The sequence below is a fragment of the Sitophilus oryzae genome, unplaced genomic scaffold (genome assembly GCF_002938485.1).
Source record: "Sitophilus oryzae breed Bouriz unplaced genomic scaffold, Soryzae_2.0 scaffold_111_pilon_pilon, whole genome shotgun sequence".
NCBI lineage: Eukaryota > Metazoa > Arthropoda > Insecta > Coleoptera > Curculionidae > Sitophilus > Sitophilus oryzae.
In genome coordinates, this window is record NW_022145749.1 from 3,192,041 (window position 1) to 3,336,219 (window position 144,179).

Sequence of the window (144,179 nt, forward strand, 5' to 3'; positions counted from 1 at the left end):
TTTGTTTTATTTTACAGGGTGGTTTATGTTTTTAAGTAAAAAAAATAATATTTTTGAATAACCAGTCATTATTTTTATATTCTTGCAAGAGAAAGTTGTTTTAAAGTTTGCTTTTTTAGGAATAGAAGACGATAAGTTGACTTTGAAGAACCTAAAGGACTACGAACAATTTTTTTTATTTTTTCTCTACAAATCTAGCTTGATCAAATCTTTTTCTTCTCTTTTTCTTTGGCCTAGAATAATGAGAAATGCCTTGAGGGAGCAGTGAAGTGATAAGTGGGAGGTCTCACATGGGTTGAAACCTCACTTTTGATACACAAAAGATGAACTATACCAGTGAATTTATTAGTAAATTATGTCAGAGCGTAACATTTTTTTACTGACTGCATTTATGTGATATTCCAATCCGAGCTAACTAAAACGGACAACTAAAAAAATCTATACTAATATATAAAATCCTTAAGTGACTGATTATCAGGATCATGGTCAAACCACTCAACCTAAGAAGCTCAATTTTGGCATACAGGTTGATTCTAAGGTTCTGAGGAGATTTTTCGAAATTCCAGTTCCAAGAGGGTAAAACTACCTCTCAAATCAAACACGTATATTTTTTTTTTTACGTATTTTAAGATTTTTAGAAATCTGGTCATTGATTAATCACGATCCTGCTTAAAGCGCTTGACGTAAAAAGCTAATTTTTGGAAAACAGATTGACTTTAGGATGTAGAGGTTCGATAAGAAAGGATTTTTCGAAACTCGAATTCTAAGGAGGTGAAACTATCAATCAAATATTAAAATATTTTTTATTTAAAAACCGGTGAGTTTTTCGGAAAAACTCTTAAACACGTATATTTTATTTTGTTGTTTCACATATTTTCAGATTTTTTATAAATTTATACAGGGTGTTTCATAAAATATGACCACTGAGTAATCACGATTCTGCTTAAACTGCTTGGCGTTTAAAGCTGATTTTTGGCAAACAGATTGACTGTGGGTTGTAGAGGTTCGATAAGGAGGGGTTTCTCGAATCTCAAATTCCAAGAGGGTGAAAACGCCCCTCAAATATTACAATATTTGTTATTTAAAAAACGGTTAGTCTTTGGGAAAACGCTTGGACAAGCATAATTTATTTGTTTTTTTTACATATTTTGAATTTAAAAAAAATTCAAACGCAACCAAACCAAACCAAAATCATACAGGGTCTTCCAAAAAGTTGGGTAATTTCTTAACCACGATTCTGCTTAAACTGCTTGACGTAAAAAGCTTATTTTTGGCAAACGGATTTTTCGAAAGTCAAGTTCCAACGAGATGAAACTGCCTCTCAAATATTACCAAGGTATATAATAATATCGCCATATTGTTTTTTCTCATGCTGACATAAATGTGTGAAAATTTTATCCAGTTTGTATGTTAATGGAAATTCTTGCTTTGCTTTATCATCACCATTACAAATGATTAATTCGACGCGAACGAAGTCGCTGGTACACGCTAGTATGTCTATATACGAGTATCTGTAAATAGAAAACACTATAATATTAAGTTATAATTATTAGTTAGTTAAGTTAAAACATTATATTTATAAGAGACAAAAAACAAAGGCATTCAAGTTTATTAACGAATATAGTATACCGTGTGGTGCCTCGGAACACGGGACAGCAAATCTCTAATTCTCTAAGCCGTATTATAAAGTTTTAGTAATTTAAAGCTATTATATTTTTGTAAATATCATTTAAATGCCTATTCTAAATAAAACGCCTCTTCGAGAACGTCTAATACAATAACTTTTGCAGAATACCATCTGGGGAGATAATATTTGAGCTTTTCAAAAATTACATGACATTTTCTGTTACATGGATGTTCCGTTTCGGACTCGCTACACGGTATTATAATGATTGTAATGATTGTTGTATATCAATAAAAAAATTATAAATATTTTTTACACCTATCTATTTTAAGGATTTATAGATTAATTTCAATCATAATTCAACATTTCTTATTTTCTTTTTTCAATATAATTCAGTTTTAAAATCACAAATACAGAGGTCCCTCATTTTACGCGGCATATTTATACGCGTTTTCCCTTATTCGCCTTTGCATTTTTGACACCAGTGACTTATTTTACGCGGGTCACTTATACTGGGATTATAAAATCCGAGATGAAATCCATGTTAGATAGAAATGGTGTATACGTATATTACTCGATGCGAAAACAAATCAACAAGTTGTCGAGTTGTAACGTATGATGGGAAACAAAAATATAGATTTTAGGCTACATCAAAGATCAAGTTAATAAAATTGGTTAATTTAGGAAAGTCGTTGTCTAGAGGGAGAGTTAATGGTTTGCATCAACTCTCCCTCTCTACATTTTGCAAGAGAGAAATGAACTACTTGAATCCAATATTCTTGAACTGGAGAAGAACTCAAAAAATTGTAGCATAAGAGTGAAACTGAAGAAATATATATTATGAAGATGGAGTCCTGGCATAACAGGAGTGACAAAAACAGATGACTTACCATAACGCATGATGTCCTTCCTAAGATATCTTTTATGATATCGTGCTATTTAAGTTCTATTTTTATATGCTTTTATAGTAAATAGATATATTTATTTATTTTTTGTTTTTACTCTTGGCTTTAGGTCGTTGGGGTTGCAAAGATGTTTCTAGATTTTGTTCATTATTTTATTTTATGACGAAGTTTCGACAGTATATGTCTTTTTCAAGCCTCTTGAACGTAGATTCCTACAGGGTTAAAATTGTTAAAACTGGACAAAACAGAATAACACATATTAACTATTATTTTAATTGTTTTGGACATCACACTTTAGTATAGAGCACGTATGTATTTCCTAGCAGACTGAATCCTTAAAATAGATATGTGTAAAAAATATTTATAATTTTTTTATTGATAAACAATAGTCATTACAATCATTATAATACCGTGTAGGGAGTCCGAAACGGAACATCCATGTAACAGAAAATCTCATGTAATTTTTGAAAAGCTCAAATATTATCTCCCCAGATAGTATTCTGCAAAAGTTATTGTATTAGACGTTTATGAAATGGCGTTAAAGTTTTACTTTCGTCTAAAATTTTGTTTTATTTAGAATAGGCATTTAAATGATATTTGCAAAAATCTAATAGCTTTAAATTACTAAAACTTTATAATACGGCTTAGAGAAGATTAAAGTAATTAAAATACCAGCAAAAATATGATTTCATTGTCATTGTCAAATTCGACTTTGTCATTGCCAAATTCGAACACATTTTATTTACAAGAATTTGTGTAGTTTGGAAATAGTGGTTATTTTTTTTCTAAATTGGAATGGTCATCTACAAAATAATTAGTTGAACTGAGAATAGTATTCGCGGTGTATAACTTGTTTGCTGTTCATTATTCGATCACTCTCGTGGTCTCGCTCATACCACATACATCGACAATAATTTATGAAATAATCTAATATTTATAACAAAAGAAACTGATTAAACAACTATACTAATTAATAAAATGCATTAACAGTCAAACAATACCCTAAATGATTGCAAAATTTCCAGAGTTGTTACATTGCGTTTTCAGTTCATCTAAGTTTCTGTATTTAGTTAATATCAACAACCATCCATTTAAAACCAGATCCTTTAATTTTCAGAGACGACTTCTACAACCAGCCCAATTTCTTCTTGAGAAAAAATAGAGCTAATACTTTTAAGTATCCGAAAAATAATGCTGTGGTCTTCTACTGCTTCCCCCAATAGACGAAAGTCAATGCTTTTCTTCTCTTTAACATGAAGACGAATATTCAAATCATAGTTGTTCTCTTCCTGTTCGTTATTTTTATCGCTACACTTGCAGATGCTTTGTCGACGAAAGTACAATTTTAACGCCTCTTCAAAAAAGTTTAATGCAACTGTTACATAAAATCATCTGGGAGATATTTCCCCTTTTCAAACTTTATGTGGGATTTGTTATGTCCCGTGTTCCGATGCACCACACGGTATACTAATCATAAACGATTTTCGTTAATAAACTTGAATGCCTTTGTTTTTTGTCTATTATAGATATAATGTTTTAATTATAACTTAATATTATAGTATTTTCTATTTACAGATATATAGACATATTTTTTTAGTTGTCCGTTTTAGTTAGCTCGGATTGGAATATCACATAAATGCAGTCAGTAAAAAAATGTTACGCTCTGACATAATTTACTAATAAGTTCACTGGTATAGGTCATCTTTTGTGTATATCAAAAGTGAGGTTTCAACCCACGTGAGACCTCCCATTTATCACTTCACTGCGCCCTCAAGGCATCTCTCATTATTTTAGGCCAAAGAAAAAGAGAAGAAAAAGATTTGATCAAGCCAGATTTGTAGAGAAAAAATAAAAAAATTGTTCATAGTCCTTTAGGTTCTTCAAAGTCAACTTAGTCGTCTTCTATTAACAGTAAATAAATATCTCATTAAAAACAGATCAACACTCTCACAACTTTTTATAGCGGAGGAATTGTGTTGCGAGACTTGGCATTTTTTTACATTCTATATTTTTGGGATCTTATTTCTTTTTGTAGGTTATCCTTCTATTTTTTTTCGGGTCATTCAAAATAATATTAAAGAAGTTTGTGACTGTATAGACTATAATTCATAAACTTTGAATTATCGTATAATTAATTAAGTCAGATAATATGAATTGAATTAATTCTAGTTTTCTAACGACTTGTGTTTCCCAAATATCAACTTTAAAAATACTCAATTTATAATTTCACCAATGCTTATTCAAATTTTTTTTGTCAATTTTACACATACATATTTTATTTTTTATCTCGAAAACTATAAGAGATAAATCCTTGAATTATTGTTTAAGATATGTATTTAATATTTTACAATCAGAATATTAACGAAAAAAATATAAAAAAATGCCCCGATGTAGCCTCGAACTTGGGCCTCCCGAGTTCAGCCATCCGAACTGGCGGAATACTTTAGCGTCGCGCTATCAAGCCTTGGTCGAAATATGTTCAAGCCTAGAATTTAACATATTAAACTAAAAAATAAATAGGGACTTCATTACAAGTTAAAGTCGGACTAGAAAAAATGCATAATCCTTGAATTATTGTTGGTACATTGATATATAAATAAAATCAGAACAGACCGCTCCGATTAATTCTAGTTTTCTATCTTTTTCTGGACTGGAAATCCAGTTACCGGTAGCGGCTAGACAGTTTAATCTATAAGGATATTTCGAGATTTTTCATTTTTTCCTTTGGTTATAAGCTTAAAGCTACCTAAAATTCTAAATTTGGAGTTTGTGACACAACTAGAAGTACCTGAGAGTTTTGATGATCTGTCAGTGAGTCAATGTCGAAATTAAAGAAATTTGACAAGCGATAATTCATAAACTATGAGGGATAATTACTAGATATTTTGGTAACCTAGCCAGCTATAGTATGTCTTCAAGTGTAGTGAAAATTAATATTCTTGCTTTATCTACAACGAAGTTACAGGGTGATCAGAAGTGCCGCTAATGCCTTCGAGAAAAGAATGGTACGGCTGTGCCGGACTTGGAAGGGGCACTACCGTGCCCCCAGATTTGCTTGTATATGTTAGTTTTCTAAGTAGGAAAACAAATGAATATGAAAAATAACTATTTTTGATTGTTTCAATTTTCTAATGATAACATAATTTTCATATATAATTATTAATTCCTGTCAATATGCCAATTTTCCAACCATAATAAAGTTTTGGCAATTAAATTAACCGGCAATCTAGTTAAATATTATACCTCAAATAGTTTAGGTAAACGAGGAGTTGTTACTTATCTTCCCCCTGAAAGCTGGCGAGCCTGTTTAATATCCACCTTGATATGGGTTTCGTCAAATTTAAGACCTGTCTAATTTTGATATTATCCAACTGTCAGAGGTACTCTGGCTAACTATAATCGAATAGAATCGTAATATAACTAGAATCGTTTTCAGAACTGTTTAAATTATACTATAAATTTATATAAAATCAAACAATTTTAGTATTTAAATGAATTATTATTATTGAAAATAAAAGGATTTCGGACTCCCATTGTCTTTATTTATTTTGATTAACTCGATCAGAAGGACCAATGACCGTTTACAGTTGATAACGGTCAGTGATCCTTCTGACCGAAACGTTGTGTTAATCAAAATAAATAAAGACAATGGATAATACGAAATCCATTTATTTTCAATACTTAATCATTGTGTACCATATTCAAATTTATTATTATATTTAAATTGATTATTATTTAATCTAGTTTAGGTATAAAATTCTCGAGTCACAGTTTTAGTTACCATACTCCTCCAAAACGGTTTAACCGATTTTCATGAAATTTTATATATAATTTCAGTAGATCTGAGAATAGGTTGTTTGTTGATAAGGGTGATCCAGCCCAATTTTTTTTTATTTATTGGAAAAAATTGTTTATTTTATTTTTTTATGATGTGGCATTAAAAATACATATAACTTTAAATTTTCACCCTTTTATCATCAACCCCTATTTTTTAATAGAGATATTTCAATAATTTTCAACCCCGGTCGATAACTGATCAATTATTATCACTTGATCAGCTATCCCTACCAGGCGTAATCATAGGAATAATTTATATGGCAAAACAACGTTTGCCGAGTCAACTAGTTTATACATAAAATAAGAGGTGGAAAATTCTGTATATGGAACAATAATACGTATATGGAATAAACATGTTTCCTGCCTTTTATACAGTGTGAATCAGAAATAAGTGCAAATATTTTTACGATTGGAAGATCTCGATAAAAGAAACATATTTTCTCATGAAGTCCGAATTATACTTTGAAAATTATAAAAAATCGATTTCCAAGGGAGTCGTTTAAAAATCTGAAGTTGTAGACATTTCATGTGAAACAGGAAGTGACCGAAAAGAATTACTGAATACGTCAATCAATTCTGATTAAAGTTCGGAAGTATCTGTATATAAGAAGCAATATTCAATTTCACCAATAAAATGTATGTACCGCAAGTCAAATTTGGGGATCAACTGGTAAAATATAACTCTCACCCAAAGTACTTAGGAGTCACATTGGATCGGTCTCTCACGTTCAAGCCACACCTCACCAAGACGGTTGCAAAAATAAATACTAGAAATAATATACTGCACAAGATCGCAGGTAGCAGCTGGGGAGCAAACGCCAGGGTACTTAAAACAACTGCAATGACCCTCACATATTCGGTGGCAGAATATTGCTGTCCTGTCTGGATAAATAGCAATCATACTCATCTTATTGACACTCGTCTTAACAGCGCGATGAGAATTATAACGGGCACTATCAGAAGCACTCCGATCCAGTGGCTTCCCGTATTATCAAACATTACTCCCCCTCATTTGAGAAGACAGGCGGCCCTAGTCAGAGAGTGGAAAAAATGCATCAGCAATGTTCATCTTCCGATCCATGATGATTGCGAAAATTTCTTGCATCGTCTGAAGTCCAGAAAACCGCCATGGATATTAGGGCAGCAGTTACTAAATTCCAACTTTCGGGTTGAAGACTGCTGGCGAGATGAATGGTCACAAAATAATCCTGACCTTCATCACTTGATAACTGACCCAGTCGTACTCTACCCTCCTGGATTCAACTTGCCAAGAAAAACGTGGATAACACCCAATCGGTTCAGAACTAACCATGGCCGAACCTGCTACTGGACACACAAATGGGGATTAACCGACAGCTCTAACTGCGATTGAGGACATTCTAACACACTCCTTTTCATATCGCAACAGAATGCCCATTAACAAAGGCGCAGTTCTCTTTAAATCGTCTTTATGAGGCTGACCTGGATGCTATAGAATGGATCGTAGAGCTAAATCTTGTAGTGTAAATTTATAGTTGTTCGTTTTTACTGTAACACTGGGATATGTCTCTTACACATCTGATTGTTGATTTTTGAATAGTTGGTATTTATGTAATGATTTATTTTTTTGATTTTATTGATATCATATGTTCTCTTAATACGCCATACGATATATACCAATAATATGAAGCTTTAATAGTGCTAAAATGAAAGTGTGTAGTTAATAATGCTCAAAGTTATCTTCTATTAAAAAAGGATAATCCAAGTCTTATGTAATTTGCAAACACTTGCGTATGCAGTACCAATCCTAGTACTGATCACAAAGACAAAGGAGTATACTTAATACTTTTTCAACGGCCATTAATTTCTCTGTTACAATAATGTCTGTCCGACTGTTCAACAAGCCAGGAAAAAATATTGTCAGACGACATCCAAACAATGACAGAAAATACCATTTACCTGTGAATTGGAAACCCTAGTAAGAGATAACGTATCTGTGTCAAGTTACTAATAAAATAATTCTTTTTTGCGGCAAATTAATACATATCGCACTGTATAAAATATGCTTAAAAACTAAGTTTAAAGTATTCATATTGTATTCGATTTATTATTCTAGATATGTGGTACGTTAGTGACGAATATTCTATTTAAAATTAGCTCGCTTCATAGAACACAAAACAAAACTTGTCAGTTTGATATTCCCGCGCGTTCCAACTTGGTGAAGTTTAAGGATTACTTAATTACGCCAAACGAGACAAATATAGTAAAAGTTTTGCTACACTTCGTCAACGAAAATATGCAAACCGGATGATGAAATAAGCTCTGTTGTATAAAATCAATATTCAATTTTACAATATTTCAATATATAAAAACTTCGTTTTTAAAAATATGGATGACATGAATAATATCAATACAGAATATCATCATGAAACAAGTTATCTTTGTACCATAGTAGTGCTAACAGGACAGCCTTACAAAATTTTATTTGTCTCTCGATAAACATGTTCATTAGGGTGAGCCAAAAAAAATAACCTATGGAATTTATGGGTTAGAATGAACCTAATAACCGAGAAAAAATATCTCCGGAAGGCAGGATTTTTAGCTCAATTTTAAAACTGCCTGCCAAAAAAATTGTGTTGCCTAAAAGTCAGATTTAGTGATTACCACAGCCACTGTGACATAAAGAGGAGACATGTGACTACCTATTTCAAAAATTAAATTGTTTGAATGTCATATTAGTAATGGCAGTAGCTGTCATGGAAACTAGTGAAAAGGTTTTTCAATTCGTTACTTTTTGACTTTACATGTTCCTATATCTAAAATAAATCGTTAATAAGTTATTTAACATTTAGTTTTAAAACGTATATTTTTCTTGATTTTATCTAGCTTCCTTTGACATTAAATGTCAAACAATCAGATAATTTATTTCCATCTGTCAGAAAACTAATTATCTGAATTTCCTATATTATAAATACTACCTGCCTTAAGAGTTTAAAAAGTGTATTTATAAAAATATATCTCGCATTTTCGCTCTATAGTGACATCTAATAGTTGATATTAATAATATACCGTATGATCGAAAAAAAAACGGCGCAAAGTTGGCTTGAAAATGACGATCGATGACATACTTCTTTCTGAAGTGTCACAATATGATATGGCCAGATCTATATCAGTTTTACATGACTTTATGTTTAAAGTCATAGGCTGCTGGTTAAAATCAAGAAAAATGTACACTTTAAAACTAAATCTTAAATAACTTAAAAACGATTTATTTTGGGTATAAGAACATATATAGTTAAAAAGTAACGAATTAGAAAACCTTTTCACTAGTGAAATAAAAAAGGGGGTTTCTATTTGAAAAAAAATATTTGAAATAATGGAATTCAGTAATTTATTGCTGAATTCCATGACAGCTACCGCCATTATTATATGACATTCGAACAATTTAATTTTTGAAATAGATAGCCACATGTCCTTGTTTTATGTCACAGTGGCTGTGGTAACCACCAAATTTGATGTTTAGGCTATACACATTTTTCTGAAAGGCAGTTTTTTCGTCCAAAAATTTAATTTTTTTGTCTCAAAAACGGTTAATGTTAGGTATAGACTGTTTAAAATCAAAATAAAATTTTGCAGAGAATTTAAATATGTATTAAAAAATGGGGGCATCCATTTAAAATAAGAAAGTTGCTGTCAACTTCCGGTGTTTCCGGACGTGCCGCCATATTGAAAATATTTTTAATCAATAGATCTCGTTGTAAAAGAATGATGTGCAAAAAATCTCCGATCAAGATATTGTAGTTCTTTATAAACTTCTAATGCACGCTCAGCCTGGGAGACCCTGTATACTATACTATACCTACCAAGCCTCTTACCTGAAAATGCTCCCAGTACTGTTTTCGTCAATGACCATTCTAATCATTGTCGATTCGCATGAAATAAAATATACCGAACCAATAGGCACCTATCCGAGCATTCTCCAGGCAGAAATTTACACTATCGAAAGGTGCGTACAATTTATCTTATATAGGAACCGGTTATCGACACCAGTTATCCGACATCTACTTACATTAGGGTTGCCACATTGGTATATCTGAATAATTTGTTTTTGATTAAACACTTTTTTACTTTATAGTTCATTAGCTGGCTATTGCACTTTATTTTAGCGATTAATCTCGCAAAAAAAGTACCTGTATTTAAATTTGAAAGTATTAAGTTAAAGTCGGTGCATTTCACTAAACGATAAAAATAAACACCGACATGATATTATTATTATCAGATTCATTATGAATTTCTTAATTAAGACTATTCTTAACCCATTTACCAAACATCGGTGTCGATATCACAACCGGTGTTGTAGATTATCATCGGTGTTGAAATGGACACCGGTGTGGAGATTAACACCGGTGTTGGTGTCGACACCGGTACACTGAATAAGTCAAGACTTGGGCAACCGTGCCAGCCCAATACCGGTGTTAAAGCGGTGTTCCGGTTTTTGAATCCGCCCTATCCAAGTATACTTAGAATACTTGGACTACTTAGAATACTGGTTATTACTAAGTATACTTGGACCGATTGTTATGTAATTTTATCTTATTAGTTAAAACAAGTAATTTTTTTGAATCGCCCTATAGAAATATTTATTACGTAGAAATATGAGCAACTTCAAATATTAATAGACGCGTTTAAGATTTCTTTTCTCTATATTTTTAAAATACAATTTAATTGATATCTAGGCATAAAGAGAAAAAGATACTCACTACTATCTATTAGCTAGATTTTCAGGAGACATATTGCCAATATTTAATCTAATCCGTGTTTTGTCAAAACCCAATCGGCCAATTTCTTACTTCCCTTGTTTTTATGAACAGGACTTAATATATATGGCCTGTCAACGCGTCCTTCTAAATAATATCATCGAACCCTAATTTTTTCGACACTTGTTCCGTGGAAGGACACAATAGGCTGTCGAGGAATTGTTTATTGTCTGCCATTTATTAAAGCCGTTTGGATTTGTAGCCGAAATGGATTTAATGTCTCTTGCCTATCCGGTTGTTTTGCTACAAGATTTTCTGCAGTTTATTCTTCTCATTTAAGTTATCCTACGAAATATAATTATATTTTTAGTACTTTTAAATCCGCAACAGTAGAACTAGTTTTTCGTATTTTTAATATTTAAAATTTACTTTTTAATTTAATGTAGTTTGTATATATTGTAAAGAGAGTAAAGCAACCAAGCATTCCTCCAACCCAAACCTTTCTTGAATATTAGCTAGATAGAAATTATTTATTTGAAAACATACTTAAGGAGGTATCAAAAACTATTTTTTGCCTTTGTTGGTAAAAGAAAATTATGAGAAACTGAAAATGTATTTAATCAAACAAGATTATTTAAAGAAATTAATTTAAGCCAGATACTTAAATAGAACGGTCTTTATTTTCTTTATTGATTTATTAGATGAAGTAATATCTACAGGGTGTCCCATTTTCGTGTGTTTATCTAGTTTCTCGATTTAGTGGAAAATAAAATCGACTATAAGCTGCAACATTTCGAAAATACAGTACAGGGTGTTCCATTTTCGTGTGCTGCATGAGGTTTCTCGTTTATGAATAGAGCTACAAAGATGCGGTTTTTATATCACTGTACTATTTTTTAATGAAACTAAAGATAATACACAGATTTGTCCTAGTTCTCTTAATTTTTGAAATATAGGGCGAATTTGAAAAATTTACGTTTTTCGACTTGCCTCGTATCTCGGTTATCTTATAACTTATCGTAAGGGTGAAAAATAAGTTTAACCATGTCTTCAGTAAATGATTAAAACATGTTAAGTTTTAGTCATCTGCCGATGATGCTAAGTAAAGTAAAAAGTAAAGTGTTTTGGTATATTGTGGTGAATTAATGTTTTATTTTGCTGTTATAGCGCCAACGGTCAACCCTCAACAGTTAATTTGTGCCTCAACTGTAATATTAGTTTTGTCTTTGTCATTTAATAAAATTTGACCTTAATTTCTTTTATTTGCATTAATAATTTTACATCCTATTTCTGTTAGTTAACCGCCTTCACCCACATATAGAAAAAATCCTCCCAGTATCGCAAACGGGCTTTCGCACCAACTGCGGTACCGTTGATTCCATATTCTCCATCCGCCAACTACAGGAAAAAGTAAAGGAACAGCAGAGTAAACTTTATGTTGTATTCATCGACCTAACGAAAGCCTTCGACTCTGTAAACAGAGATGCAGTTTGGGCAATTATGCAAAAGTTCGGAGTGCCCAACAAATTTCTTAGTGTGTGTAAAAGCCTCCATAAGAAAAACAAGTCGAGAGTGTCACATCATGGATCACTGAGCGATCCCTTCCTGACAAATACAGGAGTTAGGCAGGGATGTGTCCTAGCTCCTCTCCTATTAAACATATTCATGGCAACGCTTTCTATTATAGTGGACAGCAAACTGCAGGAAAGAGGAATGGGTGTTAGATACAGGTATGACGGCGGTCTGTTCAACATAAAAAGACTCAGGGCATAAATACGTATAAAATTCATCACAGAACTCCAATACGCTGATGACTGCGCTCTAGTTGCAAATACGTTACAGCAATTACAGGAAATGCTGAACACATATACCTGGGCATACGAGGGCCTTAAACAGAACATCGATAAAACAAAAATCATGTGCACTCCCCCGGAAAATTATAATAGCGCTATAAAAATCGGAATATGTATCGGAATTTAATTACCTCGGCAGTTTGATTTCGGAAAAGGCAAATATCGACTCTGAAAATCAGCACAGAATCAGCAGCGCCTCAAGACCATTCTGGAAATTAAAAGACAGGGTTTTCTACAATCATGACTTGAGCACAAAAACGAAACTTGCAGTGTATTGAGCAGTAATAATCCCCACCATGTTATATGGAAGCGAAATCTGGGTGCCGTACCGCCGCCGGCACACGAGCGCATTAAACAAGTTGCAACACAGACACCTTAGACAACTTTTAAGTATCAAATGGTACCACCATGTCTCAAACGTAACAGTCCTTAAAAAAGCAAGCTGCGAGAGCGCTGCAGTCATGATTACTAAATCTCGCTTAAGATGGGCTGGCTACGTATGCAGGATGCAAGAAAACCGCCTACAAAATCTCTTCCTTACGGTGAACTTGTAGAGGGTAAGAGGAAACCAGGTGGACAACTCAAAAGATACAAGGATTTTGTTCATGAAAACTTAAAGGGGATAAGTATGCAGTATCGGTGGGAGGAAGCAGCGCACAATAGAACGCAATGGAGGAGAATTGTAATATCAGTTAATAACGACAACCAAAAACTAAAGAGGCAACAAAGTAATGAGATTTTTGAATGTCCGGAGTGCGGAAGAGAGATAACATCACGTATCGGGCTTTTCAGTCACAGAAAAGCTCATGACAGGAAACGCCTTGCGTAACCATCTTTTAATACGTGTCAAATACTCGTTAGCGAAAGTCGATAATTGCTTAAATAAATTTTAATTCGAATAAAAGTGGTATATTAAATACACACAATTAATTAAAACTTAATTAAACTATTACATAGAGAAACAAAAGGTAGAGGCTTAAATTATCTTGAACAGTTAGAAATATTAAAATCAGCTAAAAACGACAAAAATATTACATAGTCTCACAACTAATGAAAACTCAATTAAGTTATTACACAGAGAAACAAAAGGTAGACGTTTAAATTACCTTGAACAGTTAAGTTTCATTCAAAACCTCGCAATTAGTGGAATAAATTAGTGGTTTTAATAACACTTTATACTTTTTAGTTTGATATCATTCACAATGTCTAAAAACACAATTAAAATTAATATAATATCCTAGCAACAGCTTCCGGTAATCAGTTGTATCCATAAAGAAAACCTAATATTTAGCTTATAAAACAACCAATTTTTAATTTCTAACCGCAATTTCTCTTGTCGGAAGATAATCAAAAGCCAAAATGACATTTCTCGCAAGTTTTGAAGTATAATTAGTGGAAAACTCAAAAGTTTGACAACTTTTTCTACTAATTGAAAATGCCCACCACTAATTTTGACATTCTGAATGCTTACATTGAAATTAAAGAAACAAACTTCTACACTAATTGAAACCACTAATTGCGAGGTTCTGAATGAAGTTTTAGAAATATATAAATGATCTAAAAACGACAATAATTTAAACGACCAACAAGGATTTTTAAACACATTATTATGAGCCCTGTTGTAAACTCCTTAAACCCACTACCATAGCAAATATATATCTTTACAATGTAGTCAGACGTTTAGTTTTAGTAAAAAACTTATTTTATTAAAGTTTTATTAAAATACTAAGCGTTATTTATATTTAGATTTTAAATAAAATGATGGAGTGGACGAGTAAAGTTTATCACATTGTAAATAGATTCATTTCATACAGACAATTCTTAAACTTTAGGAAAAATGTATATGTAAGGTTTTCATACTAAATAATAGATAGATGGTAACCTACTTTATAACAGAAAGTCGGCAGTTATTGGAATATTCCCAAAAGGTTTTAAAAAACGAGCACGTCCTTTCTTAAGAGGTCTCCTGTGGCAAATTTATAGAAGATGGTAAACGGTATAGAGATCGGGTTGTCGTGCCTAAGCAGAAAGTCGTACGTTTAAACATAGTTCTAAATTTATCGGTTTAATAATTCGGAAAGAGCAAACCTTATTGATTATCACAAATGAATAAGTAGAGTCAAGTTGTGTAAAAATTATTTTTCAGAACTTTCAGTTTTTTTCTTAGTTACAACAATTTAAATACAAATGTATTTCTTCTATAAAAGGCATTTGGTGGCAACGCAACTATTGCAAAGGTAAAAATATATCAAAAGTATCCCTAAAAAAGTCAGAATGCAAAAAAGAGTGTCTCATATTGAACCCATAAAAAGTCTAAAAATGAGACATGCAGGCTTAATACACACACATACATACATACAATTCAAATCAAAACACAGTTAAATTTCACAGTAGCAAAACATTTATAAACTGAACGTGGAAAACATTTATATTAAATTAAAAATGCAGAAAAATATGTAGTTAGTTGTTAGCTCGTGGTAATAATTTATCCAATGGACTAACAATGGACTGCTTCGATTCCCAAAGAAAAACCAACGTCGAAGGACCACTCTTTCGAGAATAAACCCACGAATTGAAATCACTACTTTATTTATTAAATTATGAATAAATTCTTCACAATAACAAATAATAAAATTGTTTAAAAATGTTATTGTGGGAGGAGTAATTCCAATAAACTTTGGAACAGAACTTGAAATTCGTTAAAATAAAAGTGCGAATTGGCGCTATGGATCAATGCTGCTTCCAGCAAGAATAAAGGGCTACTAATTTATAAAAATAAAATATTTCACGACGTCGACGGCTCGTCGTTATGCGGTATCATCACACGGCTTTCTTCGAACTCCCGCTGTTTGTGAAATGCCGACTTGCCGACAATGCATTCTGCAGACTTGTACCGGGCGTGCAAATAAATTAAATTAGTAAAAATAAAAATAAAAATACCTTTTTTGTTTTCATATATTTGTAAATCGCAACATCCTCCCCCCCTTGAGGCAACGCCCTCAACTAGAATCGTAAGGTAAGGGACACAACTTCGTGATGGGCCGCACAAATTCACCATCCTTAGTTTTTATCTTGGCGACACAAACCTTACCGTCAGACCCAGGCATTGTTTCTATAATGCGAGCTAGAAGCCACTTCATCGGAGGAACATTATCCTCCTTAACAAGGACGACCTGATTGACTTCAAGATTCCGCTCTGGAGAAAGCCACTTGGACCGAACTTGAAGTTGATTTAAATATTCAGCAGACCACCGTTTCCAAAAACGCTGCTGAATCTGCGAACAACGCTGCCAGTGATTTAATCTGTTCTCCTGAACGTCAGTAACATCCCGTTCCGGAAAGCTCATCAGTGGTTCTCCTATAAGAAAGTGCGAGGGTGTTAAACACGAGAAATCCAATGGATCAGCAGAAACTGGACACAACGGCCTAGAATTCAATATCGCTTCTATCTGTGCCAAGACCGTTGTCAGTTCCTCAAATGTTAACACAGAAGATCCTACTATTTTATGAAGATGAGATTTTACCGACTTTATACCTGCCTCCCAGAGTCCTCCCCAGTGGGGACTGTTTGGTGGTATAAACTTCCACTCAATTTCCCTAGTGCTCAGAAAATCCTGAATTGAATTTAAATTAGAAGAAGACCTAAAGAATTTATACAGATCGTTCAAAACATTATTGCTTCCCTGAAAATTTGTCGCATTATCACTGTGAATGGAAATAGGATTGCCTCTCCTAGCAATAAATCTTTTTAACGTTAGTAGGAACGCTTGTGTTGATAACTCTGAAACCAATTCGATATGTATGGCCTTCGTTGTCATACATACAAACAATGCTATGTAAGCCTTCGTTGTTGTACTTTTTCGCAGTCTGGCTTGTTTGACAAATAGGGGCCCCCCAAAATCTACCCCTACCCTTAAGAATGGTCTGGAAATTGTTGTTCTCTCCAATGGTAACGATCCCATGAGTTGATTTGAGGACTTAGCCCTCAACCGAAAACAAATAGTACAATTTTTTAAGACTGACTTCACTTGCCTTAACCCATTAACTGGCCAATATCTCATCCGTATACTGCCCAATACAGTATGAGCCCCTGCATGATATAATTTGATGTGTTCAAGTCTAATGATTAAGTTAGTCACATGATGTTTAGCTGGCAATAAAATCGGAAATTTTTGATCATGGTGAACAACTGCCTTGGCAAGTCTTCCATTGACTCTTAATAACCCACATCCATCCAAAAATGGATTTAAATTCCTAATATCGCTTTGGTTTAAAGTTGCTGCTAACTTTGTTCCCTCCCCGTCCTTCTGAGAAGAGTGAGATTTAAGACACGAAATTTCTTTAGCAAAACCTTCTTCCTGAACAAACTGTATTATCCTGTTATGCGAATTTTTTAACTCCTGAATAGTCAGAGGGCCAAAAACCTTTGTATTACCGGTTTTCGCATTGTTGATGAACCTAAGACAATAAGCCAAAGATCTTTGCAACCGTGAAAAGCTAGAAAATTTAACCCAATTTATTGGTGACACCTTAATTTGCCCTGCTTGAACTAGAGTTACCTTTCTCTGTTCCGGCATTGATTCAACTTCAAACCCTTCAGACTCTTTACCCAGATCTAAATTAGAATCCATCAAGAAATTAGGACCATGCCACCACAGTTTACTGGATATTAAATCCGAAGGTGAAATGCCCCTTGACAATTGATCAGCTGGGTTTTCCTCCGACCTGACATGACGCCATAAAAAATTGCTTGTAAGTTCCTGAATCTCTGAACTTCTGTTAGCAACAAAAGTTGCCCAACGATTTGGCGGAGAATTTAACCAGCACAAGACAATCATCGAATCTGTCCACAAAGTAACCTTGTCAACCTTTATGGTTATTATTGACATGATTTTATGAATTAATCTAGCCAATAACAACGCCCCACAAAGCTCTAAGCGAGGTAGAGTTATGGTTTTCAATGGTGATACCCGAGATTTTGAACAAAGTAAATGACACGAAATTTTTCCATTTGAGTAAATACCTCTCAAATAGATATTAGCACCATAGGCTGCCATAGATGCATCTGAAAACCCGTGAATTTGAACTGACACCAACTGGTTAGACAAAAACGTGTACCTAGGAATTTGCAAACTACGCAAATGTATGAAACTATTTGAAAATAAAACCCATCTTTCCCTTAAGTTGGTTGGAAGCTCCTCGTCCCAGTCAAGTTTAGCCGCCCAAATTTCCTGCATGAATAACTTCGCAGTCACTACAACAGGACCTATAAATCCCAACGGATCAAACATCTGTGCGATATTTGAGAGCACATACCTTTTTGTAACTTTACTTGACTGCCTAGTAGACGGTACCGAAACCTTAAATTTATCCTTTATAGGACACCAAGAAAGCCCAAGTACTTTATTGGATACCCCTTCCTCGTTAATGTCGACCTCCTTTCCCAAATTATTTTTAAGCGAACCTAATATTGAATTATCATTCGACGCCCATTTGTGAAGTAGAAAGCCTGCAGATTTTAACATACCAATAAGCTGTTCCCGTAATTGTATCCCTTCCTCCTTTGTGTTCACACAACCTAATATGTCATCCACATAACATTGCTGCAGTATAGCTTGAGAAGCTAAAGGAAACTCAAGTGCCTTGTCAATTGCAAGATGTTTTAAACAACGAGTTGCAAGATATGGAGCTGAATTCGTTCCATACGTCACCGTCTGAAGTTCGATGCACTTAAACTCTTCCCCTGGAAATTCTCGCCACAAAATATTCTGCAGAAATGTATGTTTTGGATTGACCTGAATCATCCGATACATCTTCTGAATATCTGCAATGATGACAAAACCATATGTTCTAAACCTACACAAGATGTCAAATAGTTCAGGCTGAACAGAAAACCCTTTTAGTGTTATGTCATTTAATGACAACCCACTTGATGTTTTTGAAGAAGCATCAAAGACCACCCTGAGCTTTGTTGTTAAACTCAGCTCTTTTATAATACAATGATGAGGTAAAAAATGTCTAGATACCAACTCCTTTTGCCCAAGATCAAAATTAACATATTTACCATGCCCAAGTAAAACATATTCGTCGATGAACTGTTTGTAATCTAAAAACAACTTTGCATCACGTTGAAACCTTTTTTCCAAACTGTGAAACCTTTTGACTGCTGTCCCCAGCGAGTCACCCAACTTTTCGTAATCCCTTTCTTGCCGAAATGGCAAGTCGACCTGAAACTTCCCATTTTCCAGGCGTTTGACTGATTCTACAAACCTTTGTTCGCACAACTTTTCTTCTCCAGTCAAAATTTTTTCCTTAGAAAGTTCCTCCAATTGCCAGAATTTAGGAATAAGCTCATTGATGTTATCTAATGACTGACAGTGCAGTGACACATTTAAATTGCATCCTTGCATGACCTTAGATGACTTTATAGGAGCACTGCCACACACAACCCAACCAAACTTGGTATTTTGCAACAGCGGAAGCCCAGTCCCTAACTTGATCAACCCCGGAAGAATTAATTCAAAATACAAATCAGAAGCAATCAACATATCTATCTCAGCAGGTTCATAAAAGAATGGATCCGCCAGCTCAACATTGTCAGGAATCTTGAACTTACCTGTGTCCACTAAGGTTTGAGGAAGCGGCCAGGTTATCCTGTCCAAAACAGCACACGAAGCCTCGAATTTACAGTTGGTATGGACCCTAGATTCCAGTGTGAGATCTACCATTTTGTTTACCTGAGTGATATTGTTACCTATACCTCCAATTTTTAAAGTTTGCTGATAAACATTTACATTTAACTTTTTCAAGAAATCAGAAGTTACAAAACTCGTTTGTGACCCAGAATCTAATAACGCACGCGCTTGTATTTTACGTCCATCCCCAGTTGTCACTGTTACCCTGACTGTTGCCAATAAAATTTGAAAATTATTATTAAACCCTTGAGAAATTAATGTTGTGTTATTTGAAACAACCGTTTGTTCTTCTGGACCCGTATACTTAACAACTTTACTAGTTTGTAAATTGTTTTTATTTTCCCTTTCAGGTGTATTTTTAGTTTGCCCGTTATTTTCCTGGTCATTTGAATGTAATAATGTATTATGCTTACGTTTGCAAATATTACATCCCATTGACTTGCAGTTTACAACCGAATGTCCGTCACTTAAGCAATTATAACAAAGTCTGTTATTTTTCACAAATTCCCTTTTTTCCTCTAACGTTAACCCTTTATATTTAAAACATTTAGAAATTAAATGGTTTTCCCGTTTGCAAAACGCGCAGCCTTGTTTTGCCCTCTCGCCCTGTATACCTAAAAAAGACTGTTTTGCTTTTTGCTTAAAACCCCTTTCATTATCCGAAGATCCCGCACCCGTAATATTTTCTAACGCAGTGCAACGCTTTTCCAAAAAGTTAAGAAAATATGCTATTGTTGGCAACCCTGTATCATCCCTTTCAAGCTCGTATGCCTTGTGCGTTTGAAAGTCTAATTTTTTCGCCAAAATATAAACTAATAGAATATCCCATTCATCTACGGGCACTTTCAGTGCACGCAGCGAATTTAGATGCTGTCTTATGCATGTTAAAAAAGCCCTAAGTTGTGCCCCATCACCTTTATTTATGGAAGGCGATTCCATAATACCCCTTATGTGCGTGTTAATTATGACAACCTTGTTGTCAAACCTTTTCTGTAACAAATCTAATGCCACCCCATAATTAATTTCTGTTAATGCTAAATCGTTAATAATATGTAATGCCTCATTCGAAAGTGCGCCCTTTAAATATAAAAATTTTTGAACATTTGTGAGTTGAGAATTTTCATGAATTAATGCGTTAAATAAATCAATGAAACCCTTCCAGTCCTCATACTTTCCCGAGAAAGTAGGAGTCTTTAAATTTGGTAATTTTACCCTGTTATTATTTTCTAATTGAGGGAGATGCATGGCAGGTTGCGGGGGAAATTGTTGCAAGTTTGTTAAATTCCTATTTTGAATTATAGTTTTAATTTTAGCCCATATTTTAAAATATTGATTTTCCACGTTTTCACGATCACTTTCCTGATCCTCATCTAACCCTTCAATATCTGCCTGAATTTCCGAATAATTTTCAAAAGTTGATTGTAATTGAACCTCCCTTGTTACAAACTCATTAATATCTACATCTAAATTATTTTCATTGTTGTTAACAAAATTTTCAATTCTAGTAATGTAGGCTTTAACCCTAGAACGTTTTTTAAGTAAAGCATCCATAGTTTAAATTTAATTTAACACTTTTTTTTTAAACAAATAACCAAATATTTAATTTTAAACACCAATACTTTCAATATTTAATCTTAAACATCAATATTCCTAATATTTAATTTCAAACATTAATATTTTTAATATTTAATTTCAAGTTGATATTTGCCAAAATAATCTAAAATTTACACTTATTTTATTTATTAACTAATAGAAAATTATTTTTAAATAAACCGAAAAATGTCACTCGTAACGCCACTGTATATTCTAAAAAGTTCACTTTCTTCTTGCAACAACCTTTTACATGCAAAGCTAATTAAAATAAATAGTCTGACCTTATTCACTCCTTTAATTGTACAAAAGTGTTTTTGTGTACCCAGTAGCACTATCCAACCAATGAGTATCCTCAACCTTGCTGGCCCATCAACACCTTCTCGACCAATCCAATCCAAATCCAAGATCCAAAGTTCAAAATCCCAATATCCAAGCTTCCAAGTCCAATATCCAGCTCGATTGGACCAATGTTAGCTCGTGGTAATAATTTATCCAATGGACTAACAATGGACTGCTTCGATTCCCAAAGAAAAACCAACGTCGAAGGACCACTCTTTCGAGAATAAACCCACGAATTGAAATCACTACTTTATTTATTAAATTATGAATAAATTCTTCACAATAACAAATAATAAAATTGTTTAAAAATGTTATTGTGGGAGGAGTAATTCCAATAAACTTTGGAACAGAACTTGAAATTCGTTAAAATAAAAGTGCGAATTGGCGCTATGGATCAATGCTGCTTCCAGCAAGAATAAAGGGCTACTAATTTATAAAAATAAAATAATATTTCACGACGTCGAAGGCTCGTCGTTATGCGGTATCATCACACGGCTTTCTTCGAACTCCCGCTGTTTGTGAAATGCCGACTTGCCGACAATGCATTCTGCAGACTTGTACCGGGCGTGCAAATAAATTAAATTAGTAAAAATAAAAATAAAAATACCTTTTTTGTTTTCATATATTTGTAAATCGCAACATTAGTGTCACTTATAGAGTGGAACCAAAAAAATACAGATATACCAATTAACAAATTAAATGTTTTTCAAAATCGATTGAATGAGCAAACATCTCCGCAATCCTAGAATCCCTCCTTGCAAATTTGGTGATGGTAACTTTAAAACAATGTTTTTCTTAATTTTTTAATCAATAATCCTTGTTATATAAAGTTTTTATTTGTGGCACTGAATAATTATGAAAATTAAAACTAAACATTTTATTTTAGGTTTTATTTTTGGTTATAACGAAATAAAGAAAAATCTCAACTGAAAAATATATAACGCTTTTCTTTCTGTATAATAAAACTGGTATTTTTAAACCGCCATTACCAACCGTAACAGATACAGATTTTCTACACAGAGAACTGAAGTACTCTTGGCAATTTCAAGAGCTGCATAAATTGCATCTACCTCGTTACACAGTAATATTTTATCTTTTTGAAATTTGTTCTTCCTGTGCTTCCTACTTTATTAACATTACTTTTTTATTTCAAGTGACTTATTTGTATAAATTGGTGATTTTGTATAAGAACATTGTTTATTGTCTAATGTCTGGTGAAGGTTAGTTAATTTAGTAGATTTTTATGTTTATTGTAATGTTTATTGACTTGTAATGTTTTTCATCATTAACCGGTAATAGTAATTTAGTATATTAAGTAATATGTGTTGTAAGAAGCGCATAACGTAAGAATGCAAAGTAGCAAATTATAGGTATATACATGAGTATATAATATGGATTTGCCATACACATTACCTAATATACTTTAGTATACCACATGATATAGTATGCTATATCATGTACTATAGAATTAAATGCCTTATTAGATGGTGTCAGACTTTTGTCAAAGGATTTTTTTTCATTTGACTGTCACGTGAAGAGTGTATTGTTGTTTAAGTAGCGCAGCGATTGTTGTTTAAGTAAAACCTGAATATTTTCCGTGCGTCTACACAGAAAGCGAATAAAGAATTTAAACCGTTTTTTATACCGTATCATCGATAAAAATGGCATATACTTGGCTGGGAAATGAGGAAAATATTCCCCTTTTAAATTTACATATAAAATGACAGCGATCTTCATTTCGTAGCCATCGCTGACGCCCGTTTTTTTCGATCAGACGGTAAAAAGAAGAGCTACACGCTTCACGACTTGGTCGGGTCACTCTTAATATGATCCTCTTTTATCTTGTTTCTAGTCGCAAAAGACGCTTCGTAATAAATTGCTTTACTTGGTTTCTGTATCTGAAGTCTTAGGCTAAGAACATAGTCTATTCTGTGACATAGTGGAGCGACGAGGATAGCGGCGAGCCAGCAGCGCGACATCGCGTCCAAAATAAATCTGTGAAGACAAGTACGTGTGAACATAGTAAAGCGATCTGCTCAAATAATTTTGTTTTCGTCGCTCTGTCGCGCTGTAGAAAACAATGGATTTCCAAAAATTCTATATATAATAAAAAATAGTACCTAATCACTAGGGCGCGGATTCTAGGCAAAATGCCTTTTTAGTTTGAGTCCAGGCAAATAAAAAAAACATTTTCAAAAATGCGTTTTAGAAAAAACTAAGTATTTTGAGACCTATTTGTTTTTGCCTAAATGCCTAAGCTGACTTTATACGCCTAAAACAGAATTTTAGCGCCTATATTTTTTTTTAAATACCTAAAATAGGCAAGCACTGTGAGTATTACGTCGATATCGATATCGAAAGAGCAGGTGCGCATTTTTAACATGAATCGATGTTTTTCCAAAAATCCAATATTTAACATTATTGTATTAATATTAATACACGCGTTTATAACGTTCAAATATATCTATAATAAATCAAAGAATAAAACAATACAGACAGGTTATAATATTATAAAAAATAGGATTATTTAATTTAAACAAAAACCTTTAAAGTTTTAAATACCTACCTATTTTAGTTTACAAATGTAAGAAAATTGCTTTATTTGAGAAAGAAAAAACAGGTTGATGTTACTCGTAATTTTGATATTAACGTTATTTTAAATACTTATATAAAAATAATATAGTCAAAAAAATACTTTTTTTCCATAGCAACTGTTAAAATTGCCTTATATATATCAAAAATAGTAGATAAAATAGTACTTTAACCGCAAAGGTAGATTAAATGATACTTTAACAGCGAAGATAGGTTAAAAACTTTTATTTCTTCTCGCACGTTTTTTAATTGCTTCCATTTTAAAAATGTTTGTATTCCTTTTCATAAGTTATTCGGGATTTAAATGGAAGTAGTTTGGATAGTGATCTGTTGGTAATTTACTTATTTCGTTTTGAACCTCCAATTCAATCAGCAATCGACACGAAAGAGAATTAAAAAATATTGACTCAAAACTGACAACTAAAGAGACAGCTTTATTTATTCGTCAAATTACATAGAAATCAAAGCCAATTCAGCACAATATTTTCTCTACTCGTAATACATTCCTTGAAATCATAATTTCTGAAATTTCTATTTTTTAAAACGTAACTCGCTATGGAAAAAATATTGTTTTATACACGACGATAACATTGCATTATCGTCGACCGAAAAGATTAATTCACGAGCGATGAAATCGCGAGTGTATTAATTTCGGGAGTACTATATTCGGATTTGTGCTATATCAAAGTTCAATGCAAGTTGTTGACGGATAGTATAAAAAAAAACTGAAAACATTCGGTTTACCAATGACTGAATCAATTAAAATAGTTGATGAAGTTGAAAAGTGCTTGAAGAAAGCTCCAGGAGCAGTGGCCCTAATAGCTTATGAAAAATTCAACAATATTTGCCAAAAAAATCCAGGTGTCTCTAAGGTACGTACCATTTCAAAATCCTTGGATAAGGATCCAGCGGACATCGATTAGCCCGGTGACTTGTCTACGAGCTTGTCTATTTTCAAATACTGCCCTACAACAAGTTGTGACGTGGAAAGGTCCTTCTCGTCATATAAACTGATTTTAACCGATAGAAGAATGAGTTTTACCCCAGAAAATTTGGAAAAACACTTGGTTTATTATGCAAATTCAAAGTTTGAAGAACAAAATTGAATTTCCATAAGACTTTGTATGTTTTAGGCTCTTCACATTTGTTTTGTTAGATGTGTTCGGATTTAAGAGTTATTTTGAATTGGTTGTTTTGAATTAATAAAATAATTTACTACTATGTACAGCTGGTTCCAATAAAATTGGATACGATTTAAAACATATTTTTATTATTTCGGGCAGTATATTATATGATACCAGTTCCCCATTTCTCTACTCAAGTCATGCTGACGTTCTGAAAAATTTATTTGCCACTTTGTCAAAAGCAAAGTGGTTTTATACAATAACACAATAAATGTCACAATAACCTTAACATGTCAAAATACTTGACACATAAATATACACTGTCCAAATATTCGAAAAAAATGTGTAAAGTCGTATTCATTTTTTTTTGGAACCAGCTGTACATGTTAGTTTTGCCAAAATGAAGCATTTTTCAGCTATTTGCCTAAACTTGCCTGAAACTAAAATTTTACAGCCTTAAAGTATTGCCTTTTTTGAAGTTTTTAACGTCCTAAAATCCGAGCTTTACTAATCACCATAACCGGTACATTTTAGATGTTAAAGTTATCTTTCCGGGTTTTGAAAATTTCATGTAGTAGTGTACAAATTTCATGTACAACAACACCTTTTGATTTGTTGGTTTCGAATAAACCAAATGTTTGCGACACAACAATCCAGATTTTTAGCCACTGTTAACATTTTAAATGATCAACTAGCAAATTAAAATAATAAAGTACCTCGCTATTCTTCGCGGCTCTACTATGTTTCAGCACCTCGAGGCTTGCTCGACGCGGTATCGCGCTGCTTGTTCGCCGCTATCCTCGTCGCGCCACTATGTTCTTAGCCTAGAGTGCCCGCACACGGGTCGACTGGATTTCGAAGCGGAAGCGTCTTAAATTTCAAGCGAATCTCCATTCACTCTACCTTTGCATGTAAATAATAGTATCAACCACTTCGACTACGCGTCGACCACAAATCGACCCGTTCGTGGACCTACTATTAGTTACCTAGGACTAGCGAGTGCAGGGAGATTCGTTCCAAGTTTGAGACGCTTCCGCTTTAAGTTTGAGACGACATGTGTGCACGGTTTTACTATGTGTAATAAAATAATTACTGCCGGTGTAAATCGTACTTGGCCTTTTTACATAGTGTGGTCATATGTAATAGTATTATACGTAATGAGTGTTATAAAATAATATATTATTCAACGAGCGCATATAATGGTGGCTGTTATTTACGCGAATGAAGTTTTTATGATAAATCATCCAAGTGAATAACAGCCATTATATGCGAGTAGAATACTATACTTTATCCAGGACTATCAAAAAAATTTATCTTTTTAGCTATTTTTATTTTTAGCTAATTTAGCTAAAAATAAGCTTTTATTTTTAATGTCAAAAAAATATTGAACGAGTATAAAGCAACCACAACAGCGCGACAACGCAACGTGACGTGGCATTTCAATGCTTTCATAGCCACCTTTGTTTTTTATTTTGTGCGTACAATCGCATTCCAAGCCGGTTTGGATCAAGCACAGCTCTTGTTTGGAGTTTGGATCGACATATCCGTGGAAGTGGTGAATAATGAAACCATTATTCACTAGAATATTATTATTATTATTTCATAAACTCATGTATAATAATCAAATTATAGACGAGTCGTGGATAAAGCATATTACTCACGAATGGAATGTGCACAGAAATGCATTACTTACTCACGAATGGAATGCACAGAAGAAACTATGTTTTTCGTGCGTTTTGCTTACTGTGTGTAGTAATTTAATTACTGCACGGTAAATTGTGTATTTTTCCATTTTTTACATAGTGGTCGTATGTAAGAGTATCTTCTTCTTCTTCTAGTGCAGATCCATTAATGGATGTTTGCGATAACATTTTCCATTTCTTCTCTGTTCCGGGCGGTGTGTATTAACGACTGAACATCGAGTAGCCCTGTCCACTGTCTAATATTCCTCAGCCAAGATATTTTCTTCCTTCTGATACCCCTCCGGCCTTCGATCTTGCCTTCGATCAACAAATGCAAGAATTGATATTTGGGGTTTCGCATTATGTGCCCCAGGTATGCGATTTTTTTCTTTTTAATCAATTCAAATAATTCACGCTCTTTGTCAATACGTCTGAGAACTTCCTCATTTGTCAATCTAGCCGTCCAAGGTATCTTCAGGATTCTGCGATATAGCAACATCTCAAAAGCCTCCAATTTGTTGATGCATTTGTTGATGGTAGTTGCTTTCAATGTCCAACCTTCCATACCATAAAGGAGCACCGACCACACATAACAGTTTACGAATCTTAATCTAAGGCTAAGGTCAAAATCAGAACAGACAATTACTTTTCGAAACCTCAAGAATACCTGCTGAGCTTGTTCGATGCGACATTTAATTTCCTTGTTTGATGTCCAATCTTCGGAGAGCCAGATGCCCAAGTACTTAAATGTATCTACTCTTTCTATGGGCCTTGAGTTAAATGTTAGAATGGAGTTTATAAACACATCTGGGTTTCTGGATATAATCATAAATTTGGTTTTCTTGATGTTGATGTTAAAACCCATTGCTTTGCTCTGTTCTCCTACCTTGTTGACCAGTTGTTGTAGGTCGTGTATATTGTCTGCAATTAAGACCGTATCGTCGGCATAGCGGATATTATTAATCCACACTCCATTAACTTTGATTCCCATTTCCACGTCCTCCAGAGCCTCTTGGAAAATAGCTTCTGTGTATAAATTAGATAGGAGTGGAGATAGCACGTAAGAGTATCATTTAGCTCATTTTCTTGCTCAGATTTAGAATTATTAGAGTTAAGCAAGTTGCATTTTCATTGGAAGACATCGTCATATTTATTTCAAACCAATAATCAACGAGAATATATTCGTATAACTTAACAAAATTACTGTAAACGTAAACCACTATAAATACGAAGTTAGGTTAGTAGTAGTATATTGTTTTAATGTCCACAGCTGCTAGGGCTATCCGGCCGACGAAGTTAGGGTCCTAATTTTTTTCTTTTCTTAAATAAATTTAAGCGTTAACATTATTAGGCATTTGCATAAAACTGTGTATGATAATCGCAAAACAATTTCCGATGCACGTGAGTGACAAGCGATGGCAACAGCGCTGCCAGATAGTGATGGATTTATGAGATGAATCTTAATTTAAAAGTGACAAACAATATATTTATTATATCATTTTTTAAAGATTTTTACGTTTTATTTTTAAATAACTAATATTTTAGTAATTGATTTATTTGTTTTATAGCTTATTTTACTTATTACATATTGGCAACAACTAGTCCATTATGAAGATTATTCTAAGGGTTATTATGGGTTATTTATTTATTTATTTATTGATGTACATCTTACAACGCCATAAGTGGTAATAACAAGTGCTATTAATAGACCAACTAATAATCACAGAATTTAATAAAAACTAACGTAGAAATAACTTTGAAAATGGAGTAATGTGCTTATCAAACTTACTTTTTTGACTGCAGTCAAGGGTAATATGGTAAGGACCTTTATTGTAACGTTCTCATTCAAAATAGTTTATCAGGGAAGCTACAAGCTCTTTGCTTCGACTGTTTAAATGTTTCGGCATATTTTCAACACACAATTTCAAGAAATGAAATACAAAAACTCGAACATTTAGTTCTTAGAAGAACTGTTTGTGCTTCTAAAGTACAATTTAAAAAAAAAGACTATGAAAATAGTCAAAAAACGATATTATACAAAATAATCACTGACATTAGGATAATTGTCAAATAATAAAAGACAACCTTGCTGAAAACGGCGCAATGTGACCAACATAGCTATAATAAAATTCGGTTTAAACTATTTTTTTTTTCATTTGCGCTATAAAGTCAAATAAAGAGCTGCTTGGTATCTTAAATTGTACAACAAATTTAAACATTTTTGCCAAAATTTCATTTAGTCAGGTGTATAGACTCTAATGTCAATGATGTCGATATGATTGATGACGTGCGTCGGAAAATGTTTTACGATTACAATACTTTATGTGGTATTCCACAAAATTTGCAGGCTATTGAGGGAACACAAAATGTACAGATTACAGAAATAAATTGAAAATAACAATTATATTAAAACAGCATTAATATGTCACTTTTTAATTATGTTCTAAGTTTTTTTCTTGTAAATTTAATTTACTAGCAATGTTGCCGTCTTATCAGAAAATTATGTTTTTTAATAATCTGGGGTCGAAATATACTACCCCTAAAAACTATTTAAAACACCCTGTATAGTGGCATTAGGAAAACATAAATAAAACACAACTTTCCACCAACGTTATTTAATTTATGACTAAACATAATGACATTTTTATACAACAACAAAATTACTTTTTATTTTTCTTCGAATTTTTTTCCAAGAACTCTTCTAATTCACGCAGCACATTTTCAGTTTTTAATTTTTCTGTAAAAATAAACATATCATTTATTTATATTAAATATAATTTATAAAATTTAAGGAACTGTAAAAATTACGGACATGAAGCAAGCTTTTAATTTTAGTTAAAAACATGTTGATTTAATTTAAATTTGTTTTAATGGAATCTTTATTAAGTTCACGAAAAATCAACAAAGCAACAGCTTGTGGTAGTCAGTTGCATCCATAGAGAAATCCTAATATTTAGCTTATAATACAATCGACTATTGATTTTTAATCACAATTTTTCTTGACGGATGATAATCAAAGACCAAAACGGCATTCCCCGCAAATTTTGAAGTTAATTATTAAAGTAAAGTAAAGATTTGAAGTTAACGTCTCCACTTTGCTGCCAGGGCCCGTATTCTGTAACTTTGAAAACGATAAGCGCTTTTAAACGCTCAGCGTATATGACGTTAGTTTTCGCTGAGCGCGCACTTAATTAACGATTTCGGTATTCTCGTCTGACGCGCTTAGCGTCTTTACTGATTGCGCTGAGCGCTTTGAAAACGGTTGCCTTAAAGGATCGTTTTGCTTGTCGAACTGTTAGTGAAAATCGAAAAATTGTGATTTTGTGCGTTATCTTACTCTTTAGTGAAAATTACGACTTCTTCTATAAATTCCGCAATAAATAATTGATAATTTACGACTTGGCAGCTATAAATATTGTTCAAAACATCAAAAATGCTAAGAAGAGTCTTCAATACTTCCCTCGTATAATAAGAATAATGACATATTCATAAAAAAATAGCTTCACATAACTCAACAATAGGTTATGAAATTCAAGAAACATTAACATTTTTCATTGTTACATCCGTCAGTTATCAACTTTTGACTATTAGCTACATACATACAGAAATTGTGATGTTGCCAATATGTGCTGAACGCGTATCCAGAACACGATTCGCATGGCAACGAGAATACCAAAATCGACTGCCTTGCGTTTCGCTGATCGAATACTTGCGCTCACCGCTTTGAAAGCGTAACGTTTTTATGTCAAAGTTACAGAATACGGACTCTGGACTAATCTGGACGGGGCCTACTTTGTTTACGCGGAATCCGAACCGCGGTCCTCGGCCATATCATGGTCAATGGCCTACCGACTTGGCATGTGTCTAAATCGACTCTTACTCATGAGATATCCGATCTCATCTGGCCTCGAACCGGCGTGAATGAGCAGTGTGTGTCAATAGATTTTACACTTTTGCCTTTATTGGAAAACAGCACGATACAGAGTTTCGAACCGGTCACCCGTCCATCCACTAATATCGCCTCACATCGCTTAACTTCGGTGTTCTAATGGGAACCGGTGTTTCTACGTAGCCTGGCCGTTGCCCGAAGTTAATTAGTGAAAAGGTTAAAACTTTTTCTATTAATTGAAAATTACTACGACTAATTTTGACATTCTGAATTCTTACATTGAAATTAAAGGAACGCAACTTCTACGCTAATTAAAACCACTAATTTATTCTACTAATTTCGACGTTCTGAATGAAGCTTTAATATTGTTAATTATTAATATTTAATTTACCTGAATCTTCTATATTCTGAATGACGTTTTCCACTCTATTAAACAACTCATTAAAGAATTCGTAATTCTTTGGAACATCATACTGTCTATAAGCTTCAATCGTGGTCCTCCATGCTTTTTCCAAAATATTTTCTCTGCTAGGCAAAACGTCCCAATAGCCAAAGTATGTTCTCGGGTACGTGTTATGTTTAGGACAGAATTCGGCAAAATCTATCTCTCCATCGAGCTCGAAGTCGAGTGACATTTGCAGCAATTTAGAAAAAGTAGCATCTTTTTCATTAAGCTTTAACGCAAACGGTTCTTGAAAACCATGTTGTTTTTTGGTACGTTGACGTTTCTTCTTTTTAGCTTCAGCCTCCTTTAAAATCCTGTTTATGTCTTCAATGGCGCTTAAATTAACGCGACTGGAATAGTACCTTGAGGGCTGAACAAAGGTACTAAAACATCTTTTAATCTTTGGTGGTGCAAGCGGGCTGTCAGATTTTTTGTCATTCTGACTTTGGTCCATTTTGTTAGGAACATCATCTTCTGGACACAAATTGCAGTTCCTTTTTGAGTTTTTGGAAACTCTGGGGACATCGGGCGGTAGACATTTCGGGTCGACAACGATCAATCCTGCGGCCGATGCAGCTTTTTCAGCTCTCTTTTTCAATGCCTCTTTTTTCCAGTCACCCGGTGCGGGGCAGTTGGGTCTAGCCTTAAAATAATTAACCAATTTCTGAAAGAATGTTTCTATCTGACCAAAACTTTTTGACTTTTTTAGTTTTGGGGAAGAAATGAGAGCTGTCGTTACCCGTCTCTTTTTTGGTGGACATTCGAATGCGAATTTCTCGCATTTTTTTGGTGGAGGATCACAAATTTCAGGACATTCCGGCTCTACGACTTTTGAACGCTCGTCCTCGCATTCCTCTTTTATCTCTGGAGTTTCTGTCAGAAGTTTTTGACATTCCTCCCGGCAAATTCTACACTTTTCTTCTTCTGGTAAGTCACAAGGGATATTTTTTATGCAGTTATGCATGCAGGCCTCCTCTAATTTTCTTATATCATCCTCACAATCGTCATTTTGTTGATTTTTTGAGGCAGTAGATCCTTTGTTGTCTCCTGAACATTGATGCTCTTGAACTAAAAATTCGACTGTCTCTAATTTACTCTTATTACTATCACATTTGTAAGTAGACTTATTTGTGTTTGTATTTGCTTGTCGGTGCTGGTTTTTAAAAACATGGATCGCATGACTTTTGGATTTGCCGCAGAAGTAATCGTTAAAAGAATTACAGTCTAATGTAATGCCCTCCGTTTTCAAGCCATGTTTACGTTTATAATATTCTAAACTAATATTCTGATCTATATTTTCTTGGTTAGAGAACTCTTTGACATTAGTACTAGATATTTCTGGCAACATAGCATATTGAGGTTGAAGATTTTCAATTTGTTGTGTATCAGCAATGTCCTTCTTATATTTTTTCAGAACCTTTAATGTAGCAATAGCTTCACTTCTCTCTTTGCTTATATCTTTATAACTTTCCTTCGGGTTCTTTGATTTATTGAGATATCCATTTAAAGTGAATTTTGAAGTAGAGTTATTTGATATTCCTGACTTTTTATTAGACGTTTTAAATTTTTTATATCCGCTATTGCCAGAAGCGTTTCTTTTATGTAGTTTTAATCTGTTAATTTTGTTTTTCGAACCTCTATTCATGAGGTATCTATGTTTAATCCTATACGTGGTATAAAATCGTTTAAGTCTTTTTGATATCCTGCTCTCTTTATTTAGTCTTTCGAACTTTATAAGATTTTTCAGTCTCCAGATATTATCTCTACCATAAAAATATTGGGAATATTTATCGTTATCCGGAATTGTATGGTTACTAACATCATTTGTTTTGGTATTTTTGTTAGCAAACAAGTAATTGTCAGAATTATCACCTTCCGAATAATAATTTCTTATATAAATTCTATTACTTTCATCTTGAACTACATTTCTATTGTCTAGTTCCAGTATAGAATTTAATCCTAAAGTGCCAATATTTCTTCTTGACAAATAAAATGTTGGATTCGTGGAAGAACAAAAGTGCCTGTTTTGTCTTAAAGTAAAAGGTGGCCAACGCCCAAGTTGTTTTAATTCTTCCATCCTTTGACAATCCCGATTTTCCTCTTTTATCAGTTTCTTTGTTTTTAATAATTCTATAGGTTTTCCAAATTCGCTGCAAACTTGAGTTAATCCCTCATCTTCAATGCATAGTTTTTCCTTAAGACAAGTTTGTTCCTTTAACAGGTCAATTTTACCTTGAATTGGTGGAGGAGGCTCCAGGATCAACGGTTTTTTAGGCGGATTCATAAACCGCGGTTGCATCCTAAGATACTTTTCTCTGTCCAGGGGACATTCGGTAAGTATGTCTTCCATTTCTTCGTTTAGACAGTCAGAGAATGCAGGAAAAGGTGCCGATATTCTTTTTCTTCGACACCCTTTGTAGTCGTGCTTACATATAGGATCCGGGCGACATCTAACCAGTTCAGGAGGGGTACAAGAAGGGTGTTTTTTAGGACCGGGACAAACAGATTTAGACGCTGTTGCTTTTGGGCACGCCACTGGTTTTCGAATTATAAAGGTTTTGGTTGAATATGGGTGACGATTCGTTGCTGATCGAACTGTCTCATCTAGAATTGCTGTAAACAAGAAAACATATAATTATCTAATAGAATTCTCTTGTGAAAAACAGTCTTACCTTACCTTTTGCTGGCACTTCTAAAATAGGCCTTTCGGCTGGATTGGCTACTAAACGCCCGTTTGTGTATTTCAAGTCGTTTTTAGAAAACACCAGATTCTTCCACGCCGATGTGCTGAAGTGTTTCTTTTTATCTCTCGGCTCTTCTAAAGGCTCGTATTCCTTTTTAAAATTAGGGTAGAATCCATATTGTGTCCTATTACAGTTAAACTGCGGTGTTTTGGTGAAGGGTTTGATAGTTTCCTGAACACTATCAGAGTAAGCAGGATAAGGAGATTCCTCTTTCTCACAGCAAACCGGTACTCTGTCTACCTTACACGCCGGCCGATTTGCTTTACCTGCCTGCTGACAAGCAGCCATTGTCGGGCAAGGTTTTCTGCATATCATTGCCTTCATTGATGGTTTGATATTTCTACATTTCTTTTTGGCAACGAACTCTTTCTTTCTTTGCATCATTTTCTCATCGGTCGACTGACTTTTCTGAGTTGATATTGCACGAGATGTAATTGTTAGCATAGACTTTGATTTATTTATGTTGGCCTTAATTCCATTTGTTTTTGAGATTTTCTTATCAAGCAGGAATGTTTCACTTGCTATTCGCTTTTGAATGGTCTCATAGTTTACCTTCTTGTTATCTTTTGGTTTAAAAAGAAGCAGCTCTTCTTTCTCATTGCAAAAATCTAGGTCATTTATTAACTTTAACATATCCTTTGATATGTCCCGCTTTTTTATTAGGGGTTTTTCAAAATCTTCCGTTTTCTTACTAGCACATTTTTCTTTTACTTCACTGGTGTTATTTTGGATTAACGGTGGTTTGTAGTTGGTATTAGTTTTAACATGATCGCTGTTTTTTTGAGATTTTATATTTTGAAATAGTTTTATTGCATTATTGGTATTGCTGTATTTCCGCTTTGATGTATATCTGAAAATAAGTTTATTTAATATTGATATTAATATTTTTATTTATTAACAATAATTGTATATTCATCATAAAAAATGCAGAAATACATACAGGGTGACCTAGTGTTGCGAAAAAAAATCAAATCATGTATTTTATTTGTGATAAACACTACAATGATATTTTATTGTGTTATTGATAGATGTTTTCAATTGCAATAAAAACTACAAAATTACAATAATATATACTTAACAATAATAATTGAAGGATAATTATCATCGTTTTTAATATCTTACACGATAAGTACAATTTTTATGGTTGAAAAAGTACCAATTAAATATATTTAAAAGACTAATAAGCTAATTTTCATTGCGTATATACCATGCTTGTTTTTATACTTTTAAGCTTTTATCATACTTTTATATTCCAAAGAATGCAAGTGTGTTCAGTAAGAAACTAATTTTATGTTTATAGTTATACCGGGTGCGTCTCAAAAGTGGCTCATCCCTATAACTTTTTTATTTTAATAGATAAAAGAACGAGATTTGGTATGTTAGTATATGACTTAAATTAGGATTGATTGACGTATTCAATTGTTTTTGGTCACTTTCTGTTTTACCGGAAATGACTACAACTTTTCATTTTAAATGGCACCCGCGGTATGAAAATTACATTTTGAATAGAATGGCTTATCATATGTCAATTTTTGATATTTTTGCTTAAAACAAAATTAAATTTTAAATTTCAATATAGAGTGTCATGGTAGTGTTAAAAACACTAATTTTTAATCAAGGAGCCTTGGAAAAATAGATTTGATCGTCTAATGTTTTTAGTGGCTTGTCCTGACCAGCTAGAAAATGCTCAAATCGTATTTTTAATCATATATCAGGTTTTTCAAATGGAACGAGGGTGGCTCATTAGCATATTTGGAAAAAGGATTTTTTATGAATAATTTGGTACCACACACTTGGTATTTGGAGTGAAATTGTCGTTATGAATCGCATGTTGCAATTCCATATAAACCAAATTCGAAAATGTCGAAACTTGACATATGATATGTCATTCTATTCAGAGTGTCATTTTCTATCGAATAAAGCAACAAAACACCGAGGGTACCATTTAAAAAACAAAAGTCGTAGTCATTTCCGGTGAAACAGGAAGTGACAGAAAACAATTGAATACGTCAATCAATCCTAATATATGTTATATATTAATATTCCAATAAATCTCGATTTTTTATCTGAAAAAAATATAAAAGTTATAGGAGTAAGCCACTTTTGAGACGCACCGATTTGAGGTATATCAATTTTCAAACTTCATATTCAAATTTGGTGCGTGAACGATTGTACCTGACCAAGGATAGACAGAGTAGCAGTACCGCGCGTCCAACAAATAAATTAGGTAAAAGTATATTTATTGTTGATATGTTTACGAGTATGTTTACGACTTTTTTGAAAAAGTAAAAATTATTACTATTTTAAAGTTAGGTTATAGGAAGTTCTTAACTGAACAAAAGGTTATTTAGCCAAAAAAGGTCATTATTTATTTAGGATATAAAACACAAGGTGTTTTAAAATGTGCGCTACTATTGCACAAATATTTTATACACTTGGAGTATAGAGCTCAGATAGAAAATTTGATATGGTGCTATTTCAAAGCATTGGATAATCCTGTATTTGTAACAGAGGTATAACTATTACATGGTAGAAAAGCTAAAAATATTGTTTGTTCAGTTATCGTTCAACATCACGTCATATATTGTCAAACTCTCTCTTTAACTTGACACCCAGATGAAATGGGTTGGTGACGTCATTATTGGGCTCATCACAATTTTAACCAAAAACCCAGTTTTTTCGTATATTTACGAATAGAGCAATACACAATTAACAGGGTGCCAATCAAAAAGTTGCCGCAAATTTGTTTAATTAATTAATAATAATTATTGATTTTGGGGACGACATTACGTTCATAAAATGTTTTGATCGTTTATATTTCAAATTAAAGCTATTTTTATTCTGTGGATGATGTTTTAAGGTTGTCTATGAAAAAGTTACCGCAAATAGGGGTTGCCACTGTTCAAAGTCGTTTCTAATACCGTATGATCGAATAAAAACGGCGTCCGCGATGGCTATGAAATGACGATCAATGACATTTCCCATATAATTTTACATATAAAATGACAACGATCTTCTTTCATAGCCATCGCTGGTGCCGTTTTTATTCGATCATACGGTACTTTATACGGGCCCGGTAACAGTGCGTCGGGAATCTGTAGCTACTATAATAAGAAACTTAGGAATCTTGTATAAGTGCCAACCTAAAGTATGTGTTAGGATGTATTTCAGGAAAATAGTTTAAACAGGGTTCCACAGGGTGGCTCAAAAAGTGTGAGTGGTTCGGGATGTTTTTTTAAATGGAACATCCTGTATATTATTCCTTTGTTAAAAATTACCAACAATGGTTTTAATAATCGCGCCTTCGATGACGTTACTAAAAGTTTATTTGGTATCGCTTATATGGACATACTTACATACATATGTGTATTTAAAGTTGTATTTTGTTTTTAGTTGTTCTTTTGTTTGTGGAGAAATGGAGAATTAAAAAATGAATATTATTTGTATTTAAATTATTTCTGCCATTGTCATTTGATTTGAGGTTATAATTTTATTGGCGGATATTGATCACTGTCAAAATTTGCTTTTAGGAGTTGTCATTGTCATTTGATTTTAACGTTTATTATATTTAAAATTATTTTTTTATTACTAAAGTGCGTTGTCAATTTAGCAAGAATGATCAAGTTCTCATCGCAAAGTTTATTACTTATTTTACGCGAGAAAAGAGACACTGGTAGAACACTTTTGCCCGTCGAGGCCGCATATGAAGTAAATACTATGCAAACGTGTGTAGCTTTAACTAAACACAAATTAACTGCATCAATAAGACCCTAAGGCAATCAATAAAACCCTAAAATACCTACATGAATTTAATAAAATCGGAGCTCACCCAATTAATACAACTTAAAAATTTCTAGGCAATATATACTGATCTCAACACCCTAAAACGCATATTTGACAAATAATAATGACGATATTAAAGAGGCTTTATATGAAAAAGAATTCGGGGTCAAAATCAACGTTGAGCTGATAAACACCATTCGCTATGCTGACGATACGGCTATCTTGTGTCATGATCTCCAAATCTCATAGATTCTGTTAATGCAATGGTACAGGAAATGAGACTGAATATAAATGTTTCTAAGACAAAGTTCATGGTCTTCAGTCGCCGCGCCAGCCATACCTCAACGCGTCACTACAGATAAATGGAGAGAACGTCGAGAGAGTATCCAATTTTAAATACCTTGGATGCTACATCACCGAGAAACTACTTGTCCCGGATAGGGAAATTAGATGCAGGATTGAATCGGCCCGTACAATATTCCAGAAGATGATATTACTGTTTTGTAACGATAGTCTGAACTTAAAGCTGAGACAAAAAATTATTAAATGTTACATCTGGTGTGTGCTCTTAGACAGAGCTGAAATCTGGACGCCCAAGGCTGCCACAATCACACGTCTGGAGGTATTTGAAATTTGGTTACATTGACGAATGCTAAGAATACCATGGGTGGCTATGCAAAGAAATGAAGCAGTCTTAAACAGGGCAAATGCAGTTCGTGAACTTTTGACAACCAGTTAAATACCGAAAGCTGTCATACCTCGACCATGTTCTTAGAGGAAATCGTTACCGGATCCTATAATGAAGAGCAAAATAGGAAGGAAACAAATTTGGAAGGAAGGATCAGCTCACAATCGTGATTGCCAATATCAGGGGGAGCTGACAAGGCACAATAAGAAGAATAATGACGTTACGTTGAACGATTGCTGGGCAGACAGTATGTAGTAGCAGTAAAATATAAAGGGAGAAATACCATACCGATAATCTAGCAATCCCTTATTTTTGCAAGGATCCTTATCACACGAGTCTTTTGGTGGTGGAGGTGGTGGTACACAGTTTTTGTTTTTCTCTATGCATTTCTCGTCGACCTCGTCACATTGCTCTTGGCTGTATTCCCAACAACCCCAGTCAGCTCTAGGAAACGTTTTGCAAGGATCTGGTACTACACAATCCTCCGGATCATCCACGCATTCCAGTCTTTTCAATTGCCAATCTACCATAGGCCTGTCCTAAATAACACACACATATATTTATTTATGTTTATTGATTTTTATTTTAAAAATCACAGATCAGAGTTCAGCATAGTTTAAGTTAAGTGTCAAATTACAGACTTCGCGTGATGGGCAGATACACCTTAAAATTTTCATGTATTTTAAGGTGAAATATATTTTGTTCTAGAGCATCGTTTTTGATTTTTTTATGAAATGTGTATGCTAAATTATTAGACACTTAGCCTTTTCTTAAATTAACAATTAAAGTCCTATTCTGTCTATTGTAAGAGGAAAAGTAAAATGTTGCTATTTTAGGAAAAGTTTCAAAACAGCCTGTTGAATGGTTTAAAAAAGTAAGGAATTTAAAAATCACTTTATCATCAAGGTGCATCTTTCCTCTATTTTTTTTTTTCGTCTAAATAGTTTTTTGATATACTTAGACATTCGCTTTTGAGGAAGAAAATAAGATTAATAACTTAGCATAAATTTCCCTTTGGTCTTAATTAACAAACCTATGAAATAATAATTTTTATCTGCCAAAAACATGATTATTTTACTGTAAGGCGAGGGACGCAACTTGTCACGTTTAGATATTCTACCAATAAAGATCTACTTGTGGTCTATATTGCTTGATGAAGATGATGAAACTGCAAAGACAGATCGAAGAGAAACGAGAAAGAAACGATTATAAGTGCATTCTAAGTATCAATTTAATTATTTGCTAGAGCAAATATGATTTTAAAGGAAAATAATAGACAGTTAAAATTGGAATAGACTCTTTAAAAAAACTTTTACAAAAATCTATATTTTCTATTTTGTAGAATATAGTTTTTGTTCGAACAATAACCGAACAGCAATATGAAACTCTTTTTTATCACAATATACCAAAACTTTTTATTTTTACACTGGACGTGGAATTTGCTAATCGTGTTAGCATCATCAACACTTGATGCTAACAGGTATTTGGAATTATAATAATGTTTAGGTAAGTGCTGTACTCGATTCTGTTTTTTTATTAAAATGCGCTTCCCGTCTAGTGCCCAAAGAAGTGATAATAAAGTTGCACAAAATATAATTGTTTCCTTGGGCCTTCCCAGCACTCACAATTTTTTCAATATAAAATTTCTTCATAAAATACGTAGTAGTTTTCTATGTTCACGGAATACTGGGACACCCTGTAGTCCCAATATTCTGTGGACATAGCACTACTACGTATTTCTGGAATAAAAATAAGTTTATTGAACACAAGTTACCTCTATACAATAGTTTGTCCGTTAGAGGGCATTAAACTTTAAAAAAATAAACACATTTTTTAAGATATTTGTAAAACCGTTATTACGATAAGAGAAATTTGGTATAGCTATGTTTTGCTAAGTGCTTTAAAATTAGATTTTAACAAAAATATAAAAAAATACGGGAAGGTTGAAAACTACCCCCGCCCCTATATAAATTTTGGTATTAATATTTTACTCCAATATTAACTCCACCGACGCATATTTTTTGAAAAAACATTTTTTTGGAGAATTTTTCTACAAAATATACAGGGAATAATGTTCAAAATATACAGGTTTTAATGTTCCGTGGATATAGAACAACTACGTATTTTTTTAATCAAAATAATATATATATCACTGTAAAAAATCAGCCTGAGTGAACACATATTTCTCAGGGAGTGAATTTTTTGAGTGAAATAATTGAGTACATTTTTATCTAAAATAGAGTAAATTCATCATTTTACTCAAATATGATCTCTATTTAATCAATAGCTATTGAATAAGCTCATGTTCGAGTTATAACCCCTATCTTTGAGTAATGGAATAGAAAAATTAACTTAAAAACTCATGTTATAGTTTTACACAATAAAAATTTGAGTGAAATCACCCAGTTTAGAGTATTTTCGCTCATTACTAATCATACGTCATACGCGCTTCTTCGATACCGAATAAGCTATTTCCCTGTTCCTCAGTTTTTAATTATCTGTTCGAGTCGTAGGTTGTCTTGTTCCTTCGAAGGTGCCCAGGTTACAAGTCCATAGTGTATGTGTGTGTGATGTAAAGTGTGACAGTGGCCGCGTGGCGTGGTGAAGCGAATACGAACTCATAACTCCTAAATATGTTTTATGTTAAGAACATTTTTTTTCACATCGCAGAAATCCGCCTAACATATATTCAAATTCGACTGCGTCTACTGATTGCCGCAATGCTCGGATGTTTCCTGGACTAATTAGCGTAGCGAAAATCTAGGTACTTTCCCTCAATCTGGAACTGGGAACTGGAACATTTGGCAGAATAACATTTTTTTTTAATTTTCAGGAGGAAAAGTATCTGGATTTTCCGGAGGATTTTCGTTATTAAAAGTTAGTTTAGAAATTAGAAATATTCGAGAATGTTGGTAGCCGAGCTGACGAATGCTCTTAATAAAGCGGATTTTTGCGATGTGATGCAACTTTTCTAGACATCTAGCTTAAAAAGTTCCTGTATTTTTTCCAAAAAGAGTTGAAAACTTTTTAAAATGTTTTTGATATTATAATAATAGTGTTATATTTGGTTTTATTTGTTTTTTTGTCAAATAAAAATGACAAATAAAAATATTTTTGAAGGTTCTACAGTTTTTTATTTGGTTTGTTAAAAAAAACGAAATATTCTAAATGATTTTTTTAAAAGCTATGTAAGCTAACTTGTTATTTTATTACAAGTGACCAGATGCCTCCCAAAAGTGAATTTTAGGAAATGGACATGTTCGAGACCATGTCCTAAACTGAAACTTACCTTTGAAAGGCACCTGCCCACCTGTTATAAAATAACAAGTTAGCTTACATATAGCTTTTAAAAAAATAATTTAGAATATATTTCTCAATACTGAGTGAAATTAATACTCAGATATGAGTACTAATCGAGTTAAGTGTAACACAAATTTGAGTAAAAGTCACTCAATAAAAGGTGTCTTGAACTCAACACTTAGTGAGTTCACTCATTTTAAAGTGAATAAATTATCAAAATCGATCAAAATCCTACTCAAGGTAACAATAATGAGTAAAAAAGGAGTCTTTCGTCTAATCTCGATTGAGTGAAAACACTCAGTGCTTTTCACTCTGAGAATTGAAGATTCATTCGGTTCTGTAGAGTGGAAATTTCACTCAATCGGGTGTGGACAGAAATTGAGAAAGTATTGAGTGAAATCTGAGTGAAATTTCACTCATTTTTTTTACAGTGTAGGTAATCAAAAATATTTCTATACAATAGTGCTTCGTTTGTCTAGTCAAGTGGGCATCATTCAAAAATAAACCCGAACGATAATTAATTTAAAATTTATGACTGTTATCGTCAAATATCATTCGTGATACTAACATTCCATATTTTTGCCAACTAGATGATTAGCGCATAATAGTTTTTATGTGCCTTCATAGCTTCATGTGACAAGAATCATTTTTTGTAAGTCAGCTTCTTAAAAAATATGCGCGGTGGCGTTTCTTTTACAAGATACAAGAAATGTAGTAAATACTAGAGGGGCCATTTTACAAAAAAAAAATAGTGGTTGGTGGTGTTAGAAATTAGTGGTTGGAGGGGGGGGGGGTAGTTTTTACCCTTTCCGTACTTTCTCTTGATTTTTTTGAAAATCGAATATTTAAAAACTTACCAAAATATAAACACAGCAAATCTCATGCAAATCGGAATTATGGTTTTTAAAATATCTTAAAAAATGGGTTTATTTTTTTAAGTTTCATGCCTTCTAAGTAGTGATGTGAAAAACCGATAAATTTTAATAATCGAGTACCCAAGAGTTTCAAGCGATTTCAATAATCGAGCGATCGCTCGAGCGACATTTCGGTCGTATTTAAAAATACGGTGTTTCGCCGTCACTTGTACTCGTAACGCTAAACAATAAGCTGCGTGCGCACAGCGTATATTCTTTCGATGATAGAGGCCAGTGGCAAGCGACGAGTAGTTATGGAGCATGATACAATAAACGATTTATATACTAAGGGTAGTATAGTATACAAAGGTTAGTCTCGGGTCGAGATTTCCGTATGTAAGAAGAGTACAATGCGTTTTTACAATGTACTGAACAAAGAGGGGACAGTAAACACGTTGCCAAACGCATGAAATAAACCGAGAAACTGTGCACCTCGCACCTAAGAGATGTGGAAGGGGATATAGCAGATTTGTCGCAGTTGACAGGTCGACCCAATCAATACCTCTATCAGTACTTAAAGTTCTAGGGAAAGGTGTACGTCATGCGTTCAGATTCACGATTTAATTACGTCTCGTGTTACTTAATTTGTTTATTTATTAACGAGTCGTTGTAATTTTTCCTATAGCTTGAATTTTTTTTTAAGTGCAAGCTAGAAACACTTGCATTTTTGGTAAAAATAAGTGGAATTGAGTGGGTGTTCGATAGTGGTCGTGTTATTAGAACTCTGAATTCAAAAATCGATATTTCGAAATCTATTAGAAATAATAGATTGTAGTTTTTTCAAGAACTTTGTTAATATTTCTGCTGTATTTTCTTTGTAGACAGTATGTGAAAATTTTTATCAATAAAAAAATTACACGATTGCTGAAAATTGCTATGATCTAAAAGTAAATGGATGGATTGTTTACAATTTTTGAATTGAAAAAACAACCTTATCGAATTTTTCTTATGTAAAATATCCGATCTTGAAAATAAAAAAAGTTTCAATATCTAAAGTGGTTTTTGAGCTATAGCCTGTTATGTGTTAAGTTTTTAAATTATCGCGATTACTGACGTTTTCTCGTTAGAAAAAAATGAAGAAAACCTTAACGATATCCTTATAATTCCATTTCAGATGCTCAGAAACATGTCTAATGATTTTATCTAGTTATCTCTTGAAAAAAAGTCTTTTAAAAATAAGTGGTTTGCGATCGTGATTTTACTTTACTTGATAAGGAAAGGCGTATCAGCAACGCCGCAACAGCACACCGTCGCGCGTCTTGTCGGTCGGTCGCATTTCTCTCACTCCGACTTAATAAGATCCCTATGCGATTTACTTCCACACATGTAAATGCTGACCCAAAAGTAACAGTTGCCAGCACGGTATAACTGTTTATTGTACCATGGTTATGAAGTAGTTGGCTTGATCATGCATCGAAGCTTTGTCGATGTAGGTATTAAAATTTTGTGACTCAGTGAGGTAACAGATAACGTCGTATAGTTCTATAATTGGCAACGCGATTACAATCAAAAGAACAATCTGTTTGAAGATATTTTACCAAAAATGCTGTTAAAATATTGCCAACCTGCAATGTATGTAGCAAATTCGCTCGATAGGATTGCTTGCGTTCGTCGCTCGTAACTCATAACTTGCATCGGTTGTTCATAATCGAGTGATGTCTGTTACTTTAATAATCGAGTACTCGAGCGAATTTTCGCTTGAATTATTTTATCATTACTTCTAACGGATAAATGGACACTTTTGCATAGAGGTAAATGGTGTCCAATAAACTTATTTTCATTCTAAAAATACGTAGTAGTCCTATGTCTACGGAATATTGCACACACCCTGTATTTATTACTGGAAACAATACAATACGGATAATCATAATGGAATATACCTGATGTAAGTTTAAACAATATACTAAAATTTTACCTCACACGGGCAATCTCCGGGAATGAACTTGGGCAATTTCTTCTTTGGTACCACTAAATGATCATCGGCTCTCTGTTTTAAGTGACATGGGGGTGGTCTAGGACACACTCTCTCTGGCTCGGGGACGTTTAAATTGAGCCTACGTATCCGTGGCGCTTTATTTGGAACGGGGGGATCGATACAAGGGCACGGTGAGTCTTCCAGCGGTGGTAAACGTTTAGGTTCGTCCACTAAACATTCATCAGCCCTCGGAGGACACGGATCTATAACTGGGCAAATTCTGGGTGGCCTGCATACCTAAATATTAAAAATACCATTTAGTTGATTCATACTGGTCGGATAAAACCTAAATTTTTAAGTAATTCAGACGTCTTTTAATCTGTTTATGTATGTTTTGGATATTACTGTATTTACTCGTGGATACAGTGTCAGTTCCCAACTGGAAAAGGACTACGACAGGGAGACGGAATATCCCCAAAGCAACCAACATTAGAAGAAATCTTCGGCCAACTGGATTGGACCAAAAAAGGATTGAAAATAGATGGAGAATATCTTAACCATCTAAGATACGCTGATGAACATAATTGCCAATCGAGTTGCCAATAGTCCAGAAGAACTACGAGCATAAATTAACCAACTAAATCCAGCCAGCAATGTAATGGGTCTCAAAATGAATGTAGCAAAAACTACAGTAATATACAACAAACTAGTGGAAAGAAAAGACATTTTACCAGTCATGATCTCTGCATGCAAAACCTGGACACTTAAAACGAACATCATAGGGAAACTGCAGCTCGCACAACGTTCAATGGAAAGAAATAATATGCTGGGAACAACCAAGAGAGACCGCAAAAGAATAGAGTGGATACGACAAAAGACCCATGTAATAGATGTCACATTCATAGAGTCAAATCCCTCAAATGGTAATGGATACCTGGCAAGCGACTTAGAAGATGACCAAACCTGAGATTGGACCATGAAATTAGGAAATTAGCTGGGATAACTTGGGTCCGCATAGCAAACAATAGACAACAATGGTCCCAACTACAAAGAGAGAATGTAAGGGCGGCTACACCATAATTAGAAATGGTTGAATAAGCAGAAAATAATGATGATGATGACAGTGTAAGTACTGACTTAAAATTTAAGTTTGATGGGGAAAATGCTTTGGTATATCAATGCTCTAATTTTAGTAACGTCAAAGTCGAGTTACTTAAATGAGAAAGCTATTAAAGGAACATAGTTATTAAAAAACTGATAAAGTGGCGAAAAATACTTAAAATCTGATTCCGAAAGAAGTTATGGTGAAATATAACCAGGCTACATAAAAATTGGAACCAAAAATTTGATCAGGAAAATTATTAACAATTTTTATAAAATTCTAAAAATTTATGTTAACCACAAAATAAAATCTACCATTAATATCAACTGTAGTGTGTAAAACGGCCTCTGCATTACTCACGAAGTAAGCCGAAGTAGTGTTTTCCCGTGAAAATAAGCCAAGAAGAGACAAAATTAGACTTCGTTATTACGACTTACTACGCGACTAGTGTAGAGGCCGTTTAAAGGTAACTTAACTTATGATATATTAGATGTAAAACAAATTTCTGTTTTATTATACTTATGTGAGTTTATAAAAGATGTTGCTTTAGTTTGGTGTTATTTAAATTTTAAAGAGAGTTACAAAAATAGACTAACTAAAAAATCTGTCTGTCGGAGCTCTAAATCCAATGCCTTTCTGCATAAAAAATAGTTTGATCCTATATTTTACGGGGAAAGAAAATACTAAATTAATGAGATAGTTTTACAAGAAATATTGATATTAACAAACCTCTTCCGGTTCACATCTTGGCAGTCGTTTCAGTTTGACGTCAGTCATTCTTGGTGGTTCTACACAGTCGCAGTCTCCAGGCACGTACGGTTTGAGAGGCTTGAACTTGTAGGGATTTGTATCGTCAGCTCTAGGCGTTTGACACGGAGGTACATGGCACTGAACTTTCGGAGGATCTTCGAATTTCATACATAGCTTCTCCAATTTGGGTGAGTATGTTGGGACGTACGGATCAATGCAAGGACAGTCGCCAGGCTTCAAATAGGGTAGTTTTTTAGGTTCAATTTTCAAACATTCATCGGCTCTAGGCGGACACTTCTTCGGAGGTTTACAATGATAGTCCGGCTTAGGAGTACACGGCGGTACGGTCATTTTAACTTTGGACGGTAAAAATTCTGTTCTCGGCCCCCTCCCGTCATCGCATTTTTGAATTTCATAAGGTGGATTTTGATTTTTCGGATTCATTTTCTCTCGTTTCTTCATCTGCTCGGTGCAAATATCTTCACATTCGGGATTGTACTTCCTCGCTTTACTTCGCGCCTTTTTTCTGCTATTCGATTTTGAATAATTCCTTAGGTTCACGATTTCCGGCGAATTGAGCTGTGCGGTCGATGGTAGGCATGATTTGCCAAAGTTATTTTTATCTGCTGCAATATTTGTTTTGGATTTTGTCGTTATAGTTCTTTGTCCTGAACTTACGCTTAAATCCGTTTTTGGTATAGTTAATATTTGATCTTTTGCTGCCTTTCTAGTAGGAATAGTTGGAATATAGATAGGCCCTATACAACTTTTTGAAGTTAAATTATTGCTACATTGGTCTTGGTTTTTTTGGAAATTTAGTTTGACTAAATCAGAGTACGAGGACTTATAATACAGGCCAATGTTACTGTTTTCCTTCTTTTTTCGTTCTTCTCTCATTTTGGCAGTAGAAAACTTTATCGGAATTGGCGATTCATCAATTTTTTCGTAATAAGCTGGTTGGTATATTTCAGTTTTTGTATGCCCAGTTTGATAGCGTTGCATTGCAATTTTTTGAATTTCTTTGACTAACTTTTCGTGGTCACTTTCTATCCTAACTCGTCTTCTGGGCCGCGTGTGCTGCTTCTCAATTTTAATTTCTTCCTTTCCTACATACGTCTGGGAAGTTGATAGATTCTTCATATCGTTTACCGCCGTGTTTGGTAGAGTACAATAATTTCGATGTCGAGGAGATTCGAGGTCGGTGGAATATGAGCTTTCAGCTTCTTTCTTCTCTTGTATCGTCTTTCTTAATTGCCTTCTTGGATACTTTAATGAATTTGTTGGTCGAATTAATGAAGGCGAGTATAAATTATCTTGAGATCCATATGGTCGTAATTGGTCCGGTTGTAGGTGACTGAAAGGAGCATCCTTCTCAGTTTTCTTGTTAAATTCCAGAAATACATCTTGATTCTTTTCTGGTCTGGGGCGGGCAGCTTCTAGTTCGTATTGCTCCAGTATTTCATACTGATTTGGCTCTGTAGCAGTTAACATCTCTTCCTGTACTTTCTCTTCAGCTTGATTTTTCATACCAGGATCATCTCGCCATTTAATTTCTTTTATGTTTTCCCGCTTTTCTTGAGCTAAAATATTGAAAAGAAAATTATCTTTTGTGGTATTAGCCTACCCAAGTAGCATAGGAAGGAGAAAAAACCATTGACCACGGAAAATTAACCACTATTTGGTTGAATTTTACTTATATTTAACTTAATAAATTTCTTGTAGGGAATAAAGTGCAAGAAATCTAAAAATGAGGTCGTAAACTTGTTAATAATAACCTAAAATTATGCCTTTGAAAAGCAGCAACGTTGGAGTTATCTGGCATTGTTAAAATCTAGTTACTGATAACCTCTTGAGGGCATTATGACTACAGGGACTTAAAGTAGGTTAAATGTTACTTTATTATAACCTCAAATTTGTCTCGAGGGTCGAAGGCATTGTTTGGTTTTCAAGTTAGGTTAAAATTTAGTTGTTAACAACTTTAAATGGGACCTTATTTGGAGGAGTTCAAATTATGTTGAAAATTTAATTTATTTCGACCTCATAAGTCGCTATTATGCTTCGAAGGTAAAAGTAAATTAGTTTTTTGACTTGGAAGAAAGTCAGACATACGGCAGGTTTTAAAATAGTTTTCGAGGGATTATTATGTCACAGCACATTACCTTACCATTTACCACTGGTGGGGAACGAAAGAATATTCAATGCGTTTCTTTTTTATTACCGACACAATCTTAAACGTGTCCATTATGTGCAATAAAAACAAAAAGTCCTCTATAATAACACTCACAATCCTAAAACACAAAACTTTTACAAATGATAAGCAAAGAAAACTAATTTGGTTAGGTTGAAATTGTTTGGTAGGTTGTTCTAGTTTAGGCGAGTTCGGTAATTGCATCGGCTAGCAAAAGGATAAAAATTTGACATGTCACGTGACTCTCAATAAATATTCTCATTTTAGGACACATGATTACTGTGAAAAGTTAATCGGATTACTCGAAGATGTAATTACCGAATTTAGCATAAAATATCATTGTCAACTGTCACTCAAAGAAAATACAAGTTTTCTCTTTTTCCGGCGATACTCCAAAAGTCAGACTTTCGAGAAATGAGCTTCGACCTAATATAGCCCATTTTTTAACTTGCACCTCGAAGGAAAAATACCTTAAGCAAGAAATCTTGACCTTCGAGGTTATTAATTTAAAGAAATCTTAACCTCATAAAAAGAAAGCGGACTTTAAGGTTTTAAAATTATGAAAAACCTAACTTCATAGACGAATAGTTAAAAACACCATTAGTGGCCATTTTCTTATCCAATTTGTTTTCAAAAAATATTTTTTTGTGATATTGTTCTAAACTATTGAGAAAAATAAACAGACGTTTATGAATAATACTACCTACCACAAGTTAAATTAACTAATTAAGAACTTTAAAAGTGTACCAAGGAAGTTAGCTGAAAAAAAGTTAGGTTAGAACCTTGAGAGTAACGATTTATTCTAAAATTAATTGTTGAAAATACATAAAATTTTACTGGCGCATAATTTTTTAGGGCCTATCATATTTACATCTCACAGAAAAATGTTCTCCGCAGACATAATTATCTTGCGAATCCGATAATCCACTTCTTACCAATAACTTATTTACATTTACTAGGAAGTGCATATATGTAGGTATTTCATCCATATTGAATTAATGTTCAAACGACCATGTCAGTTATTACTACATTTGTTTGTCTTCCTGGTTCATTATTGAGAAATTCATTTACATACACATATTAAAAAGAAAAATGCTTTGCCTTATTCTTTCTCTTTCTTTCCCATGTTAAAATGTAGGTAGTATAAATTAGGACTATTTTTAGTAAAATTTACCTCTATTTTACCATGTTATGACCTCAGGTCGGTTATTTTTGACTTCATAGCCCATCATATTTCATACAAGACATTATAACCTGTTAACCTGTTTTTAACTTCCAAATTACTTTAGTTTTATTCCCAACACTGGGAATTTTAACGTCAATTCTTGGAATTTGGACCAATTTCCAGTTGGTCAATAATAGTCCAGGTGGTTAATTTAACGTAATTTTAACTTCAAATGTTTGTTGCGTACTCTAGTCTGTCTAGATATACAGGGCGAATTTCCTACGAAGTTCTCTATGGGTATCTCGGAAACTACTGGAGATAGAGTGTCGGTTAAATGTGGAAAGAATTTCAGTTTTGTGGGGTCATAAATATGCGCCTTTCAGATTTTTGAAAAAGTTGACATGAGATTACTAGATATTTCGAAAAAAAAAACAATTTTGGCTATTTTACAAATTGTCCCTAATTCCATAATAATATATTTTATACACAAAGTTTTCAGATAAAAGTTGTAGATAATCACATCCCTAATGAGTTTTTGTTCTCCGATTTTTTCTAAAACCGAAACGAACTGACAGAAATTACTTCTGAATTAATATTTCAAAAAATGACCATTACAATATGGCCACAAAGCGATAGTCACTTAAATGAGTATCACTTATTAATCATATCCTTCTAATAGGGAAAATATACGTAGAGTTGTATAATCGAGTGAATGTATCATTGTTATATGTTTATTTCTTTCTGCTTTAGAATATTCCATATGCTGCAGTCGCCATCTTTAGTAAATCGGCTGTAGATATCAAGCATATATTTCGAATAATAATATATTTAGATAATTTACCGTAAAATTCCTTACTGTAACATAGTGTTCTAGACTGGTGCCTTGCAATTTTGCCCGCCGATTCTTGCTGGGGCGCCTGCCCTATTTTCGAGCAAGATAGCGACTCGTTCACGACATCTTTATCGCTGAAGTGATTTCTTTTAACAGGTGACAATGATCGTGGATGATGTCGTCGTAAAGATGAAATTGCTTGTTTCTGGAACAAATAGTAAGTGTATTATATGAAATATTAGGAAATAATTAATACTACTGATATCAGTGGTGGATACAGAGGGGGGCCTATTAAGCCATGCACCCCCCCTAAGATCTATAAATTGGGTTAAATATTAGGCTTTTGGTTTTAAAATGGCGCTCTAAAAAGCATATTCTACATTAATTTTATTTGGGCCCCCTAAAATAAATTCTTATATCCGCCCCTGACTGATATAGAGTGTCCTTCGAATTGTAATCGGGAAACTTATTCTGCAGATAAAAGTAGCTAAAAAAATTGTATGAGATCATGTCCTAAAATTTTTTCGAGAAATAGGGTGCGGAACTGTCATTTATTGTAATAGAAAAACATTTTCCGATGCACGTCATTAATCATATCGACATTGACACTAAAGTCTATAAACCTGACTAAATGAAATTTTGGCAAAAATGGTTAAATTTGTTGTATAATTTAAGATGCCGAGCAGCTCTTCATTTTACTTTATAGTGCAAATGATTGTAACAGATATTTTATTTAGATAAGCTGCAAAAATTAGTTTAAACTGAATTTTATTATCGCTTTGTTGGTCACATTGTTCCGTCTTCAGCAAGGTTGTCCTTTATTGTTTAACAATTTTTAAACAAAGTTCATTGTGTAACAATGTCAGTCATTATTTTGTATATGGTGTTGTTGTTGAATCTTTTTGAGTAATTCTCGTGTTTTTTTGCCTATTTTCATAGTCTTTTTTTAAAAAATTGTACTTTTAAGCACAAACAGTTCTTTTAAGAACTAAATTTTCGAGTTTTTCTATTGCATTTCTTGAAATTGTGTGTTGAAAATATGCCGAAGCATTTAAACAGTCGAAGTAAAGAGCTTGTAGCTTCCCTGATAAACTATTTTGAACGAGAACGTAACAATAAAAGTCTTTTATTACCCTTGACTGCAGTCAGACAAGTAAGTTTGATTGATAAGCACATTACACCATTTTCAAAGTTATTTCTACGTTAGTTTTTATTAAATTCTATAATTATTAGTTTGCGCATTAATACCACCCTCTTACTTGTTATTACTACTTATGGCGTTGTAAGATGTATATGAATAAATAAATAAATAATCCATAATAACGCTTAGAATAATCTTCATAATAGACTAGTTTTTGCCAATATGTAATAAGTAAAATAAGCTATAAAACAAATCAATTAATTACTAAAATATTAGTTATTAAATTAAAAATAAAACGCGAAAAAATGTTTAAAAAATGATATAATAAATATATCGTTTGTCAGTTTTAAATTAAGATTCATCTCATAAATCTATCACAATCTGGCAGCGCTGTCGCCATCGCTTGTCACTCAAACTTGATCACGTGCATCGGAAATTGTTTTGCGATTACCATATATATTTTTTAAGTTTCTGAAAGTCGAATTTTGATGAAAATTGGTGCGTTTTAACACGACAAATTTGATTTCAATGTCAATATCCAGGTTATTAAATTAAACAGATTGCCTCGTAATTTGACATTAGCCGCCATATTGCCCGCCATCGTGTTGTGCTCAGCAGTTTTCGGCTTCTTTACAAATAATTTTATATTGTTTTCCATGCATTAAGTGCATTACAGGACAGTTTTAGTAGACATACTATATTTATTTTAGTTTTAGTGTACTTAGTGTATTATAATTAATGAACTAGTTATTTTTTAAAATAATTTATCAAATTTTCCTTAGAAATACATATCATTCCTACCTAGAACGGCCTATAATGTTCAGTATTGTTTTTTCTGAGTGATGTATACCGGATGCGTCTCAAAAGTGGCTCACCCCTATAACTTTTTTATTTTTTCAGATAGAAAAAAACGAGATTTGGTATGTTAGTATATGACATGAATTGGCATTGATTGACATATTCAATTGTTTTTGGTCACTTTCTGTTTCACCGGAAATTACTACAACTTTTTATTTTTAAATGGCATTCTCGGTATTTTTTACTTTATTCGATAATGACACTCTGAATGGAATGACACATATCTCACCTTGACATTTTCACATGTCTATAGTTTATTTGAAATTGTAAAATGTGGTTCATAAAGAAAATTTGTCTTGAAATATAAAGTGTGTAGTATCAAATTATGCGTATTCACTCTCGTTCCATTTGAAAACATTGAGATATGATTAAAGATATGATTTGGGCATCTTTTAACCGGCCAGGACCAGACACTAACAACACTAGACGATAAAATATATTTTTTCGAGGCTGCATTATTAAAAATTAGTGTTTTTAACACAGCCAGGGCACTATAAATTGAAATTTGAGATACAATTTTGTTTTAAGCGAAAATGTCAAAAGTTGACATATGATATGTCATTCTGTTCTATCGAGTAAAATATAAAATACCGAGAGTGTCATTTAAAAATCAAAAGTTCTAGTGATTTCCGCTGAAAAAGGAAGTGACCGAAAAACAATCCGATCTAGAAAAAATATGATTTTAATTTAAAAATAATAAAAAAGTTCTAAATTTATCTTTTCAGTCAAATACCTATCTAGGCAACATCTTAATTTTTTTCAATAATGGCATGTACTTTTTACGCAAAAAACAGCGGAAGTGTATATTTTTTTATACAGTAGTTTATTACAGGTATATGGACAAATAATTTATTACTTTATAAAACAGTTAAAAACATATTATAGGCGGCGCCCTCTAAAAGTAGGAGCCATATTGACGTCGAAATCAAATTTATCATGTCAAAAAATACCCTGACATCAATTTACATAACGACGTTAATTCAGAAATTAGTTGACAAAAATCTAATAGAAATTATAATTAAACTTCTACACCCTCTATCTCCAAAACGAAGCACTTTAGGATATTTATACCAACTTTTTTACTTATTTTTATCTGGAGTTTTCAAGAATGTTGATATGACTCATTATATTATGGAAAATCTTTATATTTTAGGTTCTTCATAAATTTTCATTCTTGGTAAAAGTCCCCTCCATCCTTTCAAACTCACTTAACGTCTTAAGATTTTTGAGAGTTGTCAATGGTTGTCAAACTCTTGCCAATTTATAGGTTATAATTTTGTGTCAAATTGTGTCAAATAGAAATGATAAATATTTTGCAGTTTGCATCTTAGACTGTGTTATTACGTGTGTTTCGTATTTTTTAAAATTAAGTGGAGGAAAACTTGCGGGAAAATTAAGTGTTGACCCAGGCCATAGTTTACAGTTAATTCGGTGCCCAGAGACCGCCAGAGACAGTTTGCCAGAGATTATGGGCAGAAAGATGTATTAGCAACAATTATAGTTTGTATACTATCTTGTATATGATACCAAAAACTGGAGCGTCTGTAAAATAGTAGCACACGATAGGTAAATAATAATCATATTGAATAATTATATTGATAAATGTAACAATAAATGAAATAAGTTGCTTGAGCTTGAAAGCCGGAAATCTTTTTTATATCTTTTTTGGTATGTGGTGTTTTTTTTAAATAAACCCTTTTTTGTATTAACACATACTGTAATTGTTTTTAATAAAATAACTCGATTAGATTTTATCAATTTTATACAGTTTTTTTCACAATATTTTGAAGTAATCACTTGTCACTCAAATTTTAAATATATTAATTTTCTGCTATGCGTTCCAATTGTATCAACTTAATTCTTTGTAAAATAAAATAAATCAATTTGAAAATAAAATGACAGACACATCTATCACTGTCAAGGATCTTGTCGTTGGACAGACTATAGCATACGAAGAAATTAGTATATGAATATTACCTCAAGAGTAAAGTGGTCTAATCTTGCAAAACACTTAAGGAGTTTTTTTAAAAAGTTGTTTAGAATGAATAGAAAATGTTGATTTAAAGTCACAGTCATCTACATACCTACTAAGTAAAAATTGTAATAATAACCGTTTTTTAAAACCGTGTATTTAATTAAAATCGACATACTTGAATAACACTAACATATCATATTTATCAATAACAAACCATACAAAATAAATTTGTGACACAAACAAGTTCAAAGTAAAGTCGGTTCAACGAGAGGATACTTGACAGTGACAGAGATGTTCTGATTTTACATTTTAATTCAACGGTAAATTGTATCTTATGTCATTTTTTCGGTGTAGTCTATCAAAAAATCTTCGTCCTGTCAAAATCCTTTCGTCTTTGTACGAAATGATGTAATTCGATATTTACTAGTTTGTTTGAAGTTTGACAGAATGCATAGTCTGATATAGAGAATAGAAATGTCCGACAAAGCTAAAATAAAAAACATCAGTATGTGTCCAATAATCTTGGATATATTTGGATGTACTATTAAAATATATAATATAAAGTATATCATAATGTTAATTTTTCTAAATATTTCTTTTTGTAATAACACTGAGAACTCTATACACATTGTAATATAAATTTACTTTAGTTTTGTTAGCCGAAGAAGCTAGTAGTACTAGTTACTTAGTACTATTAGTACAACGAAACATGTAATGTAGTACTTTTGAAAATATATAGTGCAATATAAAAGCAGTGGCGGCTCGAGAGTTTTGAAGGCGAGTTGGCACACCATAAGAATAAAACTTATCTATTATTTTTGTGCATAAGTCTATCATTTTAGTTTTGAAAGATTTGGATAGACTTATACCATCTTTATAACATACGATTGAAAAACGGCGTCTAAACGGTTGGAAAATGACAACCGATTATAATTTTGGCGAGATCAATCCCTAGACGTCATTTAGTTCGCCTGTACTCCTCTTAATTTTTTAATGACGTTTACCGTTAGCTGGCCTTAAGAAGTTTGTAATTTACTTTTATATTGCGTAAGAATGACTTTTAAATGGTGTAGTTTTAATTTCGAGAAAACATATTTTTAAAAACAACCGTTATTCCGATTTGGATGAGATTTCGCGTGTCTATGTTTTGTTAAGTGACGGCCGATTTTCTTTTCGTAAAATGGTTCCTCTGGTATTTACTACATTTTTTGTCTCTTGTATAATAACGCCACCGTGCATACTTTTTGAGGAAAAATAATATTTCTCCAAAGCTGACTTCTAAAAATTTTTTTTGTCACATAAAATTATGGAGGTGTATAAAATCTATTATGCTCTTTTTGTTGGCAAAAAATATGGAATTTTATGTTAGTATCACAAATTATATTTGACGAGAAGCTTCATAAAATGCCTAAAAAATTTGATCATTTTTAAATAAATTAACGAACAAAACACTTTTGTATAACGTTAAATTATTTTGATCCAAAAAATAAATAATTGTTTTATGTCCACGAAATATTAGAACTCGCTGTATATTTTGTAGGTCTGCTTTGGAAAAATAAATTCTTTAAAAAAATTTCACAAAAACTATGCTATGTGGCGTATTTTAACAAGAAAATCCGTTGTCGATGGAGTTGGAAAATATTTACATATAATAAAATTTATGTATGGGTGTGGGTAGTTCTTACCCTGCCCGTACTTTTTCTAGATTTTTTTGAAAGTCAAATGTTAAAGCACTTAACAATACATAGACACCCAAAATCTCATTCAAATCGTAATAACGATTCTTGAAATATTTGAAAATGTGTTTATTTTTAGCCGACCATACCAATAGGTATGGCAGGCTATTAAGATCGACAAGAAAATAGTTTTTTTTAATTTCACTCAAAATGAGTTATTTGGGTCATAAATGACCTGAATACAAAATATTTTCATGGTGTCTATCTGTCCGTCTGTCCGTCTGTAACACGATAACTCAAAAACCGCTGAACCGATTTTAACCAAATTTGGCACAAAAATACTGTGGCACCCGAGAATCTGGCCATTAGTTTTTGGTGGGGGTGGGGGGTTGGTAAGGGGGTATGGGAGGGGGTTAACAATTTAAAAATCGTAACTCCAAAATTACAGTAGCTAGCAAAACGCGGTTTTCAAATTAAGATTAGGAATAATATTTGCAACAAAATTTGTAATAACATCAAAATTAGTCAAAATCGCAGTTTTCGAGATATTAACATATTTCAGTATGGGCGGCTATACGTGCCTCCCGGCGCCAATTTTTTTAAAGTTTGATGCTCTCTAGCGGACAAACCAAACAATTCTGTATAGAGGTAAATTGTGTCCAATAAACTTATTTTGATTCCAAAAATACTTAGTAGTTCTATGTCCACGGAATATTGGAACACACTGTATATTTGTGTCTTTGTAGACATTCTGTCATTTTTTAATCTTTCTATAGTTGCCTTAATTTTTCGACAAATCTTATGTCAATTTTTAGCAAATGACGTCTAGAGATTGACCTCACCAAAATTATCCTCGATTGTCATTTCGCAACCGTCTTTGACGCCGTATTTTGTCGATCATACGATATTATTATACCCAATTATATACTTACTTCAAAAATTTCTTGCCTTCTATCCGTGCGTTTGGGTGGGCACGTGCCACTGTCCTCTATAGGATCAGCCGCCACTGGTGGAAAGTAAAATAAACGGCGAAACGCGAGTTTTATTTTTTCATAAGTCTAGAATAGAATAAAATTTTGCGAGAAGAAAATGCAAACTGCAAACAGCCTGCTACTTAGTATGATAGAGGCGATAAGAAAACGAGGTGACAATACGCGGTATTATTTCTTGGATGTATATATGTTTAGGTAACGAAGACACAGAGTGGTTCTTAAGTAGTCTAAAAAAAGTAGTGTGTGATTCATCATAATGTCTTTTAAGAAAAACATTTTATATAAATGTGTCCAAGTCATCCCTGCTAATTTCCTAATATAGTGGTTCCATCGCAGGTTTGGTCTTCTTCTAGGTTTCTTAATTCCTCATGAGTTATCAGGTGTTCTGCCCATTGCCACTTGAGGGATTTGATTCTGTGGATGACATCTATTACCTGGGTCTTTTGTCGTATCCACTCTATTATTCATGGTCATTCTTGGTTATTCCCAGTATATTTCATTCCACTGAGCGTTATGCGATCTGCAGTTTCCCTATAATGTCCGTTTTAAGTGTCCAGGTTTTGCCAGGGTTAACTTGAGCCCGCATAACCAACAATAGACCACGATAGGTCCAAAAAGGGAGTATCTAGATATGTGAGGGAGACTACACAATAATTGGAAATGGTTGAATAAGCTGAAAATGATCATTATAAAAAATGCGGTCTAAAGTACTTCCTTTTTGATCTACAGAGTGTTAAAAATTAAAAAATGAATTTATCGGCTTATAATACGGTACGCCACTGCCTTTTCTTCGAGAAATAAATTTTTCATTACTTTTTTAGCAAAATCGATCTCTCGAGTTTTAATTTGTATATTGAAAGGATTTCGAGAAAAAAAACCTCCTCAATATTCATATATGCTCGTTTTCTAACAATTTTGAGATATGAAGTGTAGTTGATTTTTTCCCCGTCTCCGTTCGATTTTGTACTCCGTTCGATGTACAAAAAAAACTCAAGATATCATCTTGTTAAAAAGGATTGGATAATCAAGAACAAAACAGTTTACTCAAAACAGTGGCATACCGATTATTTCATTCAGATAAACCAGGTGTTTGTGCGTACAGACCACTGTGTGTCACTTGTTTAACAATAGTTAATAGATATGAACTCCCTTTAAACCACCTGGAAACAACATACCAAAATTGAAGAAAATATTTAAAGTAGTTCCTGTTATATTGCCAGAAATCCGTTTTTTTATCACCCTGTAGATCCGAAAGGGGCTACTTTAGATCCTATGTTTATGTAAAAAAAAACTTAAACGCATATGAGGATTAACACGCTGAAACTTTTCTACGACTACTTAGGAAACACCCTGTAATATAATCTAATCTAAATTATTGTTAAAACAATTATATTAAAAAAGCACATTGCATTTTTTATTCAATTTTATCTCTAAAAAGCAGATATGAGTTAAATCTGATTTTTTGAAACCTTTTCATATAAAAATATTAAATTAATCAAGTATTTTAGCGACTGATGTTTTAGATTTCGTCAGTGTGAAAGTTAATCATTTCATGATTTAGTGATGCATCGGACATACAATGAGGTTGTAAATTTATCAATACATTGTTATTTATATTTCTGTGTTTAAATAAATAGCATTTAACGTAACTAAGTGTATAATAGTCTTTAGTTTTTGACATATTTTAACTATAAATATATTCTAATGTAGTCATGCAGATTATGTAGAAAAGAATTGACTTACGCTGGCGGAATTGATTTTTGGCAAACTCAGCACCAAATTTCGGAACATTTTACAAAAATTTTGCGTTTTATCTGAAAGATGAACACTGACTTTTACATTTTTCAATTATCATTATAAGTTACTGTGGAAACGGATATCTACAATGCCATAATTTTTATTGTTATACCTACATATTTTATTATTTAAGTAGATTTCTATTAAAATTTCGGTTATTAATGTGTGACCAAACCATGAAAGACAGAATCAAATCTCTTAAGTGGCAATGGGCAGAACACCTGACAAGGAGGACGGACCACAGATAGACCACAAAAATTGCAGCATGGTACCCACGAGGAATTAAGAGATCTAGAGGAAGACCAAACCTGATGATGGGACCATGATATTAGGAAATTAGCAGAGATAACTTGGACCCGCATAGACAACAATAGACAACAATTGGCCCAACTACAAAGAGAGTATTTAAATATGTGAGGGAAGCTTTTTAAATATGTGAGGGAAATGGTTGAATAAGCTGAGAATGATGATGATGTTGAATATGCGACCCACAAAATTATCTTTACTAACACAATTTCATCATCTTATGATTTTCGACAATTTTTGTTTAAAATGCAAAATAAAATGAGTAAACAGCCTTAAAACAAAATTGTTGCACATACCGCCATTTTGTTCATCAAAACTCACAAAACCTAGTTCCAAAAAAAAATTCTTACTACCCTGTATATATCTGCTTTTACTATTCTCTCTAGAACAGCATGCGGCCCGTCTGGCTGCCGGTAAACGTTGCGTTCCCTACTGCGCATTGAAAGAAGATCCTTAATTTTTATTAGTCCTTTAAATTTTCGTATTGAATAGAAATCGAACATGTCTCCATAGCGCAATGCGTAAAGTTTCCTACCACGAACCGATGATTCAGAGTTCGAATCCGGGTCAGGGCAAGGACTTTTTTTTATTTTATTTTCGTTTATATTCTGAAAGTAAAGTATTAACTATTTTTTTTTAATTACCAGAATTATTTAATACTTTTTTATTTTATTTTCGTTTATATTCTGATAGTAAAGTATTAAATAATTCTATTATATTAACGAAAATAAAATAAAAAAAGTCCTTGCCCTGACCCGGATTCGAACTCTGAATCATCGGTTCGTGGTCGGAAACTCTACGCATTGCGCTATGGAAACATGTTAGATTTATATTCAATACTAGAATTTATAGGACTAAATTAATAAAAAATATAGGATCTTCTTCCGATGCGCAATAGTGAACGCGACGGGTATCGGCAGCCAGACGGGCCGGATGCTGTTCCAGAGAGCATAGTAAAAGATATATCAAAGAGCCAGACGTCTTAAAATACTTTCTCCCTCAAAAACGTTACTAGCTCTTAGACTATATATTTCTACTTTATTCGATAGAAAATGACACTCTGAATAAATATGTCACATAACATATGTCAACTTTTGACATTTTCGAATATGGTTTATTTGAAATTGCAATATGCGATTCATAGCGATAATTTGACTCGAAGTATCAAGTGACTCGAAGTACCAAATTATTCGGAAAAATATGCTTTTTCCAAATATGCTAATGAGCCACCCTTGTTCCATTTGAAAAAATTGAAATATGATTAAAAATACGATTTGGGCATCTTTTAACCCACCTGGACAAGACACGAATTACAGTAAACGATCAAATCTATTTTTCCAAGGCTCCTTGATTAAAAATTAGTGTTTTTAACACAGCCATGGCAAATATAAAATTCAATTTTGTTTTAAGCAAAAATGTCAAAAGTCGACATATGGATATGTAATTCTATTTAGAATGCAATTTTCTATCAAATAAAGTAAAAAAATACCGAGGCTGCCATGTAACAATCAAAAGTTGTAGTCATTTCCGGTGAAACAGGAAGTGACAGGAAACAATTGAATACGTCAATAAATCTTAATTTATGTCATACATTAACATACCAAATCTCGTTTTTTTTATCTGATAAAACAAAAATGTTATAGGGGTGAGCCACTTTTGAAACGCACCCGGTATTTCACAAGTGGATTATGTCACAAGTTAATATTTTTCAAATTCTTCAAAAACTTCTAACAATCGTGTTAAATAGTTTACTCAAATGAAAGTGACAATTTAATTCTTTTTAAAAACTAAACGTTCTCTAACCCAGTGTGAGTACATATTATCAAAGCAAAACCTTTGAAGGCGGGTAAAAGGACAAATAACTCACAATCTTTAAAAGACGGCGGGTAAAAGAACAAATAACTCACAATCAAGATTGTGAGTTATTTATCCTTTTACCCACATATTTGTGGGTAAAAAAATTTATTTGTCCTTTTACCCTTTTACTCACAATCAAGATTGTGAGTTATTTGTCCTTTTACCCGCCTTTAAAGGTTTTGCTTTGATAATTCTTTTTAATTTACGTAATACCGTTGATTGAAAGAATTCGCAACCTAATGGGCGAATTCGTGAGAAGGCTGATTTGAGTTCCTCTTACGTTTCAAGTGCTGTACGGTAGAGACACCAATCGTTCTGCGGTCAACGCATAAAACACTTATTTTCTCTAACTCGGCCAGCGAGGGCATATCGAAGACGGTGTGGCACTGAAAGCGACAGTGTTGTCATATTAAAATGTGCAATAGGTATCTGTAATAACGTTTGACGAAAATATCTTGACGAAAAAATCCGCTTTTATTTATTGAAAATTTATTCGTGTTAAACATAGAATAAACAACAAAAATAATAATTCTTTTATAGGTACTGTATATGTCGTATGATCGAAAAAAGTTGTTTAGTTGGCTTGGAAATGACGATTATTGATATTTATCACAATATTTAACATATGAATTAACAGCTATATTCATTGCCAAGCTAACTCTGACGCCGTTCTTTGTTTAATCATATTATAATATTATATTAAATTGTTTAATGATAGAAAATCCGTATTATTAATAGGCTGACGGTAACGCCAGCTACATCTCTGATAGGGTTTCTGCCACGAAATCGCCCATAAGGTTGCGCATCTTATTATTTTTTCAATCAACGGTACTGAAATATTTGATAGAACGCAACGCAACGTTTTGGAACTATTGGCAAAAATCTAACAAAAAACCAAGAATGTTACGATCCTTTGGGTTTCCTGAGTCTAGCGGCGGTCAATAAACCGTCTAAACCTAGAAAACTTCTCTTTCACATCAAATAAACCAATCAGATCAATAATTAGCTTTCTAACACGTTTTTCCAAGTGATCCCTTTAATAAATCGTCGGCTTTATGACGGAAAGGCGTGTCTCGATTTTTGCTACTTTTCAGGAGAGCAATTATTTAAAGGAAATCACTTACTTTATTCGGCCAATAACAATAAAGTCTTTAATTTTTTAATAGTATTAACACTAAAAAGGAGACATTGAGGTAGGTTCTAAAAATCAATTGAGCGTAAATTCTAATTAATAATTTATTTTTAGTTGTTTAATAGAGATAGGCCTTTTTGTTTTAATATAATAAATTTATTTCCGACCGAATACTATCTATACATACGACCATGTAAAATAAATTTAAAAATGATGGTAAAGTGTTAATAAGGACAAAAATAATAAAATATTCACTTTATATACATATATACAAGAAAAAATCTAGAAATCATCAAAAAATCAAAAACTATTTTTTACAACACTTTTATTGCCGTTGGATTAAATCAACTGAAAACAAAGACAATGTTCATTCTAGAAGCAAAGTCAATAATAAATTAAAATACTCTTATTAATATTGTTTTTATATAAAAATACATTTCTTTAACTAATATATTTTTAGTAATTATTTAGTTAATTGACTTGAATGACAGGTTTATAACCAGTGCAAAAGGATTGTAGATCTTTATATTTTCGTAATATTATAGGTTTTGGCCCTGAGTTTAGTTTAAAATGTGATGTTGAAAGAATTAGCTATTATTTTAGAGTTACTGTTCTATAACTCTCACGAATTACCGGTAACAGCTGGTTGGGCACAAATAATTCGCCTGTTTTTTTAATGCATGAACAATACAACCGGTTTAGTAAAATTGTCCAAAAACAATTTGATCCATAAGAAAATTAACCAAAAGAAAAATCACTGAATTACAATTGACAGAAGTAAAAATTATTCAAAATGTCGATTTTTCATATAGTGTATAAACACACGGTTCATTTAATAAAAACCAAACTAAACATAAACAAAACATGTTTCTTTATCCATGCCTTTTTGATACAAATAACTGTGGACTAACAGTTTCTGTTTACCCTATTCACTGATAACAAATTCAACTTCCATTCTACGTGTTTATACCGGATGATGATAGGCACAATAAATAAAATTTTCCAGAAATTGACAGGGATGAAAATGACAATGGCCTGACAATGACAATGATAATGACAAAATGTTCTTAGGGAAATTATGATTTCGGGAAATTTTCCATTAGGGTAATCTTCGTTTCGGTGGTTTGCGTTCGGTCAATTTTCCTTCAGCCATTTATTCTCGGACAATTTTTTGCATCTAGCTCATTCCGATCATGGTTTTTGGCAAAAAATCAGACTCAAAATCACACTGTAAAAGAGAGCTGCTGCCATGATAGAAGTTTTATTTTGTCCAAAGCAACCATCAGAAAATAATTAGGCAGAATGTGACATTTTCTCTCGCACGCATTTTCATAACTTAAAACAAAAAGACCTATCTTAAATGCCATCTTTCTTGTAGTATAACAATTGGTATAATTATTGATATAACAAAGCGCGCTAACTCATCATACGTTTCTTCGTAATAACGAAGAATTCTATTATTTGAGATGGGGCAAATTTTTGACGAATATAAAATGAAAAAGGTATAATACTGAGATGCGCAAATTCGCTGTATTAAAAAATGGCCCAATGGGCATGTCATGACGTTGAAATCTCAAAATCCCCAAAAATCGAGATACGCCTTTTCATCCTAAAGCCGATGAAATTTTATATCGTATATTATATAGTTTTTTGATGGGACATAATAGTTTTTATTTTTTACTAAATTAATATAAGTTTATATCGTGTGTTGGTTATGCTAATCATAAATAAGGCATAACTCCCTTGGGACATTATTAACGGAAATTAAGATGCTATAATTCCCTCTACCTTTTATAGGTAATAACCATGAACTACAATAGAGAGAGATTTTCAGTAATAATATAAAATGAGAATGGACACTCATTTAACTGCCCTAATAATTTATTGATATCATTAATGTCACATATATAATAAATTTACAATTATTAAATGTCCCCTAAAATTATTTTCATTACTAGAAACAATGTTTTCTTTTGTACGACTTCTTTGAATTCGATTGACAACAAAAGGTCATTTAATATTATAATCACAGAGCATACTAAAGAAGAACGCTAACTCCCGTGTATTTTTTAATTTCAAATTTAAAGAGGCGCCACCTAGTGCACCCGGAATGAATTAAACCTGGCGGAAAATTTGAATATACCATATTTAATTATTTTTATGTAAATTATTTGAAATATAGATACAAAATAATCAGATTTTCAGTAATTATATCTATATAATATTAAAAACAATAAGAAAAAATAATCAACTGCGTAAATACTATTAGCAGGACATTCAATTCTTGATTTAAAATTTTAAGTAATAAAAGTAGGAGGAAAACACAGAAAAGGCAAACCATCTTCTTTCATCTTTATTTTGAACTTTGAGATTAATGGGGTACGATCATAAGTAACATCGTAGAATAAATGTTATTAATGGGCTCCAGATATCCCGAATTAGGAACTCGAGGCTTGTAGATTTATAAGAATCCCGTTCCGCCCCTATCCAGATAATTGCCGAGAATTTCTGGCAGGGCATCTCAGAGTACAAATGGGGGCGAGTCAGATAATATTTGCAAAGAACTTTATACAGGTAGCTTTGTTCCTAGTATTATTCTCGAATTTAATTGGTTGTTATTTTTAATTTATATTCTTAACCCGTAACTTTTTTACTTTTGTCAGTTATTTTCTAGCAGTGGATCCTGGGGACTTTTGTAGTGTACTTTTGTGTGTTGGTTAGGTTTAGAGACATCAAGTGACAAATGATTGTACGAGTCATATTTTAGTTATTAGATTAAACGTAAAGATATGCTTTTTCCAAATATAGTAATGAGCCACTCTCTTTCAATTTGAAAAAAAAAAAAAATATCAAACTGTATTTTATAAACGATAGGCTTTTACACCATTCGAATCAGTTATAAATTACAAAAATACATTTCGGGGACAAGTCTTGGTGCGGACAGCACAAAAATTTATATTTGATAATGATAAAAACAGAAGTTGCCAACTTAAGGTATGTTGACATTTGCCTGGTTTTGCATTGTTACCTGTTCAGTTTTAATTTAAAAATAGATGCAGTTTCTAAGTTAGTCAAAATCGGCTTGTCCAAAATTGTTCAAATTGGGAATGTGTTCAGCATACACAGACCTTTAAAAAACTTATTTACGATTTAGCTTTAAAATTAATAGGAGTGCCAATAATTGGACAGTTCAAGATTTGCATGGTATTTCCAACGATAATTTAAGTTCTCAACAATTTAAGTTTTCAACGACGATATATCACCCGGTATATGAAATAATATATGGGAAGTGTCACATTAATTACTGCCATCACTAATATAATTCGTTGATTTAAGTAAAAACAATTTTTGGATTGTCACGGGACACTGCCTCCTCAACGAACACCTCAGTAGGCTGAAGCTGAGGAATAACGGCGAAAGCAGATTCAGTGGGAAAAATGGAGAAACACCAAAACACTTTATCACTGGGTGCGCCGAGAGAACGACCGTTTGTGCCATGAACTTTGGTACGGCTAATGTAGAGGATAGAGGGCTGGCTTATATGAAGCCGTCTCTGATACTGGTTTTTGTTAAAGCCCTGAGACTGTATGACTCGTTATAACTCAAGGAAGGGGAAAACACAATAAATCTGTAAGGTCGCGGTGATTAACTCCCCTCCTAAACATTCTACATTCTATAATATAATCGAGTACTCTCTTTAAGTAACTACCACAGTTAGTTACTTAATGACGTACTAGTGTAGATAATTTTCTAGCCTGGTGTGCTATAATATTAACTTTTACAATAGAAAATACGAATTACTTTTGAACAAACAAATATTTTGTATAATAATTTAAGCATACTATTGACACTGAAGATAGAGGGGTGAAAAATAAATCCACCTTTAACAACATTCTCTCTATTAAACTTTATTATAAAACATTATTTGCTTGTTTTTCTTTCTCTATTAAAGATACTTTATATTTAATAGATTGAAAGACAATTAATACCTTCTAAGTACCATAATAGCGTTTCCTCTATTTTTAACTAATAAACCTGTTTTAAAGTTATATTTTTAAACCGATATCGAGACCGCATTAGCTCTAAAAATAAGAAACCTGACCGATCGCGACCTGAAATGAAAAATAAACCAATTCGACCTTTTAAAGAAAAGGAAACCGGGTAAAAGCGCATTACGGGAAATAAATAATACACAACTATAAAACTTGAAACCCAGCTATTTTTCCCAATAAAGAGTGGGGTGTCTTAACTTACGTCCGGGGTCGTGAATCCCCCTTGGAAAAGCCTCTGAGGAATAATAAAAAGGCTATATTATTGTGCCGGCCTATCCATGCAGAACCGCAGAACCCCTCACTATCCATCCCAATTTACGCCAACAAGAAAGCAGAAAATTAGAGACGTAAAAAAGCGCCGCTACACTGAATTTTGTTATGCCACAGCCTGTTTATTAGTCAGCCAGTCGACTGACAATCATTTACGTGGAACTCTGGGGTGGAATTTTGTAACTAAATAGCGATCAGTAGCGATGAAGAATATTGTCGCTTGCCGTTTTGTTTCTACAGCCAAGGTCAGTATTCTTCATTGTTACCGATCGCTATTTAGTTACAGAGTTCCTTCCCTGGGTACCTACGAGGACGGATAAAAAGAGATGAAGTTCCGTAGGTAATTTGACGCTGATCAAAATATCACTTTGAAAGTTTAAAAAAAATCCCAGTAGTTCTGAATATTTAAAAAAAATAATATTCATCATTTCGTTTTTGTATTTGTGCTGCCATCATCAACTTGCTTTTCTTAAACACGGCGCTGATTTTTTTATTGACGATTATTGAAGATCACAAAACAAATTTTTACGAAAAATTGATATTAATAACATTTTCCATGAGAACTCATCTGTTAGAGAGTGGCAGAAAATATGTTGAAGTACGTGCGATTGAGAAAATTAAAAGCTATTACAATCGTTAGCAAACGATGATAAAAAAGAAAGTTAATAATGACAGTTCATCAAAGAAGAAAAGTCGATTTGAAAATCTAAAAAGACTATGTTGTAGAACAGAAAAGTAGCAATGAGAATGTAAAATTTATTTTGCTATATTATTCAAGTAGAATTATACCGGGTGCGTCTCAAAAGTAGCTCACCCCTATAACTTTATTATTTTTTCAGATAAAAAAACGAGATTTGGTATTTAGTATATGACATAAATTAGGATTGATTGACTCTTCAATTGTTTTTTGTCACTTTCTGTTTCACCGGAAATTACTACAACTTTTGATTTTTAAATTGCACCCTCAGACTGTTTTACTTTATTCGATAGAAAATAGAAAATGACACTCTGTAGTATCATATGTCAGGTGTCAACTTTTGATATTTTTGCGTTAAAAATCGTACTTTAAATTCTAGTCTAGAGTGGCTGTCCATGGCTGTGTTAAAAACACTAATTTTTAACCAAGGAGCATTGGAAAAATAGATTTGATAGTCCAATATTTTTATGTCTTGTCCTGGTTAAAAGATGCTCAAATCGTATTTTTAATCATATTTGAATTTGTTCAAATGGAACGAGGGTGACTCATCAGCATATTTGGAAAAAGCATTTTTTACGAATAATTTGCTACCACACACTTGGTATTTCGAGTCAAATTGTCGTTATGAACCTCAAGTTATAATTTCAAATAAACCATATAAGAGAATGTCAAAAGTTGACATATAATATGGCTTTGTCATTTTCTATCGGATAAAGAAAACAAACCGAGAGTGCCATTTAAAAATCAAAATTGTAGTCATTTTCAGTAAAACAGGAAGTGACCATAAACAATTGAATACGTCAATCAGTCCTAATTTATGTCATATACTTACTTACCAAATCTCGTTTTTTTTATCTGAAAAAATAAAAATGGCATAGGGGTAGATAAATAAAAATAGAACAGCGTGGCGTGGCGCCGCGCCGCGCTGTGCTTGAAAAATTTAGCTCGTTGTGTTCGGCAGTATTAAATATTAATAAATATGTAAAATTGTCTAACGGCGGTAATTCGTTCGCCAATTGTCTATATCGCCGGCGCATACTTTAGCCAGTTTTTTTTCCGATGCACAAATTAATTTTTCCTATAATCTTTCTAGATATTTTAATAATAGTTTTCCCCCATTTCTTGAGAACTTTTCTACAGATGCTATTTAACAAGTATAAAATAAAATAAACCAGAATCTAAAGTATTTACTCATTTGAAAATATTGCTAAATTCATTTTACTAACGTGTATTCTTTCCTTTAATCTATCTTTAACGGCTGCAGAATTACAAAACGAAGAATGTCATAATTTACTCGTGCAATAGCAGTTACTCAGTTTGCATAAACAATTAGTTGAAATTAGCAACAGCTTGGACCCCGCCTCCTCCCTCAACATTATCTAGCATCCGGAACGGAAGACATTAAGGCTTCATCCAGATTCCAGACACAAAACTGCGCGCCGTCGTCGTCATTTTGTTGCCAGATAGAAAAGAGTCTAGAGCAGAAGAGAGCTATCTAATCCTCTAGTTTTGGTGGGACAAGTATATTAAAAGGGCGGACAAAAGAATTAGGAAAACAATTTACGAGTATATCAATAAACTTAATATGGCTGACTTAAATTCTTGTTTCTCAGTGTTATTCTAATTTTATTTAAAATTTAAAAAATATAATCTTGAATAAGCTTGGGTAAAATTATAAATTTAACATTTTTAGGGTTGAAATTTGAGTTAACGAAAATCGATATATAGAATATAGGAATGGGTTAAGAAAGATGAGTAAAATGCTTTGTCGGGACCATCAACTGCCTCTTATAATACGGTTATTAAGTTTGCTTTATGGAATGGAGTCTTGGACGTTGAATAAGAGTGAGATGAAAAAAAAAATAGAAGCCTTCGAAATGTGGTGTTACAGGAGAATTTTAAGAATACTATGGGTGGACAAAATTAGTAAGGTCAGAGTGTTTGGAACTGGAATAATTAGGACATCTTATGAGACAGGAGAAGTAGCAGCTATTGAAGAACATCATGCAAGGCAAAATAGAAGGGAGACGCTCAGCTGGAAGGACGTACTGGCTCAAGAATTGCCGGAGTGGTACGGAGTAAATACCGCTAAGTACCGCTGCTAAATATTAAAAAAATGGCATTGATGGTAGCCAAGGTTCTTCGAGGACAGAGCTTATAAAGAAGAAGAAAATCGATATATTCGATCTATCTAAACCAACCGATTGGGTATTACACAGAAAGAACAACAAAATCTTTATTTCCGTTTCTTATATTTAAATTCAACCATAAGACTAATAATTAAATTACTTTCATATTCCTATACCTAAACCTTCCGGTTTCTAGAGCTTATTTAAAAACTAATAATTATTTTATTATTGTTATTTATAAAGAACATATAACATCTTTCTTTTGCCATTTTGTAATAAGAATTGACGGGATATTTTGTGGAACTGACAGAAATGACTTCTTAATTAATATTTCAAAAAATGACAATTACAATATGGCCACCAAGCGATAATCACTTAAATGATTATCACTTATTAATCACATCCTTCTATAGAGGAAAAATATACATAGAGTTGTATCATCTTTTAAATGACTTTACTGAGATAAACAGAAGGTTTAGGTATAGGAACTTGATATTATAATATATTGTTGAAAAGAAATTTTATTTATATATTTTTTTAAATAAAATATATGGGCTTATACTTAAAACAGCAATTATTTAAACCATTTTATATCAAACTGAAATAAATACTTTTTGATCTCCCTGTTTGATATCCCCTATCTGAATCAGGTGATTTACACATATCGAATATGTTGACTTTCCTTAACGTATGAACCAAATTTCAGCTTTCAATATGCCGAATTTACGAGTTAACAAACGCTTATTCGAGACCATGTTTTTGTCGGTTTTACACATGTTATCTTTTACCTCGTAAACTGGTTATATATTTAGACAGATGAAGCAAGTGCGTTTATGACGGTTGTTTTCTGTTTTTAAGCGGTTGTTTCGTGTTTAAACCTGTTGGTTCCTGTTTATTGGTATTTTTTACCCGTTTTGAGTTGTTTTATGTCACCTTCCTATTTATCTATATCGGTTGTATCTCTGTCTGTCTAGCACAAGTGCCCCAATGACTACTTCACTTTATAAGGCTGTAGAAGAACTGGTCGTCCAAGCACACATGGCAAAGAAGAATTAAAATGGAGATTGAAGCAGCAAATTGATCATGGGAAGATGGCAAACAATAATCAATTGCAAACAACCGAACCTGCTGGAGAGCTTTTATTGAACCTCTATGTTCCACGTACAAGTAAATAACAAAATGAATGAACCCACTTTTACAAATTTATACCACTGCTACAAATGTAATTATGCGGCCACAAATAGAAAAAGATGGACGTTAAAGCGATGTTAAAATTAGATTAGTAAAAAGTCGAACAGTTCTCGAATATTTTAAAACTTTGCTTGCTTTTTCACTATAAAAGCGGTCTTCGAAACTTTAGCTGAAAATAAAGACTGTTGCTGACACATTTTCAAAAGAATCGAACAATAAAAAGCTAGTAATATTTTTAATTAAATTTTTCTATTATTGTTTTACTCTTTATTTATTTCCTTTCTGGAATTCAGAACAAGTACTGTGTAAAAAGGTTACTTTTGACTTGAGAAAAAAGTTCAGCTGACTCGAGAATAAATTAAGAAAGGTTTTTCATTTCTTTCTTTTATAAATTTACATATTCGTTATTTTATCAGAGCATTCTGCTTCCGGTAATTTGCATAAGCTTCTTTTATAGTCACGTAAAAATTACGTTTTAAAGGGTATAAAAGTTTTCGGAAATTATATTCTATAACTCGTAATATTAGTTAGCTAAGAAGTATGAAAACCTTAAATATATTTATTGACGATAAAACTGAACTTTGTTATATAAAGTCGACTTATGCGTTTATAATTGAGTTTAGTCAGTTTATAATTATTTTTATTTTGAAAAATGATGAGGTAATACAGAAATTGATTTTAAGGTTTATTAAACTTAATGCAAATATTTAGATCTGTACTTTTTTAGTCATTATCATCATCATCATCATCATCATCATTCTCAGCTTATTCAACCATTTCCAATTATGGTGTTACCTCCCTTATATATTTAAATACTCTCTTTGTAGTTGAGCCCACTGTTTTCTATTGTGAGCTATGCGGGCCCAAATTATCCCTGCTAACTTCCTAATATCGTGGTCCCATCTCAGATTTCGTCTCTGAATTTCTCGTGGGTACCATGCTGTAATTTTTGTAGTCCATCTGTTGCCCGTCCTTCTTGCCAAGTGTCCTGCCCATTGCCATTTGAGGGATTTGACCCTGTGGATGAGAAAAAAGGGTAATACAGAAATTGATTTTTTATTCGACTATTTCCTGGGTATTTTGTCATATCCACTCTATTCTTTTACGATCTCTCTTGGATACTCCCAGCATATTTCGTTCCATTGAGAGTTGTGCGACCTGCAGTTTCCTTATGATGTCCGTTTTAAATGTCCAGGTTTCGCATGCATAGGTCATGACTGGGAGTACACATTGGTCGAATGTTTTCTCCTTTAGATAAAATAGCATTCTAGATTTGAATATGATTGTTTTTCTTCCATAAGTACTTTATGCTAACTTAATTCTTCTGTTAATTTCTGGTGGTAGAGATCCCGAGCTGTGTATATTAGTTATCCCAAATATATATATTCTTCTACTATTTCCAGTGTTGTGTTATTTATTAGAATGTCCTTTCTTTCCACTAGTTCGTTGTACATTACTTTAGTTTTTGCTAGATTCAATTTGAGACCCACTTTATTGCTGGCTGTATTTAGTTCATTAATTGTTTTAGTTTTACTTTTTAACTAAATATGATTAGTTTTGAATTACGCGTTAATAATCCAAGCCGTATTAAATTGAGGGAATAACTAATTAGAAACGGTGGTTCATAGATTGATATGTTATGAAAAGTAATGTGTTAATCTATAAAAATTAAACCGATATATCCGAATTCTAATTATAATATAAAGTAACAAAAACATATTATTTATGATTCCATGCTACAATAGATCACAGAAAAATAGTTACTCCTAAGTATTAAAATACAGTATGGGTTCCTATATACAAAAAATGTGATTCAAACACAGATTGGTGTTTCAACCTGTCACCCACTTCACTTTTCCCTGGAACTCTTTACTCCCAAGTTAACCTTTTGTGAGATATTTGTCTTGTTTCAACCGTATCTAGGTTACCCTACCCCGTTTTCTAAGTTCTGTAAGGATTTAATAATCTTTGCTGATGATGTCAAAAAGATAGCGTAACTTGACACCGAAACTTCTATTCTAAGTTGCATTTTTCTTTGAAGGAACCAGCACTTTATTCTTCTTCAAGCACCCTCTCCTAACGGAGGTTGGCAGTCGTCATGGCTATTTTGAGTTTATTTGCGACCGCTTTATATAATCCATTCGACGTCATTCCATACCATTCTCTGACGTTCTTCAGCCAGGATGTTCGTCTGCCCCGACTACGTCCTCCTTGGATATTTCCTTCGATAATATTCTGGAGCAATTAGTATTTAGGACCTCTTATAACATGTTCGAAATATTCTGATTTTTTCCTCTTAAGGGTTTTATGTATTTCTTCTTTCTTGTTTATACGGCGTAACATCGGTTTTCGTAATCGGTTTTCGTAACTCTGCCAACCCAAGAAATCCGTAACACGCGACGATATTACCACCTTTCGAAAGAAGCACTTTATTAGAAAAACTGGCTAACAATTGGGCTGGCATAAATTTTGCAAGCATTTGATTGCAGTATTCAATTTTCTCCATTTAAACAACAACGGTATTAGATCGGAAAATTGCGTTAACACTAACCGACGACACGTTATCTCAAATTACCGCATAATACGGGAACAAAAACGATTTGTTTTCGATTGTCTAATTGCGGGATGGCGGCGGCCTGTGTAGTATTGTTTCGGAGGCGGCGAGCCTTGCCGGCTCTGGGGGTGGTGGAAAATTTTGGCAAACCGTATAAATGTCACGTGCATAAATTATCACGTTCATTTCAGTTTGACATTATACACACATGACGCTAAAACAGCGACCGCCGCGTCGGAATAAATCACATTCCGAATCTAATTCATTATTTGCCAAAGAGCGCACAACGCGTCCCAGTTCGCTCTATGTAATAATTATATTGTCAAATATTTGTTCGTTAACCATATTTACGTGTTAGGGCATATTTATGTAAAGAACCGCGATAACTATTTACAATAATATAATTATTAGTTCTTTACATATATACAATCACACACCACAATAATTTAAAAAAAAATAGTTTTTGCTCTGTGTGCGCATATTTGATGTAAAACTTATTACTAAAGCCCCATACTTACACTTCGCCACTTCGTCCTTTCGCTTCGTTACTTCACTTCGACCCTTCACTTCGTTCCTTCGTCCCTTCGTTTCCTTCCTTCGTCCATTCGTTTTGTCAATGCGATGGTTCGTCTATGCGATTTTGGCGAAAGGAAGAAAATCCGAAAGGCGCATAATTTTTATTTTATAAAACTGCAATCCTTTGTCGCGTCAAAAATAAAAATTTGAATTTTACTAATATAATTTTTTTAAGAAATCCGAATATTTCAGTATATCATGTACAGGGTGGGTCAAATTCGACGCTTTTAAATGGAAACACCCTTTTCTATAGAACATAGACGAAAACTAATATCGGTGTCTGGAGCTCAATTTTCATCAAAAACATAATGGTGAAAACCGCACATCAATATCTGTTACCGTTTCGGAGTTACGGGGTGTTTTTCAAAAATATGCATTTTTAACAAATTGCTGTAACTTTTTTGCTATGGAAAATTTTGTATTTCTATGACCACATTTCCAAAGCACCTTTTTACGTAGAATTTAATGGTTTAAGTATAATTTTTTTTAAAGTTGATATTTTAAGAGTTATCAACAGAAACATTGATTTTTTATTTGGGACACCCTCTATATTTTAAATTAACTGAAAAGAATTTAAAATTACCTTTCCAAAAATATAGCACAATTGATATTTTGTTATAATCCTCTTCGAAATACAAAATTTTTAAAAGTTCGCCACTTTTAACTAGTAGGCTTTGGATCCCTTATTGATGATATGCCCTTAATGGAACTCGAAAACATATTTCCCAGCAAGACACACCGCCTCTGAACGCTGAAGTTATCAGCAAATTTTTGCAGCCAATTTCAAGAATAATAATTGTATAGCTAACCAAGATCCCAGCCGTTGGCCATCGAGGCCGCCTGACTTAGTGCCCATGGATCTAATCCTATGGATATATTTGCGGAAGAATAAAGGTTCGTTATTCTTCCGTATAATCTAGACAAGAATTAGAAATACTTAGCAGTCATGAGAGGTTACCATTCACTCCCACTGAGTTAATGAATTCCGCGATGAATGTTCAAAAACGGTCCCGTCTGTCCATAACAGAAGACAGTCGATATGTCGAACACCTGTAGCAAAATCTCATGTCTTGGTTTGCTATTTATTTTTATTGTTATTATAGTTAAAATGTGTTGATGTTGGTTAAATATATTTTAAATTGTTATAAAATTCTGCATCTCTCATAGCAAATATTATTTTCGTTTTAATTGATGCTCACAGCTAGAATTGCCGTTCAAAGTCTACTTATTTAAAGCGGGCGAATTTTTATATACTCTATATCTCGAAGAGGAATCGAGCAAAATATCAAGTGTGTTATATTTTTGGAAAGGTAATTTTAAATTACTTTTAATAAATTAATAATATACAGGGTGTCCCATATAAAAAATCAAATTTTCTGTTGATAATTCTTAAATTATTAATTTTTAAAAAATTATCATTAAATCATTAAATTATACGTACAAAGGTGCTTTGGAAATGTTTTCATAAAAATACAAAATTTTCCATAGCAAAAAAGTTACAGCGATTTGTTAAAAATGCATATTTTTGAAAAACACCCCGTAACTCCTAAACAGTAACAGATATCGATATGCGGTTTTCATATAATGTTTTTGACAAAAATTGAGCTCCAGACACCGATATTAGTTTTTGTCTATCTCCTATAGAAAAGGGTGTTTCCATTTAAAAGCGTCGAATTTGACCCACCCTGTACAAGGTATATCAGTATGAATGTACAAGGCGAGTCAACAATAGAGTAAAGTTTATTATGTCATTTATATCGAAACTATGAAATATGACATACTAAGTAAACGTTGATGCCAATCTCCACCGGGATTTACTATGCGGTCGATGAAAATACATTTTATAAAATTAGACTGTTCATCTAAATGTACAGGTATATACCGGATACCCAGATTTTATTTTGTTCTACCTATTGAGTACTTACCCACCGCCCGTGTCTCATTTTTCAGGTAGAACACAGTGACGAAACTAGTTCTTCGTTGGGAGCTGTCTATTTCGAAAAATGACTCAAACTTGTTCTTTTTTTTTAAACAGGACACTCTATATATTATTTTTTTATTTTATTTGCTTTGTTATGAGCTCTCTAAAATTATAATATACTCTATACTTATTTATTTAGGTACTGCTAAACTGCTAAACAGTTTAAACGTGAAAAACTGTATGGGACACCGTTTTCACCTTTTCGATAAGTTATAAGATAACCGAGATACAAAGGGATTACAGTTGAGAGTTGGTTAAGTTATCCATGTTAGCTAACCATGTTAGCACAATGGGTCTTAGTGTCATACAAAGGGGATCGAAAGATGCAATAATTTCAGATTCGCCCTGTATTTTAGGAAGTAAGAGAGCTAGGACATATCGTATGTAGCATCTTTAGTTTTATGAGAAAGTAACATCGCAATGTGAAAACCGCATCTTTGTATCTCGACTCATAAACGAGAAACCCTGCAAAATACACAAAAATGGGACACCCTGTACAAACGTATTGTCAAATCAAGAAATTAACTACGAATTAAATCCAAGATCGATTTATATATTTTAATATTTTTTTGTGTTCCTGATAATTTCTTTGCTACTTCGACCAAAAACCGACAGTACGGCGAAGGAGCGTTTTGACGAAGTAAACGGACGAAGGAGCGAAGGGACGAAGGAACGAAGGAACGAAGGAACTCGAAGTCCCATAAAATCGACAAGTTCAACTAAATTATTAAGTCTTTGAAAATCAGTATTTTATGCTTTTGACTACTCACAATAATAATTATTGTGATTAGTCAATAATAATTATTATGATTAGAATTATTCTAACTATCGTCGGATACTAATCCCTCATTGTAAATTACTGGTTTTGAAAAATAATCATAAAGCTGTTAGCAAAACTTTTTTTCTAACTGGCATTTTCATCCATCCGTCCATTTTATTATAATCTCGACCAATAAAGTATAATCAAAACATGACTCAAACTTATAGGAAAAGATTTTTATATCGTCTGAAAGTCCCGCATCGAGAATACCCGTGGGACGCTTGTCTTCCTGGTTATACATCATAATGATTGGCTTCTATTCTTCGGGGAGCCGCCAATCTGCGTTTGGCCGAACGCAAGGAAAATTTTAAGAAAAAGCAAAAACTCCTATTTGCTCTGTCAATATAGATATTATACACGCGCCCCCGCATAGTACAGAAGCCGTGCCACCTGCAGCAATTTGCCGAGACTGAATTGGTTCATAATTGAAAACGGTTTGTTACTTGTACCTAGAGGAATTTAAGATATTTATTTTTGGATGGATTAAAACAATCAAAAAAAAATCAAATCTAAAACAACCCGGGTTAACAATATATACTTATCGTACTATTTTGTGAAATAGCACGAGGCAATCAAGGTCAAACGTTGAGGTGGCTTCAGAAAAATAAGTAAACATGGAACATGAATAAATATGACTAATTTGTAATGGAGTGTAATGTAATACCACTATATTATACTGATATGAAAAATCAAAAACAGTGCATTTAGAAAACAGTTACCGATGGTAGATTAAATTGGCTATTCCTCTAAGATTACAGAAGGATATTTAGTTTTAATCATTGTCTAATATTATTAATTACAATATAGTAAAAAATATATAAAACATTGACTAACTAGCGGTATACTATTTATCGGCATATAATCCACGGTAGTGCGACTCATGAACAAAATATACACAAAATTATATAAAAAATCGTCTAATTATTTATTATTTCTGGTTATGGTAAAGTAACATTTATACTGTAGTCTGTAGCAAAGTTTAGTTTATGAATTTGGTTTTATTTTTCTAGTTTTAATTGTCTAAATCCCTGCATAATAAATACTAGTTGAATGGATTTATATGAAACCGTACTGGGTACCAATAAAAGTATAATTTACAGGTTTCTCTCAAGAACAATAAGAGAACATTGCTTTTAAATAATATCCGTAGACCATACTTTTGTTGACATCGGGTCATTTAATAATTTTCCCAAGCGGATATATTGAAAATGATTTACCAGTATTAGACATCAAGCAATACTACACTTATATTAATCAATTAAGGCCGTAAACAAACACATCATATACAATTTTATATACTAATTCATTATAATAAAATTAAATCTTAAAAATATTGTAATTTTATTCCTGCAGTTTACTTAAGTGAAAAGTTTTGTTCCTAAATATCTATTATACATATAATAAACGCGTGTTCAAATATTAATTCTTTGGAATATATATCAATATAACATAAAACGAAATGTAATTAACGAAATATCCTCGTAACAACAGCTATTTTACAAACGTCTAGGTTTACTTATTTCACTGAGATTTATGAAAAAAAATCCTTTGCCTTGGATACAGGTACCGCCACGTTTTGGAAACAGCACAAAACAAAATTGAATTAGGCAACAAAAAACGCTAAAAAATCCCCCCTCGCTCTCAACAGAAGTAGTTTTCAGGCGCTTTAAGAATCGAAAGTAGGTCGAGGCAAACCGAAGTGGGTCAAGACAACTGGAAACAAATACTACGTCCTGTATATCAAATATTTCTTCACTACTATTTCGGCTGTATTAGGTATATTCTCGTTCGGTATCTTCCTAAGTGTACTTAGAGAGAGTCGTTCAGGAGCCATATGCAAGCTTTATAAATGTTTACTTTGCTTCTGACGCTCATATATTTATTTCTCCAAATTATATCCCTTAAATATTCTGATATTAATGATGTTTTTGTTCTTGGGGCATGGATATTAATCATGCATTTGTTCTTTTCTCTTTGATATTCCTAGTGCTTGATATATTTGTCCCTAGATCTTTAAGTAACATAACTTGTTCTACACTCTAGCTATAGATTGCGAGCTTGTATCTTAGGTTCACTATATAGCCGGAGAGCTGCGATGACATATATTTAGAGAACATATTTGAGGCAAGTTAGAATAACAATAAAAATAAAGTTTAATAACTTGTGAACCCAGAACTCTAAGTCTGGCTGGGGGTTGGGGGTATCTCGCTACTGCGCAACCCATAACATTTTCAAAAATAAATCCAAAAACATTCTTTAGGCAACTTGAAATTTGTTTATTCTTAAATTTTAGCATCTATTTAACCTAGAAATAAGTATGCCAGACATTTTTTTCGGGTTTAAAGTGTAACCCGACCATTCCAAATATGTTTAATTATTATACCTGGAAAACATACTTTAGGCACTCTAAAATTTTTACAGCGTGTTTATTAGATGATATTAAAAAGTATGTGTTAATTACCAGACAAATTCAATGGGATTTAATACTTGCCAGACGCGAATAAAGATTTCAAATGAGCGCGACAAAAAAGTCTGAAAGTGCGCGAGAAAGATAGTTAATTGAGACCCGTCGGCAGTCGATGTGGCTGACGTAACAGTATTTTGGAGTACTTCAAATTTTCGTAAAAACAATTTTTTTTCGGTTTCATTTCAATTATTTGCAGGCTTTTAATTCAGAGATTATTTTGTTGGAATTAAGTTACCATGTACAAATATGTATTTATAAATTAAATATTGACGTGCATAGTGTAAATAGTCTAGAATAATTACTGCAAATAAATATTTTAGTAACTACTAATTTCGCTACTAACTACTAAATCACAATGGATAAAAAACATTTAAGTTGTGTAGTTTGTAAAAAAGTTACTAGTGACAAAGTTATTGTTTTTGATGAAGGCAGGGACTACAAAAAAGCAAAGAAGTTTTAAAAGTGCACCAACAACATGGTTTAAAATTTAAAGAAGTGGTTTTACCAGAAAACGTAGTCCCGACAAAAGGGTACCATGTACAGTGCTAAAAAAATAAGTATTCTGGAATTTTATTAAAGTACCATTGTGAATCTTTCTAAATAGATTCAAAAGTAAGTAAAATTGCTTTACTTTTATGCTTAGGCGTTAAAATGACTTTTTTATATTGTCAATCAGGTCGCAAAAATTAATAATAATATAATATGTCACAAAAGTATAATAATAATTATACTTTTGTGACGTTTGAAAAAAATATATTTTATATTATGCTAATTTTTAAATAATTATTCGTCTTTTTATTCTTTTAGATACAAAATACTTAAATTAAAAAGTCTTCTTATTGAAAGGATTTCAATCATACATTTTCATTGAAAAATGTTTCTTTTTATTTATTCAATATTAGTTAGTCATTTTTAAGTTTTTACGACTCCAAAATGCTGTTACGTCAGCCGCATCGGCTACCGAGGGGTATACTATCTTTCTCGCGCTTATAGATACTCATAAGACTTTCTTATCGCGCTCATTTAAAATCTTTATTTGCGTCTGGCAAGTATTAAATCCCATTGAATTCGTATGGCAATTAACACATATTTTTTAATATCATCTATGAAACACGCTGTGAAAATTTTAGAAAGCATAAAGTATGTTTTCCAGCTATAATAATTAAATATATTTGGAATGGTCGGGTTACACTTAAACCCGAAAAAAGCCTGGCATACTTATTTCTAGGTTAAATAGATGCTAAAACTTAAGAATAAACAAATTTCAAAGTTGCCTAAAGAATGTTTTTTGATTTATTTTTTTGCAAATGTTATGGGTTGCGCAGTAGCGAAATACCCTAACCCCCAGCCAGACTTAGGATTCTGGGTTCACCAGTTAATAAACTATACATTTTTAGTTATTCTAGCTTGCCTAAAATATGTTCTCTAAATATGTCGTCAGCTCTTAGGCTAATACAGAGTGGTGCGAGCTGTATTCCGGAAACTTCGGTAGCATATTTTGCAGATGAAAATATGTAAAAAAGTTCATATGAATGTATGTTCTAAAATGCTTAGTTCGAGTGGAGATACCGGGTGTAGAAATCTAATTTTTATTTCGATTTTTTCCAAATAATTTCCGTAGAGTAATGTCAATAATTGCATTTGATTTTGATGTTAATATGACTCCTATTTGTAGGGGCGTCACCTACATGTGTTTTAACTGTTTTGAAGAGTAATATCTTTTCATCCGTACCCGTATAAAAAACTACTGAGTAAAAATATACATTTCCGTGATTTTACGTAAAAATTTCTCTTGCTAAAAATCGCTAAGATCAACCGTTCTCGAGATATTTAGAATGGAAATAACCAATACATGTCATTATTGTCAAGAAATAAACATGTTGATTAGATAGTTATTTGACTGAAATGATAATTTTGAGAACATTTTATTTTTTTAAATTAATCATAAATTTTTCTTCAAAAAAAATGATAATAAAACAGTTTCTGTTGAACTTTTGGCATAAAAACATTTTAAATTTATGATTTCAGTGTAATAACTATTTAGTCAACATGTTTAATTTATGTTGTAACGAAAATTTATTTTCGTTGTGCTTTGCTTCTCGAGAACCATTATTTTACTTTTAAACGATATTTTTTTTACAGTTTGCAATTTTACTCGCATTGACACTTGGCCTTCGGTACCATACTTTTCCCCGTTGGATGTTGTGCGTCGGATAAAATATATTTTTATCGTTCTTTAATAATTCTCAATGGTACTTAGCAAAGTTGAACTTATTATTTGGATTTTAATATGTTTTTGTTCAACGATTATAAATTAAGTTTCTCTTTTCATGGATCGTACCATCCATCACGAGAATCCATGGAGTACCAAATTACACGAAATGGTACGGTGTACAAAATATTGCAGACTGTAAAACACCGTAGATTGTTTTAGGCAATTCATAATACAATAGTTGCAATTTTTGGTTGCCTATCTACTGTTTGAGATTCATTTGTTTATTTTTAACAGAGGTTAAGTGAATTTTCCTTGTTATCAGTGCTAATTGATTAAGATGCAATTGTTTCCTTCATTTTTAAGGTATGTAAGGAGTCGTTAAGTATTATTTTTATTAGTAGTTGAAATTTTATCGAGAATTAGTTTAACAACGCATGACTATTTTTAATTCGATCTGATATGTCAAGATTTTCGGGAGAAGGGGTATGGTTAATATAAAACTAAAAATTTTAAAATTTTGCCTTCTTCTCTTCTCATCTCTGCTCTGGTCATTTGGTCATTATTCCAATTTGTTTGAGATTTTATTTTTTCTTCAAGATTGCACGCTGAAGGTACGATTTTATTTGATTTTACTATCTGGTTCTATTTAACAATTTATTTTCAGCAATTATTTCAGTGCTTTTTAGTAGCCTTAATATAAGGCTACCTATTGTTTTTTTTTCAATTGTTTTTTATATATCATATAGCTACAGTTTTTTCTCATAAGAGCACGTGCTTAGACGTATCGTAAGATAGTTTTCTACTCTACTATCTTTCGAGTTATAAATAACTAATTATTGTCTTATTTTTTCTACCTATATATAATATACGGAGACGCCACAACGTGGAACAGGAACACAGACAGGTGTTCGATACAGAGTCAGGCTGTCCGAGAGAACCAACTGCTGCAGGAGTACGATCAGGAAGATCCCAGGAAAAGCAGGCCTTTGGTAAGTAAAGCTTTTATAATTTCATTATTAACGACTATAGTCATCTTTGAAAAAACTTTACTTGCCAGAGGGTGGCTTCTCCATACCTGGACCCTGTGGTGGTTATTTTTCTCGTTTGACTCCTCGACAGATAAGATTTTTCTAATTTTTTTTCTCGCCTTATCTGTCAATTAATTTCTTATTAATAATATTTTTTTTTATAATTTAAATCATCGTCTCTTCGTATTGCATTTTTTTTGGATTTTGTTTTTTAGCACGTGCAAAGCAATAAATAATTGTCTGATAGAACCACGGTTTTTTTTATCCAATTTTTATTATAAAATCGTACCTGTAGTGTGGTAGTGGTCTTGATATTTTTTTTTATTAAATTGATTTTACATTTTTTAGAGAGAGAGACAGAGAGAGAGAGGTATACATTTTATCTTTGCCTAGTTTTTTAAAATAATTTGGACTATACTCAATTCTAATTTCATTTAAGCTGTTATAGCCAGATTTCAAAATTTATTCAATTGAATTAAAATTTTATTAAATTTAATTATTAATATTAAATTTTCAGTTTGATAGTAGAATTTTGTCAATTACTTACTTATTCATTTTTTACTGGTTGTTTTTTGAGAAGACTAACAACTTATTGGTTAAATACCAATTTGTTTTGTATTTTAAAATTGATCAATTTTAATGTTAATTTTAAAGTTAATTTTAAGTTGATTTTTAGTAGTAGTTAATTAGATTTAATTTAAATATTGTTAAGGTAAATAACTATACCTTTGATTTAAATTTTGATTGACTCTCATTGTACATTTTATTGGCAACCACAGACAGTCGACTTGGTACTGTAGAACACTACCACATAACTGGGTACTTAACCATTATTTGGAATAGCATACTGCTGTTTATTATCTTCTAGGAAGATACGAGAACTGACCCTCCCCATAAGTAGCTCACGCACTGAGACTGGTGGAGTCTCACAAGCTCTCCAAGATTAGCCAGACAATCACGCTACCCACCAGCGGATGAGTGCAGCGAAGAGGGCGAGGCCTTTCTCCCAATCAACTGAAGCAGAACCATATATCTAAGTATCCCAGTTAATTACCTATTTACTTCATAATATAGTCAAGACTGTCACAGCCAGCCAATTGTACTATAGTGAGAAATTGTTAAGTAAATATAAGTTAGTTTTAAAAAAAAATAATATCTTGTTTTATTTAATTCCAAAGACACTTCTAAATTCATCAACATCTAGAATTTGTAGGGTTATAATGTCAATGATGACAGGTATTGATAATTTAGATTCCAAATATCTCGAGAACCATTATTCGTAGCAATTTTTACCAACATATTTTTTTACGTAAAAAAACGTCGTAAATGTATATATTATTAGTCATTAGTTTTATACAGGTACGGACGAAAAGTTAGTATTTTTCAAACCAGTCAAAAAAATATATTGTTGGCGCCCTCTACAAGTATGAGTCATATTGACATCAAAATCAAATTTCTCAGATCAAACTCCCAGATACCAATTTTCATCCAAATATTAATGTTAGGTACTTCAGAAATTATTTGGTAAAAATCGCAATAAAAATAAAACATCTACACCCTGTGTCTCTTAAACTAAGCACTTTAGGACATACATTTATACGAACTTTTTTACCTATTTTTATCTCGAGAATATGCTGCCGAAGTTTCCGGAATACAGTTTGGACCACCCTGTATACTTTAAAACATTTTATTTTCTTTACCGATTTTGGGATATGAAATAGTTTTGCCGTTTGTTGGAACTTATATAGAAGCCGTTTTATTTTTTATTTCTTTGTCATTCGTTATCCCTTCCCATCTTGCTTTACTTCAATTGTGATTTGACCCATTATGATGTTTGGATTGGGCTATTTTCTTGTCTGATTCCTGGGTATTTTTCTGGTATTTGGCATTTCCTGGGTATTTTTTCCTGGTTTTCTTGTCTCATTCCTAGGTATTTTTCTGCTTAGTTTATTTACCGCTCTTACATCTTTGTAGTTTTGGGCATTCAGTATTTCGATTTTTTATTATATTCGAGGGAATTCGCCTTTTTTCAATAGGATAATTACATCAGTCAATTGAATTTTATCAAATGTCTGGGTAATACTAATAAAGTACATAAAAGCACAAAAACATTAATAAATATGGATCAAAATTCATTATACCTAATATACTGTTAAAGGAATTATAACACATAATGATTTCCTTTTTAGTTTGGTATTAGATAAATCAATCATAATGTAATTTAATTTTAATCAACATTTTCAATTCTGAGGATACTCATTTTAAATTCGGATTGAAGTGTCGTTTTTACTCGATGGCTTAGAAAGATTAGTAAAAAATTGATTTCCGGATAACATCTAGATTTACTGTTTGTTAAAGGTTGAAATGGAAGTTTGCTTTAACGACCAAACAGATTTGAATTATTAAAGCTTTTTATTAATGGGAAAGGTATGGGTATTGCTCTACTTTTAGAAAATCAATACTTCTATAAATGCAATAATGTTTAGCATTTATAATTGGAATAATAAATCAACTTAAAATGAAAATGTTATTTTCCTTACACAACTATGACTTAATTTTCTATTTTGAATATTCTTTAATATACAGTATATCCCCGGATTGTCTTTACAAGGGGAAATATACAACTGAGTTTTCTTTCTCTGTATATGCCTGGCGCCCAATATCTATTTTTTTTTTGTTTATTGTTATTAATTAGTTTTCTTTCCAGTGAAATACCTTATCCACGACTGCTCTCCGATGAAAAGCTGCCTTTCGCAGTGGTAGTTGTTTAAAAAACGCTATAATGGTTATTATTAATTTTTATGAAGCAAAGATTATTAAACATTTTTCGCTTTCCTTAGTATCACATTTTTCGATAACTATTATCACCCATTTCATAGCATTGGACTAAACAAATTTTGTGCTTCTTTAACATTTGAAAACAGCAAAAAAATATGACGTTAACTAAAATTCTACCAGTAACAAACTATCAAAGAATGAAAACGATATTACATTACCATAGAAATGCGTTTTGATTTTTAGGATTTTAGGAAATTCATATATTATATATTTTTTTTAATTTTCTTTAAAACGGCAGTCAAATTTGGAAAAGTATAAATGTGTTTATAACCATTTTAGAACAACTTATTTTTGTGAGGAATGCATTTTGCTCTATGGCTCTGGATCTATAATTTTTTTTATTGACTTTGTACTATTTCGTTACGCTCAGTATAGGACCGTTTAGACCTCACTTAATTTGCGCAAGCTGGTTTGCTCTACACGCTACAAACAAACTGCATCAATATTAAACTATCTTCAAAAACTCACCACAATTAAATACACATTCGATAAACAAATTGCGACGTTAAATGTTAACCAGCAAATGTCACATCTATATAAAAGAATGGTAACGCTCAGTTAAAAATAAAGACGAGACAGATTTTTATTCAAGTCAAATTTTTGAACTGCACAAACTGAGTTCTAATTATCTGATGATGATGCTAATACGGTTACCGTTAGTTCGTTAGTTTGAAAGGAAGTGTATTTTTGCAAACTATTGTTATATTTAAGTTTCATGAGATATAGCGACTCTAGAGAATAACAATTAGTTCATTAATTCAACAAGTTTTAGTATATACTAACATGTTTTTATCCAGTGTCTAAAAAATATCCGTTTAAGTGACTACTGGGATTCTATGTATTAATTCAGAACCTAATTCTAAAATCTATCTAATCCGAAGTAAATGAACACAGAAGCTCCACAAAAGACGAAAAGCAGAGAACGCGACGTCGACTGATAATGAAAGCCGAAATTACTTGTTATTACAAACAGCCATGCTTTAATGTCTAGAAATATGGTGCAAGCTGTGTTCGATCGCACTAAATCGAGGGACGCGGATGAAAACAGGTGTTTCTAAGAGCATTCGTGATTGAGAACAATATGTTTTGATGATTTCGATAGAAGAGTCCGTCTGCCCCATATAATATTTGATGGCCCGTTTATCAGCGATATTATTGTTTGAAATATTGGAGATTGGAAATTGGAAAATACCGATGCGAAATTCACTATAAATTTATAACAAGCTTGTCGTAAATGTTATTTTCTACAATACTAACTGAAGTGGATGTTTACAATTGAATCCTATGTCTAGTTAATATACAGAAACGCTCCATATTAAGCTGATGATCCACATGGCAAATGTCATCACTCGTTCGCATTTGTTCGTGTTGTAGCCATTCGCAACATGTCTACGCGCTCATAACAGGTGACGTAACGAATCGTTTTTCCCTCACATGTCCACTGTTCGATCTTTTTCCGGCTAATTTGTTCGAAATTAGATGATTAGTGCTGTAAGACACGTGTCTTGAGTCGCAGTGGAGATGGCCGATAAAGTAAATAAATAGTACATCTCGTAGTGATATTCTAGTGAAGGTTTTAAAAAATGTATCATTTATTACTGATCGGCGGTATACTTTAAGATTATCTTATTACTTTTAGATTAGGTACCGATGTTTTATTGTAACATATACAATAACTGAGTTCTATAAATTATCTGATGATGATGCTAATGCGGTTACCGCTAAGTCGTTAGTTTGAAAGAAAGTGTGTTTTTCCAAACAAATGTTATATTTAAGTTTCATAAAACATAGCTACTCTAGGGAATATCATTAGTTCATTAATTCAACAAGCTTTAGCATATTAACATGTTTTTATCCAGTATTTAAAAAATGTCTGTTTAAATATAAATAATATATTTAATGAAAAGTAAATAAACACAAAAGCTCCACAAAAGACAAAGAGCAGAGAATGCGACGTCGACGGGTAATGAAAGCCGACATTACTTGTTATTGCACACAGCCAGGCTTTAATGCCTGAAATAAAGTGCAAGCTGTGTTCGAACGCACTAAATCGAGGGACGCGGATGAAAACAGGTGTTTCCAAGAGCATTCGTGATTGAGAACAATATGTTTTGATGATTTCGATAGAGGAGGCCGTCTGCCCCATATAATATCTGATGGCCCGTTCATCAGCGATATTATTGTTCGAAATATTGGAGATCCGAAATTGGAAAATACCGATGCGAAATTCACTATAAATTTATAACTAGTTATTGTAAATTTTATTCTATGCAATATTAACTGAAATTGATGTTCATAATTGAATTCTATGGCTCGGTTAATATACAGTAACGCTCAATATTAAGCCGAGGATATACCTTACACCATTACTACGCGCTTATATGACGTAACACTATTGAACAAATCGTTTTCGTTCGCTCATTTTTCCATTATTTGAACCCTTTCGGCCTAATATGTTCGAAATTGAATGATTAGTGCTGTATCTTGAGTCACAGTGAAGATAGTGAATAAATAGTAAATCTCGTATAGAGATATTATTATAGTGAAGGTCTTAAAAATGTATCATTTATTACCGTTTGGCGGTATACTTTAAAATTACCTTATTACTTTTAGATTACCGATCTCTTATAGTAACATACACAATAATTTATTTCTAATTATCTGATGATGATGCTAATATGGTTACCGCTAAGTCGCTAGTTCAAAAGAAAGTGTATTTTACCAAACTAATGTTATATTTTAGTGTCATAAAACATAGCGACTCTAGGCAATAACAATTACTTCATTAATTCAAGAAGTTTTAGTATATTAACATATTTTTATCAAATATCTAAAAGATATCCGTTTAAGTGACTAGTGGGATTTTATGTATTAATTCAGAACCTAATTCTAAAATCTATTTAATCCGAAGTAAATAAACACAGAAGCTCCACAAAAGACGAAGAGCACGGGTAATGAAAGCCGAAATTACTTGTTATTGCAAACAGCCATGCTTTAATGTCTGGAAATAAAGTGCAAGCTGTGTTCGAACGCACTAAATCGAGGGACGCGGATGAAAACAGGTGTTTCCAAGAGCATTCGTGATTGAGAACAATATGTTTTGATGATTTCGATAGAGGAGGCCGTCTGCCCCATATAATATTTGATGGCCCGTTCATCAGCGATATTATTGTTTGAAATATTGGAGATCGGAAATTGGAAAATACCGATGCGAAATTCACTATAAATTTATAACTAGCTTGTCGTAAATTTTGTTATCTGCTATATTAACTGAAGTGGATGTTTATAATTGAATCCTATGTCTCGGTTAATATACAGAAACGCTCGTTCGCATTTGTTCGTTTTGTAGCCATTCGCAACATGTCTACGCGCTCATAACGCGTGACGTGACGAATTGTTTTTTTCCTTCACGTCCATTGTTCGATCTCTTTCCGGTTAATTTGTTCGAATTTAGAAGATTAGTGCTGTAAGATACGTATCTTGAGTCGCAGTGGAGATGGCCGATAAAGTAAATTGTTAAAAATGTAAATGATATTTCCAACGATATCGGACACCCTTCTGGCATTCAGAGTTTAAAAAGACAGTGAAGGGCTACGTGTTGGGAGAGCGTATGTTGAAAGACTAATATTTAAACTTATGTTCATTTTTTTTCTCACTTCTTATATTACCTTATTTAGTTATATATATATATATATATATATATATATATATATATATATATATATATATATATATATATATATATATATATATATATATATATATATATATATATATATATAATGTAGGTCTTTAATCATATTTTTGTAATAACTTGATTATTCATTTTAGTACTCTTTTCTTACATATTTTTTTTTTGGATGGTTGCGTGGAAGAGCACAAATATGAACGTCGCCATCGTTATTATTTTAATTTGTATACAATTATTGTTTATATACCTAATAAAGACATTTTGAGATATTTAATAAAGGTTTTAAAAAATGTATCATTTATTACTGTTTGGCAGTATACTTTAAGATTATTTTATTAGTTTTAGATTACCGATGTTTCATTGTAACATATACAATAACTGAGTTCTAATTATCTGATGATGATGCTAATACGGTTACCGCTAGGTCATTAGTTTGAAAGAAAGTGTGTTTTTCCAAACTAATGTTATATTTGAGTTTCAAAAAATAGCGACTCCAGGGAATAACAATTAGTTCATTAATTCAACAAGTTAAGGTGATATTAACATGTTTTTATCCAGTATCTAAAAAACATCTGTTTAAGTAACTGGGATTTTAGTATTAATTCAGAACCTAATTTTAAAATATATTTAATCCGAAGTAATAAACACAGAAGCCCCACAAAAGACAAAAAGTAGAGAACGACGCGACGTCGTGCGTCGACGGGTAATGAAAGCCGAAATTACTTGTTATTGCAAACAGCCATGCTTTAATGTCTGGAAATAAAGTGCAAGCTGTGTTCGAACGCACTAAATCGAGCGACGCGGATGAAAACAGGTGTTTCCAAGAGCATTCGTGATTGAGAACAATATGTTTTGATGATTTCGATAGAGAAAGCCCTTTGTCCCATATAATATTTGATGACACGATTCATCAGCGATATTATTGTTTGAAATATTGGAGATCGGAAATTGGAAAATACCGATGCGAAATTCACTATAAATTTATAACTAGCTTGTCGTAAATTTTGAAATCTGCAATATTAACTGAAATGGATGTTTATAATTGAATCCTATGTCTAGTTAACATACAGAAACGCTCCATATTAAGCTGATGATCCACCTGGCAAATGTTATCACTCGTTCGCATTTGTTCGTGTTGTAGCCATTCGCAACATGTCTACGCGCTCATAACGGGTGACGAGACGAATCGTTTTTCCCTCACATGTCCACTGTTCGATCTCTTTCCGGCTAATTTGTTCGAAATTAGATGATTAGTGCTGTAAGACACATGTCTTGAGTTGCAGTGGAGATGGCCGATAGAGTAAATAAATAGTAAATCTCGTAGAGATATTCTAGTGAAGGTTTTAAAAAATGTATCATTTATTACTGATCGGCGGTATACTTTAAGATTATCTTATTACTTTTAGATTACCGATGTTTCATTGTAACATATACAATAACTGAGTTCTAATTATCTGATGATGCTGCTAATACGGTAACCGCTAGGTCGTTAATTTGAAAGAAAGTGTGTTTTTCCAAACTAATGTTATATTTAAGTTTCATAAAACATAGCGACTCTAGGGAATAATAATTAGATCATTAATTCAACAAGTTTTAGTATATTAACATGTTTTTATCCTGTATCTAAAAATATCCGTTTAAGTGACTACTGGGATTTTAGTATTAATTCAGAACCTAATTCTAAAATCTATTTAATCCGAAGTAAGTAAACACAGAAGCTCCAGTTCCAGGAGAACGACGCGACGTTGACGGGTAATGAAAGCCGAAATTACTTGTTATTGCAAACAGCCATGCTTTAATGTCTGGAAATAAAGTGCAAGCTGTGTTCGAACGCACTAAATCGAGGGACGCGGATGAAAACAGGTGTTTCCAAGAGCATTCGTGATTGAGAACAATATGTTTTGATGATTTCGATAGAGGAAGCCGTCTGCCCCATATAATATTTGATGGTCCGTTCATCAGCGATATTATTGTTTGAAATATTGGAGATCCGAAATTGGAAAATACCGATGCGAAATTCACAATAAATTTATAACTAGCTGGTCGTAAATTTTATTATGTGCAATATTAACTGCAATTGATGTTTATAATTGAATCTCATTGAAGCTCGGTTAATATACAGTAAGGCTCGATATTAGGCCGAGGATACACCTGGCGTATATTATCGTTCGTTCGTATTGTAAGCGTTCGCACCGATGCTACGCGTTCATATTGGATAACATGACACATTTGAACGAATCGTTTTCGTTCGCTCACATCAGCTCTTTCCTTCTATTCGACGTTAGATAATTAGTGCTGTGTCTTGCGTTTCAATGGGGATAAAGCGAATAAATGGTAACTTTTGCCGAGACATTCTAGCGAAGTTTTAAAAAAATGTATCTCTTTTTTTCCAAATTCCATGTATAGTTGCAAAATCAAAATAAAACACTAATTCACCACCAGTGCCATTCACTACCTAATTTACCATCAATTTACTTTTAAGACGCGCGTTTTGCTAACCGTGTTAGCATTTTCAAGAGATGGTTATAAAAAACATCCTACGCACACGTTTTAAGCACTGTTTTAAAAAGGCGCGTAAGTGCGCGTAGGTGCATCGCGACGAGCAAAACCTTGAACTTAAGAAAACGTTGTTTGATAAATACGCGTCGGTCGTATCACCCGTATCGCGCGCTTTCGTCGACCACGCACGACGAGGTGTTATTGTATTTCCCGACGTAAGTTGCGCGATTAGGTCAGTACCTAAAGTAGTAGTAGTACCAAACTGAAATAAACATTTTTGACATTTCAGATGCAAAATAAAAAAGCAACAAACACTAAACTTGTTTTATCACCTAATCGAAATGCAAAAATAATGAAGATTAAGTCCCTCAACAGTTATGATATGACGGTCGGTGTACCTTTAGTTAGGTTAATGTTTAGTTATAGCTTTCGCAATCAAAACACGCTACAGCGTGATTGGCTTGATTTCACTCTTTTTTCTCTCTGTTTGATTAATGCGCATTTGATTACTTTGAATACTTTGATTTTAAAATTGAATGTTTCACATGCTATATAATATCTATACAGGATGTCCCAGGCTGAGCGTGCATTAGGAATTTTTAGAAAACTACAATATCTAGATCGGAGATTTTTTTGCAACGTCATTATTTCGCAACGAGATCTATCGATTAAAACTATTTTCAATATGGCCGCAATTGACAGAAACTTTCTTATTTTAAATAGGTGCCATTTTTTTATTACATACTTAAATTCTCTGTAAAATTTTATGAATATTGATTTCACTCTATACTTAACATTAAACGTTTTTGAGAAAAAAAAATTAAATATGTTTATAGCCATTCTTTCCGGTATTTTCGGAAGTTCCGCCATATTGAAAATATTTTTAATCGATAGATCTCGTTCTAGCACCATGATGTACAAAAAATCGCTAATCAAGATATTGTAGTTTTCTAGAAACTTCTAATGCACGCACAGCCTCGGACACACTGTATATACAAATGATGATTAAAAAAGTCATTACTGCTGCGAGTCGCACGTCGTCAGAAGCGCTTAGCCTACCACTAATTCTTTATCCAATTGACACAAAGTGGCACAAATAAGTTTTGATTGATTTGGTTTTAAATTTTTTTGCTATTCTTTTTTAGTTGTATTACCAATTTTATTGCAATAAATATATTGATTTTATAATTGAATGTCTCACATCAAATTTTTTCGTTAAAACAAAATATCTATTGGAGGTAGGTCGGTGGAGCCATTAAATATGTTTATTTAGGTATATTTGACACCCTGGGTCGTAGTAGCTACGTATCCAGCGATTTTGGTTCAGTAGCAATTCTGTTGTAAACTCGGCAACAAGAGAAGTTGCGGCACTCCGTGCCGCTCTCGCCCTGTTTTATGTTATGCCCATATTATTTATTATTTTGCTTTAATTTCAAATTTTTAATTAATTTTGTAATAATATGTTAAATATATGTCATATAACCTGTAGTAATGAAAGTTGCCAGGAAAGGGCCAATATACAAACTCTTCCCAGAGATTTCCAAGTTTTCCTCGCTAAAATGCTTCAGAGGTAAAAGTACTATTTAGAGACAATAAGAAGCGAGTTGGTCTCTGACATGTATGTGAAACCCATAAAACTACTAGTTTTTGCAACTAAGACAAAAAATTTGTCCGCCAAAAATTACAGTGATAGACTAATCAATTGTATCACCGGTATATATTTACCTATAGAAGAAGACTAAACGTTTAGGTGATAGTTTCATCCTCTTCCAGTGGTTAAGAATATTTTTTTTGAATATTTAAAAGATTCTATTGCCTGCCCGAGTTACAAGTTACAACAAGTTAATTCAAGTTTCAAGAAGTATTTTTTGTATCTACTAAAAATTAACCGCGGCGCGGTGTTTGCTTAGCCAGTGTTAATAATTTAATAGAAAAATTACGTATGTAATACAAAAAATCTTTGTACAAAATCCATGGATTATTATAACTAAACAATAGATATATTAATTGGCAAATTTTCCACTGTCTACCGCAAATCACCTCTATTCATGATGGCATTGTGTCCGAAACTGAGTAGCTAAACCGCAACGCATATCTGTTGAATACGTTATTGTCAATTAAATGCTTCTGGCTGCATATTGTGCGGCTTCCTCATTTATATAATTATATGTCTGGCAAACTTATATAAATTGTCGAATTAAATTAAAGCTTAGTCGCCGTTTTATTTATATATTTTAATTATTTTATCGTTTAATTGCGATATTTTTGGGCAGGCTTATTAAACATATTTGAATAGTTAAAATAAATGAGAAATTTGTGAAATTAATATTTAAATTGGAGTTTAAATGTGCCATTAACTGTATTTTAGAAATAATTACGATATGAGCGTGTATTATATTGAATTTTAAATAATGCGTTGTAGAAATTGATCACGTAAGTTTTTTCTATAATATATTTTATTTCTCGTGTATTTTTATCTATATTTATGTATAGGGTTCTCAAAATTGTACATTCTTGGTATGTCATCCACTGGGAGTTGGAGAAGTGAAATTTTCTTTTTAGTGGTGTTAGGTCTAGGATGACCTCCATTGTTGTTGTTGGGCATGTTCGCCGAAAACTGAATACTCTGAATCAATGGGCACCTACCCCAGCAGCAGAAATCTACGCTATCGAAAGATGCGTACAATTTATCTTAGATCGGAACTATCGAAAACGAGAAATATCCATCTTATCCGATAGTCAAGGAACACTAAACGCGTTCAACTCAGTAATACTCTACTAACTGGGCCAGAACCGTTCTGTTTTCCAATCGGAAATCAACTAAAAGCGGAAGTGAAGAACCTCAAAGACTCCATCCATAACCTGAAATGGGAGTCCTCCATCGGTCTAAGACACTCGAAAATGTTCCTCGGAACTTACGACCGAGAAAAATCAAAGATTTTCTTCGATTTAAGTAAAAACAACCTTCGGATTGTCTCGGGGTTTCTATCAGGACACTGTCTCCTCAACGAGCACCTCAGTAGGCTGAAAAACAACGGTGAATACAGATTCTGTGGGGAAAATGGGGAAACACTAGAGCACCTTATCACAGAGTGCGCCGAAAAAACAAACGACCGTTCGTGCCATGAACTTTGATACGCTGATGTTGGTGATGGAGAGCTGGCCTCTGTGGAGCCGTCTCAGATACTGACTTTGGCAAAGCTCTAAGACTGTATGATGAGTTATAACTCGTTATAAATCAAGAAAGAGGAACACACAATAGATCTGTAAGGTCGCGGTGATTAACTCCCCTCCTAAACATTCTACATTCTATGTATAGGCTTGGTGCATTTTAGTTGATTTTTACAACTTCGACAGCAGCGCTCGGTTCGACAGAAATCATGTGACGACATTTCTGTCGTTACCCAAATAGAATGAAAAAAGAATCCGTTGCTCAGGGTTAGAGGAAAGCTGGGTTCGTAGGTAAGGCTTCTGACTCACAGTGACTTTCTAATGTTAAATATTAAAATAAAAAAATGATAATATATAGGCTGCAGAGATTTTAATATTGATGTTAAGAATTCAAATAGGTATTACACTTACTTTGTTTATGAGAGTGGTAAAGTAAGAAACCAAAAAGAAAAATACGATATAACAACATAGCTAAAATAAAGTAATCAACAGCATTAAGAGTCTATTATGTTTATCAGGAATAAAAGTCAGAAATAACTATCCTACATTAAACATTTATTGAAAACGAACACAAGTATCATCAATTAGTCACAATGATCCCAATAAAACCGCAAGTTATTTAAATAGATTCGAATTTAGTAACTGTATTATTTGAACTAAGTAAGCTACTTAATATAAAAACAGGTGAAATTTATGTATGTCTCAATACGATGATGTTTCGAAACATGTCGTGTACAAAAACCTTTAAAATGAGTACGTGTTAATAATTTTCACATAAAATATCATAGCTAAGTAAGAGTGTACTGTACGAATCAAATTATAACTTATAACGTTAAATAAAAAATAATTTTGACTACAATATGTGGGATAAATAGTGATAATTTACCAGGTTATTAAATCTGTTGTCTCAAAAATTATAAAATAAAAGCGTACCTTGTGTATCAAACTTAAGAGAGACTTATCTGTATATAGTTGCTTATGATGTAAACAGGTAGGTAGGTATTCTCCAGACTAACAGAAGTGGATGCAGATGACTATGGCAGGAGAAGTCTTCGATATCAGCCAAAAGAACGATTGTAATGTCAGGAACACTGTCTTAGGGTCTGCATAGGTCCATACAAAATGAAAGTCGGTGAAACATACAATAATTACTGCATACCATGTGGTAATTACTAAGTACCATGTGGTAGTTACTGAGTACCATGTGGTAGTTACTGAGTACCATGTGGTAGTTACTGAGTACCATGTGGTAGTTACTCTATAAATAAAAAATAGTTCTCAGGACAGATACTCAATAAAAGAAACAACTTACGGTCTGAAAATCAGCTTTACATAAATATATTCAAACCATATGCCGATCCAAACCAGTAATTAAATACTCAAATAAACGAAATAAAAAACGGAAATAACTGAAAGAGAATTTAATTAGATAGGGCTATATATATAAAATGGCGGATAAACTTACGGTGATCATTCCAAGAAGAAACCAAACAAATACGATCTATACTCTGGATTGCATACTTTACAAGGTTTTCAAATTTCCAAATCGGATACCCATGCAATGGAAATCGAAAAGTGGATTCAGAGTGCTTTTCACTGGAAAATTTGTCGGACGCCGAAACACGCGTCTTCTTCAGATCCAAATTCCCAGAAAAAAAGACCTTCTTCTCAGTTTCAGAACCAAAGCCAAAAAACCCTTTTCACCACAGACAAAATGAGAGAGAAAAAAGTGATATATGATCGAAATCATTAGAACAGAAAATCGCAATCCACAGCGAAGTGAGATTCAGACAAGTTGTAACGTTTTTAGTTCGTTACATGTCTTTTTTATATATAATATATGATGTCTGGCTTATCGTCAACCGATTCCGTACCGTTCGGGCCTGATGATTTATTTGACGAATTTTTACGTTCTCTAGTCCACAACCCTGTTTTCGTTTGACACAACCCTGTTATCGCTCTGAGGAGACGCTGTCAACATCGCTTCTGTCAACTGTCTCCGTGCTTAACCTCACTTTGTTTTGACGCTCTGTTGTATCCCAGCTTTTAGAAATGGTGATTATTTAAATCTTGCTGTATAATCTGAATCAGCTGCTATTTCAAAGCAACAGGTAAAGATGAAATATTATCCTTTTAGATTCGATATTATTATTGAATATTTTTAGGGTAGAGTTACGGATGTCCCAACTTGTATTTGTGTTTTGCTGGCACGTTGGCGTTTTCTTTTGTCCTCCAGAATGTCACATGGAAGAAAGGACATGTTGTTTATTATTTATTGAGCCCTCGGAAGTATTTCGAGGTAGGTTTATTTTGTTTATTAGACCTTGTTTGGTTTTAAACAAGAGTTTCATATTTTTAGGGTCCAAGGTACGGACTGCGTCCAAGGTACGAACTGCGTCCAAGGTACGGACTGCGTCCAAGGTACGGACTGTGTCCAAGGTACGGGTAGTGCCTTATGTACAGACATTATCTTATGTACAGATGTCCTGTGGACGAGTGTCCCCAATAAGAACGATTTTTTCTTATATCTAAGTGCCACAGCGTGGATGTAGCTTGAGTCCCATGCTGCTTCGTTCCCAGCTGTAAGCTAGTTAGTTACGGCTGTACCAATTTATGGTGTCTCATGCTGGCCCCTTTGGTTGTGTTGGATGGCTGAGTACAGAGATGCGAGACCACCTCACGCTGCTACTGTTTGAAGCAAGATTACATAAAGAACAGCTAAGTGTAGATTTACGTTCTAGTTTTTATGTTTTAGATTTTCTATATTTTCAGTCTTAAACAGTAACGTACATTTTAAATAATATCGTACAGACTATATTTAGTGGTTAGATTATTAAGAACATTTATGTCGATTCAGTAGTTACAATGTGATTTAGATTTGAGGTTTCATTATATTACGCCTTGTAATAGTATTACTTTCTATAGATATTATTATTGCGCTATATTAACAGATGAATAACGAGACATAGATTCTAGAATCTACAGGTTGCAACACATCAGATTTAACACCGCATAAAATTTAACAATTTAAATAAAGTAATGCTACTTTTCTTATATTTTCTATAACGTTACACGCATTGTATTTTTTCATAGTCTTTTCATAGAACATATTTAATATTATTTACATACATAATTTTACTCAACAAATAACCACTATAATAATGATTAAAATTGTACAATGCTATTTACAATCAGAATTTATCATGAATAAATATAGTCATTAGTTTTAAGTAATATACAACTGTGTTTTCTTTCTCTGTACACGCCTGGCGCCCAATATCTATATATCTTTTGTTAATTATTACTGATTAATTTTCTCTCTAGTGAAATACCTTATCCACGACTGCTCTCCGTTGAAAAGCTGCCGTTCGCAGTGGTAGTGGTTTAAAAAAACGCTACAAAGTGAAATGCAATTAAGAAAGTTTGGCATATAGCGAATAGATGGCGCTAATAAACAAGACAAGTGAACTGTAATAAATGAAGTTTGACATCTAGCGAATAGATGCGCTAATAAAAATTAAATATCGAGACAAGTGAGCTGTAACAAATAGAGTTTGGTATTTTTGGCATCTAGCAAATAGATGGCGCCAATACTAAGAAATTTAAATAAAAATAGATTTTTAAATTCAATTTTATTAAAGGAAATAAAAAATGCTACAATCAGAACCTTCCAGCTTTGTATTTCACGCAGCCCTTGTTAGACCGTACACACACGGATCGTCTCAAACTCGAAACGGAAGCGTCTTGAACTCTACTTCCTACTTAAATAATAGTAGATCTACGAACTATTCGTTTGGCGGTTAACGCGGAGTCGATTTATGTTACTGTTATATATTATTTACATATGAAGGTAGAGTGGAGGGAGATCCACTCGAGTTCGAGACGCTTCCGGTTTGAAAGCCAGATGTTCCGTGTGCGGACGCTCTTACCGTTCATGTTGATCGCATTGAAATAATATTAAAATCGTTTCTTCGTCATATATTTAAGTATTTTAGTTGAAACTATAGAATTCGCAGGTACAAAGTTTGTGTGATGTAAGGCTGTTTCTGGAGTAAAAATTAAGTGAAAAACAACCCAAACTGGGCGACGCTGTTTGTTGTGTCAATTTAAAATGATAATAAAATTGGCCGAAAAACGTCAATACAAAAATGATAACATAATTGCGTGGTTGTTGGGCGCAATAACAGTTAATAAAATTCTCCTGGAACATTTTACAACTTCTCAACTTCATCACACCGATTTGACCAAAGGCAAAAATAGATTCAGGCAGTTTTACGAAAGAAGTGAGTAAACAAAGTGCTCATTACATAATCAAAAAATTAAAGAAGCATAATTCTATGAGAATAACATATAATTTAAACAATATTAATAGAATACTTATTTTTAATCAACTAGTGCTTAATTTTTTTATGGACGTGTCCTAAAATTATAATTGTGTACGTTTAAAAAATTTCGATATAATGTAACGTTCTTAGTTCGTTACATGTATTTTTTTTATATATGATTTATATGATGTCTGGCGTATCGTCATCGGAATCCGTATCGTTCAGGCCTGATAATTCATCTGGCACGCTTGGCGTAATTTTTACGTTCCCTAGTCGCCAACCCTGTTATCGTTTCACTGCTCTGTGAAGGGGCTGTCAACATCGCTCCAAGGTTAGGTCGCTCTCCGCGCTTAACCTCACTTTTGTTCACCCGGCTTTTAGAAATGATAATAATTTAAATCTTGCTGCAAAATCTGAATCAGCTGCCATTTCGAAGCAACAGGTAAAGATGAGATATTATCTTTATTAGATTCGTTATTATTATTATTGAATATTTTTAGGGTAGAGTTTTGGATTGACCCACCTTAACTCGTATTTGTATTTTGCTGGCACATTGGTGTTCTTTTGCTTTTGTCCTCCAGAATGTTACATGGAAGAAAGGACAGTTTCTTTCTCTATTATTGAGCCCTCGGAAGTATTTCGAGGTAGGTTTACTTTGTTTATTAGACCTTGTTTGGTTTTAAACAAGAGTTTCGTATTTTTAGGGTCTTATGAACGGACTGTGTCCAAGGTTATAGTCCAAGGTACGGGCATTATCCAAGGTCCTAGTAGTGTTCCAAGGTACGGGTAGTGTTTCCTTGTACCATTATCTTATGTACGGATGTCCTGTGGACGAGTGTCCCCAGTAGGAATTATTTTTCTTACATATAAAGTGCCCCAGCGTGGATGTAGCTTGAGCCCCATGCTGCTTCGTTCCCATCTATAAGCTAGTTAGTAGTTACGGCTGTATCAATTCATGGTGTCCTCATTCTGGAGCGAAATAGACGAAAGTTCGGATTCGATGCAAAAATAAAATTCAACTCGAAGAATTCCTCGGGGTTTTATTTTTCGGTAAACGTTATCTATTAAACGATATTTTTATTTGTAATGAACTCTCAAGATAGTCTGACAATAGATGGGAAGTTATTTTCTGAAAATTTATCAATACTATGACTCATAAAATGTATTTATTAACTAACTGAGCCCATAAATTTATTACCAGTGCTTGTACTCCGAATTAAAGTACTCCGAGTTAAAGTAATAACATTACAAAAGGAAATGTATAATATCGAATTTAATAAGTACATCATTTTTTAATTTGTGACTGACATAATATTATTATAAACAATTTCAGCGAAAACTGATTTAAGAGTGAACACTAGTATTACAATTAAAGTGTTTTGTTACAAAATAGGTTTTTTATACTTATACTATAGGTTAATTAACACATTTTTTAGCAGCATAGCCGGCCACATACCTTAAGACAACATGGGGGAATTAGAGTCAAAAAAAGAACTAAAAACCAAAATTGAGCATGCCTCAGAAAATTAGAGGGTGTTTATTTCGCGGTACAGGAAAATATGGGGGCCTTAATTTTCAGTACTAAAAAACATGATAAGGCTTATTTCCCAATACAAGGATATAAAGCTTAATATCGTTGTTTCAAAAATTGCTGTAAACTTATGCCGAAACATTATTAGATGGTTTCCATGATATTTTTTTTATATATGATTTATATGATGTCTGGCGTATCGTCATCGGATTCCGTATCGTTCAGGCCTGATAATTTATTTGGCACGCTTGGCGTAATTTTTACGTTCCCTAGTCGCCAACTTTGTTATCGTTTCACTGCTCTGTGAAGGGGCTGTCAACATCGCTCCAAGGTTAGGTCGCTCCCCGCTCTTAACCTCACTTTTGTTCACCCGGCTTTTAGAAATGGTAATAATTTAAATCTTTCTGCAAAATCTGAATCAGCTGCCATTTCGAAGCAACAGGTAAAGATGAGATATTATCTTTATTAGATTCGTTATTATTATTGAATATTTTTAGGGTAGAGTTTTGGATTGACCAACCTTAACTCCTATTTGTATTTTGCTGGCATATTGGTGTTCTTTTGCTTTTGTCCTCCAGAATGTTACATGGAAGAAAGGACAGTTTCTTTGTCTATTATTGAGCGCTCGGAAGTATTTCGAGGTAGTTTTATTTTGTTTATTAGACCTTGTTTGGTTTTAAACAAGAGTTTCGTATTTTTAGGGTCTTATGGACGGACTGTGTCCAAGGTTATAGTCCAAGGTACGGGCATTATCCAAGGTACTAGTAGTGTTCCAAGGTACGGGTAGTGTTCCCTTGTACCATTATCTTATGTACGGATGTCCTGTGGACGAGTGTTCCCAGTAGGAATTATTTTTCTTACATATAAAGTGCCCCAGCGTGGATGTAGCTTGAGCCCCATGCTGCTTCGTTCCCATCTATAAGCTAGTTAGTAGTTACGGCTGTACCAATTCATGGTGTCCTCATTCTGGCCCCTTTTGTTGTATTGGATGGCCGAGTACACAGATGCGAGTGTAGATTTAAGTTCTAGTTTTACATTTAACATCTAAAACATTTTCAGTCTTAAACAATAACGTACATCTTAAGTAATATCGTACAGACTATGTTTAGTGGTTAGGTTGTTAAGAACATTCATGTCGATTTAATATTTAAAATATAATTTATATCTTAGATTTCATTGCATTACGTCTTGTAATGGTATTACTTTTATAGATATTATTATTGCACTATTTTAACAGATGAATAACCAAACATAGATTCTATAATCTACGGGTTGCAACATCTTCGATTTAACATCATATAAATTATATCAAATTAATTAAAGTAATACTACATTTCATACATTCTCTTAAACTTTACATGTCTTGTATTTTATCATAGTTGTTTTCATAGATATTTAGTACAACTCTTAACACCACTTTCTTTGACATATAACCACTATGTATTTACTAGAACTTTACAATGTCATGTACCAGCAAAGAACATCATGAATGAATATAGTCACTAGTTTTAAGTAATAAACAACTGTGTTTTCTTTCTCTGTTCATGCCTGGCGCCCAATATTTATAATTTCGAGTTATTATTGTTAATCAGTTTCTTTCCAGTGGAATACCTTACCCACGACTGCTCTCCGATGAAAAGCTGCCGTTCGCAGTGGTAATGTTTATAAAAAACGCTACAATAATCCAAATAGCCCTAGTTATGTCCCATCTGGCAAAACCAGTGTATTAAACCATGATTGCTACCGTAGTTAAAGCAGCCGGCATGTTATTACTAATCTAAAAAGATTTATTAGCTTTAGTAACGAATTATAATACATGTTAGACCTTCTGAAGATAACAAAAGATTTACATTATTAATTTTAGAATTTTCACAAATTGCACTTATATGTACTAATACTTTTCTAATCATTTTTTAACAATTTTTTGGTGTGCTCTCTATTTAAACCCGTGTATTTGTTTAGTCATCTGTTTACGACATTCTCCGATGGTGACAGCACCGGCGGAGAATGCACCAAGATCAGATATTTCCAGTTATTGGATCGATTTACGCCAGCCTTGTGTTACTTCGCTAGTAGTGTTGAAGTGAGTCTTTAAGTCTTTAAGCGGTTCTAATAGTAGAATAATACTCATAGTACACAGAATAACTAAATAATGAATTAAACTTTAATTGCAATTAAATCAAGATTAATTTGAAAATGTTCGCGATTTCGATCCATAATCAAGAATAAAAATTTAATTTCGTCTAGCGATACGGCATGTCTACGAGCCCGTAATGATAAATTTATACAGCAAATAGAAAAATCTGGGGTAGCAAATTCACGAAATTAAACTCTGATTTTATCTTGATTTCGGTCTGGAGAAAATATTGCCGGAGCGAAATAGACGAAAGTTCGGATTCGATGCAAAAATAAAATTCAACTCGAAGAATTCCTCGGGGTTTTATTTTTCGGTAAACGTTATCTATTAAACGATATTTTTATTTGTAATGAACTCTCAAGATAGTCTGACAATAGATGGGAAGTTATTTTCTGAAAATTTATCAATACTATGATTCATAAAATGTATTTATTAACTAACTGAGCCCATAAATTTATTACCAGTGCTTGTACTCCGAATTAAAGTACTCCGAGTTAAGGTAATAACATTACAAAAGGAAATGTATAATATCGAATTTAATAAATACATCATTTTTTAATTTGTGACTGACATAATATTATTATAAACAATTTCAGTGAAAACTGATTTAAGAGTGAACACTAGTATTACAATTAATGTGTTTTGTTACAAAATAGGTTTTTTATACTTATACTATAGGTTATTTAACACATTTTTTAGCAGCATAGCCGGCAACATATCTTAAGACAACATGGGGGAATTAGAGTCAGAAAAAGAACTCAAAACCAAAATTGAGCATGCCTCAGAAAATTAGAGGGTGTTTATTTCGCGGTACAGGAAAATATGGGGGCCTTAGTTTTCAGTACTAAAAAACATGATAAGGCTTATCTCCCAATACAAGGATATAAAGCTTAATATCGTTGTTTCAAAAATTGCTGTAAACTTATGCCGAAAAATTATTAGATGGTTTCCATGATTATCTAAATCCACCACTCCCTCCTTCTACAACCTAACCTAACTCCTTACTTCAACATTCTGGACTATGTAAAAGTGGATCGACTAACCCTTGCAGTGATGCTGGAGGGAAATCCACAAGCAGTACTGGGAACATTAACAGTGCAAGTTCTAGAAGACTAACCACAAGTGGCATACTCTCCGTTAATAAGGGTCGGGAGCCTACCCCTATACCAATCATGTTGCACAAGTTACTGTTTCCTTTACCCGGCCTGGGTCAACTAGACGGACTATTTGGACGTTTTGATTTCAGGGCAGTTTTTGAATTTTTAATATTTTTTTTTGAGAAAGACTTACAAATATATATTTTTTATTTATTTATTAATATCTCTGAACCTATCGAAATTTATTTGCTCATATCTTAGGATTATGTAAAGTGACCTGAAAGAAAGTCAAAAATTCAATAATATACAGGTATATTTTTAGGGTGTTCCATTTAAAAAAAAATCAACCCGATCCACTCTATAAAAGTTAAAATATTTTTCTGAAATACATCCTAGTTTACATGGCTAATTTTTCTTGTGAAGTATCCTTTTGTGTAGCCATTATGAAATAATCTTGTCTGCCAGCGCGACCCCGGCTTAAAGCAGGGGCATCCGATCGAAAGGGTGAAATTTTTACACCAAAAGTATTATAAGGTATACGAGTTATAATTGTCAAATAGCTGTTATTTATTATTAAGAAACATGGAAAATTGTTGGCAGACATTTTTCTAGTGGCTTAAATGCCGGCAGACATCGCGAAAGAGGCATGAGAATTTTGACAAAAAAAGTAATCGCATACATGCATGCCTATTCATGCAATATCATATTTATTTATTTAAAAAGCCGTATGCCAAAGGGACAGACAAAAAAATCGTGGCTCAATAAGCGGTAGAGAGTTATCAAAAGCGCGACATTACTCTACCGGGTTAGTCTTGGATAAGTGCAAATATGTTCAGAGCTGGTATCTCGAAAAAAGAAATATATTTAATCTTTACCGTTTTTAAAATGAGTCCAAAATAACGTTCAAGTTTGAAAATTTAAAAAGACATTTTTAGAAAGATTTATTCCTAAATAATTTTGTGAGTCACCTGTTTTTTTTTCTGTATTTGCATCCATTATTTTAGTGTCGTAACCATAGAGTAAAACCGTAAGCATGGTAGATTAAAAAAATATACTTTCGGTAAATTTGCGGTGAACAGGCAGTTTTACAAATTTTTCTTAAATATAATGGAACATTTTTAAAAAATGCACGATTTTCAAGGCGGGAAGCGTTCCCTGAAAGCGCTAGAGTAATATAGCACTTTTGATAACTGTCTGCCGCTGATTTAGCCACGATCTTTTTGTCTGACATTTTGCACACGGCTTTTAAAATTAATAAATAAGACATTTCACAAATCGGCATACAGGTGAGCCATATTTTTTTCCAAAATCTCATGCCTCTTTCGCGTTGTTTGCCGGCATTCGACAAAGAAAATATCTGCCAACAATTTTTCACGTTTCTTAATAATAAATAAAAGCTATTTTCGCAATTACAACTCGTGTACCTTATAATGATTTTAGTGTCAAAATATCACCCTTTTGATTGGCCGCCCCCGCTTTAAGTCTGGGATCGCGCTGGCAGACATGACTTTTTCATAATAGCTACACATAAGGAGACTTTACAAGAAAAATTAGCCATGTAACGATGATAAGGTTTTTTTATGTAGCCAGCTCTAATACTATAAGTTTGTTATTATAGAAGCAACAGATGCTCGACGCACTATTACTGGACCCTGTGTAAAATTTTAGTAACTTACAATATGTGTTGTAGATAATAACAAGCTGAAAAACTAAACAACTGATCAACTGATTATTATTCAGTGTTATAAACGACAATGAAAAATGTATAAATAAAAAACTCTTTCTAACTTTCGCGTTCTAGGTACATACACAGACAATCGTATACCTAGTATAATATTTAAATACTAAAATTGCAATCGCAGTTTTGCTCATCTCATCTACTGGCAATCATTATTGAGAATATTTTGTGTACTGACTATACTTCTCAAAAAAAGAACTGTTACTCTATCATATTATAAAATTTGATTAATAGAAATTTAACTGTAAGACGCTATTGTCTCCTATTACATTTTTATATTCATTCAATTATTTTCTGTGAAACTAATCTTTGTCTGTATGTGACGTGTTTATTTTTTTAAAAATAAGGTGTATGCGGAAACATGCAAATGATTTATTCCAGTATGTATTGTATGTATTTCCAATTCATCGCTTTAACCGGAAACTTAAGAATGAAAACTACGAAATATCGTTTCCTCCAAGTCTCCAACTTCTATTTCCACACACCGCGTTTCGTAAATTTGTATAACGAAAAAAAGAGAAAGAAACCGACGAAATTTGAAAAGTTTGTAAATTACATAAAAGTTTCAAATATACATCGCGCGCCGGCCTATCTAAATTGAAACACATCTAATATCGATCGGCTTGGAAAACATATTTTTGGAAAATCTTAATGGAAAGTAGAAGATCTTTAGGCGGGAAAGTTTTCGGGAAACGCGAAAGTTCAGAGAGATTTTAGCGCCTCGCTAACTGATGTATCATCGGCTGAGTAAAAGCTTGAGGAAATAATCGTAAAGTAAATGGAGTAATAAAAAAGAAAAATGTATGTGAGTTGTATTGTAACTTATTATTATAAGTAACTTATTTTATAATTAATCATATCTATGTTTATATTCTATTATTTTTGCAAAAAAAAACATTTATTTGATTTCAAAATGCATTTTCTGTTTAAAATAAATAAAATCAGGACAAATGCGATCGAACTCGCCCCGCCGAGGATTCCCTACAAATTTGTAGGTATACAGGGTGGTCCGAACTGTATTCCAGAAAGGGTTTGTATAAACTTATGTCCTAAAGTGCTGCGTTTCGGAGATACAGGGTGTAGAAGTTTCATTTTTATTTCGATTTTTTCTTAATAACTTCTGAACTAAATTCGGTATTTGAATGAAAATTAGTGTCTGTTTTTTTTGACATGAGAAATTTGATTTCGATGTCAATATGGCCCCTAATTGGACCCCGTCCTTGAAATGTAAATTGTTAATACAATTATTGTCATTAATGTCAATTGACAAAAAATAAATATGTTGACTAAATAATAAGAAAAAAAAGATAAATTAGTGAACTTTTATTTTTTTTAAAATAAACATGAATTTTTCTAGAGAAAATACGATAAAACAGTTTCTGTTAAATCTTTGACACAAAAACATTGCAAATTTTTTATTTCAGACTAATAACTATCCAGTCAACATGTATAATTTTTGTCAATCATGGGTATGTATTGACTATTTCCATTCCAAATCTTGAGAACGGTTGCTCGCAGCAATTTTTACCAAGAGACATTTTTTAACGTAAAATAAGGCATAAATGTATAGTTTTTCACTCAGTAGTGTAATCTTAATCAAATTTATTTTTATTTTAATCTTAGAAACTAAAAATGTAATAATATACAGGGTGTTCCATTTAAAAAATACAACTTTGATATTTTTTATTTATTTGGGACACTCCGTATCTTCTAAAAATATTTTTAAATTGTAGCACTTTAACGAACCCAAAACTTACAATTTGTAAAAATCTAATCGTTTAGCTACAATACTCCGTGTCGTATGTGGCGAACAACCCTATACAGGGTCCGGCAAAATTGTGTCGGGCATCTGTAGCTCCTAGAATAGAAAACTTGATAATTTTGTTTAAGTGAAAACTTAAAGTATGTACTAGGATGTATTTCCGGAAAATATTTTAACTTCTATATGGTGGCTCAAAAAAGTGTAAGTGGATCCGGATGATTTTTTTTAAATGGAACACCCGGTATATTATTGCATTTTTGACTTCCTTTCATATCACTTTACATAATCCTAAGATATCAGTAAATCTATTTCGATAGTTTCAGAGATATTAAAAAATAAATCATAAATATATATTTTTCAACCCTTCTTAAAAAAATATTAAAAATACAAGAACTGTTCTGAAATCAAAACTATATTAGATATTTACTTTAGATGGCCTGTTCTTACTTTGCTATAAATATGGTAATCGTAAATCATACAGGATGTTCAATATTTTACGCCAAACTTTCAGAAATATAAAATAATTTTTCTTCGTTTTTTTTTAAATGGAACACCCTGTATATTATTTTTTTGTTTGATGGAGAATTAAAAAATGAACATTTTTTGTATTTAAAGTATTTCAAAATTTTTAGTAGTTTTCCGGATACACGCAGTATTATTTCATATGGCGCTTTCAATGGTAAAATACGTGAGAAAAATCATTGGGTGGCTTTGATAAAAATTTGCTGTGGAAAATGGCCATATGAAATACAAAACCGGGAATATCTGCGAAACCGTTAAAAATTTTGAAATACTCTAAATGCAAAAAATGTTAATTTTTTAATTTTCCATCTATTGAAAAAATAATATACAGGTGTTTCCATTTAAAAAAATAAAGAAAAATTATTTTATATTTTAGAAAGTTTGGCGTAGAATTTTAAACATCCTGTATGATTTACGATTTCCATATTTCGTGGGCGTACAAGGAAAACCATGTAAGTCCAAAAACTAAAAAGGCGAGAAAAAGTGATTTTAATGTTTGAAGTGATATGTAAAATCCAATTTTATTTTTTGACTGCACTAAAAGAAATCGCTTGACATTAGGGTTATCTAGGGCTAATTTAGGCTAAATTAAAATACAGGGGTTTTAAGAACAAATTGTTTATTGACATTTTTTTTATAATAATCTGACTTAATGGATTTTTCTGAAAAAAAACTTAAATTTTACTGGAGTTAGTGGGTTTTTCTTGATTGGCTCCTTTACTTTTTTAGGGATCAAATAATGAGCCAGAGGCTCATTATCGGAATCACAATCGCTTTCTTGATCGGGAATCCCACAGATCCTTCTTGAACATTTTTGCAGACTGTTAAAAAATTCATAAATCCATTAAGTGCACTTAATAGATTTTTCTGAGGAAATTTAGCGTCTGTGGACTTAGTTATTTTGAAGCTAATAATATCTCGTATATTTGAACTGTATTGGACTTAAAGGATATTTAATATGAGAGGTTATACCTAAATAGACTTGGTAATGTGAAAAAACGATTTTACGAAAAAGTGGACTTACATGGTTTTCCTTGTACGCCCACGATTTATAGCAAAGTAAGTACAGACCATCTAAAGTAAATATCTAATATAGTTTTGATTTCAAGACAGTTCTTGTATTAATTATTTTTTTAAGAAAGGCTGAAAAATATATAATTTTTATTTATTTATTAATATCTTTGAAATTATCGAAATATATTTACTCATGTCTTAGGTTTATGTAAAGTGATCTGAAAGGAAGCCAAAAATGCAATAATATACAGGGTGTTCCATTTAAAAAAATGCATCCCGATCCACTCACACTTTTTTGAGCCACTCTATAGAAGTCAAAATATTTTCCTGAAATATATCCTAGTACATACTTTAGGTTTGCACTTAAACAAAATTCCCCAAGTTTTTTATTTTAGGAGCTACAGATGCCCGACGCACTATTGCCGGACCCTGTATATTTAAATTAATTTAGAGTAAACCAATTTTGTTCTATTCTTGCATTCTGGTATTTGCTAGCTGCCAAAAATAATTTTTTTAGTTTTCAGTAGCGTACCTGTATTTTTGATATTAATTAATTATATTAGCGTGTTTTTTTTAAATATATGTTTTAAGGATTTTAATAACTAATATCAATAATTGATTCAACGTAAAACAAAACCATCAAATGATTAAATTTAGAAGAAGTGTTAAACTGGACTAAATCGTTTTAAATTGGAATTTAACTCTGCCATATTAAACTTTCATCGCTGTCAACAAAGTAAAAATTGTATATCGCAATTCAAATGCACCTAACGTAAGCATTAAAAAATAAATAAACCGAATAATATGAAACTTTTCTCTGGTTATTAACAGTTAAGTGATCGGCGTCTTTCATCTTTTTCGCCCTCTCGCTTGACGGCGGCGTTTTTTATTTTTGCCTTTGCCGTCGCGTACAAAAAGCAAAAAAAGCACGTAAAAGGGTCTTTGTTGAATTTCCACTATGTTTTAGTACTACCGGCTGCAAACGCGTGTTGTATAAAAGCATTGTTAGAGCGTATATTTTGCGGTGTATGTAACACGGCCTGGCACCGCTGCCACAATAAGAAACGGCATAGGTTAAATTGAAATACGAGCGGGATTCGCTCAGGCATAATCATCGAGGCAATCAAACTTCTATTAGGAACAGTTTTCGAAAAAGTTTTCGCCGTCAGCAATTGAAAACGGATATTGTATTTACAGAAAATGCAGAATAAAACTTTGCATGCGTTTCAGTTTAAAACTTATATTTTGAAAAAAAAAAACATATTGCTAAAAATAAGCTATAATGGGAATAACAGCAGCAAGAACATTTTTCAATATTTTTTTATTTAAATAGATAAGTCTCTATTAGTGTTGTAGAAAAAAATCTATAAAACAAAAAAGTTATATTCTGTAAACACCACTGTGCTAAACCCTAACGTAAACCAATTTGACAGTGATATTTACTAGAATACAAATAAAAATCGCAAAGAAAAAAGAAAAAAATATCTAATACTCAAGAACTTTTTCGTATTATACGATATTTTTTTACGATCAAAAAGGAGACACGTGTATTATAAACCGCTGACTTTGTGTGAAAATATTTATTGGAAGTCACACTTTAAATTAACAATTATTATCTGATAACAATTATTTAGAGGGAAAAATCAAAAAATTGTTTGAGTTTGTTTATTTGAAGAATGATGTTTTCAATTTCAGTATATAGCGCATGTTTATTCTTGATATTAGTTAATTACTTTAGCGTGTTCGATATTCTTAGAAATATACGTTTTAAGGGGGTTTTACTAACTAATACTCATTCAAAGTAAAACAGAACCAGCAAACTAATGAATATACCAAACTTTACATTTTAACACGATTTAAGTAAACTTGGAGGTCCATTGAAAAACTGGATTTTAACTCAGCCATAATAAAGTTCCATCTCTGTCTACAAAGTATAAGTTGTACATTACCTTCGCAGTTAAAATGTACCTAATGTCAGTATTAAAAAATAAATAAAGCGAGTGATATAAAAATTTTCTTTACTTATTAACAGCTAAGTGGTCGGCGTCTTTCATCTTTTTGCTCTCTCGCTTGACGGCGGCGCTTTTTATTTTTGCCTTTGCCGTCGCGTACAAAAAGCAAAAAAAAAAGCACGTAAAAGGGTCTTTGTTGAATTTCCGCTATATTTTAGTACTACTGGCTGCAAACGCGTGTTGTTTAAAAGCATTGTTAGAGCATATATTTTGCTGTGTATGTAACACGGCCTGGCACCGCTGCCATAGTAAGAAACGGCATCGGCATATGTTAAATTGAAACACAAGCAGGATTCGTTCAGGCATAATCATCGAGGCAATGAAATTTATATTAAGAACGGTTTTCGAAAAAGTTTTCGCGGTCAGCAATTGAAAACGGAAAATGTATTTAGAGAAACTTTGTTAGATAATATACATACAAAGCTGAATGTTTGCAACATAATAATTATTAATGCGAGTATACAAAATATGATATACCGTGTGTTGCATCGCCGACCTGGACATAGGAAATCCTATGTAAAAATGATGAATAAGTTTTTCCCATTTTATTTTAGAGGAAAATTAATTTGATTTTTTTTAAAAACTTTTTAAAATGAAGGAAATTCTTCATTCTTATAGAAATTTGTTCTTAGTTATGTGAGAGACAAAAATACTATCTCTTTTAAAAATCAAATATATTTCGTAGATAAGTAAACACACCGTTTCAAAAAATAAACTTTATTTATTAAACACTAAATAATTCATGCGATCGCACCTATCCGTAAAACAAGCAAGCAAAAAGGAATTCTTACGGAAAGTTACACTTTACGATATAATTTTTTAACTGTTAAAGGCAAAGCCCATTTAAACACAAAACTTTTTAATACCTACTACTGTATCTAAAAGACTTTTTTTTAAATTACTAAATTCTTAGCCACACTTCTGTTTTTCTTGGCGTCACGTCACAGATTAACAGGCCCACGTTTGCACCACAAGGCGATGCTGCAGACCACTAGGTATATAGACCGGTCGTAGAAATTTATGTTATACAACTTGTAGTCAATCTTCACAAATATTATCAAAAACTTTTTTTCTTTTAAAATGTGTTCAGATTTTGTAAAAAGTATAAGTCAAAATCGCATAACTTAAATTTGATATGAGTTTCTTAGTTTTTAACTAATATAGTGGCGAATTACAAAAATTCCTTTTCAATGAAAATTAATGAGTTAAATAAAATAATTTAATAAATTACTAGCTATTTCTCGCGACTACGTTCGCGTTACACCTCGAATCGTTCATGCATTGATTTAAATGATTTTTTACTTCTTTATAGAGAGCTAGTGAGCATAGATGTTTTTTATTGTTCATCTTTTTTTTATTTATTAAGAGCACTAATACTCTCTTTATAGGTTATTTTTTATTCTTTGAAGGATAATTGAGGAAGATATATTTCGTTATGATGTCACTAAATAAACCCTTGTATAAAATACTGTCTGATTTATAATGTTACAGTATTGCATTTTCGTACAGCAAACTTTAATTCCCTATTCTACTCCCTAAGGGTATAAATTTCATAAATTCGCTTTACCTTTGTGCCAATTTTTATGTGTATAATCCAGAGGTCACCAAGTTTTATATAAATTTTTACTAACTTTACCCATTTGGTTGATGAATTCCAAAAATTTCTTCTAATTCTTTTTGTAGGATTTCATTCTTCTAGACCAAATAGTAGGAATTTTCTTACAACAAACTGTTCCGAGATAATTTTACTCTCTAAGAGGATGAATTTCCTAAAATCGCTTTGTGTAGCTAATTCACTAATGTCGTTTAAACGAACCTTTGTGCTAATATTTATGTATGTAAAGCTGGCGGCATGAACTTACTCTAAAATATCTAAAAACGTAATATATAATCTAACTGACACACCACTGACAAAGACAAATAATTTATATCTGGAGGTATTGTGTGTAGGTGTTTTTCAGGCATGTTTTAGTATTTAGTCGTTTTACACAAAGAAATAGCCATTAAGCACTATAAAAATACTTCATAACAAATCTACACATATATACCTTTCATTTAAAGAAAGAATCATCAAGATTGGCAAAGCGGTTTCGGCGGGATGGATGCAACAAAAAAACCCTTTGAGCTTTTATATATGTATGGATTAATTATTTTTCCAACATATTTTACTTTGCAAATTTTTATAAATATTCAGACTCGCTAATATCGTACTCCACCGTGTCCAGCCTGTTTAGCCAAACGTAGGCCGATTCCTCTTCGGCTGCGTCGTGACCCTGGCCGAAGGAAGAGTCTTGAAGACGCTCATCCGCGCATAGGAATAAGTTGACTGCGTAGCGTATTGCGTATTAATCGATTCTGAAATTTTCTATCTCGTGTATAAATGTTACGCAAGTTTATTATTTTAATCTCGATTTTAATAGATAAATGTGTGAAATGCCACCTGAATATCTTCCGCCATGACATGTTTTTACTTTTTTGTTATGGTAAAGTGATTTGTATAAACTTTATTCAATAACGTATATTTTCCTCCATTTGTGATTTTTTAATTTTAAGCGAAAATTAAGTATAACATTTTAGGAAAAAGAAACACTGTAATATTTAAAAGAATAAGAAGAAATTAGTCTTATTTTGAAAGGAAAATATAGAAAAAACTCTTTCTATAGAAAAAGTCTTTATACTAACCAGAATCCGGTGACATATACGCGGTCTCACCGGAAACATTACTTATTACTTCGCATAACTTGAAGAATATCTACTTTTAATAATGAACACTTCAGAAATACACCAGTAAAAACATTTATTATTTGAGATTAAAACTCGAATTAAATTATAAATATTAGTTACCTATGTTGTTATAGCTTTTATAGGCCTGTTTAACGACTTAATAAGTTACCTAGCGAAAAAATCTGTGCGCGTACCTACCACTATTGTTACAGGTTAATTCGTTAAAGAAATATGTTACACAAGTTAAAAACGCTAAAATTTTAATGGTATTACTTGTGCATTATTGGCCTTATAATGTAATTTGTTGGAATTATATCTTCTTTAAATATAATTAGACTTTTTAACGACTTTTAAGTTACCTAGGAAAAAATCTGTGCACGTACCTACCAGTATTGTTACAGGTTAATTCGTGAAACAAATGTGTTACATATTATTCGTGGTATTAGTGGTATTATATTGGAATCAGCTTGGCATTAGTGGGGCATTATATGAGAAATTTTGGTATTTAATTTGTATTTTTGGCATTACTTTGGCATTAGTATACAGACATTTGTCAGCGGTTTACTCCTTGTAGATAATCAAAAAGTTTTTTGATAAAATTTGCTTTTCATGTCAGATCATTTCTATGAAAAATTACATTAGATTTTTATTAAAGACGCTGGGTAATTAAAACATTGACTAATAAACCTTGTCCACTTTAAATACGGGGTCACGAAATATCCTCCTTGGAGTGTTTGGGTTAAGGGGTGTATAATAAATTAATCGTTGTTTTATAATAAAAACCATAAAACATTTATTTGTGAGTAAAATAATGCAATGGTTGGATATCTCTCCTTTATAATTCGGTGACTAAAAATACACTAAAATAATTAGAAAAAAAATCTTGTACTTATTTAGTAATTACGTCAATATTAATTAATTGACTTTCTAGTCTATTTTATTTTATGTACAAATATATTATTAAATTTTAAGCATTAAGTAATAAAACACTTTGTGCCCTCTTATATCGTAAAAGGTTACGAAATATACTCCTGGTTACACCCCTTACAGAAAACAGTGTAAGGGGTGTAAATAAATTGTATAATCACTGTTTTTTATAATAAAAACTATAAAATATTTCTTATTTGTGAGATTAAAAAAACAAAACAATGCATTGGTTAAAATAAGTACATTCAATACTGTTTTCAATTGTTAATTCAATAATGTGTTATAACATAATATAGCCATTACTATTATACTATTATTATTAAAATAATATGTGTGTAACATATTTCTTTAACGAATTAACCTGTAACAGACATTTATATGCCCAGTATATTTTTGTTTAACAAACCAATCAGGAAAAATCCAAAACCTACCGTTATAGGAGGTATAAGACGATTAAACTTATATAATGACAACTACTTATCGGATAACAAATTAATTACTACTGTCAGCTAGTTCAGCTACTGTCTAGGTAGAATTTACCTAGAGTACCTACACCTACCTATGATGATGTAGGTAGATTAAAGCTTATTTTGACGTTACCTCTCACTTCGGTGTCACAAGCTGAATTTTTCAGGGATGGAAGTACAGTACATCACAGTACATGATATGGGGACCCTTATTCCGAAAGTAGTACAAAATTAAACAGGGTAAAAAGGCACTATCATCAAAAATCGATATATTAATACCACCGTATAGAGAAAACAAATACTTATTTTTTGATCCAGTACAGAATAAAGTCTTCGTAGGGAGTAATTTTTTATAATTATTTACAAAAAAACATTTCCATTAGCGCTTATGACCAAAAAAAAACTTTAAACATGAATAATCATTTCAATCATGCGAAAATTTGGTTTAAAAATAGAGATTTTTTTTTAATATAACTTTCATTTAACGAAAAACGAAGGCCTAAATGAAAAAAAGAAACAATTTAAAAGTTTCGCTCATGTCTTGACAAGGTATCAAAGCAAACCCCATATTTTTTGCTTTTAAACTAATAAAGATATATCAATAAACAATTAGCGATGTAATGGTTTTTGCGCGCGCTGGCCGACTGCCGCCGCTGCGCCGAGATTTCCTATACCCTTGTATATATGACGTCATGGTGTGGCAAATGTAGCATTTTAATTCGATTTGGGCTCCCTTATATAGGATAACAGAAACATTTTCAATGTTAAAATGATGAATAAGTTTTTCCCATTTTATTTTAGAGGAAAATTAATTTGATTTTTTTTTAAAAACTCTATAAAATGAAGGAAATTCTTCACTCTGAATGGTTTATAGAAATTTGTTCTTAGTTATGTGAGAGACAAAAATACTATCTCTTTTAAAAATCAAATATATTTCGTAGATAAGTAAACACACCGTTTCAAAAAATAAACTTTATTTATTAAACACTAAATAATTCATAAAATTAAGTATCTTATAACATGGAGAAAATGGAGAATTTTGCCCTACCTTCTTCACCCCTGTTCAATAATTCTTGGTCTTCGGAATAATTAAATGGCTCAAAATTATTATGCTTCTTCAAATTCGCTAAGCAGTGGTACGATGTTTTTTGAGTATTTCTCCAAGTATTCTGGTACTTACTTGGTTTTCATTTTCGTTTATTATTTCTCCATTATCCTCATCAATATTAATCTCCATTTTATATTAACAGTCTTTAATAACTATTAGTGTCGGAATTCTTCTCTTACATTTATAATCTTCAATATCTGGTCTGGCATATTTAGAAAATTTACCGAAAATAAAACCTTTACAGCTTGTACACTTTCTCCTCCATAATACCACTAAACTATTTTTGTTTTGCTTGCTTCATCCACGTTACCGTAGAAGGAGCTAAGAAGACTTAGGTAGGGTATATATAATAAATGAACAAAAATACGAGTAGCGGAAAAAGGGGCCAACAATATTTAATATAATTTATATTAATTTTTTTAATATTTTTGTTTTCTTTAGTTGTGTTATTCATATTTACAAATTATATTTAGCACGTATAAGGTCAATATGACATAAAAAATTATTTCCTTTAAAATTATTTTTGCCAACAATAAAGTCAATTTGACATTGAAAGATTGAATTTGAAGGTGGATATTCTTGCATGTTTGATATTCTAATCATGATCATAATCATGATCAGGACAGTATTATTTTTTGATTAACTTAGTATTTCTGTATCTCTCATAACTCAAAAATGAATTTGTGTAAGTCATTTACAATGAATAGCTTGCTTCATTTTAATGAGTTCTTTAAGAAGTTTCAAATAAATTTCTCTGTATAATATTATGGGGAAAACTTATTCATCATGCAACAGACTGTATAGCAATAATTACAAATTAGTAAGTAAGGATAGATTTGTTTTCAAAATTGGTATTTTTTCTGAAAATAAATTGATAAGAAAATCTCAATACAATAAAATTAAAATTTTTTTAATTAACTTTTCTTTGATCAAACTAATTTATTTTTTATTTAGAGGGTTCTTGGATTTTGGTCAATATTAAACTTTTTCTGGGTTTAGGAAGTGTTTATTACATAACTAATTACCTGTTATTTGTTATTTTATGCACCCATATTTTAATACAAGTTTGACAAAGGAAATGTACGTTTTGTGGCTTTGAAAAAGGTTAAAACTGAACGGAAACGTTAGTTATGTAATAAGCATTTCCTAAACCCAGAAAAAGTTTAATATTGACCAAAAAACCCTTTAAATAAAAAAAAAATGAATATTAATGTAATAGCAATTTTGTGTAAATTTTATTTTATAGTAGTTTCAACTTAAATTTTTATTTACAGTAGAAACTTAAGTTATTTCACGCTATTAGAATCTTTAGTTATGCTATGCGAGTTAAGTGTTTAAATTACCTCGTTTAAGTTTACTTTAATTAAACAAGCAAATAAGTGTTATAGACCCAACCGCGCTACTAATAAGGGTCTCAAAGGTTTGCCAATTTAGTATACCGTGTTATTGTTCTAATACCGGTAAACAAACAGTGCTTTATCGCTCGTACGTAAATAGTAAGTTATTATAATTTTCGCTCATTGAAAAATGTGGCTATTTAGGAATTATTTTAAACTGGTCAAATTCAGGTACTAACTGAGGTACTGTTATTTTTTATTTATATTTTTTATATTAACAACAAGACTAATGTTAGAACATATTACTGTCGAGAGATTGTACAGGGTGTCCCACTAAGAATAGCTCTCGGCTGTATCTCGGAAAGTATTAGCCGTAGGGCCTGCGGAAAAAAATATTTATAACTAAATAGGCTATGGGAAATTGCTGGAAATTATTTTCAAGTTTGTAGAACGACAGCTAGCGGGAGCAACTGCAACAAAAAATAAGAAAATGAAGTTTTTACACAATTTTGCCTAGATAAGGTGTACTATAAGTAATAGCTTCATAATCTTCAGTAAATTTTGAATTTTTTTTGTTAGAGCCGTTTTCCCCTATCTACCAAAATAAAGTGGTGGGGGTAGGTTAGATCTGTTTTTATTTAAATATTAATAACTCCAATCGGAATCCAACAAGCGAGGGCTCGTTTAAAAGAGCGTTTCTTACTCTATGTTGTACCATATAAACAATAATAATAAGCGTTTGAACGTAGACGCTAGGGGGCGTTGTCTTACAATGTAACAAACATTGCACCTTTTTACAAAAAAAAAATAAATACTAATAATTTAAAGCTCTACGACTAATACTTTCTGAGTTACAACCGACAGCTATTCTTAGTCGGACACCCTGTATACACTTTGTACACATTATTTTGATAGTCTAGATATTCGACGAAAACACATTTCTTTATTTTTATATTATAAATATCAAAACTGCTGTGATATAAATATAATATATATATATACTTTTATAGAGTCAGCATAATATGTCAAAATATGATACCCATTAATTTGATGTAATATTTATGTATGTACAGGGACCGGTATTAGTGCGTCGGGCATCTGTAGCTTCTACCGTCCTGAAATCAAAACTATATTAGGTATTTCCTTTAGACAGACTATATTTATTTTGCTATTAATATCGTAATCTTAAATCATACAGCGTGTTCAAAATTCTACGCCTAAGTTTATAAAGTATAAAATAATTTTTCTATGGTTTTTCAAAAGGAACACCTTGTATATTACTTTTTATTAGATGGAGAGTTAAAAATGAACATTTTTTGTATTTAAAGTTTTATAAAATTTTGAATGTTTTCGCAAATAAACACAGTAATATCATATGGCTCTTTCAATGGTAAAATACGAAAGAAAATAGGATTGCTTTGAAAAAAATTTACTGTGGAAAATGCCATATGAAATATAAAGCAGTGAATATCTGCGAAACCGTTAAAATTTTGGAATACTCTAAACACAAAAAATGTTCATTTTTTAATTCTCCATTTACTGGAAAAATAATATACAGGATGTTTCATTAAAAAAAAAATGAAGAAAAGATATTTTATAATTTAGAAAGTTTGGCATAGAATTTTGAACATCCTGTATGGTCTACGATTACTATATTTTTAGCAAAGTAAGCACAGACCATCTAAAGTAAATACCTAATATAATTTTGATTTAAGGACAGTTCTTGTATTTGTAATAATTTTTAAAAGAAATGCTAAAAAATATATATTTTATATTTATGAATTAATATCTCTGAAACTATCGAAATATATTTATCCATATCTTAGAATTATGTAAAGTGATCTGAAAGGAAGCCAAAAATGTAATAATATGTAGGGTGTTCCATTTAAAAACAATCATCTCGATCTACTCACATTTTTTAAGCCACCCTATAAATAATCCATCCAGAAATACATCCTAGTACATACTTTAGGTTTGCCCTTAATCAAAATTTCCAAGTTCTTTATTCGAGAAACTACAGATGCCAGACGCACTATTGCCGGACCCTGTATAATAAAGCAATTACTGAAGGTTTTCAGTTTGCTAACCCGTTTCAAATTAACTAGTTGATTCGGTAGCTGTAAACTAAAATATGTACCAATTACTAATCATTTTTATATCATTACAGTTAGGGGTTGGAACCTTTGGTGTTACACAGCAAAATAAAACACTAAATCACCACAATACACCAAAACACTTTTATTTTTACACTGGACGCGCGTTTCGCTAACCATGTTAGCATCTAGTTCTTAATCATCTGCTGATGATGCTAACATAGTTAGCGAAACGCGCGTCCAGTGTAAAAGTAAAAGTGATTTGGTGTATTGTGGTGATTTAGTATTATACTTTGCTGATTTTTATATCAGCTAAATAGAAATGCCAAAAACAAAAAACATGTAACAAATTATGATACTGGCTTCAATTATTATTGTTGTTCTAATCCAATAGATTTAGTTAAATGCAATTTTACAAAGAATAAAAAAGAGTAAACTTCTCTACGATTATGTTTATATTTTCCTCCAGCTCCTAAAAATTAAACACAAAATTAACAATAAAATCATGAACTAAAAATTATTTATTAATGATAATATTTCAGTTTTAAATACATCAAAAAACAAGACTAATTTAAGTTGTCTATAATTCTGTACAAACAGCTTAAGCAGTTTCAATTCTTGTTTATTCGACCGAACACGTTCTGCGTCATTAATATTATATAACATAAATTAGTATATACACAAAGCTTCTCTAACTTGCTTAAGGGTTTGGCGTAGACAACAAAGTTCCCTTGTCTTTAGCTCCGTCCTTAAACTAACTTCAAAACCGAAATTGATCTAAAATTAGGAGATAGTTTCAACTAGATATACGAGAAAATGTTCTCCAGTTTAATAATCCTATTATTTTTATTTGCTGTTGCCAATTGTTCTGAGAAAAGATAAGATTTTAAGGTAAAAGGTAGGTAAGTATAGGTGTAATGTCGATATTTAATTTTATTTTTGGTTATTCTTTTCATCCTCCTACTTGGTCCCTCAATTTTTAAAACAATTTTATATTTAAATAAAATTTTAACACTGATAACCTGGGGCACGGCAGTTGCTAAAATATCTAGTAATTATACGTCATATATATGGTTATGGTCTGAATCATTTTGTAAATAAAATTTGGTATGTTGGGACGATGACAAAATATTGATATATTTTATAAAATCTATCGATATACTCATCAATGTTTTATATGTAGAATGTAGAAATTAGGCAGAGAAAATAAAGTCCTTCGACTCTGGGTGCTTGCTCACCAAGGGATAGAAGGCAATGAAAAAGCAAATGATCTAGCTAGAAAAGGAGCGAACACTCCATTAACTGAACCAGAACCGTTCTGTTTTCCAAACGAGAACCAACTGAAAGCGGAACTGAAGAATCTGGAAGATTCCATCCGTAACTTGGAATGGGTGTCCTCCAACGGTCTAAGACACTCGAAAAAGTTCCTCAGAATTTACGACCGAGAAAAATCAAAGGTTTACCTAGATTTAAGTAAATACAATCTTTGGATTGTCACGGGATTACAGTTGAGGGTTGGAACCTTTGGTGTTAAACAGCAAAATAAAAACACTAAATCACCACAATACACCAAAACACTTTTACTTTTACACTGGACGCGCGTTTCGCTAACCATGTTAGCATCATCAGCAGATGATTATAAACTGATAACTTGTCACGGGGTTTCTAACAGGACACTGTCTCCTTAACGAACACCTCAGTATGCTGAAGCTGAGAAACAACGGCAAAACAATGGGGAAACACGAGAACACCTTATTACTGAGGGCGCCGAGACGACGACCATTCGTGCCATAAACTTTGGTACGGCTGATGCTGAGGATGGACTTCTGTGGAGCCGTCTCAGCTACTGGCTTTTGTTAAAGCCCTGAGATTTGTATGATGAGTTATAACTCGTTATAACTCAAGAAAAAACACACAATAGATCTGTAAGATCGCAGTGATTAACTCCGCTCCTAAACATTCTACATTCTACATGTTTTGTATAGAAAATACCATATGACAAAAAAACGTCGTCCAGTTGGCTTGGAAATGACGATCGATGACATTCCTTATGTAATTTTACATATATAATGACAGCGATTTTCATTTCAAAGCTATCGCTACCGCAGTTTTTTTCGATCATATTGTATATTATATACTTGTTGATAAATAAATACAGTTTACAGAAAAGACAGTTTCAAGTTACCTTAAAATTTTTATTTCGCTTTTTTATGCTCTTTTTTTTTCGATTGTACATATTCAAGGAATATCAATGGATCTATGAAAGAAATTGACGACATATGGAACACTCTTCAGAAATAATATATAATAATCTCTATACAAATAATATAAATGTATCGATAATTTTTAAATTACACCATCACTATAGCAAGACATTTTAACATCTGTCTTGAGTCTAGCCAAACACCGCGTTCGTGTCATAATAGTTTCCGAATAACCAATCAATAAATTTAGAGAAATTTTTGATTGGTTGGGATGAAAATATCAATTGGTCAATTTTGTAAATCGAGGAAAATTATATTATACATCCTAAAAATATTTCAAGAGTAATGAGTCACTATCAAGAAATTTCATGTTACGAGTTTACAGAATCCCACTGCAGATGTACGATCCCCACTAACCTACTTATTCTCTAAAAAAAAGAAAACAAATATATTTAAGAGATAGCTTTTATCTACGAGCTCGAATAAGAAGCACAATTTAAAAGAGAGGACCTTGTTGGCTCGAGTGAATAAAAAAGAGATTTTGTCTCGACATTTTCGGCATAAAAGTTAGAATATATATCGTCGAAATCTGGGATGGTGGAAGGAAATCCGCTGAATAGTCACTGATAAGACCATATAAAGAAAAGTGGAAAATTGTAGCAGAAATGCGTTAGAGTCTAGTTTTTGAAAACGAAAAGAAAAAGCACGAGACAGAACATTGGAAGAAAAAATAAGAGATAAGTGAGGAGCGTTCATTAACGGGCGGTGGCTATAATTTTAATTGGTATTTTTATAAACGGCTGTTTGGGATGAAAGAGAAGCTTTTGCGAAGCACCAGAGAGAAGAATTTTACTAAAGAAAATTAAGTGTAGTATTTGACTAAAGGAAGTGAAGTTGAAAGTATGAACGCATGAAAGTGTTGAACAAGACTGAAAAAAGTTTTAATAAAATATATTTATCAATAAATAATATAATCTTTATGTGTATAATAATAAAGTGTGCTTTTTGCTCCAAACATATAAAGCTTTGGATACAAACACTCAAAATTTTAAATGAAGGATAGGAGAACAGCCGGTTATACGAATACTGATTTATACAGGGTGGGCCACTGAAAACTTACAATGGCTATAATTTTTAAACCAAAAAAGATATAAAAAAATAAAAAATACCGTTTCTATGACATCGAAGGGGAATACATATGACGTATTTTTTGAACCACCCCGACCTACCCCTTAGGCGGCACCCCTACTCACTTGAAAATCTTAAATGGCAATATACCACTTTTGGCGCCTTTTTGGAAAGCCCATGAAAAATGCTAAACGACGATCATAACGTTTTTAGGGTGAAATTTAAAAACTACCCCTTACCACGCAAAATTAGCTGGACATTAATGAAAAAATTCACAGTCTTTTACAAAGATGCAACCGGGGGGCATTGAAAATGATGAATAAAAACGTAAAAATATGATTAGTGTTAATATGAGTGTATTACATACATATGTTTAAATAACGAACTTAACAAAAAACAAGAGATTTAAAGATTCACTGAAAAAGTAGTAATGTTAAAATTAAATAAAACATTATCAATAATAATTATGCGATCGCACCTATCCGTAAAACAAGCAAGCAAATAAAAGAATTCTTACGGAAAGTTACACTTTACGATATAATTTTTTTAACTGTTAAAGGCAAACCCCATTTAAACAAAAAACTTTTTAATACCTACTACTGTATCTAAAAGATTTTTTTAAATTACTAAATCCTTAGCCACGCTTCTGTTTTTCTTGGCTGTTGTGCGTCACGTCACAGATTAACAGGCCCACGTTTGCACCACAAGGCGATGCTGCAGACTACTAGTTAGACCGGTCGTAGAAATTTATGTTATACAACTTGTAGTCAATCTACACAAATATTATCAAAAACTTTTTTTCTTTTAAAATGTGTTCAGATTTTGTAAAAAGTATAAGTCAAAATCGCAAAACTTAAATTTGATATGAGTTACAAAGCTTCTCTAACTTGCTTAAGGGTTTGGCGTAGACAACAAAGTTCCCTTGTCTTTAGCTCCGTCCTTAAACTAACTTCAAAACCGAAATTGATCTAAAATTAGGAGATAGTTTCAACTAGATATACGAGAAAATGTTCTCCAGTTTAATAATCCTATTATTTTTATTTGCTGTTGCCAATTGTTCTGAAAAAAGATAAGATTTTAAGATAAAAGGTAGGTAAGAATAGGTGTAATGTCGATATTTAATTTTATTTTTGGTTATTCTTTTCATCCTCCTACTTGGTCCCTCAATTTTTAAAACAATTTTATATTTAAATAAAATTTTAACACTGATAACCTGGGGGCACGGCAGTTGCTAAAATATCTAGTAATTATACGTCATACATATGGTTATGGTCTGAATCATTTTGTAAATAAAATTTGGTATGTTGGGACGATGACAAAATATTGATATATTTTATAAAATCTATCGATATACTCATCAATGTTTTATATGTAGAATGTAGAAATTAGGCAGAGAAAATAAAGTCCTTCGACTCTGGGTGCTTGCTCACCAAGGGATAGAAGGCAATGAAAAAGCAAATGATCTAGCTAGAAAAGGAGCGAACAATCCATTAACTGAACCAGAACCGTTCTGTTTTCCAAACGAGAACTAACTGAAAGCGGAACTGAAGAATCTGGAAGATTCCATCCGTAACTTGGAATGTGTGTCCTCCAACGGTCTAAGACACTCGAAAAAGTTCCTCAGAATTTACGACCGAGAAAAATCAAAGGTTTACCTAGATTTAAGTAAAAACAATCTTTGGATTGTCACGGGATTACAGTTGAGGGTTGGAACCTTTGGTGTTAAACAGCAAAATAAAAACACTAAATCACCACAATACACCAAAACACTTTTACTTTTACACTGGACGCGCGTTTCGCTAACCATTTTAGCATCATCAGCAGATGATTATAAACTGATAACTTGTCACGGGGTTTCTAACAGGACACTGTCTCCTTAACGAACACCTCAGTATGCTGAAGCTGAGAAACAACGGCAAAACAATGGGGAAACACGAGAACACCTTATTACTGAGGGCGCCGAGACGACGACCATTCGTGCCATAAACTTTGGTACGGCTGATGTTGAGGATGGACTTCTGTGGAGCCGTCCTCAGCTACTGGCTTTTGTTAAAGCCCTGAGATTGTATGATGAGTTATAACTCGTTATAACTCAAGAAAGGGAACACACAATAGATCTGTAAGATCGCAGTGATTAACTCCGCTCCTAAATATTCTACATTCTACATGTTTTGTATAGAAAATACCATATGACAAAAAATCGTCGTCCAGTTGGCTTGGAAATGACGATCGATGACATTCCTTATGTAATTTTACATATATAATGACAGCGATTTTCATTTCAAAGCTATCGCTAGCGCAGTTTTTTTCGATCATATTGTATATTATATACTTGTTGATAAATAAATACAATTTACAGACAGTTTCAAGTTACCTTAAAATTTTTATTTCGCTTTTTTATGCTCTTTTTTTTCGATTGTACATATTCAAGGAATATCAATGGATCTATGAAAGAAATTGACGACATATGGAACACTCTTCAGAAATAATATATAAATGTATCGATAATTTTTAAATTACACCATCACTATAGCAAGACATTTTAACATCTGTCTTGAATCTAGCCGAACACCGCGTTCGGGTCATAATAGTTTCCGAATAACCAATCAATAAATTTAGAGAAATTTTTTGATTGGTTGGGATGAAAATATCAATTGGTCAAATTTATAAATCGAGGAAAATTATATTATACATCCTAAAAATATTTCAAGAGTAATGAGTCACTATCAAGAAATTTCATGTTACGAGTTTACAGAATCCCACTGCAGATGTACGATCCCTACTAACCTACTTATTCTCTATAAAGAGGAAAACAAATATATTTAAGAGATAGCTTTTATCTACGAGCTCGAATAAGAAGCACAATTTAAAAGAGAGAACCTTGTTGGCTCGAGTGAATAAAAAAGAGATTTTGTCTCGACATTTTCGGCATAAAAGTTAGAATATATATCGTCGAAATCTGGGATGGTGGAAGGAAATCCGCTGAATAGTCACTGATAAGACCATATAAAGAAAAGTGGAAAATTGTAGCAGAAATGCGTTAGAGTCTAGTTTTTGAAAACGAAAAGAAAAAGCACGAGACAGAACATTGGAAGAAAAAAGAAGAGATAAGTGAGGAGCGTTCATTAACGGGCGGTGGCTATAATTTTAATTGGTATTTTTATAAACGGCTGTTGGGATGAAAGAGAAGCTTTTGCGAAGCACCAGAGAGTAGAATTTTACTAAAGAAAATTAAGTGTAGGATTTGACTAAAGGAAGTGAAGTTGAAAGTATGAACGCATGAAAGTGTTCAACAAGACCGAAAAAAGTTTTAATAAAATATATTTATCAATAAATAATATAATCTTTATGTGTATAATAATAAAGTGTGCTTTTTGATCCAAACATATAAAGCTTTGGATACAAACACTCAAAATTTTAAATGAAGGATAGGAGAACAGCCGGTTATACGAATACTGATTTTTACAGGGTGGGCCACTGAAAACTTACAATGGCTATAATTTTTAAACCAAAAAAGATATAAAAAAAATAAAAAATACCGTTTCTATGATATCGAAGGGGAATACATATGACGTATTTTTAGAAACCACCCCGACCTACCCCTTAGGCGGCACCCCTACTCACTTGAAAATCTGAAATGGCAATATACCACTTGTGGCGCCTTTTTGGAAAGTCCATGAAAAATGCTAAACGACGATCATAACGTTTTTAGGGTGAAATTTAAAAACTACCCCTTACACGCAAAATTAGGTGGACATTAATGAAAAAAGTAATTTTTCCAGCATAAGTTTCAATTTGGGACCCAGCTAAATGAGGCAAATGAGGCATTTTTTAAACCACCCCGACCCACCCCTAGGTGCCATCCCCTGAGAGAAAAAAATACTAAGTGCCATTTTACATAGAGAGCATCGTGCGTTTTCAACGTTAGGATATTCAAACCAATACCAATTCAGTATTAAGACGCTCTGTTTAGATATATAAAATTATTGATTTTTAAAATATTATTTGCAAACTAATGAGAGGGAAGTGAGAAAAATAACATGTTATGTTAGGTAATAAGCTTTTAGACTACCATTTGAGACGCACTGATGTTATTTTGATTTGTACGTTTTGGTTATTGTGACAAAGAATGTTATTAAAAGTATTATTTTTATAGTGTGATATTTTGGGCTTAAGCTTTTTCTTATTTATTTCATCTGAGAATTATATTATACAGGGTGAGACTTAAATAAGTGCCAATCTTTTCAGGACTGGTAGATCTCGATAAAAGAAACATATTTTTTACCGTTTTTTAAATAAGTACAAAATAATCGAGATATTTACTTTGAAAATTAAAAAAAATATATTCTTCGCATAAATTTTGAGAACCACTAGATCATTTCTGGGTTTCCTTTCTTGGGAATTTAACATACTACCTATTACCATATTATGAATATGTTATGTTTTTTACCTAAAAATTAAAAATTAATTTTAAAAAATTGTAAAAAAATTTAAAAAAAAATTAAAAATTTAAATTTTTTTTTCGCGAAAAAACCTCATAGCCCTGTTTCTGGGGTCAAAACTTACTACCGCTGAATATATATGTATTTACTCTGTATAACGTGTATTTATTTAATGGAATCGATTTATGCTGTGAATAATATCAGTTTAAAAGTAATCTAAATATCTACTATTAAGAGCCTTGTTGAATGTACTAGTGTTTTCCGACCGTGACTGCGCAATATCTTACATCACAAAAGGGCACTCAAAAACAATGAATAGTAATAATCCAAAGATATTTGCATCAAACCTTCAACTTCGAGATTCGAAACCAGAGCCTTGGTACCTGCAGGCGGCGACCTGCTAAACTAACAAAAACTCTTCAGGTTTGAATGTAATAAATGTGGCATCTTTTGAATGTATTAAACTACAAACCTTGGTATAAGGACAATTTTTGTATTATTATTATTATTTCTCTATTATTAAATTTGAGAACAGGACATTTGGATTCTTTGAAATAGTGATCAAGGTTTTCTCTGCTCTACTTTTACTTGAATTCCAGGCAGAGTACGCCACTCCTTTCACTTTGTTTAATCAAATCAGTTGGGCTATTTACAAACTTAGCGTTTGATTTAACTTTTCTTCTCAGGTTTCCCTAATATTGCTTTTGTGAAGCGCATTCGAGGTAAGTCACAATAAAAATATTTTTAACACAACGCGGGTTCCTTTATTTCATTTAAAGCGTGTGTTATTATACTGTTGGCCAAAATATTGCCTCTTCAACTTTGTTGAACGACAATGGGTTGTTATATTTCAAACATGAGTTTGTTTGAGTATTTTGACATATGTGCATTGGACCCGACTGGATAATTTCGTCCGATGCCCATTCGTTAAAGTATTTTGGTTTAAACGTATTAAGTAATTGTAAACGTAGAAATTGTGTTATGTTAAAATTTAATTTTTTGTAAAGACAATCAGTCATAGAATATAAAAGTTTAAACACACATTTGTGTGACAAGGAGAGGAAGTGTTTACATTATGGTTAGATTTCGCTATATTAAAATAAGGTACTAATTCACCACTATACATCAAAATTAATGAACTAAAAATTAATGAACTAATACCAGCCTGCAATAAAGTGGGTCTCAAAATAAATTTAACAAGAATTAAAGTAATGTTCAAAGAACTAGTGGAAAGGAAAACACTTTAAATAACACAACATTAAAACTAGTAGAACAATGTATATATTTGGAACAACTAATAGACAGCTCGCGATCTCTACTATCAGAACTCAACAGAAGAATTAAGTTAGCATGGAGCAAGAACGGTAAACTAATAGGATTGCTCATCCTCATAAGACGTACATTCGCCTCTTCCCTCGCTTCAGCTGACAGTTGTGACGTCATTGTAGTCCTTGTCATGATAGTGTGTATTATTAGTTGCCTATGGTAAACTTATAAAAATAACAGCTGATAAGTTTTGAGTTAATTATTTTGTCAATTTTAAATGTGAAATAGGTGTTTTTAAAGTTTTTAGAGCTATAGACAGTATAAATACGTTCATTTTGTGTTGTGGATTGTGACAAAGTGCTTACTAAGTGCCTACGATATTGTTTAATAATTATTTTAAAGCAAAATATGGAAGTACTCTAAACAGAATGCCTGCAAAAGCGCAAAAGGTGATGCTGGGAACTGCTGTTCTTAAAAATGCATTATCCGAGTATTTAATACGATTTATACAGTTAATTTTCTATACTGCATACATATAAGGTGTTTAAATAAATAAACTAAGCAATGAACGTTTTGCATCCGGCAACCAATAATGCACGTGTGTGTATTATTGGTTGCTGGATAAGGACTAATAACCATGACAAGGACAACAATGACGTCACAAAGCGAGGAGTTTTCGCATGCACCTAGCAGACACTTTTGGCTGAATGAGCAGTCCTATTAGGTTAACTATTCTTGAGCATGAAATACTTATGGAAGAAACTCAATCATATTCAAATCTAGAATGCCACTCTATTTAAAGAAGAAAACATTCGACCAATGTGTGTACTACCAGTCATGATCTACGCGTGCGAAACCTGGACATTTAAAACCGACACCAAAGGAAACTACTGGTCGTACAACGTCCAATGGAACGAAATATGCTGGGAATAACCAAGAGGGACAAAAGACCAAGGTAATAGATCATATCCACAGAGTCAAATCCTTCAAATGGCAATGGGCAGGACACCTGGCAAGAAGAACGGACAACAGATGGACCACAAAAATTACAGTATGGTACCCACGGAGAAAATAGCAGGGATAACTTGTTCTCGCAGAGCCAACGTAACCTAACCAACTACAAAGAGAGTACCTAAATATGTGAAGGGGCGACACCATAATTGGAAATGGTTGAATAAACTGAAAATTGTGATGATGATGATACACCAAAAAACTTTACTTTTAAATACTGGACGCACGTTTCGCTAACCATGTTAGCCTCATGGGCAGATGATTAAAACTAGTTTTAGTTAACTTAAAAGTAAGGTGTTTTGATGTATTTTGTGGTGAATTAGTATTTTATTTTGCTGTTGTTACAGCAAAGTTCTAACCTATTTTTATTTTTACAACTTTGGAGACATAAGCTTTGTAGCCCTTTGTAGTATTTTTGTTAGTTAGGCAAATTTGTTTACGAGTCAAGTGCAGCTGAGGAGTAATGTGTCTGTGGTGTAAAAATCCTGTAAAAATACAAAAAATATATATTTTGTGGTTCTTGTTCAGTGGCGAAAAATAATAATTTCTAGGTACGAATGTGGTTAATTTATAAACTAATTACTTTCAATACTTTTTACTTTATACTTAGCTCTGAGTCTTTTCCTTTAAATTATGTATTAAACCAGAATATATGTCCATTTTAAATTGTAAATTTTTTTATATATTACGAACCTTCAGGCTACCTAGGTAGTTCTTCAATAACTGAAATAAAATTTAAACAAAAAGCTAGTAATAACGGTACTTACAATTTGGAAATATATATAATTTTATTCATGCAACATATTCCAGAATATTCTTTTAACAAAACCACCAAATAGAAGCAAAATGAAAAATCGCCAATGCAAAATAGCAGGGAAGCAAAAGCGGAACGCTCAGGCAAATCGTTCGAAATTTTCGCCGGAACGCCGTAACATAAATTCGATAATAAATTAGGGTGGTTTATTTTTTTCTTCTTATTTTTACCTGTACCGGTGTATAACGGTAAAATTCCTAACGGAAGTCTAGTGGCACGTAGTTATCTGCATACATATTGAAGTGAGAACGGCAATCGCATACGAAATTGCCTCGGTGAAGCGCCGATACAACTTATCATTTTATTGACTTGTCGTTTCCAGACTCTAGAAGATTTAGCGAAGGAGGATCTATTTTATTTCTTCTCTGTGGTCACTAGTGACTTTGTCTGCTTCTCTTCTAAAAAAATATACGGTAAACGCGTTTCGGCTGCATTTGGAATTGCTGTTATGTTGTTTTACAGAAATTTATTTTAGGAGAAGTAACTCTTTTATCATATTGATTTTTATTGGTAATTTAATATATCCTAAACTGTGTAACATTTTTTACACACCCTTGCGTACAACAACTTTTCATCCGTAGAGGAGTCATACGTTCGTTCGTATTTTTACATAAAATAACTAAATATTATACTAAGGGTGTATTCCGTTGCTTACCTTAGTTATGGTTTTATGTTCCGTTTCTACACACGGTTCCTGAAAAATTCGGTTATCACCAAGTCCCAAACTAACCAGCGCGAGAAGGCTGGTTTTTCTGGTTTTGTTTGTCTATTAATGTCATTTATGTGACAGTAATCAAGCAAATATTGGAAGTTCGAGTGAAATTCTCATTTAATTTCTATAATTTGTAATAATATTTTGTATTTACATCCAAAAGTAATGGAGGTAGGCAGTAAAAGTAAATAAATTTCATTAACTAAATATATTGACTTTTTAGGACTATTTAAACTTATCATGCAGCCATTGTTTCTTAAAGTCAGGAACATTTAAAGAAAACATGAAAAGCAAGACAACAAATAATCGTGAATGTTTTGTAAGCTATAAAAATATAAATGTTGACTATATTTGTTTATTTATTATTGATCTGTTTTAATATTGGACCTGCAAATCTTCACTTGAGCTCTCTAACGAGTTTAACAGTTTATTAATAAAGTACTTTTCAATATTAAACTCCATTGAAAAGAAGAAGCAAACGTAAAAGCAGAGAATAGGTACATTAAAAATGCATAAAAGATAAATTTTATAATAGAGGTATTGAAATTTAGAAAACGTCAACATTTGACGTTTTCAGTATTTTACCAAACCGTTCCGTATCAAACCGATGTTTTTCAGGAACCGCTCTTTACCGTAGTTTACCGGTCTGGTTCGCCTGGTTTTGCAACGGAATACAGCCTAAATTCTGTAAAAGGTTGGGCGCCGGGCATCATTCACACATAAAAATAGAAAGTTGTAGTTGGTAAAATAAATGAGTATTTTTATTCAGAATAACTTGAAGTCATCATGTTAACTACAAACAGGAGTTCGGTAATGTTAACATTATGAAATTAAAAAAAATGTTATGAAGAAATATTATACTTATCGAACGTACTACCACAAGATGTTTCGGGATTACCGAATAATACTTTTACCTGATACGAAATGCGTTACCCGGCAATTGCCGGTATCGCATTGAGTGTCAGGCAAAAGTATTAAGGTGCGTATTCATTATCCGAACGAACGAACGAAGGAACGAATAAAACTGCGGTATATTTAGACGAGGACCGAACGCATGCGGCCGTTCGTTCGTTCGTTCGCTCGACCATCCGTTTCGAGTCGGTACATCAAAGGCGTTCGCCAACAAATGCCTCCGGTCTTCTCGTGCGGTCCTATCGTACGGTCCCCGTCCATACCACTAGCGAACATTCGTTCGTTCGTTCGTTCGTTCGTTCGGATAATGAATACGCACCTTTAGGTATTCCCGAAACATCGAGTTGTATTCAAACGATTATACAACGAAATAAAGTACATATATCCTTCTTATCTTAAACAAAAATCTTTCTTTTGTCATTTTGTAATAAGAATTGACGGGATATTTTGTGGAACTGACAGAAATGACTTCTGAATTAATATTTCAAAAAATGACAATTATTACAATATAGCCACCAAGCGATAATCACTTAAATGATTATCACTTATTAATCACATCCTTCTTATAGGAAAAATAATCATAGAGTTGTATAATCAGATATACAGGGTGAGTCTTAAATAAGTGCAAATATTTTTAGGGGTGGTAGATCTCGATGAAAGAAACATATTTTCTCTTTACCGTTTTTCAAATAAGTCCAAACTAACCGAGTTATTTTAGTTTCAAAATTAAAAAAAATAATTTTTTTATTAAGTTACCGGACTTTTTCTGTAATTTGTTTTTAAGATACTAAATTTTTTAACTGATAATTTCGAAATTTCACCTAAAAAGGCGCGTTTCTTGTTTGTTTGCTAGTAGCAGTGTTATCCCACACAATAAATAGAAAAAACTTACCTCTGATATTTAAGTAGGATATTATGCTATTATTATTTAATACAGGGTGGCCCATCGAAAACGTTCCGCAAGGTATAACGGCCAGGGTAATTTTTTATTCAGAAAATCCAAAAACACGATAATTTTGTTTGTGAGGGGGACAACTTTTGACCCAAAAATAATTGCAAAATCTTCAACCCTCTAAGCGGGGGTATCATCCCCCAATTTTTTTTAAATGGGAAGGGTGTCAAGTGGTACCGCAATGAAAAGGGATTTCTATTCTCTATACTTTCCCGCTTTGCTTTTGAAAATCGGTCAAGTCATTGAAAAATATGAAAAATTGAAATTTGAAAAGTTTATTTAAACATTTACCAGAGTAAATGATAAGGATAAATTCTTCGATCAATTTGGTTTTTTTTCTTATTATTTCTAGATGTTTACGCATTTTTTCACTTGCCACAAGGTTGAACGATCAGGTGCGGTAATTGCTAGATAGCTGTTCTGTGACTTATGCGTTGAAGTTCTTCTCAATATCGTTAAACTTTTTAACAATTATGGTGTACTCACTTGCAGAAAAAGTGGAAATAATCGAACTTTATTTTAAAAACAATGAATGTGGCAATCGGGTTGCGCAGATATTCAATGAACGCCATCCTGACAAACACCTTTAGGACAAAATTGTTTGCGAGTTAGTAGCAAAATTACGCAAAACTGGTTCCTTTATGAATAAAAAGAGGCAGAGGGAAAATCCTGTAGTAAATGAAGCTATGGAGATATTCGTATTGGGCCAAGTTGCCACGGATAGTACGCTGAGTACAAGAAAATTAGCCAATGAGACCGGTCTGAATCGTACAAGTGTCCAAAGGATATTAAAAAAACACAAGTGCCACCCGTACAAAGTACAGTTAGTACAAGAACTCAACGAAGACGATTTTGATCATCGCTTGCAATTTTGTGAAACTATGAGTGAACGAGTGGCGAATGATAATGTTTTTCCTATTTAATGTGTGTTTTTTCGGATGAGTATACTTTCTTTTTGAACGGTGTCGTTAATCGGCACAACTGTCGGTACTGGGCTGAGGACAACCCCAGGGTTTTTCACGAGGTGCACACACAAAACCCTCAGAAATTGGACGTGTGGGCTGGTATTTTTGGAAATTCTATTGTAGGTCAGTTTAACGATACTGAGAAGAACTTCAACGCACAAGTCACAGAACAGCTATCTAGCAACTACCGCACCTGATCATTCAACCTTGTGGCAAGTGAAAAAATACATAAACATCTAGAAATAATAAGAAAAAACCTCAAATTGGGCGAAGGAATTTATCTTTATCATTTACAACAACGCAAGCAATATGTTGAATATAATGGTCACAGATCGTGTCCTTTTATAGCCACTAGTGGTGCACCGCAGGGCAGCTGTTTGGCACCACTGATATTTTCAATATACATAAATGATATAGTGACCCAATTAAAGAGCTGTTCGCTTTTATTTGCAGATGATCTGAAGATTTTTAGTGTCGTCCGGTGTAAGGATGATTGCATCCGTCTGCAGGCCGATCTTGATATTATCTCTAATTGGTGCGTGGAAAATCGACTTGCTTTAAACACCTCTAAATGTAAAAAAGTGTCCTATTCTCTGAAACGTATTGAACTTGACCACCCCTATACCATAAATAGCGCAATCCTGGAAAATTGTGAGCATGTTAAGGACTTAGCTGTTTACTTGGATAAGAAACTGACTTTTAACATACATATTGATGAAGTATTCCGTGGCGCTCTTAAATCTTTAGGATTTCTCCTGAGATCCACAGAAGGTTTCAATAGTCCATTATGTCTAACGGCATTATACATGAGCCTTGTGAAATCAAAAATCAATTATGCCTCTCAAATTTGGTCACCAATTCACCAGGTCCATATACGGAGATTAGAAAACGTTCAGCGTAAATTCCTAAAATATCTCTCGTTCAAACTGGATGGTGTTTTCCCAGAGCGTGGTTATAACCACTTACGGCTGTTGCAAAGGTTTGATCTTTTATCTATTGAGCAAACTCATAGACTTCACTCTTTATCTTTCCTTTATAAACTTTGTAACGGTCATGCGGACTGCGCTTCGCTATTAGCTCGGCTGAACTTTTTCAGCTCCGCTCGTCCGTACTAGAAATCAAAACACGTTCTACCTGTCAAACGTCAGGACTTGTTTAGCCGGTAAGGCACCCCTCTACCGGGCCTGTACTGATTTCAATGATGTTGAGAGCCTGGCATCTGTTGATATATTTGGCGACTCGCTGCGTCAATTCAGGAATGTTTTGGTCGGGCAAATGAAGAATCCTAACATTTTGTGATATTTTTTATTTTTTTATTGTAGTTCGTTAGATTTAGAGTTTTGCTTTCACTTTATATTTATACTAGGTGTTATTTTTTTTAAGATTACATATAGATTTGTTATATTTTCATTGTACTTTTATGGTTGATTTGTGCTTATGTTAGCTTCATTTATTATGAATGTTCTGAATTTTTAGTGTACACAATTGTCTTTAATTTGGGATTTCCTGTTAGACAATAAACTATTATTTATTTATTTATTTATTTATTTATTTATTTATTTACCTACTCTGATAAATGTTTAAATAAACTTTTCAAATTTCTCCTTCCTATTTTCTCAATGACTCGACCGATTTTCAAAAACGAGGCGTTGAAATATAGAGAATAGAAAGCTGTTTTTATTGCGGTACCACTTGACCCCCCTTCCCATTTGAAAAAAGTTGGGGGATGACACCCCCGCTTAGAGGGTTGAAGATTTTGCAATCATTTTTGGGGCAAAAGTTGCCCCCTCACAAACAAAATTGACGTGTTTTTGGATTTTTTGAAAAAAAAAATACCCTGGCCGGTATGCCTTGCGGAGCGTTTTCGATGGAAATGTAGTTTTTTAGGGAAATTTAAAAGAAAATTTTTCAACATCTTTTTTGCAAAAAAAACCTCATTGACGTGTCTCTGGTTTCAAAATATACCACCCCTGAAATTATTTGATGTTATTTAAGACTCACCCTGTATAAAAAAATTATGTCAAGATGGTGAAATGCAGAAGAGAAAAATACTTGGAAAAACAAATTGTTATAATTAAAGTTATCAAAATATATAAACGCTAAAATTTATATAAAAATTATAAACGAATTTTCTTAAATTCAATTTTATTTAACGAGTTAAGTTAACAACGTTAATTTTTATAGTCGCATTTTCTATATTTTATTTCTACTCATCAGATAAGAAATAAAAATAAATATATAATGTTATTATGATTTATTAATGTCAGTATTGGGGTGGCCTTATTTAATCAACTAAAACCAACAAGCGTGAAAAATAAAAGGTTTTATTAAATGTGAAGTATAATTTTTATACCTTTGGATCTGTAATTTTCGACCGAAAAGGAAATATGGGTCCGGAAATCTTTAATTTAGTATTTTCCACCGACACATTTGTCAGTTTGGACACGCACCGAAGGGGTGCCTGCTTTCCCCTCACATTCAATTTCAATGCCACAAATTTCTCCCTTTAGGTATTTATAGATTTCAATTTTTCAATAGATTTTTCCTGTTTGCTTTTGTAAGCAAATTCTTTTTCTCCGGAGAAAAATGGCAGTTTAATATTGGATCATAATTATTTATTGATTTGTTTGGAATTTTGTAATATTTTGTTATGGATAATCAGATACATAAAACACACAGGTTGGAATAGGACTTTATTCATTAAAATATACCACTGGTATAGCACAATACACTCTTGGTTTTGGTCTTGCAGAGTACAGTCTTGGTTTGGTTAGTTGCAAATTAGGCAAAGAAAATGAAGTCCTCCTACTCTGGGTGCCTGCTCACCAAGGAATAGAAGGCAATGAAAAAGCAAAGATCTAGCATGGAAAGGAGCAAACACTCCACTAACTAGACCAGAACCGTTCTGTTCTCCAAACGGGAACCAACTGAAAGCGAAACTGAAGAATCTGGAAGACTTACAACCGTAACTTGGAATGGGTCCTCCAACGGTCTAAGACACTTGAAAAAGTTCCTCAGAACTTACGACCGAGAAAAATCAAAGGTTTTTCTTGATTTAAGTAAAAACAATCTTCGGATTGTTACGAGGTTTCTAACAGGACACTGTCTCCTCAACGAACACCTCAGTAGGCTGAAGCTGAGAAACAACGGCGAATGCAGATTCTGTGGGGAAAATGGGGAAACACCAAAACACCTTATCACTGAGTGCGCCGAGACGACGACCATTCCTGCCATGAACTTTGGTACGACTGAGGTCGAGGATGGACAGCTGGCCTCAGTGGAGCCGTCTCAGATACTGGCTTTTGTTAAAGCCCTGAGAATGTATGATGAGTTATAACTCGTTATAACTCAAGAAAGGAAATTGACGTTAAAATTCCCAAAGTGGGGAATAAAACTAAAGTAATTTGGAAGTTAAAAACAGGTTAACAGGTTATAATGTCTTGTATGAAATATGGGCTATGAAGTCAAAAATAACCGACCTGAGGTCATATTACTAAAAATAGTCATAATTTATACTACCTACATTTTAACATGGAAAATAAATTTTCACGTTTCGTGAAATTGATCGAGACCCGCCGTGATTGGTTGTTTGTTTTTATTGTTAACCCAGATTAACAAAAACAAACAACCAATCACGGCGCGTCTCGATCGAATTTCAGGAAACGTGGGAACTAATTTTTTATAACACGGGCTTATATTTATCATGCAATTTAGTGCAATTGCAGAAGGCAATCAAGGTCAAACGTTGTTTTGTCTTCAGAAAAATAAATAAACATGGAAAAACTGATATAAAAACAGTTACCGATGGTAAATTAAATTGGCTATTTCTCGAAGGTTACACAAGAATATTTAGTTTTAATCATTGTCTAATATTATTAATTATTACAATATATTAAAATAAAATAAATAAAAAATAAATAAATGTATAAAACAGTGACTAACTAGCGGTCTACCATTTATCGGCTTATAATCCACGGTATTGCGCCTCATGAACAAAATATACATAAAATTATTTAAAAAATCGTCTAATTACCTATTATTTCCGGTTATGGTAAAGTTATATTTATACTATTGTCTGTTTAGTGGATGATTTTGGTTTTGTTTTTCTAGTTTTAATTGTCTAAATCCTCTGCATATTAAATATTAGTTGAATGGATTTATATCAAACCATCTTGGGTGCTAATAAAATATCGTTTGCAGATTTTTATTAAGAACCATATAAGAATATTTCATTTCAATAATGTGCGTGGACCATACTTTTGTTGACTCATCAAGCAATACTACTGTTATATTAATCAATTAAGGCCGTAAACAAACATATCATATACAATCTTATATACTAATTCATTATAATAAAATTAAATAATAAAAATATTGTTATAAAATTTCTGCACTATAAGTGAAAATTTTTGTTCCTAAATATTTACTGTAAATATAATAAACGCGTGTTCAAATATTAATTCTGTGGAATATGTATCAATACAACATAAAACGAGATGTAATTAACGAAGTATCATCGTAGCAATAGATACTTTAGAAACGTCTAGGTTTACTTATTTCACTGAGAGTTTAAAAAAAAATCCTTTGCCTCCGGTACAGATACTGCCACGTTTTGGAAATAGCTCAAAACAAAACAAAATTGAACGAGGCAACAAAAAACGCTAAAAAATCCCTCCTCGCCCTCCTCACAAATAGTTTTCAGGCGCTTTTAAGAATCGAAAGTAGGTCGAGACAAACCAAAGTGGGTCAAGACAACTGGAAATAAATCGAAATACGTAAAAGTTGGGCGACGAAATGCGACCTTAACATGTTTCGGGTTGTTTCGGGCATAGTGTGTACGCTGTTTAATATTTAAAATTTCATAATAATTTATATACTACCAGTTTCAAGCAAAAAACATTCAGATAGTAATACCCTAATCAGCGTTTTATTAAAACACTAAGAAGAATAAATAATTAATAAAACGTACCACCACATGTTACTCAGAATATTAAATAGAAAAAAATAATTTAGCTAATATATCTACCGAAATTTAGTAGCCAGAAATCCAGATATAATAGAACCAGTCAGAAGACAACAACCCCTAATAAAAGTTTACGAGAAAACTTTGTTAGAAGTTTGGTAAACTTTTATTACGCTAAAACAGATTTGTATAGGTTTTATTTTCCTTTCAATAAATATTTATTGAAATTTGACATGAATGAATAACTGTTGAAAAAATAACAAATTATGTAACTAATATAAAAACAATCTAAATTAAAGACAGGAAGAAATATTTGTTTATCGTTTTCCATTATAAATGTAACTAAATGTCATTTCAAAAAAGATGTGTGCATATACAAAAATTTAAATATTTATTTACCGTTATCATTGACATCTTTTGATTACGACGTGTTAATACTATAAATATTGATGCAATTATCATCAAAATAAATAATTTTCATAATATTAAAACTTCAAAATCAATCTTTTTTCAATTACCTTCAAAAATTCATCCATTTACGGCCAATTTATAACTCAAAATACACTCAGATGCAAAAAAAGCTCAACGGAAAAAATGTTGGTCAAATTTAAAGTGTTATATTTTTGTAATTTTTAGCCTTATTTTCATGAATTTTTTAGTAAACTGTATATAATTATATCAACTTTAATTTGTAAATTCAGTTTTTCTACAAACTTTAGTATTTGGCATTTTATACAGGGTTAATCGAGGGGTTGTTTTTTGTACCTTAACTTTAAAACACCCTGTGCCATTTCATCTGTAAATTTTCCTAAAATTCAATTTTACAGTCAGAATCATGTCTCCTGTGCATATTGTTTTTTTGGATCATGTCAATACATGCCTTGGTTAATTTTTAAGAGCATAATGAACTTGCCACAAACAATGTGCAATTTTTTCAATTATCATTTCTTTTTGGAGTTATTTTTCAATATGACATGGCGGCTTTGGTGATTATTGTGAACTATGTACTACTATGAATTGCCTATCATGTTCCAGGTTTGGGAAATGCTTGGCAGAAGAGTTAGAGGTAGCGAAACAGTACCAGCTTCATTAAATTACCTTCGCTTGGTCCTTAAAGAAGAATAATGAAAAAACATAATGCAAGGTATATGCAGCCTCAATGACAGTATGAACGGACGTATACAGACAGTTATAGCAGCCAAGAGAGGCAATGCATAGTATTAGGGTATTTTTTACATTTTTTTTTTCTGTTTGTATACTTTTTTTATTTAGTATTGAGTTTCCAATGCAGCGTATATGCATATGACTTTACCTACAACAATAGTCACCAAAATCCATCTCTCCATATTAAAAAAATACATAAAAAACTCATGATAATTGAAAAAATTGCAAATTGATCGTGATCAGTTCATTTCGCTCTTAAAAATTAACCAAAGTATGAATTGACACAAATCAAAAACAAAATGCTCAGGAGTCATGGTTCTGACCGTAAAATATAATTTTAGGGAAATTTACACACGGCATTACTTCATGGGGTGTTTTAAAGTTAAGGTAAAAAAACAACCCCTCGATTAACCCTGTATAATATGGCAAATACTAAAAGTTTAAAAAAAGACCTAGTTTACGAATTAAAGCTGATACAATTATATAAAACTTGCTAAAAAATTCATAAAAATAGGGCTAAAAAGAACAAAAATATAACACTTTAAATTTTACCAGAAATTTCTCCGTTGCGTTTTTTTTTGCATCTGAGTGAATATTATTATGACACCTGCAAAATGAAGAATTTTTCGCAATACTAGCATACTAGTATTGCGAACACTAAAACATTTTACTTCGAACTCTGGACATGCATTTCTCTAACCAAAATTCATACAGGTGCTTAAAACTAAAACCAAAAAAATAAAACTTCAATTTCAATCACTAGCTGATCTAAACTACCAGTAAGCGGCAAACCTGCTTGCACTGTGTTCGCACACTATTGATATACACTGCTCATTCACGCCGGTTCGAGGCCGGTTGAGATCGGATATCTCGTGAGTAAGAGTTGATTTAGACACTTCCTAAATTGGTAGGCCTTTGACCATGATATGGCCGAGGACCGCAGTTCGGATTCCGCGTAAAGAAAGTAAGCCCCGTCCAGATTGGCCCTGGCAGCAAAAACGAGACGTTAACTGAAATCTTTACTTTAATCATACAGTCTCAGGGCTTTAACAAAAGCCAGTAGAAATATATACTAGCAGTTAAAATACTTGCACTTATTTCTGAGGCACCCTGTATAATAACTACGGTTAACAAATTAAATGTAGAATTCCGAATATTTACCCTTGCACATAATTTAAGTACACTTAATAATTTAAGCATTAAGTTGTTGTTTGGAACGATCCAAAATGATTAAAATTGTTGGATATTCCGATTTTGTTCATTTGGTTGACACAACAAATTTAATAAATTAAAATATTTATTAGCTCTTACCACAAGGCGGCAAAAGAAATGAGAAAGTAAATAATATTATGATTATTTTTTAACGATATTAAATTAGTTTTCCATAATAGTGAGACTAAATAAGACGAGATGAAAAATAAATGGATATAATTTGAAGATTTTTTAATTTACTTTTTGAACAAGGGTCTCAAATTAAATAAAGAATAGGTGTTAGGTTCCGTACTCGTAATAAAGTTAAATAATAAAACGCATACTAAGATTTCATAAACCGTTTATTTTCTTTATTCCAAAAAAATGTTTGTTACAAGGTGTATAACAAATAACAATATAACAAATCTGAAATTAGTAGTAAAAAGTTCTACATTCTCTTTAAGCAAAACCTTTATAAGGGCGTATCATATTAATCCATCTTATTTTGTTACTTCCTACTTAACAGTCTTTTAAAATCGTCCAACTATACCATTTTGATACTTAATGAATAACTAACTTCCACTCAAAATTAATTCTGTAATGATTAAAAGTTATGTTGCATATTCCGTTCAATTTTTCAACTTGTTTACAAAGTGGGTAAAAAACTAAGCTTACACTTTTGTAAGTATTTTTGTATGTTGAACTCTATAGTTTTATAAAAAATAGTATATTTTTACAATAAAAAACGATTTTACAAAATATCAGTGAAATCTTGAAATTTTTCGAACGATTATTTGTTTTACTTACCATCGGTACCAATCACACATCCTAAAATCCCCTATGGCAGGTTTTCCAATTCAGTTTGGGACTCTCCGTATAATTGTCTTGTTTAATTAATAATAAAATTATTATACTATTCTTATTTTTTATATTTCTTCTTATTAATTATGAAACTATTTTACACCCGGCTACACAATTTACAATTTTTTTAAATACCGCTATAAAATCTCCCTAAATTATAAATATTTAAATCATCTCAAAATCTAGTTCGAGCTTTTCATTTACCTTACCTCTTGCTTCAACCTCGCTTAAGTACACTTACTCCTCGTTTGTAGCTATTACCCACTTTCGTTCCTTGTAGCTAATGCTCGAAACTAAATTATTACATTAAAAAACCGCGTAGTGGATGATTTATAGACCCACTACTGTTTTTTTTATATTTACAAAAATTTTATTATATATTTTCCCGATTTATTTCTTCCTATCCACTTAGCTCGTTATCAGCCTATTCCGAAAAATTTAAATTTATGGTAAAACGCTACTAGGGAGATACGTAAGCATGTGCATAAAAGATTTTTTTTCTTCAGTGGTTAACTCAGTTATTTTAATTTGAGATGCGTTATTCACCCGTTTTAGCATGCATGAATATTTTAGTTTATTCAGAGTAAAATTATAATAATGTAATATATTTTTAGGAGAATGGATTTTAATTGAGTTGGCAAAAATGTACTTTTTGAGTCCAGATGGAAATCCATTTCTTCTGTATGTTGGAGTTTTTAATGGGATAAATTGTGACAACACGTAAAATATATTTATTATAGAGGGTCCGGCAATAGTGCGTCGGGTATCTGTAGCTTTTGGAATAAAAAACTTGAGAATTTTCTTTAAGTGCATACCTAAAGTATGTACCAGTATGTATTTCAGGAAAATATTTTAACTTCTATAGGGTGGCTCAAAAAAGTGTGAGTGGACCTGTATGATTTTCTTTAAATGGAACACCCTGTATATTATTGCATTTTTGGCTTCCTTTCAGATAACTTTACATAACCATAAGATATGAATATTATGTATTTCGATAGTTTCAGAGATATTAAAAAATAAATAAAAAATATGCTATATTTTTCAGCCCTTCTTAAAAAAATATTAAAAATACAAGAACTGTTCTGAAATCAAAACTATATTAGATATTTACCTTAGATGGTCTGTTCTTAATTTGCTATAAATAGGGTAATCGAAAATCATAGAGAATGTTCAATATTCTAAGCCAAACTTTCTAAAATATAAAATATTTTTTCTTTGTTTTTTTAAATGGAACACCATGTATATTATTTTTTTATTAGATGGAGAGTTAAAAAGATGAACATTTTTTGTATTTTTTGGTTTTCTGGTTTCGCAGATACACGCAGTATTATTTCATATGGCGCTTTCAATGGTAAAATACGAAAGAAAACTCATTGGGTGGCTTTGATAAAAATTTACTGCGGAAAATGCCATATGAAATATAATACCGCAAATATCTGCGAAACCGTTAAAAATTTTGAAATACTCTAAATACAAAAAATGTTCATTTTTTAATTGTCATAAAAGATCATTTAACAAAAAATAATATACAGGGTGTCCCACTTAAAAAACGAAGAAAAATTATTTTATATTTTAGAAAGCTTGGCGTAGAATTTTGAACATCCTGTATAATTTACGATTTTCATATTTATAGCAAAGTAAGTACAGACCATCTAAAGTAAATACCTAATATAGTTTTGATTTCAGAACAGTTCTTGTATTTTTAATAATTTTTTTAAGAAGGGCTGAAAAATATATATTTTTGATTTATTTTTTAATATCTCTGATCGAAATATATTTATTCATATCTTAGGGTTATGTAAAGTGATCTGAAAGGAAGCCAAAAATGCAATAATATACAGGATGTTCCATTTAAAAAAAATCATCCAGGTCCACTCACACTTTTTTGAGCCACCCTATAGAAGTTAAAATATTTTCCTGAAATACATCCTGGTACATACTTTAGGTTTGCACTTAAACAAAATTCTCAAGTTTTTTATTCTAGGAGCTACAGATGCCCGACGCACTATTGCCGGACCCTGTATTTCTTATAAAAAACATAAATTCGTAAAGCTTATTACAAAAAATATGTAATAATCACAATAAATTTTAAATATCATTGACCGTAATCAATTGCAAACTAATCTTAATTCTAACTATTGAGGTTATACAGGGTGGTCCGAACTGTATTCCGAAAACTTCGGCAGCTTATA

At 32.5% G+C, this 144,179-nt stretch overlaps 2 protein-coding genes across 5 annotated transcripts; both read right to left on the reverse strand.

The window, feature by feature from the left end:
* Positions 1-15,954: 15,954 nt before the first annotated feature.
* LOC115883123 lies at positions 15,955-21,201 on the reverse strand. Its single transcript, XM_030901437.1, has one exon. The coding sequence runs from the start codon at positions 21,199-21,201 to the stop codon at positions 15,955-15,957; it is 5,247 nt and encodes a 1,748-aa protein (XP_030757297.1).
* Positions 21,202-29,579: 8,378 nt separating this feature from the next.
* On the reverse strand, positions 29,580-59,213 carry LOC115883993. Of its 4 annotated transcripts, none has more exons than XM_030902421.1 (9): positions 59,081-59,193; positions 57,278-57,403; positions 50,705-50,900; positions 46,490-48,090; positions 44,659-44,955; positions 38,818-39,068; positions 33,992-34,908; positions 31,261-33,927; positions 29,580-29,717 (listed from the first exon to the last, which is right to left on the reverse strand). In XM_030902421.1, the coding sequence occupies exons 1-9, from the start codon at positions 59,126-59,128 to the stop codon at positions 29,641-29,643; spliced, it is 6,180 nt and encodes a 2,059-aa protein (XP_030758281.1). In that variant the 5' UTR covers positions 59,129-59,193; the 3' UTR covers positions 29,580-29,640. The 4 variants fall into 4 exon arrangements, with proteins under 4 accessions (XP_030758281.1, XP_030758289.1, XP_030758306.1 ...); XM_030902429.1 differs by having other exon boundaries at positions 50,720-50,900; positions 59,081-59,186; XM_030902446.1 differs by lacking the exon at positions 57,278-57,403 and having other exon boundaries at positions 50,720-50,900; positions 59,081-59,213.
* Between the last annotated feature and the right edge of the window lie 84,966 nt (positions 59,214-144,179).

What these genes read in the sequence shown, in the direction of transcription:
- LOC115883123 (XM_030901437.1), bottom strand. Translation starts at nt 21,201, where the DNA reads ATGGATGCTTTACTTAAAAAACGTTCTAGGGTTAAAGCCTACATTACT.
- LOC115883993 (XM_030902421.1), bottom strand. Translation starts at nt 59,128, where the DNA reads ATGTTCCGAAATTTGGTGCTGAGTTTGCCAAAAATCAATTCCGCCAGC. An exon ending in AAGGGATTGCTAGATTATCG is followed by an intron (nt 34,909 to 38,817) that starts GTATGGTATTTC and finishes ACTTATTTTCAG; the next exon opens with ATATACATCAAAGCGGAAAT. An exon ending in TCAGAATATAGAAGATTCAG is followed by an intron (nt 29,718 to 31,260) that starts GTAAATTAAATA and finishes TTATTTTTACAG; the next exon opens with AAAAATTAAAAACTGAAAAT.